Source organism: Nothobranchius furzeri, chromosome 6, assembly GCF_043380555.1.
Source record: "Nothobranchius furzeri strain GRZ-AD chromosome 6, NfurGRZ-RIMD1, whole genome shotgun sequence".
Classification (NCBI taxonomy): Eukaryota; Metazoa; Chordata; class Actinopteri; order Cyprinodontiformes; family Nothobranchiidae; genus Nothobranchius; species Nothobranchius furzeri.
The window spans coordinates 62916371-63058885 of record NC_091746.1 but is presented as its reverse complement, the minus strand read 5'-3'; the positions used below and the strand labels follow the sequence as shown (position 1 = coordinate 63058885).

The 142515-nt window shown below is 42.3% G+C and overlaps 6 protein-coding genes and 2 long non-coding RNA genes across 17 annotated transcripts in view; 5 read left to right on the top strand and 3 right to left on the bottom strand.

The window, feature by feature from the left end:
- The window catches only part of adamts6 (ADAM metallopeptidase with thrombospondin type 1 motif, 6), a 129561-nt gene extending 121183 nt beyond the window's left edge, over nucleotides 1–8378 (bottom strand). Inside the window, exons 1-6 of one of the 4 annotated variants that reach the window (XM_054744522.2) lie at nucleotides 7793–8378; nucleotides 5843–6236; nucleotides 5375–5748; nucleotides 1093–1267; nucleotides 306–514; nucleotides 108–191 (exon numbers count right to left, since the gene is read on the bottom strand). In XM_054744522.2, coding sequence (XP_054600497.1) covers nucleotides 108–191; nucleotides 306–514; nucleotides 1093–1267; nucleotides 5375–5748; nucleotides 5843–5942 — 942 coding nt within the window. In that variant the 5' untranslated portion in view covers nucleotides 5943–6236; nucleotides 7793–8378. Of the gene's footprint in view, nucleotides 1–107; nucleotides 192–305; nucleotides 515–1092; nucleotides 1268–5374; nucleotides 5752–5842; nucleotides 6237–7792 lie in introns of all 4 variants that reach the window. The other 3 variants (XM_054744518.2, XM_054744519.2, XM_054744521.2) reach the window with 3 other exon arrangements.
- A 14636-nt stretch (nucleotides 8379–23014) lies between these two features.
- LOC107374817 (placenta associated 8) lies at nucleotides 23015–30458 on the top strand. Its single transcript, XM_015943094.3, has 5 exons — nucleotides 23015–23091; nucleotides 23217–23320; nucleotides 23845–23969; nucleotides 29678–29787; nucleotides 29872–30458. Exons 2-4 carry the CDS (start codon nucleotides 23236–23238, stop codon nucleotides 29780–29782), a joined length of 315 nt encoding a protein of 104 aa, XP_015798580.1. The 5' UTR covers nucleotides 23015–23091; nucleotides 23217–23235; the 3' UTR covers nucleotides 29783–29787; nucleotides 29872–30458.
- A 21390-nt stretch (nucleotides 30459–51848) lies between these two features.
- Nucleotides 51849–68955, bottom strand: cops4 (COP9 constitutive photomorphogenic homolog subunit 4 (Arabidopsis)). Of its 2 annotated transcripts, XM_070552426.1 has the most exons (11): nucleotides 68823–68955; nucleotides 63902–63981; nucleotides 63645–63796; nucleotides 63449–63552; nucleotides 63213–63366; nucleotides 56884–57034; nucleotides 56601–56771; nucleotides 55279–55389; nucleotides 54594–54709; nucleotides 54389–54473; nucleotides 51849–52407 (listed from the first exon to the last, which is right to left on the bottom strand). In XM_070552426.1, the coding sequence occupies exons 1-11, from the start codon at nucleotides 68894–68896 to the stop codon at nucleotides 52274–52276; spliced, it is 1332 nt and encodes a 443-aa protein (XP_070408527.1). In that variant the 5' UTR covers nucleotides 68897–68955; the 3' UTR covers nucleotides 51849–52273. The 2 variants fall into 2 exon arrangements, with proteins under 2 accessions (XP_070408527.1, XP_015798579.1); XM_015943093.3 differs by lacking the exon at nucleotides 55279–55389.
- LOC107374816 (uncharacterized) lies at nucleotides 64217–66621 on the bottom strand. Its single transcript, XR_011520890.1, has 3 exons — nucleotides 66218–66621; nucleotides 65464–65764; nucleotides 64217–64931 (listed from the first exon to the last, which is right to left on the bottom strand). It is a non-coding gene; the product is annotated as an uncharacterized lncRNA (long non-coding RNA).
- Nucleotides 68956–69416: 461 nt separating the features above from the next.
- On the top strand, nucleotides 69417–90175 carry lin54 (lin-54 DREAM MuvB core complex component). 2 transcript variants are annotated; one of them, XM_015943091.3, is made up of 14 exons: nucleotides 69417–69541; nucleotides 71190–71974; nucleotides 76189–76300; nucleotides 76400–76530; nucleotides 78460–78615; nucleotides 78775–78967; nucleotides 79035–79108; nucleotides 79179–79376; nucleotides 79462–79550; nucleotides 81632–81703; nucleotides 83595–83697; nucleotides 83776–83913; nucleotides 84005–84207; nucleotides 89878–90175. In XM_015943091.3, exons 2-14 carry the CDS (start codon nucleotides 71222–71224, stop codon nucleotides 90077–90079), a joined length of 2424 nt encoding a protein of 807 aa, XP_015798577.3. In that variant the 5' UTR covers nucleotides 69417–69541; nucleotides 71190–71221; the 3' UTR covers nucleotides 90080–90175. The 2 variants fall into 2 exon arrangements, with proteins under 2 accessions (XP_015798577.3, XP_015798578.3); XM_015943092.3 differs by lacking the exon at nucleotides 69417–69541 and adding an exon at nucleotides 69965–70020.
- A 2285-nt stretch (nucleotides 90176–92460) lies between these two features.
- LOC139070348 (uncharacterized) lies at nucleotides 92461–93212 on the top strand. The gene is made up of 3 exons (XR_011520889.1): nucleotides 92461–92580; nucleotides 92861–92897; nucleotides 93104–93212. It is a non-coding gene; the product is annotated as an uncharacterized lncRNA (long non-coding RNA).
- Nucleotides 93213–93871: 659 nt separating this feature from the next.
- Nucleotides 93872–130518, top strand: sec31a (SEC31 homolog A, COPII coat complex component). Of its 4 annotated transcripts, XM_015943085.3 has the most exons (27): nucleotides 93872–94015; nucleotides 95117–95196; nucleotides 95555–95877; nucleotides 95961–96056; nucleotides 98257–98397; nucleotides 98473–98615; nucleotides 100320–100419; nucleotides 100490–100651; nucleotides 104291–104443; nucleotides 104529–104744; nucleotides 104823–104897; nucleotides 104982–105023; nucleotides 110305–110580; nucleotides 111816–111927; nucleotides 114104–114282; nucleotides 114357–114483; nucleotides 114561–114706; nucleotides 118895–119068; nucleotides 121421–121627; nucleotides 122118–122216; nucleotides 123931–124033; nucleotides 126075–126428; nucleotides 127365–127420; nucleotides 128017–128265; nucleotides 128340–128459; nucleotides 128547–128618; nucleotides 130139–130518. In XM_015943085.3, exons 2-27 carry the CDS (start codon nucleotides 95118–95120, stop codon nucleotides 130316–130318), a joined length of 3984 nt encoding a protein of 1327 aa, XP_015798571.3. In that variant the 5' UTR covers nucleotides 93872–94015; nucleotide 95117; the 3' UTR covers nucleotides 130319–130518. The 4 variants fall into 4 exon arrangements, with proteins under 4 accessions (XP_015798571.3, XP_015798572.3, XP_015798573.3 ...); XM_015943086.3 differs by lacking the exon at nucleotides 122118–122216; XM_015943087.3 differs by lacking the exon at nucleotides 126075–126428.
- Nucleotides 130519–132164: 1646 nt separating this feature from the next.
- On the top strand, nucleotides 132165–142040 carry tmem150c (transmembrane protein 150C). 2 transcript variants are annotated; one of them, XM_015943089.3, is made up of 8 exons: nucleotides 132165–132285; nucleotides 135127–135210; nucleotides 140598–140651; nucleotides 140734–140769; nucleotides 140850–140917; nucleotides 141078–141205; nucleotides 141278–141461; nucleotides 141696–142040. In XM_015943089.3, exons 2-8 carry the CDS (start codon nucleotides 135137–135139, stop codon nucleotides 141890–141892), a joined length of 741 nt encoding a protein of 246 aa, XP_015798575.1. In that variant the 5' UTR covers nucleotides 132165–132285; nucleotides 135127–135136; the 3' UTR covers nucleotides 141893–142040. The 2 variants fall into 2 exon arrangements, with proteins under 2 accessions (XP_015798575.1, XP_015798574.1); XM_015943088.3 differs by having other exon boundaries at nucleotides 132172–132285; nucleotides 135124–135210.
- Nucleotides 142041–142515: the final 475 nt, after the last annotated feature.

The following is a 142515-nucleotide window of genomic DNA, read 5'->3' as shown; positions in this document are numbered from 1 at the left end:
TTCGGCCTCGCATAAAAGCACAGCAGCTCACTCATGCTGAGAGCATCAGTTAATCACTCACGACAGGTGAGGGATCACAAACTGAAGGTGGGACTGAAAACACTTACCTGATCTTCGGTGAGAACAATCAGCCGGGTCACAATAATGTTCACAACATTTCCTAGGCTGGCATCACGGTAAAGTTTGGCAACCTGACCTCCAGAAAAGAAGAAAAGACACAAAGTCAGACGTCTGACTGCAACTTCGCAAAGACAGTGGAGGAATCCGTGGTGACAAATCAGCAATGTGTCCAAAAATAAACTTACAATATTCATCACAGACAAGATGTAGTGCTCGATATCTTTGCGACCGTGGTAGCCGACCATCATTTTATCTGCGACCACGAGCGTTTCCACGAAGCGCTCCGAGCTGACGGACCTCCTCTGCCTGTGGGTGCTGTTGGACTGCTCGCTGCTGTTCTGAGGGGCAGGAGAGGATGTGCTAAAGGGGCAAGGTGCACTGCTTCCAATGGGGTCTGCAGAAAAACACAGATACAAGCTGATTAGTGAAACATATGACAAGCTAATATTGAAACGTGGTATGAGAGAGTGCTGGTTTTGGGAAGGTTCTGCTTTGCAGCAGCTAAAGCATCTGTTTTATGACCCAGATACTCTGGGAAAAGCCATAAGGTGCTACATGCTGGGACATGCTAGCTTCCTCCCTTTGCTGCTCTCTATAAGACCTCAGCCCAAAGAACAAAATATCCACCTGGATCATTTTCCAGTTCGTCATGTTTCAGCAGACACGGCATTTAGCTCTCTGAAACCTGAAATCTGGTCATAATCGTTGGTTCAAAAAACAGAATTTGAGCTTCTGTTAAACAAAATGAACTGAATGCTATTTATTCACTGAAAGGCCTTTTATAAAAACGGTGGAGCGACACGTTCTCTTAGGTGTCCAGACCAGTAGTAGCTTTGGCGCACAGGAGGCCTGGTTGTGTCTAGAACATGAGCCCAGAACCAAACCAGCACTTCCCCAAACCTGCTAAGTATAGCTATTCCTTTACGTCAGTTTCACCCACACAAAATCCAACCCAGATGGAGGCTCACCAACCTGAAATGCCGCAGCTGAACTCCTGGCTACGCTCTTGTGGTGAGGGAATGGCAGACGTTTTATAAATAACATGCTGCTGCGCTCCTTCCAGGTTCCAGTCATCGGAGGTGGAGGAGGATGTGTTCTTTAAAGGCTCTATTAAATACTGGTCTTCCTCTGTGGTTATTACACCATGCTTTTGGAGGAGAAAATCAACACGTTACAAACAGCAAAACTGAAGAGAACGAATTCTTATGGCATGTTTAGCATTAGAGGCAGATTTCTTTCTTTAATTTAGACTGAATGCAAGGTGAAAAGATGCCAAGACACAAGTGGGAACTGCTTAAATTTAAATAGAAAAAGAGAAAACAAGAAAGAAGAAGGTGAAAACAGGTATGAATGATTGTATTTAGAGATGTAGGCACTATCATGTTACTAGTGAGGCTGATGCTCTCCGAGCATTCTCTACTTTATGTTAAAACAATCCAAAAGAAGTGCTAACATAACTTTCTGTGCAATAAAATATCTGATATTTTTAAGACAATTTTAAGACAATTGTGATTAAATATGTTTGTAGTTTGAAGCTGAAATGAAATGCAGCTGAAGTGGAAATCGGGCCCGTCTCATTGATTCGTTATGGAGCAAACTTGCTGCACATTGTCAGCATTAGTTGTGATTAAAATCCAAATAACTTAGAAGATGGATGCAGCCTGGGCTGCATGGTGACCCAATCTGTGTATCTGTTGCCTCACAGTGAGAAGGTTGCAGGTTCAAATCCCAGCTGTGTGGAATTAGCATGTTGTCTCCGTGCATGCGAGGGATACTCCATTTTCTACCCACAGACCAAAAGCATGCATGTTAGGTTGATTGCAAACTAATCTGACCCCAGGCGTGAGAGTGTCGCTGGTTGGGCGTCCCTGTGATGGACCATCTGTCCAGGGCGTCCCCCACCTCTCACCCAGTGAACACTGGAAATACACCAGCACCGTGCAACCCCTACTGAGGAAAATGTATTATTTACTATGAGCCCTTCATTTCACCAGGTGAAAGACTCATTTAGATTTGCAAGAGTGCTCTGGTCCAGGAAGGCAGCATCAAACAAAATGGGGGGTCACACACAAACAAAGAAAACAGCAGAGTAAAAATATTTCACTCATGGTGGGGGATGAATGGCGTCACAATGTCAGAATGTAAAGGCTGCCAAGAAAAGTCTACAATGGCCTAGAAATCTAGACAGACCGTATCAGGTCTCTGCACATCCTTCAAGCCATGCTCCATAGGAGCCTCAGCAGGTCTACCATTGGCCTGAGCAGTGTTGTGTTACACCAATCACTGCACTCTATCTGTTTGGTGGGCGGGATGTTAGTGCAACTGGGAGAAACAACAAAGATGGAGGCGGCTTGCTTCAAACTGCTTTGGCATCAACTTTCAGCTGTTTAGACTTGGGCTTTTCTTTGAGTCAAGAGCAGATAGAGGTACTTAAAGGTAGAGCGGAGGATCTTTTTCTTCCGGGTGGATCATCAGAATCATTGGTTCGCATAGCTGTCAATCATTCTGGTGATGCTTTCACGCAAGGCCGTCGTCGTGACATATGACATCCTTCCTAGCAGAACCGAACACTCCTAACACACCACACATGGCAGGAATATCTGATAAGATTGTCTTTAGAGACATCAAACTGGTTGGGTACTTCCTTAATGTTGTCGTAACTCGTTTCAAAACTCATCATGAATATCGTATCATGTGAATCGGGCCTTACGAGTGCCACCTTTATGCAGTTCTGTCTTTTTATCTGTTTAATAAGGTGCTTTTATCACACATAAATGAGTTAATAATCACCTTTACAGACCCAAAACAGCCAGCTACATCAAAACCAGCTCTAAAACATTCCTCTCTCTCTTTCAATAGTTTGCCTGGAATATAAACAACGAGAAACGCTGACTTGTCTGTGTAAAATCCACAATAAAAGTAATTAAGCACACAACACACTACCCTTCAGAAACACGCTGGACGTTTTACTGGTGTGATGTCAGGGTCTCATACCATCCAGACAGCTGATTACCTTAAAGCACAGACACGGTTTTGTCCATTTTTGGTGCTGGAGGAAAAAAAAAGAGCAAACACTAATTCAATTTATGATACTCAGTGCGGGACTTGCCAACACATTTGGCCACATGTTTGCTCAGCATGACTCTGTTTGCCAATATGAAGCAGGGCTGTTTCTTCCTTCTTTAGAGTTAGTCTGAATCACAACAGCCACTAAAACTTCTTCTAGTTTCCTGGTTAGTAAAAAGACAACAAAGAATAAACTAAAAGCTCAAAACATGATAAGTATAACATTTTTATGCTTTTAACATTAATGAGGTTCTAATGTTTAATTCTCCTAGCGCTCACTGAGTTATGAAACGATGTCCAGAGTTCATATTTTAAGCAATTTTAATGCCAGCAGGTGGCAGAGTTGTGCTGTTTAGTGGTAATTAAAACTGTTGATGGTATAAATTATGGGGTCAAGTGTATTTTGATCAACAATGAAAGTTCCAGGTTTGTTTTTATTTTATTTTTATTTTTTTATGTTCGTTATAAAGATTTCATCATCAGTCAACTTACACCGCCGTTAAAATAATTAAAGGTGTGGGACACTGAATTTTTTTTAATTATTATTATTTCTGATTATAACGGGTCACTCTGAGATTTTCATGCAGGCTGAACATGAAAATAGTCTCCTTCACCTATCTCCTGCATTAGAAAATAGATGGTGAAACAGTAGGATTTGAAAATCCTGACAAAGTGACATCACACTGTCACTTAACATTCATGAACTCGCCCATCTTGACTCGTGATGGGTAAGGCTGTTGTTGGTTTAGCATCCAGAAAACAGCAGAGAATGTCTCAGCTAGCAGCTGTAAGCATTGGCTACTCCGCCACACAGCAGAACTCCTCCAGGCTTGTGTTATTTGTGGAGAGAAAACATCAACATTGCAACGTAAACAGTCACTGGTAGTCGTGTTGCTGTTAGCCAATCAGAGGAGAAATGTCCAAATATCAGGAAGTACGACTCCAAATCCTGCCATCTGAAGCTCTCCTCTGATCTGACAATCTTCTAGTTACTGAAACAGGCGCACCAGGGCTTTTGTACCCAGAGTAGGACTTGCAAGGCATTCATTCCACTGCAAATGTATTGATTAATGAGTCAACCTCTGCTTTAAAGCTCTTTAGGATAAGTAACAAATGAAGAACTATTTCATTGTAACATTCAGATGTTAGTTTAGACACCAACTAATGAAACTGCATCTTCCACTTGATCGATTGGTCCCATGAAGCCCCTGATGAAGAAGCCTAGAGGTCCAGATAGGAAGTCTGGCATCAAAAAAATATTTTTCCTAGAAAGTCGATTCTTAGAAATAAAATAATACGAGGCCATCCCACAGGGCATGTGAGCAGAAAACAGTTAAGGAACGACATGGCGTGACATTGGTTTATTTTGCCCTTGGTCAGCCATATTTACTTGTACTGTCTTGTCACCACCCAAAGACACGTGTGCAAAGTGATATTAATTCATTATCTTAACCAGTCCTCAGGGAGCGGGTGACTGTCTTCTGCAGTCATCAGGCGAGAGGCAGGGGACACCTTGGACAGGTCTCCAGTCAACACACAGGGACACACAGAGACAAACAGTCTCACACTCACTCACACCTAAGGACAATTCAGAGTCACATCTTAACCTGACGTGCATGTTTTTGATCTTAGAGAACCCAGAGAAAACCCACGCATGCATGGGGAGAACATGCTAACTCCGTGCAGAAAGGCCACAGGTGGTATTCAAACCTTCAACCTTGTTACTGCGAGGAGACAGACACTGCAAGCATCCACACAAAGTGACAAATATCTTTAATCCCAAAGTTTTTGTTTTGTTGTATATATTGTTTGTGTAATAGTTTGGACCCAAATTTGACTAATAAATGTAATTAATATCACGGCTCTTCTTTATTTTTGCTTCTCAGTCTGATAGTAAATCAGAATTCGTGAGGAGCAGCATTTACAAGTTCTTTCAGAACGACAGCTACAGAAAAGAGCCGCTGAGGCGTCGCCTTCGCAGATCAGGGACATTATTTGATTTTTTGACGTGAGTGTGACTTCACTCCGAGCTGCCTGACTCAGTGTGCCAAGTGGAAAGAAGCCAACACAACTAGTGTGATGCTCCGACATAGCGGCCGCAGCGAGCGCAGCCAGAGCTGTGCGTGTTTGAGTTATCTGACAGATTTATGGAGGTTTGTTCGAGGTGCATGGTGTGAACCGAACTCACCAGGCCCTTGCAGTTGCTGAGTGCCACTCTGGTTGTTCCGTGCTGATTCTGCAAAAATCCAACGTAGTGGCAGTTATCTACCACGTTGTGACGCCACTCGGGCCCCTCTTTGCCCCAGTACTCCACAGCAAATTGTTTTGACACCAGGTGGGGGTTAAGTGTCAGGTTTAAGTGAAAGTGCTTTCCGTAGGCTGACAGTCTGTAGAAGAGCTGAGAGTCTGGAGGGTCTGACGTAGATCCAACGACCGGGTCCGTCAGTCCACGCCTCCGTCGGCCTGAACGTTGGTGCTTCACAGTGTAGCTCAAGAACTCTCCGTTCTCATCCACCCTCACTGGGAGGGTCAGCTGGTAGTGCTGCAGGTAAGACAGGAACTCTTCTTTTACCGAGAAAAGAAACAGAAGAAGAGAGCAGATAATGAATCAGTCGCTGAGCCTTTCAGAGAATCCAGCCACCTCTTCCCACCATACCTTGAGAGTCGTGTGGAAGTCTGTTGGCACCCTGAAACTCTGAAGCAGCCATCATCACCAGGCTCAGTGTCCAAGTCAGCGTCTTCCACAAAATTTCCATAATTCATGGAAAGATGTGGCATGGAGTATGAGGGGGGTGGAGGGGGCTACAAGCGGGTTAAAGGCACGACCTTGGTCCGACAGCCCACCATAACAGGTCCGGGGTTTCTCTTCTACACTGAAAATCTCTCGCAGGATCGCCCAGGAACTCAGATTGGTGTTGCAGGTGAGCTCTTCCACATCTCACCGGCCTCTGGGTTCATGTCCATAATCCATCAGACGCGTTAGACTCAGGTGCACCTCCAAACTGGAAGCTCTGTGCTGGAAACTTGTCCTGACCAATCCATCTGCACTCCTGAGGGAGAAAAGGAGCAGATAATTATTATTTTATTTTTACATGCCATACTGACTGATATCGTTCACTGGGCCTCCATGCACAACAAACCTCAAGGTATTTAACTACGTCTTTGCTCTAACCTAATGTAAATGTTTGTTTGTTTAGTTTTTTACAGCTTTGTGAACAATACAAACATTCTAACATTTTCATGCATGCATTATCTCAGTGTCCCACCCTAAGACTGCTCAGGGTTCAAATCTGGTCAGATCGTACAAAAGATTCTAAAATAAGACCCAACGCCTCACCGCTTGATTGGGGGGTCAAACCACCAAAGAGCTCCTGAGTGCATCTGCTGCTCACTGCTCCTCATGGGGATGGGTCAAATGTGGAGATGTAATTTCGCCAATGTGTGATGATGACTAATGGAACTTTATGAAATTTGCAAAAAAAAGAAATTATTTTTAGGAATTAAATATACAATTCTTCTCTTTTTTGAACATCCTTCGTCATTAGTTTTCCACATGCCCACTCATATGAACAGCATGCACTTTGAAAGACAAACAAATGATTAACATTAGGAGAATCTAGTGGCTCTATTGAGTCCAGTGTGGTGATTTGTGTGCAAGCGCACATCAGGACAGGAGCTTTAGAGCAACAGTGACCACAATCACTAAGTGGATAATCTCACGTTGTTATGTAATATGTATGTCACTTATAAAGTAAGTTACGAGGGTGCAAATGTTGTGCGTTTTTCCCCCATATATATGAAAGTTATAAGTTGGATATAGTTAGTTGGTCAGCTGGACCTGAAAATGTTTCCTTCATGAGTGAAAGCAGAACCTATAAAGTTCTAACAGCGTGCCCAACTCCCCCAAAACGCTCAAATTCTGCGAGAAACGACCCGATTTGAGTTTACATTCGTGTCTAATAATTGAAAATTGATGACAGTTTAATGACCGACTCGGCGAGGCTGCGCGCTGTAAATGAGGGCGCTGAAAGGCATGCGTAAATCTCCGCGGTGCGGACAGTCTGCATGATCTAATTCCTGCAGATCCTTGTGGTTTGACTCACTGACGCGGCGGCGGCGCGTCCAGACGAGACTTTTCTAAACAAACGTCAGGTGATACCGGAGTGATGTCCAGTGAAAGTGACTCCAGAGAGTCAGACTCGAACAGGGGGGCTGTGTGTTTCCTCAGCGCTCCAGACAGACAGCGCTACCTACTTGGCCACTCTGACCCAGACAGCTGGCAGCCGGCCCGCATGCATTACACCGGTACCTCAAACACAACCCTCAAGGAGCCTCTGCAAGTCAAAATAAACCCGGAGTTTAGCTGCATGCCATGTGGAGGGCTTTAAATGTGTTTAAAAAAATAAAAAGAATGAATCCGCGCGTAAAAGTTGCCCCCAAAAGTGCACATTTTTCACACAACTGACCCTAAAACCCTGTTGTCTCAACTCGCAGAAACCCACCAGGTTTCCGAGTGCTGCTGTGTATACATACGCCTGCACGCCTGAGAGGATTCGGATGCGTGCACAAATCTGCACCGATTAAAAGCAGCAGAAAACATACCGACCTGTTGTTGTTAACGCACCGGGAGGAGAGAGTAAGCAGATATCAGACTCATCCTCTGTCAGCTCCAACTTGTGCAAAATGTCAGAGCTGGAAAAAAAAACTTGGGCAGCTTTTAAGTTCCGCACACAAACCTCCTCCACTCTGCTCTTCTCATCTCCTTTTGAACTCTGCCATCCTCTGGATCTGCGGCGAGTGTTTTCTCCCCCCACCCCCCACTCCTCCTGCCCGGACACCCGAGCAGAGCGGCTGTATCTCAGCCCAGACTCGGCCTGAAGAAGAAGAAAAAAAATCACTTATTCTGATGTTCAGAGGATTGGATTTCCTCCAGAAGAAGAGTTTGCTTTCAGCCTATCTGTCCTCCTGATAATCTGGACTCTGTTTTCATGCGTGTGGCTCTGAGTGGATCGGGAAGGTTTGGAAGAAGGACCCATAAAAGTGCATCAAACAGCAGCAAAAGTTGGCTCGAAGCTGCTTCTCCTCACAGGGACGGGGTATGTCCAGGACAGGGTGACGTCAGTGCAGATGTGCCATCAGCTGTGCTGTGCGCATGTCTATCAGAGCAGGCCCGAAATAACACCTCAGCTTTTTTGAAGCGTCATGCTAACTAGCTGTGTTCTATTAGAGTCACAGCTCTCCTGGAATACAGATTATCACTTCATTTTATTTACTCAAGTAAATTTACCAATATATACTTTGAGTTAAAGTATTTAGTTCATTACAACAGTTTCTAACTGTGTCAGAGTTGAAACTTTATTAATATCATCTATCAGGTTAAGAGGTTATAATATTTGGCAACCCTTAGAGAAAAAACTAGTCAAGTGAATATACTACACGCCTGTAGTGTATTCGTTTTACATACTACATTTTATATAGCATATAGTGTTTGGATTATATTGAAAAGTACAAAACCTGTATACTAATACTTACACTTAAATACTAAAGCTTGTACTTGTACTTTGGTATACTTTTCACTTCTTTCTGTCGCAAAGTAATAATACCGATCCAAGTAGTAAATAGCAGTATATAGATGAGTGTACTTGCTATACTTGAACGTTTACTGTGTTAACTTAAACTTACCTTTTGCAAGTGTACTTAAAGTTAGCTTTAATAAACTCAAAAAAAATTTCCAATTTAGTATGAAGAAGTTTTAAAGGGATATTTAGCACTTTTTGCTTGCTTTTAGCACCCCATAGTGTCCATTTAGTAGAATCAAAAGTGAAACTTTTCTCCTTGCTGCACGTTCTCATTTTGACACCTTAATCTAACAGCTGGAGTGTCTCAGCCTTCATTAGTTTCTACAGGAGGGATTAACGTCTAAATCAAACAAATCAGCTGTGTTCACGATCGAAACACGCAGGAAACGGCATGTCAGCTCCACTTTACTAAGTCCAGCAGGGACTGGGCTGGCACTCTGAAAGTGCAAGTGTGATTTTCTTGACACAGGGGGTAGTGGGGGGTCTGAGCAACATTTCACTAACCCTGTAAAGAGTCGTTTTAGCAAAGTTGCATAGCATGCCGTGAATTGGTGTACTTTCCAGTACTCTAGTACGTGGTCCATAGTATACTTGCTATATTTGTACTCAAGCATGAACTTCAAGTATACTTCTTTTTGCTATGGGAAGATTTAAACTCACCTTAATAAAAATGTAGGTTTTAATTACTTTTTTTTTACTTTAAGTACCTAAAAGTTATAATTGGCCTTAAGATCCAACGTAAATGTCATTTATATTAAATGTAGCAGAATTCTACCACATTTTCTTCATACAGACAGCTAGAAATTGTCATGGTCAACTTTATTTAACTGGCTTACTGCAGCAACCACTGCCCAAAGTGCGTCACAAAGTAAAGTACAGTTAAGTCATAGATAAATATTATGGTAAAAGTACATAAAAAAGAGAAAGAAAAGAGAGAAGCAACAGGTAGTTAGACCGCTAAAAACTAGATACAAATGCTTAATCCTCCCACTGTCCAACTGGGTGTGACCTCGCGAGGAAAGTTGACCATTGAGCAAGGTTGATGGTTTATTCCTTGGGTCCATGTGACAGGGGTGAGGAGTGAGCACCACCTCATCCCTGCCACGTGGACCTCGAGGGATAAACCATCAACCCTGCTCAATGGTCAACTTTCCTCGCGGGGTCACCGATTAGGACAGTGGGAGGGTTTATTTAAACTAGGATAAAAGCCAACAGGTAAAAATAAGTTTTAAGAAGCATTTTAAAATGATTCTGAAAGAAGACTGTTCCATACCTCCACAATTCTGTGATCAAATCTAAATTTGCTGTAGTAATTAATGTTTTTACGCTCACATGTTATGCATAAACTACACTTAAAACTGTTAAATTCCACTTTTATGGAATAAAATGAGCAAATAGAGTCAAGCATACGGAAATGTGCTAAAGTCTTCTCTTGTTTCCTGATATTTTTCCCTCTGACCCAAACTTTTGGATATTTTTTTTAAACTGGTCTTGATTAATTGTTCTTCAGGCTTTCTTATGGTTTGCAAATATTTTCTTTGGACTTGTGCTGCTTTTTCACTCATTTTGAGTCTATAACCTGCACATTTGATCTGAGATCTTTTGTTTTTCCTTTTGTTTTGTTCAACCCCGACCTATTAATCTTTAAAATCGTTACCATGGCTCCTGAACACCAGAGATGAACCGGCGTTGTTCCAGAGAACGTAACGGTGAAGCCATTTTAAATATGATGCAAAGACAAACACGCGACTTGTTTCCATTTTTACCCACACAAAAGACACATTTATGTGTAAATCTTTAAAGCTTTATCAGAAACAACAGGACTTTTCTTGTCTCCATTGAAAATATTTCACCTCTTATCCGAAAAGCATCTTCAGTTCTGAAAAAGGCTTTTTGGATGAGAGGCGAAACATCTTCAATGAAATCAAGAAAAGTTCCGTTGTTTCCAACTGAACTTTCAAGCTCATCGTGCCACGTACGACAGAGAATCTACAAAAATGTTTCTGATATTCCCAGAAAGCTTGTCTAACAGTCAGGTTTCTCATATCAGGCGAGTTTATTGTCGGAAATCTTTCATTTTCTACCTGCTGGGAATCAAACCTGCAACCTTAATGCTGTGAGGCAACAGTGGTACCAGCTACAACGCCATGCAGCAAACTTTTCAGTCGATTGCTATGATTTTCATTATGTTTATTTACTAGATTAGAGTTGAGCGCGTTACTCGTCTAACACCAAGACGGTTACAGAAACCTGTCTTTCATCTGGGCTCAACATCACATACAATACAGTAAGAGGCAATAAGACCACATACACACAAACTAAAAAAACATTTATGAAGCCATTTGTGGGGTTATAGAGATTCCTTTTCTATCAAAGGCTGGGACTGCGGTTGGAACATTGATTACCATCATATACTGTAGCCTACATCATTTTTACGAGAGCTAACATGGACAAGGGTTCTTGTTTAGTCTTTGTGTTCTTGTGTCAGTCGCACAGACGTTACCAGTGAGATGCTGTTACTTATGGGTATCAGTGCAGTCGATGTTCTGTAAATTATGTTGTAAGGACTGTTTATGTCTTTTCATGTCTTGTATTTTTAGGTGTCTTGTGTTTTCTCTTGTCCTTATTTTGTCCACTTTCCTTGTTTTGAAGCAGAAAACTACACAACATGCTGTGGTGTTCGACAGGAACCGAGAGAAACGGAGTGAAAAGGAAAAACTTTAAAAGACTTTTGGAAAGTCTGGAGAACTGGTCGAGATTACGCCGACTGCTTGTAGAAATATTTTTACAATCTCGTGAAATGTTTTACTCCAGGATTATCATGAAGATAAGCTATACTGTATACCGTTTGAGTTTGTTTATATTAAATGACAAGAAGTGGAACACTAATAACAGAACAGTAAATATTGGGACTTGTTTTTAGAATAAAATGGTAAATGGCCTGTATTTGATATAGCACCTTCTAGAGTCCTGGAACCCTCCAAGGCGCTTTACAACACAATCATCCATCCATTCACACGCTGGTGGGGATGAGCTACGATGTAGCCACAGCTGCCCTGGGGCACACTGACAGAGGCGAGGCTGCCGAGCACTGGGGCCACCGGTCCCTCCGACCACCACCAGCAGGCAAGTTGGGTTGTGTCTTGCCCAACGACACAACGACAGCGATAGACTTAGCGGGACTCAAACCTGTTGCCTTCCGATTACGGGGCGAGCACTTAACTCCTGTGCCACTGTCGCCCTAATAAACACAAACGTTGCTTATTTCCATGAATTTCTGCTTTTCAGTGCTGTATCTTGTAATGTTTTAGATGTGGATAAATCGGGCGAAAGTGTCCAACATGTCATCAGAAAAAAATTCAAATGACCACAAACCGAGTTGGTTCACTGACTTGTGTCTGCTGAAGTGGTTTTATCTTGGTTCGTGTCCTTCAACTCCTCCTACTCATCACGTATAGAGATGTTATCGTTTTTATTTAGAATTAAGAAATTAGACCCATAATCTGCCATCAAAGTCTGGTTTTCTTTACACTCATGGAGCATAGGTCTGGTGCAGTGCTAATGAAAATGAGAGCTATAGCAATGTACCTGTGTCAGAAAACACGTCTCTACTAACAAACCTGTTCCAGAAGCCGGTGTGTGGCTGCTGCAGCCTAATAACATCCCTGTTCTGAGTCCTTTGAACCGCGTCTATCTTTGTTCTGTCAGAAATTGAAAATCCTGCCCCTGCCTGAGTTTTAGTTACAGCTGCTGATTATGTGCAGGCAGGTCATCATTATGTGTTCTCCTCCAGCACTTAGTCAAGTGTCAGCAGGCTTTGTGGGCAGCAGCGCCACCATGTGTTTGAAAAATTACAAAAAGGATTTAGAAATTGTTTAATAACTATCATCTCATATGAGGTGTTCTTATGTAAACCATTTCTCGTTGAATGGTAGTATTATAAATAAATGTGCACACTTTAATTTGTTTAAAGTGCTGTGGTAAAGTTTTAAAAGCACTTTTTTGAAAGTGGTCTTGGTCGATCTTGCTTTTTAATTGAGATTTTAAAAAGTAAGACATAAGAAATACAAAAAAAAGAATAAAATTTAGTAAAATATAACAAAATGGTACAATAATACAAGATAGGGGAAGAATAAGGGGTAGGAAATGAAAATATGGAGACTAAAATATGATTTAGATCAGGGTTCACCATAAGGTGCCCTCAGGCCTGTTCCAAAAATACCACAATTCACCCCTTAGCTAAGCCTAAAATATAAATTTTTGTTGCTGCTATTTTTAATTATTGCACTTTATGTGGTTTAAAACATGGCAGCAGAGATGGTTTACATAATTTTGGGAACTACAGAAGAACAAAACTAATGAAGTTCTAGGAAAGAGTGGTGGAAGCTAAGCTTAGGCCAGAAGTGAACATTTGTGAGCAGCAGAATGGTTTGAAACCAAGAACCAGTCCTACAGATGCTATCTTTGCTTCACGGATGCTGATGGAGAAGAACAGAGAAGATCAGGAGTTGCATTGTGTCTTTGTAGATTCAGAGAAAGTGTATGATGGTGCTGAGAGAGAAGCTGTGGCGCACGAGAAGGTCTAGAGTGGCAGTGAAGTATGTTAGAGTGGTTCAGAACGTGTAGGAGAGCTGCGAGACAGTAGTGAGGGGTGAGACAGAAGTGAGGGGTGCTGCAGGAGTGTCATGATTTCAAGGTGGAGGTGGGAGTGCATCAAGGATCATCTCTAAGCCCCTTCTTGTTTGCTTGGGTGATGGACAGGCTGCCAGCTGATGTCAGACAGGAGTCTCCATGGACTCTGATGTTTGCAGATGACACAGTGTTCGGCAGAGAGAGCGGGATGAGAGTAGAGGAAAAGCGTGAGAGGCAGACATATGTGCTAGAAAAGAGAGAAATGAAGACAGGATCCATGTGTGTTAATGAGAGGGACACAATTAGACTGGTGATATTACAGGACCAGTGGAGGGCTTTAAAGACTTTGGGTTCACTGCTACAGAGAGGGTTGAAAAGAGAAGGGTGTGAAGTAGGTTGGAATGTGTGGGGAAAAGTGTCAGCTGTGATGTGTGATAAGAGGTTCAGGTGTAGAAGACATAAGTGAGACCAGCCGACAGTGTCCATGGGGACAAGACAGGAGGAAGAACTGGAGATAGCAGAGCTCAACGTGTTAAAGTTCTCTTTGAGAGTGACGAGGATGGATAGGATCAAGAATGAGAACAACTGAGGAGATAAACATACCATTTTGGAGACAGACTGAGATGATTTGGACATGTCCAGAGGAGAAACAACTTTCTGTTAACTCTTTTAAAGGTTTATTTAGACAAAGAACAAACTGTAAAAATGAAATGCATATTTATTTGGTTCCTAGTTACTTAACATATAAACTTCTAATTAACTGACATTTAGTTTGCTAGATGGCCACTTCCTCCGGCTGCAGAGGACTTACTTGTATTATTTAGGTCAACTGGAGGGAAACTCGATAACTCAACCCTCTGGCTTTTGAGTACTTTTGGGATTTTTCCACCATCTGCTGGACAAAAACAGTTACTACAGACAAAGTTCATAAAGCTAAAAAAAAATCAACAGCACAGCACTTCCTGTAAACTTTCTTCAAAATAAATTATATAATTTTAAGCCTCCCACTGTCTTTATGGGTGACTCCGCGAGGAAAGTTGGCCATTGAGCATGATTGACAGTTTTTCCCTTGAGGTCCATGTGGCAAGGGTGAGGTGGTGCTCACTCCTGCCACGTGGACTCAAGGGATAAACCATCAACCATGCTCAATGGTCAACTCTCCTCGCGGGGTCACACCCATTAGGTCAGTGGGAGGGTCAACTGCATTACCTGTTTCTTTTTTAACACAGAAATTAGTTGTTTTGCCTTTTTTTGCTGACGTTTCGACGACTGCCGCCGTCTTCAGAGCTCGCCCGCGAGAATTCAGAGAAGAAAGTCAGAATTCAGAGAAGAAAGGCAGAATTTTCTTTCTTTTCAGTGGCTTCTATGCTCTTCCGTACCTCCTCCTTCTCCTTAAATTTATGTTCCCAAGAGGGCAAAAAGATTTAGATTTTTTTTATTCTTAAAAGGCTAAAAATAGTACATTTGTACTAACAGTGTTCAAACATGAGGGCAGCAACTCCCCATCTTCCCTTCTTGTCTAAATGTTGTTGGAAACCAGAGTGTTGTTCTGTTGCGTTTGACGCAAATTCCCCATTCTTTTTTTGGCAACAAAACAGTATTTGGAAGGAATTAGAGGGAGTGTTTCTACTAAGGACCTTAGAAATCTAGTTCCTTCTTCACCTCCCACTCCTCTTTATTATTAATATTCATAAGAGGACAAAAAAAATTTGGATTTTTTAAAGCTTCATTTTGATAAGGAGGCTAAATATTCTCTATAAAATAGCTAAAAGGAGCAAAAGTGTGGTACCAGGATGTAACTTACACATGTAGAAGGATGATGAGGTCGGAGCCACCAGGCAGGTGGCTAAGAGGAGCTTTATGGATGTGCAAGAGGACATGAAGTTAGCTTGTAGAAGATAAGACTAAACTGGGACAGATGATTGGTTGAAGGGACAAGAGATTTTTTTTATCAGACTTGCACTGATATAGAAATGATATTGTTAAAAACAGCCCTAACCACCCATCATACATGCAGTTTAGTTAAAGTCAACACTTTTGTAGTTCAAATGCCATTATTGTGCACATGGTGTATCAACCTGGTAGCCCTTAATACAGCTCATCATTAAAGCTCTCAGCTTCACAAATGTTACTGAGCCCTGCTCTGGATAGTTTTATGATGCACGTGTTAGAGAAACTGTGCCGCTTTTGCTTAACAAACATTCAGTCATTCCCATCTAAAAGATATGACAGTGGCCATATAAGGCATGGAAATGAAATCCTTACAAAGAGTCATTAGGAAGGAGGGTGTAGAGATATGAGATTGGGGATTTGATTATGACCAGTAAGATGTGATGATTCTATATAAATATAGAATCTCAGCCTGATTGATCTTTGAATGTTTAACCAGAAGAATTTAAGATTCTTTGCTTATTCAGTGACCATAAACACACTTTGTATTAATTCAGACAGAGTCAAGTATATAATTAAAATGAACTTTATTTTCTAGACTAATTATATTGCATGACAAGTTATGGAACGATGTGTGATGAGTGTATGTGTGATGGAATGTGATGTGTGATCAGAACCCTTGTATCTGGAAGAAACTGAGTTCTGGGTGTGAAGAATTTGGTCTGCTGTAAACTAGAGAGTTGATCATTTATAGAACCACATAAGACGCAATCTTGCACTTTGGTCGCCCTCACTGATTGATTTATTGATTAAACGGTTTAACAGAACCAGAGCGTTGTTCCAGCTTTTTGCCATTGAAGGGTGTAAATTCACCTCTCTAATTACAAATAATATTCAATGGAAAACCTCTGAGTTTGTAGCGACACCTGGGTTTCGCACTTTTAGCACCAGATGTGAAAGCCCCAAAAAACTCTCCCTAACCATTGTATTTAACACTTTCACATAAATACAAGTTTTATTCCGTTTCCAGTGAAGTAACTGGAGAAAAAGAGCAGGTTTCCTTGTTGGTATCGCCACGAATATTGCAGCCTTTTATTTTGAAATACTATGTAAGAAGTGTATCTACTAAGTGACTATTGTAACTAAAAGTAGTTTGATCCTCTTTAATATTAATACTCACAAGATTACAACAAACATGAGGGGTTTTACTTTTCAGCTACTGATGGATAAAATGTTCTAAGGGTTCTGGTGAAGAGTTCCAGCTTTTTGCCAAATCCCCATCCCATTTGCTTTTAAACGGTTTAACCCTCCCACTGTCCTAATGGATGTGACCCCGCGAAGAAAGTTGACCATTGAGCAGGGCTGATCGTTTATCCCTTGGGCAGGGGTGAGGAGTGAGCACCACCTCACCCCTGCCACGTGGACCTCAAGGGATAAACCATCAATCCTGCTCAATGGTCAACTTTCCTCGTGGGGTCACACCCATAAAGACAGTGGGAGGGTGAACAGAACCACAAATAGAATTTTGTTTCTTTCACCCTTTGAATGTCCATTCCATTTATTTTTATTGTTACATCTTTGTTGTCTCTGTCATTAAACAATATAAAATTTGTTTTATTAAAATTCAGTGAAAGTCTGTTTATGTCAAACTTTTATCAGTTTGTCATTTATCACTCTATCTGACCCTGAATAGAACAATGTTGTGTCATCAGCAAATAAAACAGTACAGAGTAGCTTAGATACACTTACAAGATCATTAATAAATAGTATGAACAGTTTAGGTCCATGGACCGACCCTTGTGGCACACCATAATTAATCTCCCGCAGTTCTGATTTTGTGTTGTTTAGTTGGACAAATTGTTTTCTATTCTTTAAATACAGTGGGGCAAAAAAAGTATTTAGTCAGCCACCGATTGTGTAAGTTCTCCCACTTAAAATGATGACAGAGGTCAGTAATTTACATCATAGGTACACTTCAACTGTGAGAGACAGAATGTGAAAAAAAATCCATGAATTCACATGGCAGGATTTTTAATGAATTTATTTGTAAATCAGGGTGGAAATTAAGTATTTGGTCACTTCAAACAAGGAAAATCTCTGGCTCTCACATACCTGTAACTTCTTCTTTGAGAAGCTTTTCTGTCCTCCACTCGTTACCTGTATTAATGGCACCTGTATGAACTCATTATCTGTACAAAAGACACCTGTCCACAGCCTCAAACAGTCAGACTCCAAACTCCACTATGGCCAAGACCAAAGAGCTTTCGAAGGACACCAGGAAAAGAATTGTAGACCTGCACCAGACTGGGAAGAGTGAATCTACAATAGGCAAGCAGCTTGGTGTGAAAAAATCAACTGTGGGAGCAATTATCAGAAAACGGAAGACATACAAGACCACTGATAATCTACCTCGATCTGGGGCTCCACGCAAGATCTCATCCCGTGGGGTCAAAATGATCATGAGAACGGTGATCAAGAATCCCAGAACCACACGGGGGGACCTGGTGAATGACCTGCAGAGAGCTGGGACCACAGTAACAAAGGTCACCATCAGTAACACACTACAACGGCAGGGAATCAAATCCTGCAGTGCCAGACGTGTTCCGCTGCTGAAGCCAGTGCATGTCCAGGCCCGTCTGAAGTTTGCCAGAGAGCACATGGATGATACAGCAGAGGATTGGGAGAATGTCATGTGGTCAGATGAAACCAAAGTAGAACTTTTTGGTATAAACTCAACTCGTTGTGTTTGGAGGAAGAAGAATACTGAGTTGCATCCCAAGAACACCATACCTACTGTGAAGCATGGGGGTGGGAACATCATGCTTTGGGGCTGTTTTTCTGCTAAGGGGACAGGACGACTGATCCGTGTTAAGGACAGAATGAATGGGGCCATGTATCGTGAGATTCTGAGCCAAAACCTCCTTCCATCAGTGAGAGTTTTGAAGATGAAACGTGGCTGGGTCTTCCAACACGACAATGATCCCAAACACACCGCCCGGGCAACAAAGGAGTGGCTCCGTAAGAAGCATTTGAAAGTCCTGGAGTGGCCTAGCCAGTTTCCAGACCTCAACCCCATAAAAAATCTGTGGAGGGAGTTGAAAGTCCGTGTTGCTCGGCGACAGCCCCAAAACATCACTGTTCTCGAGAAGATCTGCATGGAGGAATGGGCCAAAATACCAGCTACTGTGTGTGCAAGCCTGGTAAAGACCTATAGTAATCGTTTGACCTCTGTTATTGCCAACAAAGGTTATGTTACAAAGTATTGAGTTGAATTTTTGTAATTGACCAAATACTTATTTTCCACCCTGATTTACAAATAAATTCTTTAAAAATCCTGCCATGTGAATTCATGGATTTTTTTTCACATTCTGTCTCTCACAGTTGAAGTGTACCTATGATGAAAATTACTGACCTCTGTCATCATTTTAAGTGGGAGAACTTGCACAATCGGTGGCTGACTAAATACTTTTTTGCCCCACTGTAACTTCTAACCCATTGATGAGCCACACCTCTTCAAACAGAAGCCATTCAAAGAGCTGTCAACAGCAGGTGAGGTATTTAATGACCATAACTTTTCCACAGGAACTCTTTTCAAAAGAGCTGAAGTGAGAAAAAAAATGTTTTTTTTTTAAACATGATCAAGAGACATAGTGAACCAGCTTCTTTAGAACAATTGATCAAGACTACCTAAGGAGAAACAAACAAGACAAATAAATAATAAAAAAGAAAATAAGTTTTATTTTTAAAGTTTAAACTTTGTCCCGTTAATAAAACCATGATGATTAAGATGTGGGGTTTAAAGTACAGGTTTTCAGCACGTGGTGGGAAAAAGTCATAAAATTGTGCCTTTTTTATTGGTGATTTGTGTCAATAACAGGAAGGTGTGTGAGGAGTTAAAAACTGTGGTTAATTGTTTCATTGTGGGAGTGTGTGGAGTTTTTATTGTGGGAGTGTGTGGAGTTTTTACTCTTTTAATGACTTTCACATGCCACACACATACATCAAACTCCATTTAATTTTCTCTCTCTATCAAAACATCCAAATACGACAAATCTGAGGTGTTGCTTTGTTTTGTTTGCTTGGCACGACTTGTGGAATGTAGTCAATTGCCATGTGTGGTGGGTGTTTGTCAGGGATTCAGACTGCAGACAAAAGAAATATGCCACATTTTCCCTGGTCTAACTAAAATTGAAGTATCTGTCATAATTTGCACAGATAATGTTTAGAGTTTAAGCATGCATGACAGGAGATAAATGATAAATAAATGATAAATGACCTGCACTTGTATAGCGCCTCTCAGAGTAAGGACTCCAAAGTGCTTTACACTACAGTGTATCATTCATCCATTCACACACACATTCACACACTGATGGTGATGAGCTATGATGTAGCCACAGCTGCCCTGGGGCGCACTGACAGAGGCGAGGCTGCTGAGCACAGGTGCCACCGGTCCCTCCGACCACCACCTGCAGGCAAGGGGGGTTAAGTGCCTTGCCCAAGGACACAACAGCAGAATTCTCTGTCCGGAGCCAGGATCGAACCTGCAACCTTCTGATTACTGGACAACCCGCTCTACCGGTTGAGCTACTGCTGCTGAGGTATGTAATGTTAGTTACCTAAAATTATATCATTTTTCTTTTTTATAAGGGGGTGGGGGGGGGGGGGGGGGTGGACTGGCAGACCAGGTGGTGGTCCCCTTATTTAAAAAGGGGGAGCGCAGGGTGTGTTCCAACTACAGGGGGCTCACACTCCTGAGCCTTCCTGGTAAGGTCTATTCAGGGGTTCTGGAGAGGAGGGTCCGTCGGATTGTTGAACCTCAGATTCAGGAGGAGCAATGTGGTTTTCGTCCTGGCCGTGGAACACTGGACCAGCTCTATACCCTTAGGGGGATCCTGGAGGGTGCGTGGGAATTTGCCCAACCAGTCTAAATGTGTTTTGTGGATTTGGAGAAGGCGTTTGACCGCGTCCCTCTGAGGCCCTGTGGGGGGTACTCCAGCAGTATGGGGTACCAGGCCCTCTGATACGGGCTGTTAGGTCCCTGTATGACTGGTGTCAGAGCTTGGTCCGCATTGCCAGCAGTAAGTCGGGCTTGTTCCCAGTGAGAGTTGGACTCCGCCAAGGCTGCCCTTTGTCACCGATTCTGTTCATAACCTTTAAATACAGGATTTCTAGGCACAGCCAAAGTGTGGAGGGCATCCGTTTTGGTGGCCTGAGGATCAGGTCTCTGCTTTCTGCAGATGATGTGGTCCTGTTGGCTTCATCAGAACGTTACCTTCACCTTTCGCTGGAGCGGTTCGCAGCAGAAGAGTGAAGAAGCTGGGATGAGAATCAGCTCCTCTAAATCTGAGACCATGGTCTTGATTTGAAAAAAGGTAGAATGCCTTCTCCGGGTCAGGGATGAGGTCCTACCCCAAGTGGAGGAGTTTAAGTATCTCGGGGTCTTGTTCATGAGTGAGGGAAAACTGGAGCGTGAGATTGATAGGCGGATTGGTGCTGCATCTGCAGTGATGCGTGCGTTGTACCGGTCTGTTGTGGTGAAGAGAGAGCTGAGTCAGAAGGCGAAACTCTCGATTCACCGGTCAATCTATGTTCCTACCCTCACCTATGGTCATGAGCTTTGGGTAATGACCGAAAGAACGAGATCACGGATACAAGTGGCCGAAATGAGTTTTCTCCGAAGAGTGGCTGGGCTCTCCCTTAGAGATAGGGTAAGAAGCTCGGTCATTCGGGAGGGGCTCGGAGTAGATCCGCTGCTCGTCCACATCAAGAGGAGCCAGTTGAGGTGGCTCGGGCATCTGGTCAGGATGCCTCCTGGACGCCTCCCTGGTGAGGTTTTCTGGGCACGTCCAACTGGGAGGAGACCTAAAGTTAGACCCAGGACACGGTGGAGGGACTATGTCTCTCACCTGGCCAGGGAATGCCTTGGGATTCCCCCGGAGAAGCTGGCCCAAGTGGCTGGGGAGAGGGAATCTGGGCCTCTCGCCTTAGGCTACTGCCCCCGCAACCCGACTCCGGATAAATGGATGAAAATGGATGGATGGATGGATGGATGGATGGATGGATGGATGGATGGATGGATGGATGGATGGATGGACTCATCCCACATGACGTCACATCCTTGTTCACAAAAGCATCCAACCCAAAAAACCATAGACATAGTAGTTAACAGAATCAGACAGGATAAGACTTTACACAAAAGAACAAACCTCACAGCAGATGACATAGCACAACTGATAGGACTGGTAGTTAACTCCACTTATGTCACATACGATGACACAATATACGAACGACTGGAAGGCTTCGCCATGGGTAACCTGCTCTCAGCCACCCTGTGCGAGTTTTTCATGGAAGACCTAGAGCAAAAAGCCGTAGCAACTGCCCCCCCAAACTGCTAAATAAAATTATGGAAACGCTACGTAGACGACATACTGGAAATCATACCAAAAGGACAAACAGAAACACTAACACAACACTTGAATAACATTGACGACACAGGCAGCATAAAGTTCACATATGAGACAGAAACAGAAGGCAGTATAGCATTTATGGACATGAAAATAAGCAGGCAGACCGACGGGACCCTAAACATAAACACATAAAGTATAGGAAACCAACACACACAGACCAATATCTATTATGGACTTCAGAACACCCCACCATACACAACATGTCAGTAATCAGAACATTATATCACCGAGCAAACAAGGTAACAGAAGAAAGAGACCGTAAACAAGAGGACAAACACATACAACATGCTTGAGAGACCTGCGGATACCCAACATGGGCAATAAACAAAGGAAAACAACAAACAACAACAGAAAGAAAAGAACAACCTAAGCAAAGAACCAGAAACCCAGAAAGACAAGAACCAAGAAAGAAAACAAGACCAAACCAGAAAGAAACAAGTCAAAAAAACACACAAGAGCAGCGAAAGAAGAAGCAGAAAGCACAATAAAGAAGTCAGCCGTAACAGATCACTGCATAAGAGAAAACCACGTAATGGACTGGGACAACACAAGGATCATAAACACAGAACAACAGAAGTACAAAAGATGGATAAAATAAGCTATCAAGATAAGGAGATGTGGATGTGAGACCATGAACAGAGGCAATGGGGTCTACTCATTGGATCGTGCATGGGACTGCATCATCGGAGAGGGGAGAGTGGGCAGCAGAGGGCGTCAACGTCCTCTGCTGCCCGCAGATAAACGAAGTAGGAAGTGACGCCACCATCAGCGTTAACTCTGAGGATGTTTTGCAGTCGGCAAATGAAACGTTAGCAAGGTAAAGAAAAACCTAATTCTATTTTTGGTCCTTTTTAAAACACAGGAAAGGTTTTTCTTTACCTTGCTAACGTTTCGATTGCAGACTGCAAAACATCCTCAGAGCTGACGCTGATGGTGGCGTCACTTCCTACTCCGTTTAAAGAAAAACCTTTCCTGTGTTTTAAAAAGAACCAGAAATGGAATTAGAAACTAAACACAGTAAGAACACACCAAAGATGTTTAAAGAGTATTTCAGGTGTAAGAACTGTGAAAAGTAAAGTTTTTAGAATAAAACAAATAAAAATTTTATATTCTGTATTTTTTATTAATTCTATAAAAAGAAACTTGAGGAAGGAATCTAAGTGTTAGTGTTTATTGCAGGGGTGGGGTTGTATGGGTGTGTTTAGTGAACTCTTTAACCTACAATATCATAGATTAAAACTAAATCACCTTTGATCTGTTATAAAGGCCAGCGCCGCGTCCCTCTCTCAGTCTGCCGTCTCCTTTAGCAGCTTCATCATCCTTTAGTTGTCCATCTGGTAAGATTTATAGAGAACTTCTGTTCCTACAGAGCATGATGCTTGAACTGCAGAGATTTTTAGCTGATTTCTGAAGTATTTGCTCTCTGTTTAAATGAAAATAAAACCCTTTTCATCCCACACAGAGACGCGTTGACCCTGATCATGGCCGTAACCAACCAGCCAGGCAGATATGAGCCCTCCGATTTCCAGACTGGACTCTGTGATTTCTGTGATGACTGTGGAACTTGTGAGTACAGGAAAAAAAACTGCAGGAAAAATAAAAAAAATCTAGTAAACGTACATGGATGATACAGATGGATGGATGCGTATGTAATAGTTATTCCTGCTAATCTTTAAAACCATCCCGCTCCAACGATTAGGATTAAAGCTGAAGTCCACATCCTGGTTTTCAGAGAAATTGTGTTAAAACTTTATTCTGAAAATGAGTTTTCACTAAATCCTGTTTGTTGAAACAAAAACAACTTCACCAAAAGATTTTAAGGGTTTGTTTAAGTAGGAAGATCAATTTTTATTCCTATTTATAATCAAATACCCAACAAAGGTGATCTCTCATCCCAAATGTTCCTTGTACAGTTTTTTTTAATTTCTAGAAAATTTTGTTGTTGCATTTGTGCATAAATCCTGACTGTACAGTCTTCTATTCTAATGTTTACCTTTTAGTGAACATGCATGCACACATTTACCTTTAGTTTGCTGCTGGCACACCTGAACTTCCCCACTATTGCTGACTGAACCCTATGTCTCCCTCAGGCTGCTACGGGTTCTTCTGCTACCCGTGTCTCGGCTGCACTATCGCCAGCGACATGGGCGAGTGCTGCCTGTGTGGTCTGGGCATGCCCATCCGTAGCGTCTACAGAACCAGATACAACATCAGGGTAAGTCTCAGAACTTCTGGGCTTCAAGGTTCATGTAGCAAATCAAACTCAGGATCACTTCAGCCCAGGCTGACTCTCTCCTACAGGTTTAAATCTGTCCGATTTGTCTGCATTCAATAGTCAAAAATGATCTGATAATGCAGTAAATGATGACTTCAAATATATTTAAAATTACTTCTAGATTCTGTTTTGCCGTCAAAAACGTTTAACCTTTTTATATAATAAATAATAACTGAGTTGCAACTTGTAACTTGAAAATTTTGTTTAAAAAATAAAACTACATTTGTTACCGTCTTAAAGTGACAGTGTGTATTTACCCTGGCAATAAGGGGTAGTACATTCCCAAAATTATTTCACACAAGCAGTTTTTTTTTGTGCTCGAGTAAGACCTTATCAATGGATGACCATTAGGGTCAAAAATCCCTGGGAGTGCAACCTCAGGCAAAATAACGAGCACATCAGACTCCCTTTCATCACTGGCAACGAGTGAAGAGATAAATGTGTTAAACAACGTTTATGAATAGTGAAAATTTTACCATTTGTTACAAAACAGTAAATGTGTTTCGTCTTCACGGGCTCCCGTAGAAGGAAACATGGCATTGCCCAGAGACTGTGGTCCGATCCAGATACTCGCACTTCCACCCATGCGCCCTTCAATTGCACGATCAGGGGTGCGAGCCCATAGGGTTTCCCGAATCTCAAGTGCAGAAGTAGATCACGCCCTTTTTGCACCCTTGAGCTGCAAGGTATTACCCACAATTCATTGCTGCAGGACTGAAAGCTCAAGTTCCTTTTCTAAAAATATATGTTTTCTAATGAAATTAGTTCGTACTAGGATGATTAGCGGATGCTCTGAAAGTAGAGGCAAAGCAGCATCCATCCATCCATCCATTGTCTGAACCCGTTTTGTCCACGTAGGTTGTGTGTGTGTGTGTGTGTGTGTGGGGGGGGGGGGGGGGTGCAAACCCAGGACCTTCTTGCTGCAAGGCAACTGCTCTAACCTCCGCGCCACTGCGCAGCCCGGCAAAGTAGCAATGAAGTTAAATTTATTTCAAATACCTGTTTGGCTTTTTTCTTTGAAAGTTTTTAATAAAGGTTTTTGAAGAAAGTATCACAGTGACCATTACCCCGGCATGCATTGCGATCGATGACACAATGCTCCCTGACTCAATTCGGCAATTATTTGCACACGTGTGAACCACGCATCAAAGCCTTACAGAGCACTTTCTCCAAGTGCACTTTGCTGAAGACTGCAGGCCGAGTATTGGGACTGGGGCTTAGACTCTCTCCCATATATTTTGGACCTGATTTTTATGGTTATATGTTACAAAGCCGCCAATATTTCTCAACAGCTGGGTGTCGTTTAATTCATTTTCAACAACATTTCGATAGATGTTTCCAGAGATTAACGGTGAAAACAACAAATTGTCACTTTAATTAGGAAAGGTTAACGGTTAACCCTAACCCCGTCGGAACAGCTGAGGAGGAACAACATGTATCTACATCAGCGTCATAAATCCCATAATAAAGATTAAGTCCGTCCAAAGGGTCAAAGCATAAATCAGAGGGAAGAATGGTGATAATGGAGAAGGCAATGTGGAATGGAAACAGGAAGACGTGTATTTTACTGACTTTGATGGTGTTATTGCGATAAAAACACAAATAAAATAACTTTTTAGTCTTTAAACTAGTGTTGTGATATGTAAATTTAGTCGTGTTGCTTCTGAGGATGGTCCTCAAGTATTTTCTTCCTGTTTTAAAGAAAATTATACGCAAATGTGAATGAAATAAATCATCAAAAATAATTAAAATATAAAAAATAGTTAAATTATAAAAATGAAGAATTTTGTACATTATGTCTAATTAAATAAATTTATTTTTGTTATCAAAAAAATACTTAAACTAAGAAATCAAGTACATTTTAAATTCTTACATCTTATATTTTGTGACATCGATCTCATTAACATTAAAAACATGCTTTGCTTTTGAAAAATTATTCATTCAAAAAGTAGAAGACTGTCAATGTCTTCGTTTCGTCTTCGTCTTCGCCTTCCTCCGCTTATCCGGGTCCGGGTCGCGGGGGCAGCATCCCAATTAGGGAGCTCCAGGCCGTCCTCTCCCCGGCCTTGTCCACCAGCTCCTCCGGCAGGACCCCAAGGCGTTCCCGGACCAGATTGGAGATGTAACCTCTCCAACGTGTCCTGGGTCGACCCGGGGGCCTTCTGCCGGCAGGACATGCCCGAAACACCTCCCCGGGGAGGCGTCCAGGAGGCATCCTGACCAGATGCCCAAACCACCTCAACTGGCTCCTTTCGATCCGGAGGAGCAGCGGTTCTACTCCGAGTCCCTCCCGAATGTCCGAGCTCCTCACCCTATCTCTAAGGCTGAGTCCGGCCACCCTACGGAGGAAACTCATTTCGGCCGCTTGTATCCGCGATCTCGTTCTTTCGGTCATTACCCAAAGCTCATGACCATAGGTGAGGATTGGGACGTAGATCGACCGGTAAATCGAGAGCCTGGCTTTCTGGCTCAGCTCCCTCTTCCCCACGACAGATCGGCTCAGCGTCCGCATCACTGCAGACGCCGAACCAATCCGCCTGTCGATCTCCCGATCCCTCCTACCCTCACTCGTGAACAAGACCCCGAGATACTTAAACTCCTCCACTTGAGGTAGGACCTCTCCCCCGACCCGGAGGTGGCAAGCCACCCTTTTCCGGTCGAGAACCATGGTCTCAGATTTGGAGGTGCTGATCCTCATCCCAGCCGCTTCACATTCGGCCGCGAACCTACCCAGCAAGAGCTGAATGTCAGAGCTGGATGAAGCTAGGAGGACCACATCATCCGCAAAAAGCAGAGACGAGATTCTCCTGCCACCAAACTCGACACACTCCACACCACGGCTGCGTCTAGAAATTCTGTCCATAAAAGTGATGAACAGAACCGGTGACAAAGGGCAGCCCTGGCGGAGTCCAACCCTCACTGGGAACAGGTCCGACTTACTACCGGCTATGCGGACCAAACTCACGCTCCTCTGGTAAAGGGACTGAATGGCCCTTAACAGAAAGCCACCCACCCCATACTCCTGGAGCGTCCCCCACAGGATGCCCCTGGGGACACGGTCATAAGCCTTCTCCAAATCCACAAAGCACATGTGGATTGCTTGGGCAAACTCCCATGCCCCCTCCATCACCCTTGCAAGGGTATAGAGCTAGTCCACAGTTCCACGGCCAGGACGAAAACCACATTGCTCCTCCTCTATCTGAGATTCAACTATCGATCGGACCCTCCTCTCCAGTACCTTGGCGTAGACCTTTCCAGGGAGGCTGAGGAGTGTGATCCCCCTATAGTTGGAACACACCCTCAGGTCACCCTTCTTAAAGATGGGGACCACCAGCCGGTCTGCCACTCCCTAGGAACTGCCCCCGATGACCACGCAATGTTGTAGAGGCGTGTCAACCATGACAGCCCTACAACATCCATAGCCTTGAGATACCCAGGACGAACCTCATCCGCCCCCGGGGCTCCGCCGCTGTGTAGTTGTTTGACTACCTCAGCAACTTCTGCCCCCGAGATCGGACAGTCCATCCCCAGGCCTCCCAGCTCTGGTTCCTCCTCGGAATGCGCATTGGTGGGATTGAGGAGCTCCTCAAAGTATTCCTTCCACCATCCGACTATAGCCTCAGTTGACGTCAGCAGCTCCCCATCCTCACTGTAAACAGTGTGAGCGAGTTGCTGCCTTCCTCTCCTGAGGCGCCGGACAGTTTGCCAGAACCTCTTTGGAGCCGATCGATAGTCTTTCTCCATGGCCTCACCAAACTCCTCCCACGCCCGAGATTTTGCCTCGGCAACTGCCACTGCTGCACCCCGCTTGGCTATCCGGTACCTGTCTGCTGCCTCCGGAGACCCACAGACCAGCCACGCCCTGTAGGCCTCCTTCTTCAGCCTGACGGCTCCCCGAACCTCTGGTGTCCACCAGCGGGTACGGGGGTTGCCACCACGACTGGCACCGGCCACCTTACGACCACAGCTAGCAACAGCCGCCTCGACAATCGCAGAGTGGAACAAGGCCCACTCGGACTCAATGTCCCCCACTGCTCTCGGGACGTGGTCAAAGCTCTGCCGGAGGTGGGAGTTGAAGACCGTCTTGACAGGTTCTTCTGCCAGGCGTTCCCAGCAGACCCTCACTATGCGTTTGGGTCTGCCAGGTCTACGCGGCATGTTCCCTTGCCATCTGATCCAACTCACCACCAGGTGGTGATCAGTTGACAGCTCCGCCCCTCTCTTCACTCGGGTGTCCAAAACATACGGCCGCAGGTCAGATGATACGACTACAAAATCTATCATCGACCTGTGACCTAGGCTGCCCTGGTACCAAGTGTACCGGTGGGCATCCTTATGTTCGAACATGGTGTTCGTTTTGGCCAAACTGCGGCTTGCACAGAAGTCCAATAACAAAACACCGCTCGAGTTCAGATTAGGTGGGCCGTTCCTCCCAATCACACCCCTCCAGGTCAAGCTGTCATTGCCCACGTGAGCATTGAAGTCCCCCAGCAGGACAATGGAGCCCCCTGATGGAGCACTATCTAGCACTCGTCCCAGGGACTCCAAAAAGGGTGGATACTCTGAACTGATATTTGGCCCATAAGCACAAACAACAGTCAGGACCCGTTCCCCGACCCGAAGGCGCAAGGAAGCTACCCTCTTGTCCCCCGGGGTAAACCCCAACACACAGGCAGAGAGTCTCAGGGCTAACAAAAAGCCAACCCCAGCCCTCCGCCTCTCACCCGGAGCAACTCCAGCAAAGTAGAGTGTCCAACCCCTCTCCAGGTCTCGGGTTCCAGAGCCAATGCAATGTGTCGAGGTGAGTCCGACTATATCTAGCCGGTACCGCTCAACCTCTGCCACAAGCTCCGGCTCCTTCCCCGCCAGCGAGGTGACGTTCCATGTCCCAAAAACTAGTTTTCTTGTCCGGGGATTGGACCGCCAAGGCTCCCGCCTTGGTCTGCCACCCGATTCGCATTGCACCGGACCCTTCATGTTCCTCCTGCGGGTGGTGGGTCCACAGTTGGACGAGCCCATGTATCCGGTTCGGGCTGGGCCCGGCCGGGCCCCATGGGCGAAAGCCCGGCCACCAGGCGCTCGCTCACGGGCCCCAACCCCAGGCCTGGCTCCAGGGTGGGACCCCGGTAACCCTCTGGGCCGGGTACTCCGACTCTTCGTTTTAACCGCCATGAAAGATCCTTCGACTGTCAATGATTATTTTAATTAATCAAGTCACCCGCTACCAGAGTCCAACTCCACTCCCATTTCCCGTTTGAAAAATCCGCCACAAAGAGGAGTTGCCTGGCAGACCAAGAGGGTGGAGCTGCTAACAATGTGACATCATATGGTACCAGCTAACGCCATAGTTACCTCTTAGCCAATAGCGATGGAAGATTTAAATTCAAATGCAGTGCAGAGTTTTTACCTGAAGAGGGTGCAACACTGACAGTTTAAGGCAGAATATTTAAATGCTTTACTGTTTATTCATTTTATTTGCCAGCCCACCGTTGCCAGGTAAGATTATTTACAGCTCGGGTAGAAGTCCCTCCTTAATGCGAACGCTAAATGCTTACACTCTAACTGCGCCCCTGTGTTAAACTTCCCGTGTATAAAATGCTGATGCATCAGTGCTGCAGCCTCTCACACAAACTGGTTTGTGCATCCAGGGGTCTATGTGCAACGACTACATGGTGGCCCACTGCTGCCCCGTCTGCGCCACCTGCCAGCTGAAGAGAGACATCGACCGTCGAAAGGAGCAGGGAATTTTCTAAAGAGGGTGAGGAGACACACAAACCTGTAATAACTGCATGTATGTAGCAGGTTAATGATGGAAAAATGGTTTTATCTGTGTGCCTTTCAGGTGCTGCTATGACAACCAAGAAGCTGTAAACCCCCTGGATTGCAGGGCTGATAAAGAAGAGCCCATCCCTCTTCCTGATAAGGAAATTGTGTAGTTTTTATTGTGGTATTCACCTTCTCCATAAATGCCATGCAATTCTTTGTGTGTGTGTGTGTGTGTGTGTGTGTGTGTGTGTGTGTGTGTGTGTGTGTGTGTGTGTGTGTGTGTGTGTGTGTGTGTGTGTGTGTGTGTGTGTGTGTGTGTGTGTGTGTGTGTGTGTGTGTGTGAATTATAAACCCATCTCTGAGAAACCACGTTTCATCTCTGACCTTTACACTTAACATGATTTACGGCTGCTGTCTGACATTATGTTGCATCAGAGGCGTTTGTCAGGATGTGAGGAAGACGGCTGTTGACTTATACTGCTCTGGACCGTCATTAATCTTTTATTTCTTGGTAATCCAAAAGTACATTTTGTACATTAGATCCTTCTCATCCGTTAACACTGAGATTTAAAAGACATATTTTTGGGCAATTATTATAGAACAATAAACTGTACCTGCACTTAAATCGACATTTGCATTAAAATGCTTTTGATAAAACTTTCAGAGGTGTCTAATTGTTACTTCATCTCCTTCACGGTGAAAGGAGAAAGGTGCTTTGATTGTGAGTGTTTTAAGTGTCTGCAACATGCAACGCATAAACAGATTTTTAAGATATTTCATCTTATGTTTATTCTAAAAACAGAACTCTGACTTCTGACTCTAGAAAAAAATCATTACATAAAATAAGGTAAATATTCTTAAATGTGATAAATGAGCAAAAGTTGCTTGGCTAGAATTCTTAAAGGTCATCGTTACTCATATTTTAATACGTTTGCAGCAGTTTACCTTAAAGTGACAGTGTGTTTTTCCTGGTGATGGGGAGGTAGATTCCTTATTTGTTGCAAGCAAGCAGTATTTCTGTGTTGGAGCAGGGGCAGATTTAGGACTGAAGAAGATCTGGGGCGCGCGCACACACACACACGTGACCTGCACTAGTCAACATCATATATGTCTTCTACCACATAATTTTTAATCTGAAGCTACATATTAAGCATTTTCAGGGCAGATAATTGTTCCTGTTAGTGTTTAGTGTGAGATGATAGTAAATATTCCCTTTCTTTCTCCATCCACTTTACCTGATAGTAAGCTAACTTTAGGCAAACCAGCAGCACAACAAATATTTTCAAATAAGACTCACAAACCTGAGTTAACACCAGTCTCATCAAAGCTGGGGTTCTGTCGTACTTTTTGTCTAAAAAACGTCCTTATGTCCATCTTCACTCATGCGTTTCAGGCAGAGAGTGTAGAAGAAGCCGGCTGCTGAAGGGCTTCTTCTTCAGTGGTGGAGGCTCAGGCAGGCTGTATACAAACTACTGCCAGCTGCTCCCTCTCTGTTGGACTTTGGTACTGCATGTTACTTCCGCGATTTAGATCCGGGGCTTTTCATGAAACATTCGGGGCTTCAGCCCAAGTAGCCGGGCCTAACGCTGCCCGTGTTGGAGTAAGATCTCACCAACAGATGCCGGTTAGGGTCAAAAAGCCCTGGGGCCTCATTTATCAAGCTTGTTTACGCACTAAACGGGGTCGGAAAACTGCGTAAGCAACTTTCCACACAAACTTCGGGATTTACGAAAGAAAACTTAGCGGAAAAATGTGCGCAACTTTAAGTTGACTAAGGACCTTGCTTACGCACATTTTGGACATGGAGAGCACCTGCAGTGCTGCTGCTGAGAAGGATAAAATCATGAAATCGTGCAGCATTATCACTTGTACCGCTTTGTTTTCACACAGAACAAGAACCCCCACACGCACACACACACACACACACACACACACACACACACACACACACACACACACATAGCCTGAAGCGCAGAATACGGAATGCAGAATATCAGCAGGGGGACATATTAAGACAGAATGTCTTGCGTCTGTGACAGTGTGTGTGTCCTGTCACTGTAACCCAATTAATGATGTGCTCTGGCTACTTGGTCAAGGGAGATGTGCGTTTGGGTGACTGGTTAGTGCATGTGACTTTCACCTTGGAGACTGGGGGTCGGACCTTTTTTTTTTATATCCGCCACAGATCTCTCTGAAGAATTCCCAACATTGACAGCTTCAGCAACGCTGTGCCACTCCATGGATTTTCTCTTATTTGTTTTGCAAAAGCACTTCCTTTCATTTCTTCACCTCACCCACAAGTACCTCAATTTCTGCTTGTGAAATTGCGCTTCCTTGATCTGCCTTGATCTACGGTCGCCATGTCATTGGTGGAGCGCTGCAACAGCCGGCTTATGTATACGCATGAGATCCACAAGGCACTTTGCATTGACTATTTATGGAAGTAAGTGGGCGTGGTGAGGGTGGGATGTGACTAAAATGCAGCTGAGAAACTTTCTCGTTAGTCTCTGATTTATGAAGCGGAGATTGCATACAGCTGTGCGTACTCCATGTTTGATAGATCACAAACCTACTTGGCGTAAGTACATTTTTTTTGCTGAGCTTAAATGGGCATTATGGAAGTTTGACAGCCAAAACATGTATAGAAATAATAAATTTCTTCTTCATACATTCTCCTGCAATGCCCTGGTCCTGTAGAATGAGCCCTGGCATTTTTACTGTGATTGCCTGTTTTTCTGTAGAATCACAGAAAAAGAGAGCTGCTCGGGACGACCAGGCTGCTTCATGTGCGTTCATGCTCAGGCATAGCCAGTAGTATTTGCTATCAGTAGCTTTAGCAGCAGAGAGAGAGGCAGTGCCACTCTGTCGCTGTTCCTAACGCCTAGTGACAAAGCTAGCTACATTTCTGAGGACCCTTAGCTACTTTCTGTAGAACTTTCTTCTAGATATTTCCTGCAAATTAGCAACAAAATAGCCATTTTCGCTTCGAACCGTTCTTTGGTTTGACATTGTTTCAGGTGTCATCAAGGATATAAAAGTTACAGATACTGTGAATGCTACTAGAGCGGGGGTCGGCAACCCGTGACTCTGGAGCCGCATGCGGCTCTTCCATCCATCTGATGCAGCTCTCTGTACTTGTAAAATAATGAATGGATTTTACGTCCCTCGGCTTCGCTAGGAGCACGATGTGGTTAAGGGAGTAAAGAAGATTTTGTACTGTAATGAAACAAACACTTTTACAGTTCTCTATAAGATATTTATTAAACAAAAACGAAGCTCTAGGCTGAAAAGGGAACAAAAGGGTCATCCAAAACTGGGTATTAATAAACGAAGGAATTTCCCAATAAAGAAAAACGGTATCTAATAATAAACTAAAAGCGCAGCACATAGGCTGGAATAAGGCTAGGAATAAGGCTAAACGGTAAACACAAAACTGCACCAAAAGGGTGAGCAAAGTCTCTCTGTAACGAGGACACACAAACTACTATTAATATTATCAAACACAAAATTACCACTAAGGTTTCAGAACAAACGAAAATACCACTCAGGTAGCGAACGAAGAAATACCACGAACGAACGAAGACTTTAACGTCTGTAAGCGAGGAGAGCTAGAGAGGAGAGCAAACACCTCCGTGCCAACACCCATCTGCACATCTCTCCCAGAATACCTTCAAGAGCTCCCTTTTAACAGGGAAGCTCAATTTACCTAACAGCCTGCAGCCGTGCAGGCAGCAGACCGAGGGCCTCTTGTGGCCAAAAGTAGACGGTGCACGTCACACTCCCCCCCTCAAAACAACAACTAAAAAGGAAATAAAAATGGCCACAGTTGTTGTAACCGAACGAACTAAAGAGAACTCCCGCTATCTACACACAAAAAAAACTAACTAACTAACCCCTAGATCTCAAAGGTGGGCAGATTAAACACAAAATATCTCACGGCGCTGATCCCCAGCGCCGCGGAGTGTTCCCGAGATGTCTGAATGAACAGACAACACTAGCCTTATCAGAGATCGAACAATCTAAAACCTACAAGGGAGTCTCAATCGAAAAACTGCGGGAAAGGGCGTCAGCCATGAGGTTTTCCGTCCCTTTCTTGTGGCGGATGTCCAAGCTGAATTCCTGGAGGAGGAGGGCCCATCTCATCAAGCGCTGATTGTGGTTGTACATTCGGTGGAGGAAAATCAGCGGATTATGATCTGTGAAAACAATGGTGGTGAATGCACTGTTGCCAACATAAACAGAAAAATGTTGCAGGGCCCATATAAGGGCTAGGGTCTCCTTCTCTATTGTGGAATAGTGACTTTGTGCTATGTTAAACTTCCTTGAGAAGTAGCAGATGGGGTGATCAAGTCCACCAGCATCTTCCTGGAGAAGCACAGCCCCGGCTCCGGCATCAGAGGCATCGACCTCAAGCTTGAAAGGTCGAGAAAGGTCAGGAGCTGTAAGAACTGGAGCACAACACAGTAGGTCACGCAGAGCAAGGAAAGCTTGGTTACATTCGGAGGTCCAAGAGAATGGGATGTTGGTGCTTAGCATGTCTGTGAGAGGTTTAGCAACAGTGGAGAAGTTACGGCAAAAACAGCGGTAATAACCGGTCATGCCCAGAAATCGACGGAGTTCTCTGCGTGTGGTCGGTGGCGGAAATGAAACAATAGCCTGGATTTTATCAGACAGCGCCCTCACTTGGCCCTGTCCTACTTCTTTCCCTAAATAACGGACAGTGGCTTTCACGAACTCACACTTGACGAGGTTTAGGGTCAGATTAGCCATCTTTAAGCGGTCAAAGACTTGAGTTAAAATCTGGAGATGCAGATCCCAGGACTGAGTGTAGATGACTATGTCATCAAGATACGCACTGCAATGAGGCACATCACCCAAAACCTGGTTCACTAGACGCTGGAAAGTAGCGGGGGCATTCCTCAACCCGAACGGCAACACGGTGTACTGGAGCAGGTTATCTGGAGTGACGAAAGCAGACACTTTAGATGCAAATGGAGTTAGTGGCACCTGCCAATAGCCTTTTAAAAGATCTAGTTTAGTGACAAACGTGGCTGTCCCCACACTATCCACACAGTCTTCTACACGAGGCAAAGGAAACGAATCAGGGACGGTTTTAGCATTTAACTTGCGGTAGTCCGTAACAAACCTATATGAGCCATCAGGTTTATTTTCCAATAAACATGGCGAGCTCCAGGAACTGGTGCTGGGCTTTGCTAGGCCATGTTCTAATAGATAAGTTACCTCCTTTTTCATTAGCTCCCTCTTCATCGGGTTAGCCCTGTAAGGGTGCATACGAACGGGGACGGAATCAGTAAGGCTGATGTCATGAGTTATTAGGTGGGTCTGACTGGGCACATCTGAAAAGAGTTCTAGAAAAGAGTGAATTAAATGAGAAAGCTCCTCCTGTTGCGAAGCGGTGAGGTGACCCAAACTGGACGACAGGTTGGAGAGAGCTTCGGAGTTGCAGAGACGTGGGGTAACAGGGGGAAGCGAACTCCACGTCACAGTATCATCTGGCACAGTAGCAGGCAGTGGGGGAGAAACATCTGCAGAGACTAAACAAGGCTGAGTCACAGCAGTAACATGTTCATGAAATAGCTTCAAACGATTTATATGGCAAGTCATGGTTTTCTTCCTCCTTAGAGGAGTCCTGATTACATAATTGGTTTCATTGAGCTTGGAGAGAACCTCAAAAGGACCCTCAAACTTTGGAGACAAAGAGGAACCCACAACAGGGCTCAATAACAAAACCTGGTCTCCAGGGTGTAGCACTCTGACAACTGCCTTTTTGTCAAACTTCACTTTTATTTTCTGCTTTGCTTTGCTTAAGTGTTGCTGAGCTAGTAGATTAGCCTCCCTTAACCTTTTCTGGAATGTCTTGACAAACAAAGGTGCACTAACACCTGCAGAAGGAGCTGGCCACAAAAACTTCTCTTTTAGGGCTTTGAGGGGGCCCCGTGGAGAGTGGCCAAAAACAAGTTGGTGGGGACTGAATCCAGTAGATTCCTGAATGGTGTCCCGAGCAGCGAATAACACAAATGGCAGACCATCTTCCCAAGATCTGCCAGAGGTAAAACAATATTTCTTTAACATGGACTTCAGAGTCTGATGCCATCTTTCCACGACTCCCTGGCTTTCCGGGTGGTAACTAGAAGACTTGCGATGTTCAATGTGCAAGGTCTCTGCTACTTGAGCAAAAACCCGTGAGGTAAAGTTGGTGCCCTGGTCCGATTGTATGACTTTAGGCATTCCAAACACAGAAAAGAAACCTGTTAGGGCCTTAACGATGTTAGCAGTTGTAATGGAAGATAACGGTACAGCCTCAGGAAAGCGGGTGGCAGAACACATAATAGTGAGAAGGTATTTCTTTCCTGAACGAGATGGAGGAAGTGGACCTACACAGTCGATGACTATATGGTCGAACGGGGTGGAGATCACAGGAGTGGGATGTAAGGGTGCTGGTCTTATTTTCTGGTTTGGTTTTCCCACGGTCTGGCAGGTTGGACAACACTTACAATAGTCCGAGACCTGGCGTTTTAATCCGGGCCAAAAGAAATGGCGCAATATGGACTCATACATTTTGTTTATTCCCAAATGTCCAGACCAGTCACTCTCGTGAGCTAAAGCCAAAATGTGGGGACGGAACTTAACAGGTACCACGATCTGTTTCACATTCCCCCAGTCAGCCCCTTTTGCAGAGGGCTGAGCCCAACACCGAAACAAAATGTCCTTTTCTAGCACATAAGCAGTAGTGCCACTAGCCGAGCGAACATCAGCACAAGCTAGGGCAAAGAAGGGCTTCAGAGATTCATCCGAATTTTGAGCTTCCACTAGCGCATCACAGGTTATGGGGAAGTTCTCAGGATTAACCTGAGGCAACACACGAACTGCAGAATCGGGGTGTTTACCAGAATCTGAGAAAAGCTTGCTCAGAACGGAATCTTGGAGGGTTATATCTGGATCCCTCTTTGCTTGAGCTCGAGTTAACACACACGCTGGTAAACTGTCGGTACTCTCTTGCACCTCTGGTTCTGTGATGAGCTCAGGAACAGGCACAACCAAACCACCTGCGGCATCATTTCCCAGGATAAGATCCACCCCTTTCGTTGGCAGATCGTCCACTACAGCCACAGCGAAAATACCAGAAACTAAAGGACAAGACAGATTAATCTGATGCACTTCAACAGTAACTGTTCTCATTTCAATGCCTTGTAAAATCACAGAGTAGCCAGCTCGGCTCATTTCGGAAAAAGGCAAAACGTTCTTTTTAATTAGCGTTTGTGAAGCTCCGGTGTCTCTTAATATCACCACTTTTTCATCTGTTGCAGAACCCGGAAGTGATACACGCCCCTCTGACAAAAATGGTTTGTAGCATGAGTTGGGCTTGGTTACGTTCATCCCAGCACAGGGTTTCAATGAACAAAGAGCCACTTCCGGTCGGGTTTTTCTGGGCGAGTCGCCGTTTCGTCTGTTTTTCTGCTTTAGAGCATAACAGTCTCTGATGACATGGCCACGCTTGTGGCAGTAAAAACACTCAGAACTCTCAGTAGCAGGGCGAAGTTTAGGAGGAGATTTGACTCCTCGTACGGGCTCTGAACGAGTTTCTTTGACTCGATGTGTGAGAGAAAACTGGTCAGCGAGTAAGGCGGCTTCGGAGAAGGAAGTAACCTTCTGTTCATTTAAGTAGTGCACAATTCTTTCGGGGACATGTCTCTTAAATTCCTCTAATAGGATTAGCTCTTTGAGCTCAGCTAGCGAAGTGACATGAGAAGCAACACACCATTTTTCAAACAAAACCGATTTGTTATGAGCGTACTCGACAAAAGACTGATTGTCTCGCGGCGTTTCAGAGCGGAACCGTTGCCTGTAGGCTTCCGGTACGAGTTCGTAAGCGTGCAAAACAGTAGACTTAACCGTATCATAATTAGCACTGTCTGTTAGAGACAAAGCAGACACCACCTGAAGAGCCTTACCTGTCAACTTACAGGTCAAAAGCAAAGGCCAGACATCGCGAGGCCACCGGAGTATCGCAGCCATCCTCTCGAAAGCAAGGAAGTACCCATCCACTTCAGTCTCTCGGAAGGGAGGCAGGAGCGTGAGGCATTTGCTGATGTCGAATGGTGTCGTAGAAGACGTAGGAGTAAGCGGAGTCTCAGATGGCGGTCGGACATCCCCAAGGGGAGGCGAAATGGCGGCGTCTGAGTCCTCGGCTGGTTGAACAGTCCGAAACGTGGCAGGATCACGCTTCCTGCTCTGTAATGTGAGCTCAAGTTCTCTCAGCCGAATATCCGCGTCCAGTCTTTTAAGTTCAATCTCATGTCGAAGCTTTCTTTCCAGAGCGCGTTCCTCGGCCTCAATGTGCAAACGAGCCAGTCGGAGTTTCAGGCGAGCTCCGGTTAACGGAGACGACGAAGGGCTCTGCTGAGGTGAAGCGGACTCCGAGGAACAGGCTAGTTCAGGCTTCTCCATCCTCTCCTCTTCGTTAGTCACCGGTGGTGACGGAGGGCGTGACACAGGCGGAAGAATCTCTTGTGCAACCAGGAAATCCAAGACGAACTGACGTAGGGCGTCTTTCGTTAGCTGCTTGAGGACGAGCAGACTGAAGTGGGCGGCAACCTGCTGCAGATCGGATTTTCTGCAATTCTCCAGCAGCCGGCGCGATGGAGCCTCCACAAATGCCTGTACGTCAAAGGTAGACATGATTCCTGCTTCGCCTCTAAGAGAAAAAATAAAAGGTTAGTTTCAAGCACAGTACAAATTAAAATTTCGGGTAAAAATGTTATAAATAACAAAAAATCCCGGACGAGCCCCCACTCTTTTACGTCCCTCGGCTTCGCTAGGAGCACGATGTGGTTAAGGGAGTAAAGAAGATTTTGTACTGTAATGAAACAAACACTTTTACAGTTCTCTATAAGATATTTATTAAACAAAAACGAAGCTCTAGGCTGAAAAGGGAACAAAAGGGTCATCCAAAACTGGGTATTAATAAACGAAGGAATTTCCCAATAAAGAAAAACGGTATCTAATAATAAACTAAAAGCGCAGCACATAGGCTGGAATAAGGCTAGGAATAAGGCTAAACGGTAAACACAAAACTGCACCAAAAGGGTGAGCAAAGTCTCTCTGTAACGAGGACACACAAACTACTATTAATATTATCAAACACAAAATTACCACTAAGGTTTCAGAACAAACGAAAATACCACTCAGGTAGCGAACGAAGAAATACCACGAACGAACGAAGACTTTAACGTCTGTAAGCGAGGAGAGCTAGAGAGGAGAGCAAACACCTCCGTGCCAACACCCATCTGCACATCTCTCCCAGAATACCTTCAAGAGCTCCCTTTTAACAGGGAAGCTCAATTTACCTAACAGCCTGCAGCCGTGCAGGCAGCAGACCGAGGGCCTCTTGTGGCCAAAAGTAGACGGTGCACGTCACAATGGATATTTAAATAAAATGCTTTATATTTTACTGCATTAATTTTACATCTGTATGCCAATTCTAAATGTAAAGATTGTCTGCGTAAACCTGAACAGTTCCAACCCGGTCTTACTGTGAGACCGGGTTGACGGGTCACGCTTGTGCGTAATCATAGGTGCTTTCTGAGCTGAAGAGGATGTGAGATTCTGGGCTTCTCCTCAGACAGGCTCCTGGATGTGTCGCCACATTGGAGACAGGAACAAGCACTATTCAGCCAAAGTTTCATAATCCGGGAACATTTTCTAAGTGACAAGTCTTGCTTCAGTCGGAGGAATCTTCCTGCATGCGCTCTGGTTCTGTGACGCGCTCCAAGCCCCTCTCCACATCTTCAGCTCGCTGTGCACTGTACGTACGCGCTGACAGCGAGCTGCGCTGAGCAGTGTCCAGCTCAGATGTTCAGATGGGGAATCTTTTCTTGAGTGATTTAGCTACATCTGCGATGTGCGAAACAAATAAAATGTCAGTTCGTCTGCATGTGTCGGGGTAATTCTTTCTATTCTTTCTCCGTCAAAATAAACGGTCAAATACGGTAACTGTCCGGTCAACACAAGCCCTGCTTTTAACTGTTTTGTTTTCTTGTGATAATTGTTGCAAAGAGATAAAATTTAACTGGATTAACACCAGAGCCAGGAGCACTGCGCCGTTTTCTCCGTCACTGTAAATGAGGGAAAAACAAATTGATCGGATCCTTTTCTGACCTTCCCCACCTACAAAGTTTAATTACAACAATCAAACGTGACAGAGCCTGGATTTGTATTCTGAACAGTCTAAACATGTTTTAAAAAGAAACGTATGACAAAAGTGGCACCTGCTCAGTGAAACCACCAACAGGGTGAAAAAGATCAAAATATTGTAGGCAGAGACGGGCTACAACTTCTGGATCCATTTTATATAAATCGTTTTATTGATTATCTTTTTATGAAAGATAACTTTGACGTACACGAGCGACCGGTACTGGCTGCTGTCTGAGGGTAGGCCCCGCCCACAACGCCGTGGCTGCTGTGGCTCCCAGTGTTTTCTTTACTGTGGGAAACGGGTAATAATGGCTCTTTGATGGGAACAGGTTGCCGATCCCTGTACTAGAATGTAGCTCACCTTGTAAAATGTCCTGGATTCGATTCTCAATGTGAACATAGTTCAATTAGAGTTTCTTTTTTACATTAATGGTATACTTTTTTTACAGTAAGATGCCCAAATTTTTATTTGAGACTCGCCGAACAGCATTGAATTCACAGATAAAAAAGATGTGGGTTCAACTTTCATTTTGGAACAATTTTTCAAGCAAGGGAAGGGAATGATCTGAGCATGCAGGAGGACTGACCCATCATAAACCTTTGTCGGCTGTGCTGAAGAGAAAGGTACAGAACCAAATTATTTAATTAATTAGCTGCGCGTTCTCCTGTACTCTGTCCTCCAGGCCACACACACACACAGGACTGTCTCAGCTGTTATTTTCGTTAAGGAGTGTACACGTACAGCATGTGCGCCTGGTGCACGAGCCTACTATTGAAGCTGCCGTTACGCTTTTGGTCTGAGGGGGCAATTGCAAGCATAAAAATTCAAAACTCCGTAAAGTCCCTTTAAGTACGGTTTTAGTAAAGATTCCACGCAATGTTTGATAAATGAGACCCCTGGGGGGTGCAAACTTTAGCAAAATAACGAGCACAGTAGACTTCCTTTCATCACTGGCAACAATTTAAGAGGTAAATTTGTAAAACAACAACACTTAAGAATGGAGAAAGTTTTGTGACCATTTGTGTCAAATCTGTAAATGCATTTTGTCCTCAAGGGCTCCCGTAGAAGGAAACATGGCATCTAATTTGGCGTCGCCCAGAGACTTACACTGCTTCGACCCGCTCCCATGTATTGTAGACCTGATTTTTATGGTTATGTTACGAAACAACCGAGCATCATTTATTTCATTTTCAACAACATTTTAATGGATGTTTCCAAACATTTATGGTAAAAACATTGTCTCTGTGATTTGTCTTGCCTCCGATTAGCTAACAGCAACGCAACTCTATCATTGACTCTTGAATTGATCAATTTGGTTCATTTGATTGAATGAATGTCTTGTTAGTTGTACTCTGGTTGAAAAAAGCACTGGCGCACCTGTTTCAAGAGCTAGAAGTGAGCCACATCACAGCTGAGCTGAACATGGCAGGTTTTGGACTCTTATTTCCTGAATCTCTCCTCTGATAGGATAACAGCACCACTCTACCACTGACTGCACCGCAACGTTGATGTTTTATCTCCACAAATAACACAAGTTTGGAGTAGTTCTGCTGCATGGTGGAGTTGCTAATGCTAACAGTTAGCTACTAGTAGTTGAGACATTCTCTGCCGTTTCCCGGATGCTTAAACAGCAACAGACTTCCCTGTCATGAAAAGAAATTTAGCGGCAGACACGGAACTGTTTGAAGAATGCATCACGGAAAAAGTCCAAAAAATTGAATGTTTATTTATCCGTGACTGTAGGAGTACGAAGATACAGAGCAAGTGTTTTATTTGTCGACGAAAATGATTGGAAATGTGGGTTTATAGGTGCCGATCTCTAATAAAAAGCCTCTAAAGTGTATTAAAACAATATAAACCCAATAGTAAATACACTATCTTGGACCAGATTTGTGACTGTAATGGAGGCAGGATACCTCAGAAACACACTATGCCCTCATAATAATGAGATAGCTAAGTCATAATTATGAGATACTAAGTCAAAATAATGAGATACTATCTCATAATAATGAGATAGCTAAGTCATAATAATGAGATACTAAGTCATAATAATGAGATAGTATCTCATAATAATGAGATGCTATCTCTTAATAATGAGATAGCTAAGTCATAATTATGAGATAATAAGTCATAATAATGAGATACTAAGTCAAAATAATGAGATGCTATATCTTAATAATGAGATAGCTAAGTCATAATTATGAGATAATAAGTCATAATAATGAGATACTAGGTCATAATAATGAGATAGTATCTCATAATAATGAGATGCTATGTCTTAATAATGAGATAGCTAAGTCATAATTATGAGATAATAAGTCATAATAATGAGATACTAAGTCATAATAATGAGATGCTATCTCTTAATAATGAGATAGCTAAGCCATAATAATGAGAAAGTATCTCATAATTATGAGATAGCTAAGTCATAATAATGAGATAGTATCTCATAATAATGAGATAGTATCTCATAATATGAGATCTCATTAATAATAATCTCATTATTATGAGATAGCTAAGTCATAATTATGAGATAATATTTTTTTTATCTGAGTGGCGGGAATGGGCTTCCATAGATACGTGTGCATGGTCCACCTAAAAGGCTGTTTAGTGACAATGGGGGAGATTTTAACAATGATGAGGTCCGGGACATGGCAGAGAACTTCAACATAGAAGTAAAGAAGACAGCGGCATACAGCCCATGGACCAATGGGCTGCTTGAAAGACATAATCAGGCGCTCACGGAGATCACAATGAAAGTGAAAACAGACACAAGCTGTGACTCGGATACTGCATTGGACTGGGCGATAATGGCTAAAAACACTATGCAGAGCATGCATGGTTATAGTCCATATCAGCTGGTGTTCGGACAGAATCCCAACCTGCCATCTGTGGTGACTGACAAATGTAATGAATTAAATTACATGTTATTTAATAAGCCATAAGGCGTAGATTGCATAGTAAATATGAAATCAGCCTTACGGATCTGTGAGGTTATTTTAAACCAGAAGATTGGAACTTTTTAATGCAGGGATTAGATAACAGCTTCGTATTCACTCAGAGACAACAGAAGAGAGAGAGAGTCAAGTTTAAAAGTTTAAAAATTTATTAAAAACAAATTAAACTAGACTAACTTAAACACTAAATGTATGGTGTAACTAAGGTGGATGAGACGGTGAATGGGGTGTGGTGTAATGTTGCTCAGAACCAGCAAATCCGAAGAAGCGATTAGTTCTGATGGGAACTGAAGGTGATGTTGTCTCGTTAAGCTTTAGTTAGGAGATTCATGAACACATTCGACGCCATTTGTCGGCCTACATACCCTGAGCGGAAGTCCCCGTTAGATCAGGAATGTCGAGGTCCAGCTTGACCTTCATGGAGCCGGAGCTGGCAGGAAAAGCATCGGTTGCCGACCAGACCATCTGTGAGATACTTCCGGGTCACGACAATTTTGTTGGCGTCTAGCAAGACCCAAGCCTGGGTCTTGATGGTTCAGCTTTTATTCTGAACCGTTGCAGCAGTTGTAACAGCAACGAACTTTCCAGCTTGTCGCTGGTTCTTTTGGTTGAAGAGGAGAGTTACGGATTGGCCACTCCGACAACTTCTCTAGAATGCTTTGAACTGGCGTTAGAGATGACGTGGGCATAGTTTTATACTTCGGATGTTTTGGTTTATGGTCGAATGAAAAGTTGACAGATTTTACCAAACACCATCAAAACCACGCCTCCGTCAGATCTGGCAGATTCTGATTGGATCAGTGAAAGCAATGTGTCATGTCTTTTAACGCTACGTGAGATCAGTTCTGTTGGAACATTTAAAGTCATATTGCCTTTATATTCTATAGGATTATAATAAAGTAATTAATATTTTGATTTCACTTCCATTCTTCATTCTTCTGCTGAGCTGAAAAGAAGCAGGTTAGAAGCAAATGCATGAGACCTTGAGGCCATATCTCATGCAGACTAGTCCTGTGTCAGAGGAGAGGGGAAACAGTCGTTTCATTCCGTTACACAAACCACCTGCATTGGAAGGCACAACAAAAATCGAATGGGTGGTAAATCACATCTTGGCTCTGCATGCATCAAGAAAAGCATTTACAGAAGCAGAATGTTCAGAAAGAAAAAGACGAGCTCTGCATAAACAGATTCGACATAGAGATGACAAGTATGAAGTTGGTGACAAAGTCTATTATAAGAGAGTGGACTCACCAGAGTGGAAAGGACCAGGAGTCGTCATTGGACAGGATGGTGCAGTGGTGTTTGTCAGACATGGTGGAATGTGTATCAGAGCCCATCAACTCAGACTGAAACAGGTGGACAACGAGAAAGATGATTTACACCTGGAAAACTACGCAGAAATTAAGTCAGGAGAGGACAAGAGACTTTGTTGATGACATGGAGGCTGCAGAGCACACAAACACACTGAGACAACCAGAAGTAACAGCTGGTGAGGATGCTGGAGAAACTACAGCAGAACCTGCAACAACAAGAGGAGAATATGAAAGGAACGCACAGAGTGATGTGCAGCCAGAGATTGTTTGTTTGAAACCTGGACAGGTGATAAAATACAAAGATCGTGAAACTGGAGGCCTTCATACAGCTAAAGTGCTGGGCCGTGCAGGAAAAGCCACAGGCAAATATAGAAACTGGTGCAATGTGGTTCTTGTGGAACCTAACTCTTTGGTAGGAAACACCAGTTCAGTTGACATCAAACAACTGGAAGATTTAAGTTGACATGGAAGTGGATGTAACAGGTACAAGTGAGGAGGTGTTCGTGATGGGAGATTTAGCGTTTGATGTTGCAAAACAAGACGAGATAAAAAGTTGGAAGGACAATGATGTTTTTGTAGAGGTTAGAGATGAAGAGCAAAAGTCAATCTCCACAAGATGGGTCCCGCACTGTGAAGGAGACGTCTGATGGACTAAAACCTAAAGCACGTTTGTTTGGTGGCTAGAGGGTTTGAAGAATTACAAGTGTCAGAACTACAAAAGGACTCACCAACATGTGCTTCAGAGTCCCTTCGCATGCTTGTTGCAGTAATCTGCCAGAGAACATGGACGCTTAACTCGATGGATATTAAATCTGCATTTCTACAAGGAATTGAACTGTCACATGATCTTTATATCAGACCTCCACCAGAAGCAAACTCCGACGGAAGACTGTGGAAACTAAAAAAAATGTGTGTATGGATTAGCAGATGCATCACTGTATTGGTACAATCGTGTAAAGGAGATTGTGCAAAGACTTGGAGGAAAAATATCAAAGGTTGACCCTGCTGTTTTCTTTTGGACGGGTCAAGAAGGCAATGTTGTTGGAGTACTTGCTTGTCGGGTGGATGACTTCATTTGGGGGGAACAGAGAGCTTCTCTTCAACAGTTATACCCCAGCTAAGAGCTGCATTTCAAGTTGGCCGTGAAGAGCAGAACAACTTCAGTTATGTGGGAATGGATTTTGTGACTATTGCCAAAAAGGTACACATACACCAGGAAACCTACATCCAACAACTGCAGCCCATACATGTGGACCCCCAACGCACTGTACAACAAGGGTCACTTCTCTTACCAGGAGAAAAGGATCAACTCAGATCCAAAGTGGGTCAGCTTCTTTGGGTGGCAAGACAAACCAGGCCAGATATAATGTTTGATGTAAGCATGTTGGCGTCAAGCATGAAGGATGCGACTGTGAACACAATTCATGAAACTATCAAGAGTAGTGTGCAAACTGAAGACGTCGTCGTCATCTTCCTCCGCTTATCCGGGTCCGGGTCGCGGGGGCAGCATCCCAACTAGGGAGCTCCAGACCGTCCTTTCCCCGGCCACCTCCACCAGCTCCTCCGGCAGGACCCCAAGGCGTTCCCAAACCAGATTGGAGATGTAACCTCTCCAACGTGTCTTGGGTCGACCCGGGGGCCTCCTGCCGGCAGGACATGCCCGAAACGCCTCCCCAGGGAGGCGTCCAGGAGGCATCCTGACCAGATGCCCAAACCACCTCAACCGACTCCTTTCGATCCGGAGGAGCAGCGGTTCTACTCCGGGTCCCTCCCGAATGTCTGAGCTCCTCACCCTATCTCTAAGGCTGAGCCCGGCCACCCTACGGAGGAAACTCATTTCAGCCGCTTGTATCCGCGATCTCGTTCTTTCGGTCATTACCCAAAGCTCATGACCATAGGTGAGGATTGGGATGGAGATCGACCGGTAAATCGAGAGCCTGGCTTTCTGGCTCAGCTCCCTCTTCACCAAGACAGATTGACTCAGCGTCCGCATCACTGCAGACGCTGAACCAATCCGCCTGTCGATCTCCCGATCCCTCCTACCCTCACTCGTGAACAAGACCCCGAGATACTTAAACTCCTCCACTTGAGGTAGGAGGAGACAAAGAGTGCAACTTTGAACTTTGGACAACTGGGCAGAGACAGCGATCTCAAGATTGTGTTCAGTGATGCTTATCTTCCTGACGGAGGAACACAAGGAGGACATCTAATTGTCCTCATGGGGAAGGATGGAAAGTTTTCACCACTCTCCTGGCAGTCACGAAGAGTTAAGAAAGTTGTACGGAGCACAGTAGCGGGCGAAACACTGGCAATGTCTGATGGAATATTGCACTTATTGAATAATGCACTTTTCCTGTCTACATTGTTTTCAGAGTTGAAAACTGGAGACTTAAAACATGCTGTCCCCATAATCTGTATTACAGACCACTCTCTTGTCGATGCACTCAAGTCAACAAAGTCTGTCTCTGAAAAAAGACTTCGCTTTGAAATGAGCAGCATAAGGGAGCTCGTTCAAACACAAAAGGTTGAGCAAGTGTTGTGGCACAGCGCCAAAGCTCAACTTGCAGACAGTCTCACAAAAAAGGGGGCATCCTGCTTTCAGCTACTGAAAACGCTGAGGGAGGGACAATGGACTGTTGAATAAAAAAAATGTATTGAACCTATCCGGTCGCACATATCACAATCAGTTGGTTTTGTTTGTTTTTGAAAGAGCACATCTTTATAGGTGTAAGTGATAAATATAATTTCTTTTAAAAGGATAGGTGAGATTGTGCTAAACAAATGTCCTGTTGGCATATATGCATTTATTCTGAAAATGTGTGGTTTCTTCCGGAGGAATAGCCTTTTTGTGCAGGAGTTCAATGGTGTCATTGCGGAATAAAGGAGAAGTTCTTAACCAAGTATCTAGTTTATTGAGTAACACCCTGTGCATCCTACCTGTCAGCAGGGGAGCTGCCGCATTCTGAGCCACTTGCAAGCGGTGAATTGACGACTGCTCCAGTCCATAATATAGAGTTGCTAGATTGCTATAGTCTTTGCAGTGGCGCAATGGTTAGAGCTGTTGCCTCGCATCATCAAGGTCCCAGGTTCCCCTCCAGGCTTGGGATATTCCTGTGTGGAGTTTGTATTTTCTAAGACTTTTTTAAAGCTTCATTAAGACAAGGAGGCTGAAATGATCTATTCTAAATGGCTAAAATGAAATAGGTGCATTTACAGCAAACAGCCACCGGAGGGCAGCATTTTCCCACCTTCTCTTTATTCCTTACTGCTGTTTGTGGCCAGTAGAGGGCGCAAATTTCCCATTCTTTTAAGGAAAAAAACAGTGTTTGGAAGAAATTAGTGTTTCTACTAAGGAAGTCTTTTATCTTTACCAACACAAGTTCATCCCCTTCAAATCCTCCTCCTTCTTCATAATATTATAATTCCCAAAATGTTCATTAAAAACATTAAAAAAAAATGTAAAGCTTCATTAAGACAAGGAGGCTGAAATGATCTATTCTAAATGGCTAAAATGAAATAGGTGCATTTACAGCAAACAGCCACCGGAGGGCAGCATTTTCCCACCTTCTCTTTATTGCTTACTGCTGTTTGTGGCCAGTGGAGGGCGCAAATTTCCCATTCTTTTAAGGAAAAAAACAGTGTTTGGAAGAAATTAGTGTTTCTACTAAGGAAGTCTTTTATCTTTACCAACACAGGTTCATCCCCTTCAAAACCTCCTCCTTCTCCTTCATAATATTATAATTCCCAAAATGTTTATTAAAAACATTAAGATTTTTTAAATCTTCATTAAGACAAGGAGGCTGAAATGATCTATTCTAAATGGCTAAAATGAAATAGGTGCATTTACAGCACACCGCCACCGGAGGGCAGCATTTTTCCACCTTCTCTTTATTCCTTACTGCTGTTTGTGGCCAGTGGAGGGCGCAAATTTCCCATTCTTTTAAGGAAAAAAACAGTGTTTGGAAGAAATTAGTGTTTCTACTAAGGAAGTCTTTTATCTTTACCAACACAGGTTCATCCCCTTCAAATCCTCCTCCTTCTCCTTCATAATATTATAATTCCCAAAATGTTTATTAAAAACATTAAGATTTTGTGAAGCTTCATTTAGACATGGGGGGTGAAATCTTCTAATCTCAATGGGTCAAACTGAATTGCTATAGTTTTGCAGAGGCGCAATGGTTAGAGCTGTTGCCTCGCATCAACAAGGTCCCGGGTTCGCCTCCCGGCTTGGGATATTCCTATGTGGAGTTTGTATTTTCCAAGACTTTTCTTAAGACTTTTTTAAAGCTTCATTAAGACAAGGAGGCTGAAATGATCTATTCTAAATGGCTAAAATGAAATAGGTGCATTTACAGCAAACAGCCACCGGAGGGCAGCATTTTCCCACCTTCTCTTTATTGCTTACTGCTGTTTGTGGCCAGCAGAGGGCGCAAATTTCCCATTCTTTTAAGGAAAAAAACAGTGTTTGGAAGAAATTAGTGTTTCTACTAAGGAAGTCTTTTATCTTTACCAACACAGGTTCATCCCCTTCAAATCCTCCTACTTCTCCTTCATAATATTATAATTCCCAAACTGTTTATTAAAAACATTAAGATTTTATAAAGCTTCATTAAGACAAGGAGGCTAAAACGATCTATTCTAAATGGCTAAAATGAAATAGGTGCAGTTACAGCAAACAGCCACCGGAGGGCAGCATTTTCCCACCTTCTCTTTATTCCTTACTGCTGTTTGTGGCCAGTGGAGGGCGCAAATTTCCCATTCTTTTAAGGAAAAAAACAGTGGAAGAAATTAGTGTTTCTACTAAGGAAGTCTTTTATCTTTACCAATACAGGTTCATCCCCTTCAAATCCTCCTCCTTCTCCTTCATAATATTATAATTCCCAAAATGTTTATTAAAAACATTAAGATTTTTTAATGCTTCATTAGCTGAAATGTTCTGTTCTAAATGGCTCAAATGGAAAAATTTTTCATGGCTTCGCAGTGGTGCAGTGGTTAGAGGTGATGCCTTGCATCAAGAAGGCCCTGGGTTCGCTTACCAATATGGGACCTTTCTGCATGGAGTTTGCATTTTCTAAAACGTTCGGTAGATCCCTTTGGCTGATTAGTTAGAAAGTAGGAAATCTAGGAAACAGTTTTTCTGGAAGACGGAGAAAACATGCAGCATGCAGGAAGTTTAGAGAGAGAAAGGGCAGGAAATTATTCAAATAAAATCAAGAAAAAAAGAAAAAAGTAGGCAGATTTATCCCCTATACACATTTTTACCTGTGAAAAGCAATAATATATAAACATTTAATATTTATACATGTGATAGAATCAGATCACCCCAGAAGTCAGTCCCACATCCAGGGCCGTATCAAGGCATTTGGGGACCAAGGCAAATATGGTCTTGGATCCCCCACCACCTCACTCCTTGCTCAGTTAATACAAGATGGCAGCGTGCTGAGTACAGATTGTTGTTGCTTTTAATTAATAAACAATCATTCAAAAGAACTGTTTTTAACAGCAGTCCTAGCTCAGACACCACACCACTTTCCACATATATGTCATGAGCTCACTGAGCGTCAGATTACCAGATTCATACGGAAGTTGTTTTGGTGAAAGTAACTTAAAGTAATGCAAAAGTAGTGTAATGCCTTACATTTTAAAATCAGTGATCTTGTAATGTAATGAATTACTTTTAAATGAGGGTAACAAGTAATAAATAATGCATTACAGTTTTGAAGTAACTTGCCCAACACTGATTTTAAGTGTATAGAGCTGGTTGATTAGTTGGTTGGTTGGTTGGTTGGTTGGTTTGTTGGATGGATGGATGGATGGATGGATTCCTTAGGCCTAGCTGATCAATTAGATGTCTCACACGTATGGGTGTGTAATTCCATTTAGCCAGAAGATGATTGACCTTTCTCAACCAATCAGGGGGCTAGGTGGGAGCGGGGCACTTTCCCACCTTCTGACGGTCAATCAAATTGAACTTGTTTCTAGTTTTAAGTACAGATAGTTCAAAAAGATCAAAAACAGGACTCTGTTATTGGCTCAATGTTCAGCTTTTTAATATCCATTCCTGTGAGACTTGGTTAAAGTGATATGTAGTTCCTTGTGTTGCCATGGTAACAGATAACGCATTTAAAATTGAATACAAGATTCCTGAGACCAAACTGGTCGATTTGATGTGTCATATATATGGGTGCCGGATCCTGATTGGACAGAAAATGGTTGAACACTCTCAACCAATCAGAGAGCAGCACTGCCTTTTCACCCAGCTATTTTTAGGCCTGCAGCTGTACTCCTGTTAATGAGAAGCCTTTAAATCTGTCCTTCAGATGTGAAATTGGACCTGTCAAACTTCTCATCACCATTCAAAAAGTACTACACCAAATTGAAAATTTCAAAAAGCATGAGCGGCAGAAGGCTTTGTTGGTCATCTGTGTGGATTTTTATGTGCCTACCGTGAATTGTCTTGAAGCTATGACGAGAAACTTTTAGCTGCCTGAAGCCGATCAGTGGAGAAAATCTCTGTTCCTTTAACATGGGTTTCAATGAAGCAGAATCTGGGTCTCTCCTTCTGAGGCTTGTAGCGAAAGAACGGTAACACTTACAGATAAAATGAAACCCATTCTGAAAAGCTGACAAAAGTTCCTAATTTTTGAGTTATAATTTGTTTTGGTAGTCCAAACGGTCTGGGGGTAGTAAAGAGTTGTTCACAGAAGATGTGAAGTTCAAAAGTTAGAGTGCGGAACTTTCAGTTTAGAGTGGGGAGAGACATTTTTTTAATTTGAATTTTCTCAAACAATTGCACCGTACGACCACAATGTTTGGAGTACAGTCATGAATTATAGCTCAAAACGAAGATATATTCGTTAGATGTAAGCCAGCATGTGTCTCATTTCAATCTGACCTACGGTTCTCTCGGGACAATGCCAGAAATGGAGCAAGGGAGGATCACTGCTCCTATCTTTCCCCATTATAACTTTTGTGAATTTTTCTGAAAATTTCAAGTCGTACCTCAACTTCTACCTGCGATTTTATAAAAACCGTAAAAGATATTCAAAAATGCCTCTTTAATATGTTAAACAGGAAAGTCTTGTGAGTTTGTTAAACTTTGAATGAAGTCTCTAAGTTAAAAGGAACCCAATAGAGTTTTAGGTCAAAAAAGTGATAGGAATTTGCTGAAAATTGACCAATCCCATTCATTTCAATGGGAAAATTTTCGCAGAAAAAGCTTAATAACTCGAAAAATTTTAAAGATATCAATGCCAAAAGTAATAGCCGGAAAGAGCTTAACGAGCTGAACGTTTTGATATAAAATTGTTGAAATAGCTCAAAATTTGAAGGAGAAGAAGAGGTTCAAAAAGTGTACGGAAGCAGAATAAGAAGAAAAGAGGAAAACAATAGTTTGAATGCTTAACAGCATTCAAACAATAAAGAGAAACAGGAAAACAATAGTTTGAATGCTTTTCAGCATTCAAACAATTATGCTATGGTGTGTCATTCACCCATTCACAAACACAGATTAAAATCTGGTTTTAGTTGTGCCCTGAATGAACATGAATACATGAACCCAAACAGATTCTTTCAACTTGAACTTTACTGAAAATGCAGGTGTGCACCAAGATGGCTACATAACAGGCATTTAAGAACCACTAACAGATACAACGGGATCAATTAAGATGAAAACTCGCGGAAATAATGGAGCAAAACCACTAAAACAAATCTGTTGTTTGTGTCTTCTTTATGACCTTTTCACATGTCAGTTAGCTGAGTATTCGTGTGCCAACTGAAACTTATAAACTAGTTACACCCAAAAGGTACATTCACAGATTTTTATACATCCTAAGGAGTAAAAGTAGAAAACCTAAACAAATAATCATTTCTTTTTGAGAGTCGGTGTAATTTGAACTCCATTAGTGGCGATTTTAGCAGGAAGACAGATCTCCAGGAGCAAGCTGTAAAGGAACAAGTGAAAGGTTTTTTGGCAGGGAGGAGTAAACATCTTTACTGGGTCATCTGGGCTTCCATAGCCTGTGCGGCCCACTCTGGTGCTGCCTGGCGGATCTTTTCTAGGAGGTTGTTGACTTGAAAACATAGAGACTGGATCTGCTTGTCCCACGTAGGAAGTGGTTCACGAGCTGCCAGAGAAGAGGGAGGAGAAAGAGCATAGTTTAGTCACTTTGACATCTCCAAGTAATGCTTGTTTCACGCGGCAAGATTATTATGCTGATTTTTGACCCGATTCTCCTCTCCGTTGATCTTAAGGAGGCTCTGATTACCATAATGGCTTTTAAGATAATCTTATCAGATATTCCTTCCATGTGTGGTGTGTTAAGAGCCCTCTGTTCCGCTCTGAAGAATGTCGGGACCACTTTGATCATAAATCAGGAGCATCAAACATGTTAGGTGATACCGTATTGTGTGTGTGTGTGTGGTGCACCCAGAGGCCAAACAAGTATGTTGCCTGTTAGATGTATGTAACTACTCCGAAAGCAAGGTGGCAGAAGTGCACTGCTAATGCTAACTTCTCATCTGCCAAGCTTGTTTACTTCCAAGTCTCAAGAGGTTTGCAAAATTTCCCGTCTGACCGGTGTAAAAGTCACTGATGTAGTGGATTCTTATCATGTAGCACCACTAGGGGACACCCTTTTCCTTTTTGACTCCTGATGTCGTTTTGTAAACCATCCATTATTATTTTTCATGTATGAAGGGAAGATATACGGCAACTTCACATGAGACCCTGTCTTCTCAAAGCTTCTGTGAGTTTTCTGGGAATAAAAGAAAAACGAGAACAGAGAATTCAAGAGTGTCTGAGCTGACTCGAGCGTGGAAGCTAGTTACCCTCAGCTAGCTCTTAAACCACACACCTCATCAACACACCGGGAATGTTTGTAAGTGAAATGTGTGTGGTGTGCTGTCTTTGCTGTGTACCCAGAAACCACACACTGCAGGGCCAAAGCGGTTAAATTCGTGGGTTTTTATCATCGTGTGTGTACGGAAGAGTAGATTAGGGCCACTGAAAAGGCAAAAAGAATTTTGACATTAAAGAGCAAGTCACCCCAAATCAACTTTTTTTTTCTGATAAACTATATAAATGCGTGTCTAGTCATGCTGCAGACACGTGTAGTCAATAGTTTTGCACTTTAGTGAATTTTAGTTAAAATTAAAATTTTCTGCCTAAAACTGTCAGTGTTGTGCCGTTGTCAGGTAAAAACTCTGCACTGCAGTTGAATTTAAATCTGCCATCGCTATTGGCTAAGAGGTACCCTAGAACATTAGCTGATTAGCTGGTACCATATGATGTCACAATGTCGTTGTGAGCCTGTGTGTGTGTATTTGTTAGCGGCTCCGCCCTCTCGGTCTGCTAGGCAACAGCATTTGTTGCATCTTTCAAACAGGAAGTGGGAGTGGAGTAATACTCTGGTAGGGGGGTGACTTGCTCTTTAATCTCAGGAGTCAAAAAGTCAGAATTCTTTTTATGTATTTAGCAGATGCTTTTGTCCAAAGCGACCTACTGGTGATAATCAAGCCAGCAGGTTGCCCTTGAGGCTAACAACAAACACTCTTCAGTCAGTCCAAGGTGGCTGTGAAGCAGCATAATGAAGAATAATAATAATGATGAATGAAAGAGGGAAGCGAACATGGAGTGTGCAGTAGAGTGGGGGACGGGTGCAGGGAGGGTGTTAGTTTAGAAGATGCTCTCTGAAGAGCTGGGTCTGCAGGAATTTCTTGAAAATTGGCAAGGACGCATCCCCGTTCTAGTGGTGCTTGGTAGGTCATTCCACATCTGTGGAACGACACATGAAATGAGTCTGGATTGTCCTGCTTGTCCTTTTTGTCTTTTCAGGGGCCCTAATCCTCTTGAGTATGTGTGGAGTCACTCATGCTTTTAAAATATTCCAACAAATTTTTCTATCTGGCCGTGTGAACCAGGCATGACTAATCAAATCTACTGAGATGGACAAACATGACAAATAAAGTGACAAATGTGATGACACATTCATTATACTGATGGACAAAATAAGATTTGAAAAAAGAAAATAAAGAATTAAACTCATTAAAATAACCAAAGTACATTTTTGTATGTTTAAGGAAACATGTAAGGCTGTTTAAACTCACTTTCAAAGTGAACAATGCCGTCTATCTGGTCGATGAAGCCATTCATACGTCCTTCAGTGATCATCTGAGAAGCAATCTTCTCAGCCTAAATAAATAAACAGACAAACAATGATTTATTATCAGATTTATACGATAGAACAGCCAAAAAGACCACTTTATTCCCTAACAGTTTCTAGCTGTCGCTAGCAAACGATCAACATCTCACCTTTGCCGGAGGAATTTCCAACAACGCTCCTAATTCCTCAAACGTGATGTTATTGTAGAGTTTACTAGCAGACAGGAGGTTGTGTTCGATCACGGCTCTGTCCAGGATGCTGGAGCCTGTGACGGGGACAGATGGGAGACCTTTTTCATAAAGAAAGGGTGTTTCCACTAGGGGTCGCATGACTTAATTTTGTTTAAAGTCGACAGTCAAGTAATGAAAATTGAGTCGACTTTGACTAGTCGTTGATGACGTCGTACACCTGAAGCGGCGCAGGGGTCGGTTGGTTCGCTGGAGTTTTTGACAATTAAAATTGCGCCCACATTTTCAAAGTTAAACACATTTCTTTTAACAACGGTAGTTTCTGCTTCAGCCCTCTCCCCCCTCCCCCTGCGCAGCGGCCGCAAACTCACTGATGCGCCTGCAGCCTCTCAGAGTTCCTGCTGCTCTAAACATTGAAATAATTATTTCATTTTCTGTTCCTCACTTCTGATTACCTTCAATGGTGTCTGTTTGTTGCAGCCACCAGGTACAAAACTAACTTGTCTTTATTTGACTATTTTTCTGTCCTGCCTGTTTATTATCTTCCTGCATCTCCTCTCAATCCTAAAGAAAAACTGCTACCTGGGTTCATATACATTCACCTTATGAGTTACCTTTGAACTGCAGTTCTAAAAGATCTACTGACCACAAAAACAGCGGAGTGTGCGCTGCTCGCCGGCCGCGGAAAGCGGGGGCGGAGCGGAGAGTGGAATTTTGGGGTAAGTGAGGTGCGTCACCGGAGGACAAGGTGATGCGCCTGGCTCCACAGCAGCGAAACGCATCAGGCACACATAAAAGACAGAAAACATAAAAGGAAATGAGCCGACATGGACGATCGTGTGTTAAATTTGTTTGTGAGGTGGTGGTGACACCTAATTTGATAATGTTACTGTGGCGGTGCTCAGGACGCAGATGTCTGGAGCGTGTCAACAATCAGAGCTTTGCATGCGCAAGCTGGTTAAGATTAGGATGGGGGTGAGGGGAAGGTTAAATTGCAAGAGGGTAAACGTCACAATTTGGTTAAATGTCCGTTTTACGGAGGGTGTCAGTGCCGACGCTCTGGCACAGCGCGTCCCCCCCGCCTCCCGACGCGCAGGAGCTTGTCACCTGCTGTCTTTTCCCAGGACTGCATCTTATTATCACGTGACAGCGACTAGTCGATGACAGGCATAAAAAGTCCCTACAGAGCAGTGAAGTCGACTAGACGACTAGTTCATACAACCCCTAGTTTCCACTGAACTTGTTGATCAAGTCCGACTCTGATTTGTTGGGAAGTAAAAATATTAAGACATTTTTTCTACTGGAATCACAAATAAGATGTCTGGGACAAAATCTGGGGAGATCACAAAGTTGGGATCCCCTCCAGAACTCAAGTCAGTCATGCAGCCATTGTTCACATTTTCTAGTCACAACTTATCGCAGAGCATATTAATTATGTCCCTATTTGTTCACAATTCAATCTAATTTTATTTGGAATCGCTCTATCTCCTATTTGTCACACTTTCAGACTAGCGTAAAGTTTTCCGAGATGTTCAAAATGCCAGCGACCTTAGAGTGATGCCTTGCTACTCACATGAGGAAATGGAGAACATTTACAAATGCTTTGAGGAATTTTTGGACTTTCCCTTATGAATGACTGGCTGTTTTAACTCTGAACAACCATCTATGCAATATTTTGCTTCCTGCTGATGTTCTGACAGTTTTCTAGATTTTCTAAGCACTTTGTGACCTCTGTGATGGTACAAGTACAACCAAGTGAAGCCTCCTTACGTTACTCAGACAAACAGTATTTTTTCAAACAGAGATGCCGTCCAATCAGAGTTGGGGTAATCAGCATGGGTCAAAAGAATTAAATGTCTTTTTTAAAACACCAGACTACAGACAGCAATTACAATCAGAGAGCAACAAATCACCGCTCCAGCTCGAAAACAAAGATCCAGAGATTGTTACGGCGCCATCTCTTCCTACCGTCTGCTGTGGTTGCTTTCTGGTGAGGCATCAGCATGGCAGCAAACTCCTGGAGCTGATTTCCTCTGATGATGCGGTCCAGGTACATCTTCTCCAGAATACCATAAGCAGCCAGCTGCTGACAGCGCTCATCCTTGAAGAGAGTAGCCAGCATACGAGACCTCTGTTGTCCTAAAGCACACGACATTGTGAGGAAGGAGAAGCGAAGAGCGGCTGATTAAGTTTCTCCTCCACTCATCAGGAGTATTTCTGAACACGAATAAAACCTGCAGACAGCTCGTACCTGCAGAGGCTAGTATGGTGCAGTTCAGGGCATGTTTCAGTGCCTCCAGACGTTCACTTTCATGAACAATAGACTTGTAGGACAATTCGTTGTATCGCTGAGCAGCTTCAATGAACTTCCTCCTGAAATCTAGCACTCGTGCATAACACACCTAAAAACACAAGCAGGCATGACTGCAGATGTTTAAACTTCAGGATAATCAGCTGATTCACGTGGTCGATGTCATCTCTGACTCCCACATTGGAGTATTTTAAAAAAAATCTATTTACAATCTCTGGTTACTCAATCTTCTCAGTGGCCTAGTGGCAGAGTGTCCGCACTGGGACTGGGAGATCGGGGTTTAAATCCCGGTCGGGATTTAAAAATAGGACCCAATGCCTCCCTACTTGACACTCCACTTTACGGGGTTGGATTGGGGGGTTAAACCACCAAATAGTTCCCGAGCGCAGCCACAGCTGCAGCTCACCGCTCCCCACGAGGATGGGTCAAATGCGGAGATGAATTTCACCAGTGTGTGATGAATAAATGGAACTTTAACTTTAATGAAGTGTAACCTGTTCAAGTGGTTGTTAACACGAATATCAGCCAACCACACGGCTGCAACTCAGTGGTTTTACACGTTTGTTGACGATGACTTGCTGAAGTTCAAAGGGAAACCTCGAATGAGGAAAAGAGACAGAAGTGACGTTAAACGTGGCATGATGTTGGTACCAGACAGGCTTATCTACCCACAATCTACTGGTTTACAGAAAATGTTCGACATGAGAGAAAATATCCAGTGAGGTGTGTTGTAAAGCAATTCCCCACCAGGACAACAGAGAGCGTAGAGCTTTTCTGGGGTATCGTGCCACCATTAGTCATATATCTAGTCCACGGTAGTGTATTTACTATTGTATACAGGTCCTTCTCAAAAAAATTTGCATATTGTAATAAAGTTCATTGTCTGTAAAGTACCGATAAACATTACACTTTCATATACACTGCTCACAAAAATTAAAGAAACACTTTAAAGAAACACATTAGAAACATCAGATCTCAATATGAAGTTGGATATCTATACAAATAACGACAGGGCAATGTCTTAGGAACAAAAGGATGCCAAGTCTTTTAATGGAAATAAAAGTTAGCCTACAGAGGGCTCAACTGTGTAGACACCCTAAAATCGGAGTGAAATGAAGATGTGGCAGGCTGGTCCATTATTTCAAAAACTTCATTTCTGCAACTCAAAATGCTTTTCAGTATCTTGTGTGGCCCCCACGAGCTTGTGTGCATGCTTGACGACGTCGGGGCATGCTCCTAATGAGACAACGGATGGAGTCTTGTGGCATTTCCTCCCAGATCTGTGTGAGGGCGTCCCTGAGCTCTTGTACAGTCTGAGGAGCAACCTGGCAGTGCCTAATGGACCGAAACATAATGTCCCACAGATGTTCGATTGGGTTTAAGTCAGGGGATCGTGACGGCCACTCAGTTGTTTCAATTCCTTCATCCTGCAGGTACTGCCTGCATACTCTTGCCACATGAGGCCGGGTATTGTCGTGCATTTGGAGAAAGCCAGGACCTACTGCATCAACGTAGGGTCTGACAAAAGGTTCAAGGATTTCATCTCAATACCTTATGGCAGTCAGAGCACCATAGAGATCTGTGCGTCCCTCCATGGATATGCCTCCCCAGACCATCGCTGATCCACCACCAAACCTGTCATGTTGAACGACGTTGCAGGCAGCATAACGTTCTCCTTGTCTTCTCCAGACTCTTCCACGTCTATCACAGGTGCTCAGGGTGAACCTGCTCTCGTCTGTAAAAAGTACAGGGCGCCAGTGGCAGACTTGCTAATTCTGGTGTTCTTGAACAAATGCCAGTCGAGCTCTACGGTGCTGGGCAATAAGCACAGGGCCCACTACAGAACGTCGGGCCCTCAGGCCATCTTCATGAAGTCTGCTCCTGATTGTTTGGGTAGAGACATTCACACCAGTGGCCCTTTGGAGGTCATTCTGTAGGGCACGAGCAGTGCTCAGTAGAGGTGTGAATCTTCACTTGTCTCCTGATTCGATTACGATTATTGGGTCAACGATTCAATTCGATTCGATATCCCGATGCATCACGATTATTTCATATTGATTTGTTTTCATCGATAAATAGAAGATGTCAGATAATTGCTTTTTATTTTTTTATCTAAAACGTAAGTGACACAACCTGCCATCCCTCAAAAGCTCTCCATTCACAACAGGTTAGGACAAAACATTTTAAACATTTAAGAAGATTTAACAAAGTAAAACAATCTGTTTCCTCGTTCAACACCACGCCTCAGGCTGAGAAAAACACGCTTTGCAAAAACTCACAAAATCTAAAAAAGTACTGAAAACCTACAGGACACATAATCTAATAATAAAATCCATAATGGGTTCATATATGAGTATTTAATGTCTCTGAGCAGCTCTAGAGTCCAATATTTATGCCACAGTTGAAGGGTGTCAAAAATAACACCAAATGAAATGTTTGACTTAATTTTATTTGAACCCAGTGGTTCGTTTCTGAAATGTTGGAGAATGAATCAAGTTCTGTTTGGTGCAGAAAATAATAAAACATAAAACAAATTCTACACTTCCAATAATATTTAAGATGTGTGTTTTATTCTTCCTGATAAGAACACCAGCAGAAGGCTGTGGGCTGGATTAGGATTAAATTACCCAGCTGATGGATCTCTTTCACTAACCAGCTAACTACAAACCTTTCCACTAACCTGTCCTGTGTGATCCTCACCATGTAACCCTCATGTCCATGCTGTCTCTGGAGGAGCAGATAGGAGACAAGTCTCCTGTAACTGAAAATGAACCAAAGCATCCTCCCAGCTTCTCTTTCAGCTGAATTTAACATCAGTTTATCATCATGACACAAAAGAATAAAGTGGAACAAGAACTTCTTTCTTCTCTCTCCTTTTAACTTCTCTGTGTCCCTAAATAAAAGAGACAGACGATCCACTGCAGCCGCCGTCATTGACCCCGCCCCCTTCCCAAGACCGGATCTCTCTACATTACAACAAGCAGTCTGACTGAGCGATTCCAGGAGAAATAATAATTAAATTATGAAAATAATAACGCGTGTTTGGAGCATCGGTTTGGAGGAGCGTCCTCCGATCGTCTCTCTGAGCAGACAGTGTCTCTCCCTCTCGGTCGCTGATCGAGCGAGCGGAGCGCGCCGCACGACAACCCGCTCAATTAACATAATTCACGGCCCAAATCCAACAGAACCGGTCGGGCTGATTCGGTTCCGGTTTGGTCTCGGGTGGCAACTTTAGCGCTCAGCCCTGCATTACCACATTAAGGCGGAGGTAAATGTGGAGGACGCTCACTCTGACAGATTTGGATGTGGCGCTGGTGCCGCCGTTAAAAAAACTAAACTACATTCCACTATAATCGATTATGGCGTACTCTTCTACGATGCAGAATCGTTTATGTCCGCATCCCGATGCATCGATTATTTGATTATTTTCCTCAGCTCTAGTGCTCAGCCTGTTCCGCCTTGCACAAAGGAGCAGGTATCGGTCCTGCTGAGGGGTTGTGGACCTTCTACGGCCCTGTCCAGCTCTCCGAGAATAACCGCCAGTCTCCTGAAATCTCCTCCATGTTCTGGAGATTGTGCTGGGAGACACATTAAACCTTCTTGCTGCAGCACATGTGGATGTGCCATCCTGGAGAAGTTGGACAACCAGTACAACTTCTGAAGGGTTAAGGAATCGCCTCATACCAAGTGGTGCTCGCTGCAGAACCACAAAGGCGGAGCTGCACCAGAAGGTGGAGCTGCACCAGAGTCAGCCCCGCCCATTCCAGAATCAGCCCCGCCCATTCTATCAGAGTCAGTCCAATTCCTTCCAGTTGTCAGGCTTTATAGCATTCTGGAACCAAAGAGGGTGTTATGGCTAAAAAATGCAAGATTGAGGACGGAGTTGAGAAGTGAATTGAACAGTTTTTGTAAAGGTTCCATATAATTAAAAATCTAACTTTTGGAACTTTTAATCATGTTATATTGTCATTTCCTCATAAGAAACACGCCAAAGCCATTTTTGGCCTCATTCATGCATTTTCTTCCCATCTCAGCTTCAATTTGGTCTCCTCCCCCGAAGCGGGTCTGGTTTTGGTTCTCAAATCTGGATATTCTGTGAATTTTCTGACAAATTATTTCTGAAATGACTTCTACTGAGACACCGCCAATAAACCATACATCCCATCTCCAAAGACACACTAAATAGCATAATAAAATGTAACGCCACCTAGTGTTTATCAGATATGGTGGTGTAGTGGTGATGGTGTCAGGTTGACATGCAGTTTTGCGCGGGTTCGCCTCCCAGCAGTGGAAATATCCTATAATCTCTTTTCCTCATTTCTAGCTACACTTGCCAGTACTATGTTTACAACAATTTATTGGTATGCCGTTTAACATATAATGACTAATGTGTTTTTTTTTATTTATTCATTCGTTTATTTAGCCAGTGTGAGTCCATCTGTGAGCAGAGTTTCAACTAAAATGCTGTTTAGGAACGACCAAATTCAAAGAACTTGTAGAGACATAAATATTTTGCTGAAAATAAACATTACAACTAAAATATGAACAAATTCAATGTTTCAGCTGGCAAAATAGATTGTTGCCGACCCCACCGAGAACCGAACCAGCATCAGCTGAGGGGAAAGCAAAACTTAACTCAAACGATCTTGCCACTGGACTAACAGAACCCACATGGTGATGGTACATGCTGTTGTACAGGAGTTTTATTAGAGCGGCTGTGGGCAGATATTCGCTAAAAGAAACCTTTTCATTTCGGGATATATTCAGACTTTGTCATGTAGCAAGTTATATTTATCTTGTTTAATTGGAGCATAGAACATAGCATTAACGACTGTAAACTAGTAACAGCCGTAATTCATGTGGGTCAGGTCAGTTTGCGATAAAGTTGAAAACAAAAACGGAAGTCAGTGGGCTAGGCTGAGTTTGCGTGAATGGGCGGGGCTGACTCTGGTGCAGCTCCACCTTATGGTGCAGCTCCGCCTTTGTAGTTCTGCAGCGAGCACCCTCTCCCTCATACTGCCAGTAGAGAGCCAAAACTAGCACGAGTGGAAAGCCAGCCGAAAAAGATCAAGAGGGAGAAACTTGAAATGACTTCTACATGTTAAACCAGTCCCGTTTTGAGGGTTTTGTAATTGTTGCCACTTTAGTGCACCTGTCGTTAAGTCCATGAACACCAATAGAGCTGACAGTGATTAACAATGCCCTCAGCTGCTTAATCAACCAGGAAATTATCAGACAGGTTTAATTGATTTCATGCCAGGCCCAATAAAAAAAGTGTTCCTTTAATTCTTGCGAGCAGTGTGTATATTAGATTCATTACACACAACTGAAGTAGTTCAAGCCTTTTATTGTTTCTAATATTGATGATTTTGGCATAGAGCTCATGAAAACCCAAAATTCCTATCTCAAAAAATTAGCATAACATGAAAAGATTCTCTAAACGAGCTATTAACCTAATCATCTAAATCATGATTAGGCTAATCAGGTCTGAAAACTTCCCTTATCCACTGTAATGGCGTTGAGCAGACAGAGGACTATAAATTAGGCTTAAAGGGGACATATTGTGCAAATATCACTTTTGCATCCATTGTGTAACTACGTGGGCCTCTGCTGTCTCTAAAAGGATAAAAACCATCTAACCATTGTAGTCAGATTTTAGTGTCAGAAGGCATTTGTTTCTACGAGATGTTTGCAAAGTTTCCCTAATCATGTGATGTCACAATAAGGAAAATTAGAGACCCCACCCACATCCCTCGTCAATGCTGGAGGTGCATTGGCTCTGCTCAGAGCCCCTTGACTCACATCAGCCAGTCAGGAGGTGAGCGAGCGTGGCCAGCAACAGCTCATCACTGTCGGGTTGTAAATCATTTTTAAAGACTCATCTGTTCTCAGGTGCTTTTAATTCAGTTTGAGAACGCATTTGTTTTAGTAGCTTTTACGTCAGTTTGATTTGTCAGTTTTTTACTTTTTGATGAACTTTTATCTCATTTTTAGCATTATAGGAAACTTCTGTTCATCTTGGCTTGTTAAGCACTTTGGCCAGCTGTTGTTACGTGCTATAAATAAAGTTGACTTGACTGATATGCATTAAATTGACAGAGCGCTGAAACGGCTCATCCTGGTAGATCCTGACACTGTCAAGAATAGAGCTATCGAGAGTGTTTCGTGTGAGAGGTAGGGCTGATCAATCGGGTTTTGAACAATTATAAAAGGCTTTCTGCGTGTGTCCCTGTTTACTGGCAGCTGCAACATAAATAAAGATTGTGTACCTTATAGTGTATCTGCAGCTGTTCATTGGAGGACTCATTCTGAAGCAGTGAAGCTCTGTTGATGTAGGCCTCAGCCTGCACAGGGTCATCATCTTCTAGGTACAGTCTGGCAATTTTCAGGTATGTATCCAACTTATAGTCAACGTTATACTGCCTAAAAGGGTGGGGGGTGGGGGTGGGGGAAATGACTTTTAAAATGTGCAATGTACAAAAACTGGAGACAAAAGGCTACTTACTTCTGTCCTGTTTCCAAGGGAATGCCAACCAAAACTTGAGCTGCATTTCTCCAGTCTCCTTCCTTTTCATAAATAGTTGCTAAGTGCTGTCTGATAGAGGCAACCTGAGAGCAAACAGGAACATTTCTCATGAATTTCACTTCCTAAGTGTGCATTAACTAACCTAAATTGTAACGTAGAGTGAGAAGGCATTTACCTGCTCCTCGAATGAGATGACTCTCGGCTGAATCTTCTCCAAGGTGAAGTGATACACTGCTTTTGCCGTGGCGTCAGGCAAGCCGGGCAGATGTGTGCAGAAGTCGGTGAGCAGTTGTCGCGAGATGACAAGACTGACATTCTCGTTGACCACTGTAAAAGTGTGACATTGTAAATTCAAACAGCCAGTTTACATCCAGTCACATAAGATATCCTCAAAATGTTAAGATTGCCTTAAAAGACACAAGAAATACGTACTTGCTTCAACAAAGGCCTTCAAGGACTCCAGCTGATCAGCATCTGTATACTGAATGGCTTTCTCCAAAATCTGCCGGTACCTACAAAAGATTTTTATGATTAGAAAAAACAAATGTTTTTGGTAAAGGGCTTTAAAAACAATAACATGTTTTTATCGACACTAAAACAATTTCGACATGTAATCTTTATTCAATAAAGAGGTTTAGACAATTGCATTAGATACTTTTATTGGTAGCAGTGGGATTGTAAACCATTAACATTAAACAACAAATTTATTTGCAGGAACAAACTAGCTAACATCATTAACCAGAGATGGCAAAAGTACCGACGTTCTTTATTAAGTAGAAGTACAGATACCTGAGTAAAAAAAAAACTACTCTGGTAAAAGTGAAAGTACTGAGCGAATTTATTTACTTAAGTAAAAGTAAAAAATACAGGCTCTAAAAAGTACTTAAGTACAAAAAGTAAAAGGTAAAAAAATTAAACATTAAATAACAGGAAAAAAAGCATCTAGTTTAGAATGAGAAGTTTATTTCAACAACACAACAATTCCTGGAGATATGATGCTATTAATGTTGTTGCTATCACCACATATGGGAGCATTTAACTGCAATAGTTTTTTCGGCAACTTGACTTAAAACATTGTGATCATGGAATCAAAGTCACTTCAAATCTTCAAGTATTATTTCCTTTTTAGAGGAATTGACTGTTTGAGACTAAAACACTTATTGAGCTTCATCAGAAGTTCTTTGCATCAACCTGTGCCCTTTAGAGTCTGAAAATGAGTCCTGCAGTGCTGAAAAGCCTCTCACAAGCAGTTGGGGCAGGCAGAGGTGTGTTCAGCTTCAGTGATAAATTGCATACTGCTGGAAAAGATTTCAAGATATCCATAGAATCTGATGGACAGGCCAGGTAGGACTCCAGCTGCTTGGCGTTTTCCTGATTCTTGCCCTGCCTGATGGTGAAAAAGAAGTCCTCCTCCTCTGAAGAAAAGGACGTGTTGCCTGGCTGCACCACGGGTTGCCAAGACCTATGAATGACAGAATCAAAAAGATTATAATTTATCACCAATTTCATCACCTCAATTAAAATAACATGGCTAATTTGTTGCATACCAAATAAAGTATGAAAAAACAGATTTACCGCATTGACTCGAATATAGGACGAGGTTTTCTTCGTTGAAAATAATGTAAGAATATGTTGTCGTTTTATAATCGGGGTCTAGCCATTGACACATGCTGATAGTTGTCTGGGATCGCTACGACTGCAACAGCAGAGCGCGCCAGCTTTTCAGGGGGGGTCGTCCTATACGGTACATTCAGAATTTCATAATCTAAAAGTGAACTAATCACATGAAGTCAGAGTGACCTGATCATTTTTTACTTTTGTTGTATTTCGTAATATACCCCACAATAATTCATGAGTTAAATCATCCTGTAACATGCATCGGTTTGTCATTTTTGCAAAAATTAAAAGTGATTTTCACTTGTTATTGTAGGAAAAACAATCATCCAATATTTTATGGATAATTCATATTTTAAAAAAAAACTCTTAACTCTTACCAAGATTCAGGGTACTGTTGTCACGTGTCCAACAGGTCCTGAACTTGGGGACAAGAATAGCTGCAGCAATGAGCTCTGGATCAGCAAGCATCTGTTGGAAACGCTTTTTTCAAGTCCTCCTTGAAGAGCATCTATCAAAGGCCCACAGAACTTGGAGGAAGGTCGAAGGTGCTGAAGCTTTTTCTTGAGTAGTGTTATTGTGGGTACCAGCCATCCCATTTGCACACTGGCCTCTCCCTGAAGAACATCAACCGCCTTTGCAAATGGACTCATCGCATATTCTGTCTTAGCAGGAGTCAACCTGTCAAAAGACAAAAATGCATTTGTTTAGCTTCTCAGTAATCCAGGACATTAGAATCCATAGTTTTAAATGAAGGCAGTTTGACCTCTTTTGTTATCTTGAAAAAGTTTAAACTCGTATCCTCTATTGAAAAACAGCCATTCACACCTCCAACTGACTAACCCAAACCCCATTCTGACACAACAGGTCTACCTGTACCCTCAACAAACAACTCTCCACACCCTCCCTTCACCTTCTGACCCCCTGCCTGCAAAAAAGATCTGTGAGGAGGGTGCAAGTCGTCTCTCTCTGCACCAGAAGACTGCCTCTTAGCTTATTTTTATTCCCTCTCATTTATGTTCATATACATGCACAAATTGCAATATTTATTAATACATTATATTTCCATATATATTTTATTATTACATATACTACAGTCACTAAGCTAGAAAAGTGAAGTGGTATGGCACTTACATTGAAATTTTTAGTGCACTGTATGTATGTCGTTTAGTGCAACAGCGAGTGCAGAAAATGTGTGCGGCCCTTTGAGCTGTTTGCATGCTAGTGCAGCAGAGCATCTTCCCATGGTTTCAGGCTCTATCCAGTGTGCTGTGACACCGATGAAACTTCGTCTGTGTGCAGTCCAGCAGTCTGTGGTGGTAGCAATGTGCTCAACCACATTCAAAGCAGCCTTTAGATTTTTCTTCATTTCCAGTGTTACTTTCTCAACTTTGTTCTTTATGGTGCCTCGTGACATTACAGTCACATCTGGTTGTAAGGTGAGGCACAAGTTTTGAAACCCTCCTGTTCGACAACACTGAGCGGGTGCAGACCTTGTACAACAAAGTTAATGATGGCATCATCCATGCTTTTTTGTGAAACTCTCTTGGTTTCCCACAATTTTAGTTGTTTGTTTGGGCCTCTGTCGTCGGTGTTCAATTTCCGCTTCAGACTGGGCGAGGTTAGCTCATTATACCTTTCCAGGTGATTTGCGTGCTTCCTCTACACAAAGAGAAGAGCAAAAAAGTTAGGTCCACAAAATACAAGATGAAGAAGAAAAAATCCCAATGCGCTTCAACTGGTTTTCTAAAGGGGTAACTGACAAATAACTACAATTGCAGAGCTCAGCTCACATGTGTTACATTTAGAGCATGACACACACACACACACACACACACACACCAGACAAACGTGTGTTCAGAACTCTAAGCCTAGCGAGACGTTTTTCAGTGTGGGGCGGGGGGTCAGCTATGACCAAAACATTTATATTCTGTGATAATTACTCCAACCCCTGCAGATATCTGCTCACTCTGAAGTTCCTTGCATTACCAAAGTTATAAACTCACTTACAAATCATGCTAAATTAACTCAATTGATTTATTGATTTTTTTTACTTGCATAGATAATGTAATTGTAGAATAAAATGGCTCTTACACATTAGGATTGGCTCGGTTGTTTGATCACTACGAGGTTCTCCATTGTTTTAACTGTCTTATCCCACTAGTCTCAACTGATCGAGCTCACAAGTTGTTTTTTGTTTTTGTTTGCTAATGTTTGGCGCTCGTGTTTAGATTTCTCCGTGCCATTTTTATGGTGGAGACCAAGTGCTTGTTCACTTCCGTGTCCCTGAGATGGCTGTGTGATAACAACCTGGCTGTGGGGGTCGAGCTGACTCTAACGTGAAAGTGCCATTACACAATTTGACATAAAAACATTAAATATACAGGGTAACACAGAAAACTGTAAAACACTTGTTTCCATTGTGGCCCTAAAAGCTCAGCAGTAGCTGAAAAAATAAAATCAGGCTTACCTGTACGTGTTTTTTCAGATTTGATGGTGAATTCTTAAAACGCCAGAAGCTCGAGGTTTTTAGGCTGGCACAAAACACAGCGCATCCGCCACGAATCGTTCTTGGAGCCAACAACGTTAAAGAGTTATTTTAAATAAGGCCAAGGATGATGAATGCATCGCTCCTCCAAACCTGCAGCATTTCTCAGGCCACTGTCATCATCCATGTTGTTAGTTAGTGTTCTTCTGGGTCTCAAACCGCGCTCCCACCGGACTCCTCGCCGCACCATTGATTTTTTTCCCTCTGTTTTGTTCCGACAGTTACGTAATGACGCCATCGACATACGTGTAATACGTGCAGTACGAGAGGGAAATGTCGAAGTAACGAGACCATTTTGAAAATGTAAGGAGTAGAAAGTACAGATATTTAGGCTCAAATGTAGGGAGTAAAAAGTTGTCAGAAAAAAAATACTCAAGTACAGATACCTAAAAAAACTACTTAAGTATTAGTACTTCCGTTACTTCCCATCCTCTGGTATTAACTCCAGAGATATTAAGATGCAATTGAATTAAAACATTTAGCAAGAAGCTTAGAAGAAATGTTGCAGCTCTACATTGTTATACATCTAAAGAGCATTTATGGAATTTTGCAGATGTATGAAAACCCCAACATCTCCTCATTTGATCAATATTATTTTACTAATTATCAATAATTAACAAAAACTACTAAACAACTATGTATCCTAACCCGATCATGAAAATCACTCATGAAATACGTGTGTACAATTTCATTCCAACATCTAAAATCAAATGTTTGAGACGAATTTTCTTTTTTAAGGTCACAGGATAAGTAAATTGGAGGACATTGTTTACAATTTTAGTATCATATGGAAGTTATTTACATAATATCCAAACTAATCTGACAGTGACTTAAACTGTTTAGATTCTTAAATTTTATTATGGGTGTTAATTGCAGAAAACACACAGGATGCACGGAGTTTCAATAGAAAACAAGGAAAAACACGCATTTGTTTAGCCAAATCAAGGATACGCTAGGGACAGCTAGGAAGCTAGATTCTAAATAAACCAGTATTATTTCACCATTCGTCTTTAGAAATACTGTAACGTTAAGGCTCACAGGGAGAGCTAGCTAATAAGCAGCTAACTGTAGCTTAGCCTAGCCTACACATAAGCTACACGTAAGCTCGCAGAGACTCGCTGTTGCGGTAACGTAAAAAAAAAACATTTTTATTAAAAACGAATGAGTGGTTCTCGATTGAGCGCTACATACTTGGCAGCAAGGTCTTTGTGAGATCCACTTGAATTCATCAGCTGAGTAAGCTCCTGTCTCACCTCGGACGCCATTATTGTGCGTCACCTGAAGTGAGTCGCGCATGCGCAATTGCTTCCCGGTATTTTCTTGGAATCTGGGATGGTTCTATGGGATGGTCATGGAATAACCACAGGAATAACGCCCCAAATCTCGTAGTTTTCTTTTGAAATAATTTATAAGACGGGTTGCTACTAAATAACTTTATAAACGTATTTCCCTTTTCTCTTTCTCATCTCCTCCTAGTAGTTAAATTGTTGCCACTGGAGGGCGTGAATACCCCTTCTCTTTTTCATTATTTTATTTTTTACTTAATTGAAAGATGCCAATGAAACAGTCAAATACATGCGTAACGGTATAGGATAAAGAAATTGCGAAATTGCAAACATGTACAAAAAACTCAAAAGAATAAACAAAGATGAAGATAATAAATACACATTAAACAATAAGTTAACACCAGACTATTGATCACATGAACACAGTGATTTGGCTATATGTTACAACGGCTTGCCTTAAAAGTGCTGTACCTTTAAGCGTAGCGTCACAGTGACGTTCTACGTGGAGGGCGTGGCCGGCCTGTGAAATGTCAGGGAGGAATGGCGCTCGGCGCGGTATTTTGAACAATCGCTTTTTCCTTTTCTTGTTTTATCTGGAAGCCCTGCCCAGCGTTAAAATCTTGGGTAAGAACGATTGCGTATTGGCTTATTCTAATTATCACCACACTTTATCTCGTAGGAAGCTGCAAGGTTAAGAATGTGTTTCATGTTGAGATATAATGTTGTGCTAGCTAGCTTGGGTTAGCAGGCTCGTTAACTTTGCTGGTACAGTTGTCCTGCCCGCTGGGTTGGGTTGGTGAGGCTGCAGCTGATTATGTAGCCAGAAAGTAGCCGAGTATTTCTCATTAATTAAAATTATATATTTGTATATTCTTTGTGTTTGTACACGTATAAAATTAAAATAACTTTGAGTGTTATTTGGTGCACAGATTCTGGGTTAACTTAATGCACCGTAAATGGAAAGTAACCGCTTTTAGCTGAACAGGGACATGTTTTGACGGAATCTCAACCGACTTCTGCGCGAATTTATTTTTCTTTCTTTATATTTGGAGTCATCAGACCCAGTTTCTGTGAATTGTTTCAAGTTTACGGAGCTGTAAAGCGTAAGTTAGTGTTTTTGTGTCATTTTCTCGTTTATTCGGGGACACCGCTGACGTAAAGTAAAAAGTAATGTCACGAATGATTTAATAAATGTCCCATTTAATACTGATTTAGAACAAGCCCACCGCAGGAGTAGAGACCGTTAGAGCAAACTGTTGGCAGTTGCAATAACTGCATCGTTGGCCCAACGTTACGTTCAGATTAAATATCTCAGGTGACAGGAGGAGGCATTATTGAAAGCTAACATTGTTTACATTGTCAGTGCGCTGCTAGAGTTTCGGACTTGTTCGTGACACACGGTTCATCGCGATTCTCCTCCTCATTCCTGTTGAAGTCGCGTTATTCACGATGAGTTCTCTCTGTTAATACTCTCAGTGGGATGTAAAGAATATTAAACGCATTCCCTTCTTCAGTGTGCTAACCGGAAAGCTAACCGAGTTGATGACGAGGTAAAAATGGCGGATCTTTCGAAATCCAACCCCGGCCTGAAATAGTAACGCAGCCAGCAGAGAGCTTGACGTTTCCCCCCACTCTTTACACCCCAATTTACATCACTTCTGGGGAGGTTTTAACGCAAACGGGGAGCAGTCATACCCAGCCTCCGTTTGTTCGCTCCCCCGTAGGGACGTGAAAGCATCCAGGGCAGCTGCCGGTGTGTGGTTTGGGGCAGAAAGGGGTTCACATTATGTGCGTTTCGGTGGATTAATGTTGAGCAGAGAGCAGCAGGACAAAGATACGCCTGAGATGAAACGCTGCGGCCTAGCTAAACCACCATCAGCTCTCAGCTTCTGTCAGAACCACCTGAAGACAAATGGAGCTCCTGCTGCGTTTTATTGCTGATAAAGTCCCACGTAATTACTGTAAACTACCATACAGGTCAAGTTATCAGACCGGCTAAGTCGCTAGCGTTTCTGTTTCCTGCTGTTTCACTAGCAAGATGTTAGTCTGCATTTGTGTTAATCATGAAAAAATGTTTATATAGGCATTTGAATCACGAAATATTTCAAATGACAATCGGTTTATTGCCCCAATTCTACCTCCGTTTACTCACTGCTAACTATAAATGCAATATTTTGGTGAGTTTAGGCAAATAAATGCCTAATGCAACCCCAGATCTTTGGGTTTTTAACATTTTTGACCTAAACTAAAATAAGCTGCTTTGTTATTTTAGGTTTTTCAGAGTGCTGAGACAGGACAACAAGCATGGATGTGGTGTCGCCAGAGCTCAACAGCCTCCTTCCTGATGAAATCATGGATACCGAGGCCATAGAGGACGTCCCACACTCCGAGTCTGATGGCACTGCAGTCCAGTCCCAGGCAAGCCAGGACACATCTGTTCCCATGGAGACAGATGCACCCATGCAATCAGAAAATTTGAGCATCTGCTCCAAAGTCCCTTCAATAGAGCACACCCAGACTCTGACTTCCTCCAAAGCTGCAGACTCCATGCTCACCATCAGTTCTGGAAATGAGCCGTCTGTCTCAGTTTCCACTTCTTCGACCCTCCTTTCCCTTAAATCAACTTTGTCTACTTCCACGGCCACAACCAAAACGACAGACAGCGTCACAGGGACTACTGTTTCCACAGGCGGCTTACAGAAGCATGCAACTCAGTTTGCATTCTCTGCAGCCAACCACCAGATCATTCTTAATAAGGTGGCCTCATCTCAAGCCACAGAGGCTGTGAAATCTGCAGGGACGCCACCCCAAATCATTAAACAGGAAGGACAAAAACTTTTGGTGACAGCAATAGGAAAGTCGGGGCAACCTATATTCTTTCAGTTGCCCCACACAGGCAGCAAACCTGGAGTATCACAGACTGCAGGGAACACCAAGTCACCAACGCCACAATTTAAAGTGGTAACTATTGGTGAAAGGACGGAGCTGAAACCAGTGATGGCGAGTTCTGGAAACCAAGTGACCACGTTACAGGCCCAGCAGCTGAAGACTGTACAGGTAACGTTTATTGATTTGTCTTCACTGCACAAAAAAAAAAAACAACTAGATGCCTATAATTTAGTTTTATGTGTTCTGTAAAATTACTCCATACAAATGATAGTTTTGACCTATAGGGAAATATATGCCAACAACACTGATTATTAGCTTTTAATTCTGTTAAGTGGTGCTAGTTTGATCACATTTCCAGCTAGTAGGCATTAATTCAACCTTTGATTCTCAGTTCAAACAGACATTAACTAAAGTTTTTAAATTGTCATTTTTATTTTCGAACATGTATCAGCCCCACAGAACATGCGTAATAAACAACTTGGCTACTCTGACCTAGAAACTCCGACCTAACTACTTTGAAATTTCATTTCATTTTTTTTGTTTATTAAATTAGGACAATGCCTATAGATCAGCATTACAGCAGAAGCATCAATGTAAATATGCCAGTTAGCCAAATTGCTCATTTGCATCTGCAGTCCTAAGGCAGGCATCATAAACATGCTTTTGTAATGATGCACCTTTTGTTAAGACAAGTGTTTGTTTACATAATGATTCTAAAAAGATGCAATAATAGACACGTTTATTTTTAAAGACCAACATTGTGATTTATAATTTTGAAATAAATGTTTATTCTGTAATCTTTGTTTCCTACTAAAAGTCTTTATTCAAGAGCAAAGCAAATGACTTGACTTGAAGGTGTGGACCACTGATAACTAGGGATGGAACGATACCACTGTTTTCCAAACCGATACAATACTTGGATCTGCGTAATCGCCGATACCGATACTTCTACCACATAAAAAATGCAATGAATTGGAATACACATTTTATTTTCTTCTCTGCTTTCAACAGGAAAAGACTGAGGTAGACAAAAAAAATAAGATATTAATAGAAATGGTCACAAAACTAAAATATTAGGTGAGCAGAAACGACAAGTTACAGTGAAGCCACTTTCAGGTTTTACCAATGCCAGTATTGGTATCGATGAATCCCTACTGATAACCCTATTTTTTATTACTATTTCTGATTATAATCAGTCACTGAGTTTTTCATGCAGGCTGAACATGAAAATAGTCTCCTACACGTGTCTGCTGCATTAGCTTATGATAAAAACTCTAGGATTAGAAAAGCCTGACAGAGCTACATCACACTGTCACTAGTAATGCACGGTATGTGATGTATTTGGTATGATTTTGGCCTATGATATAGAATTATTTACTACTAGCTAACCAGTTGTGCTTGCGGATTACATCACTGAGGAGTGCAACAGTTTAGCGCTTCACCCACATTTGCATGAATGTTGTCAATCTGTGTCGGCTCTGGACGAAACGCTGCTGCTGCTGAGCAGAGTGCATGGATGAAGACGTACTTCTAAAGAGCACGAGGTTACATTACCCCCCCCCCCCCCCACACACACACACACACACACACTGGTGAGCACCACGGTGGGTCAGACCGGCGCTGGTCATCTGAGCGCAGTTCAACAAAAATGAATGAAACTGGATACATCTCCAACATTATTGTAATAATATTGACAAAAATGCAGCAGAGCATCATTTTACTTGCCGTTATTCACTCTTGAAGTAAAACTTCACCTCTATGAGTGCAAAAACACGAATAATGAATCAGGAAAGCAGAAAGAAATGTTATTTTTCACTTCAGTTCAAGTTAGAATTTAGTGTTTTCATCACATTTAGGTTGTATTTTATTTAAATTATCATCTTTTATTTATTTTATCATAATTTTTGTTTTGTCATTCTAGTTTCTGGAAATGGTGAACCAGTATATTGATAGAATGAATCAACCACGCCTTTAAAGTAAAGCTGAAATTTTTCATTAAAAATGTTGAATTATGTCTAAAAACTGGCTTGTGATGATAAATGACCTGCTCTTGTTTCTGAGTCAGAGGGCTCCAAAGCGGTTTACACCACAGTCGGCCATTGTTATGGATGCAACATTAATCAGCCAGTGTTTTTGCACAGTTGGTTTACCACTGTTCTGTAGCCATGTGATGAGCTGTTGATTCACACCAGCAAAAACAGGTCTGCCACGTTAAAGTCTCAGTTTTCATAATCATGTTTTTCAAAGTTGACTGGAATTAAGAAAATATATTTTAATGATAAATCTTTGTGATGAATCTAAATGAACTAGAATCAGAATCAGTAGACCCGAGCTGCGGTAGACATCTGTTCAGCCGTTCAAAACCTGAATAACTTCATCTACAGGTGCTGGCCAGTAAATTAGAATATCATCAAAAGGTTGAAAATATTTCAGTAATTCCATTCAAAACGTGAAACTTGTACATTATATTCATGCAATGCACACAGACCAATGTATTTCCAATGTTCATTACATTTAAATTTGATATTCATAAGTGACAACTAATGAAAACTCCAAATTTGGTATCTCAAAAAATTAGAATATTCTGAAAAGGCTGAATATAGAAGACACCTGCTGCCACTCTAATCAGCTGATTTACTCAAAACACCTGCAAAGGCCTTTAAAAGGTCCCTCAGTCTTGTTTTGAAGGCACCACAATCATGGGGAAGACTTCTGACTTAACAGCTGTCCAAAAGACAATCATTGACACCTTGCACAAGGAGGGCAAGACACAAAAGGTGATTGCTAAAGAAGCTGGCTGTTCGCAGAGCTCTGTGTCCAAGCACATTAACAGACAGGCGAAGGGACGGAAAAAATGTGGTAGAAAAAAGTGTACAAGCTCTAGGGATAACCGCACCCTGCAGAGAATTGTGACGACAAACCCATTCAAAAATGTGGGGGAGATCCACAAAGAGTGGACTGCAGCTGGAGTCAGCGCTTCAAGAACCACCACGAGGAGACTCATGAAAGACATGGGATTCAGGTGTCGCATTCCGTGTGTCAAGCCACTCTTGAACAAGAAACAGCGCAAGAAGCGTCTCGCCTGGGCCAAGGACAAAAAGGACTGGACTGATGCTGAGTGGTCCAAAGTTATGTTTTCTGATGAAAGCAAGTTCTGCATTTCCTTTGGAAATCAAGGACCCAGAGTCTGGAGGAAGAGCGGAGAAGCACAGAATCCACGTTGCATGAGGTCCAGTGTAAAGTTTCCACCGTCAGTGATGGTGTGGGGTGCCATGTCATCTGCCGGTGTTGGCCCACTCTGTTTCCTGAGGTCCAGGGTCAATGCAGCCGTCTACCAGGAAGTTTTAGAGCACTTCATGCTTCCTGCTGCTGACCAACTTTATGGGGATGCAGACTTCACCTTTCAACAGGACTTGGCACCTGCACACAGTGCCAAAACCACCAGCACCTGGTTCAAGGACCATGGTATCCCTGTCCTTGATTGGCCAGCAAACTCGCCTGACCTTAACCCCATAGAAAATCTATGGGGTATTGTGAAGCGGAGGATGCAATACGCTAGACCCAACAATGCAGAGGAGCTGAAGACGACTATCAGAGCAACCTGGGCTCTCATAACACCTGAGCAGTGCCACAGACTGATCGAGTCCATGCCACGCCGCATTACTGCAGTTATTGAGGCAAAAGGAGCCCCGACTAAGTATTGAGTGCTATACATGCACATTCTTTTCATGTTCATTCTTTTCAGTTGGCCAACATTAGAGAAACAAACATTTTTTCATTGGCCTTTAGAATATTCTAATTTTCTGAGATACCAGATTTGATGTTTTCATTGGTTGTCACCTATAAATATCAAAATTAAACGTAATAAACATCGGAAATACATTGGTCTGTGTGCATTGCATGAATATAATGTACAAGTTTCACGTTTTGAATGGAATTACTGAAATATTTTCAACCTTTTGATGATATTCTAATTTACTGGCCAGCACCTGTACATGTGACGTTTTATTTTTTAACTTCTAATGCAGTTCTGATCGAGAATCTTCCACAAATACAGAACTCTTGTTTTAGACATGAGTTATGCTGCTGAATGTTCAGCTCACAGGTGTATGTATAAGAAAATAACCAGATAATCAAAGCAACAAAGAAAGAAATGGAAAAATAGAGAAAATAAAGGAAAAAAGAAATAATAATAATCTGGGACTTTCAGATCATCTTTATGCTGTCAAATTTCCAACTCCACCTTTCTACTCACAAGACGCAGATTGATGAGTATTTTTCAGCTACTGTGTTGGGAGATTAACTCTCAATTTCACTTATTTACATGCAAATATTATAAATGTTTTGGGATTTTTATTTAATTCTTTTTTTTACCTTCTCAGATTCCCAAGAAAACGCCAGCATCATCAGCTGCTCCCATCAAATTTATCATCACAAAAACTGTCAACAGCAAAGGTCTAAGTCCTCAGATGCCTGTCTCTCCTGTCATCCAGGGTACATTTATCTTTAGCTATGTTTGTTTGCTACTGAATTATTTACTGTCATGATGAAGTTAAAACTTATCCTAATCTGCTGCTACGTCTTTATTAACAGGACGCGTCCTGACCCAGAGCTCCCCTGTGATGACGCCCAAAACCATCACTTTGTCTGAGCCACACAACACTAACATGCAAAGCATCTCTGGCAAAAAGATCGCTATCTCACCTCTCAAGACTCCCAGCAAGGTACTCTATGTTAATGATGTTGTTGTTAACCAGTAGAGCGCTAAAACCAGTATCTCACTGGGCTGCCACCTAGTGGTGGGCAATATAAACAATATAAGGTAGAAACGATACAAAATTGGGTAATGATATTTTTTGGCCATATCGCGATATCGCGATAACACATGACATCACTTAAGATGAGCACCCTGCTGACATAGGGGCAATAGAATGGCAGTGACTGCAAGCATGGATTGGGCAGAGGAGGAGGCCTATATGCCTCACGTGGCATATGTTTGCCACATGAGAATATTTAAAAGCATGTCATTTTGACATAAATAGAAGAAAAACTATATCGCAATATATCGTTACCACACATGCTTCCGATTAGATTGCAATATAGATTTGAGGCCATATCGCCCGGTCCTACTGCCACCGTTGTGGGCGCTACTTTCCTAGCATGAGTAGCTTCACTTAATTTGTAAACATGTTATTTCAGTTCAGTTCAGTTCACTTTATTTCAAACATATACATTCACCAACATTTCATAAAATCATTCCACGCAATTGTTTGAAAAGGAGTAGGGAGAAGTGTATACTTATTTAGCCCTACCCCCTCAGGTTTACATCCTCATCATCAAAATTTAAACAACAAAACAGTTACAATGCCTTCAAAAAAAATGTTATAAATGTTTAAAGAAATCACACATTCTCTAAAGCATGGAGTCGTCTCTGATCGTGGCCTCAGTAGTTTTTATGAAAAAGGTGGAAGCTGCTGACAAAAGTCTAGATGAGAGGTAACCGGATCTCTGCAGCTCAATTCAAATTCAAAGATACTTTATTAGTCCCAGAGGGAAATTAGAGTTTCAGTACACACAATTCTGAGATCAGACATACATACATAGACACATGGCAAGAATTGGTGACTGTGGACATTCGCATCCCGAGTCGCGCTACCGTTATAGATCAAGGGGGTTTATATGAGGATAGAGTCAGGGGGAGGGAAAATAGGCACTTCGGAGTTACCCCTCAACAGAGAGGGCAGCTTTGCTATGCAAAAAAACACCTTAGACAGATATGCACACAGACTTCAGACATTACACAACATAAGTATCCACTAGGTGGGGAGGTAGGTTGGGACTCTCCTCACTTCAGTGCATGCAGCCGCATGGAGCAGCGCTCATCACCTCCGTTTTGGACAGGGGAGGGAGATAATGGGTTGGAGAGCACAATGACTCCTGGATATGGTTCCACTGCCTTCACCGATCACAGTCCCGCCCAGGCTGGGATAGGGAGAGTTTCCATAGCGACGGCCGCATTCCACATTTCTTCTGGGGGGGATCACTTCAGCCTCACAGGCTCCAAGGGCGCCAGATTCAGATAAGAATTGTTTTGGGGACAGACAGAGATAATTTCCTCTCTGCCTTAGAGTCCTGTTGGTCTTCAACCCCTCCAGGTCCAATAATGGCGTAATTAATCTATCCCAATCCGTGCTGATCCGTCCACTCTCCTTGATGGAATCCACCTTCTGTGCCAGAGCCTGAATCTCAGCCAAAGTTCCAAGCTTACGACTCATCTCGTCAATTAAATGAGTTTGTGCTTTCACAGCACGATGCATTCCATCCCTGAGCTCCGGGATTGAGCCAATATTCCTCGAAAGCTCGTTAATTTTGTGAGGATTGGTATCGGTAATAGAAAAGCCCAGATCGGTCCATCTCTGATTGATCCTGCTGTTGAGGCAGATAACTGATTTTACATATGTTGCTCTACACTTTAATGTAAAAGCGAGCACACCACTGGCATTTCTTCTCATTAAGATCATGCAGTTATTGTTATTGTTGTCTGCAGTGGAGACTCACTTTGAGTGGTGTGTTTCATCTGGTTCCTCTCTGGACGGGTTTGTTTTTAAGTCCAGCTCAGCTCTTAGGTCTTTCTCCTGGTTTATTTCTGTAAGGTGACCGTGGTTTCTGTGGCCTCACCGCCCTCCAGTGCCTCTCAGAAGTCTGTAGCTCTGCCCGTCGGTGTAGCACTTGGCCAACAAATCCTTGCAGTCCAGCAGTCCACACCTGGATCTCCTATCAAGGTGGCCACCAGCCAGACCACGGCACAGGTGAGATGGAAGCTGTACCTGATGCATATGTGCACGGTGTCCTCATCTGCAGTGTTATTTTTTTTTTAATCGTCTCTACTCAAAAGACAAAAGCTAATGTTTTTGCCCCTGTCTGCATATCTCATTAACCACATCTGAAAATATATTTTTTACCTCTAGAATATTAAATCTGTGCCAGTGGGAGGAGTTGGAGGCTCCCAGTACAAGACCATCATCCCTCTGTCCACCCAGCCGAATGTGCAACAGATTCAGGTGCCGGGAAACCGGTTTCACTATGTTCGCCTCGTCACGGCCACGACGGCGAGCAGCACGGGACAGCTCAGCGGTCCCAACACCAGCTCGGTTCAGACAGGTGAGCTCCAAGCATCCTTGTTCTCCTGACTCAGTCGGACACCGCTGATCATGACAACTTCCCACAGGTAAACCTGTGATGGTTGGTACTGGAGCAGTCAGGATGTCGGTCCCAGTTGTCTCGGCTCAGGCCATAAAACAGGTAACCATGGTTACTGTCCACCTGCTTTCAGGCAGCCCTACACTGTGGTCATGCATTGTGTCACCTGTAGGTAGTGCCGAAGCCTTTGCCATCAGCAGCACAAGTAGTCACCACCGCTCAGACCCAACAGCGCCTCATCATGCCTGCAACGCCACTGCCCCAGATCCAGCCCGGCTTCACCAGCCTGCCCCCGGGCACCGTCCTGGCGCCGGCCCCCGGAGGCAGCAGTGTGGGGTACACCGTTGTTCCAGCACAGTACGTCACACAGGTTAGTGGGTTCTCGCTTTACTTTGGTTCTAGATGGCGTTCTCCTTGTAGGAGTGGCCTAAACTGTTTCTGTTATTTTCTCGTAGCTCCAGCAGCCGTTCGCGACTCTCGCCAGCAGCTCGAGTTTTCCCGCATCCGGTGCCATTCAGACCCAGGCCAAACTGCCCCTTAACGGGTAAGAAGGAGTTCAAGTCGTCTCTGGAGACTAGAAAAAAGGTAATGGAGAAAAACCAAAGGTCAAAATCAAGGAGGATTACGGAGAGCGTTAAAGGGTCGCCTGAAAGCCAGGAACCGCAGCGCCACATTTTACTCATAAGGAGACGGTTGTTATCTCTAATCTAAAGATCTCAACAGTTTCCTAAAAATCTATTTTCACTTTCACTCATGTACAGTTCAGCTTTCTCTAGTTTTCTGGGGGAAGTTTGTTCAAACCATGTTTATGATCAGTGGAGCACTCAATTAGAAACAATTCCTGGAATGAGTCGATGTTGTGTTCACACGGACGGCTAAGTAAAAAACACTTAAAATCGGATTTTTAGACTTTTTCTTAGCAGCTCATCACAAAAAACTAAATATATTCCTGTTTTCATGAAGTGGAAACAAGTCTTAGAGAGATTATTCCAAACCAGAAATGTTCTTTCAGTTCGTCTTGACTATATTTGGAGAAGACGAGAAGTGGAACATCTGTAGAACATGGAGGATGTGTCATGGTTTGGGTCTGGATTTAACCCAGTGGTCTTTGTAGTTTTATTACAATTAAAGGAAGTGAAGCAGAAAAGTTCAGTTAGATTTTGGTCCACATTTATTATAGTGTAGAAAGTGAACCTCAACGTATGTTTGAACATCAAGAACAATAAAAATGGTCATTAACTCAAAAGTTTTGGAATGTTGTTCAAGAAGTTAGGAAAACTTTTTTCTTGCCAACTTAAAGGGCGAGGAAAACGCGTCTTAAGCCCGGATCACACTGTGCGATTTTTGGCCGTCGCACAGGATTGTTCTTGTCACACTGTGAGAACTCCAGAGAGGTGTCGCATTGTACGACGTAAGATTTCAGTGAGGCAGACTGCACGACGTGTCGCTCCAGCGGGACACGCTGCGTCACGAGTGCACCTCCCAACCAAAGCATACGTCACTACGCAGACCGCTAACCAAAACAAATCTGAAAATGGTACCCAGCTCATCTTCCTCAAACAGGAAGCTTCGTTTTTAAAACCCTCGCTTTGGCATCAGACTCCGGCTGCAGGTCTCCTTTTCCCGTCTTCCAGCTAAACAGCGGAGCTGTCAGCTGGTCATTCATCCTTCTCCTCCTTTATACACAAGAACCCACTAAACTACAGAGAAGTAACAATCTGTCACAGATCTCTGCGATGTAACTTTTGCCGTGAATTCTGTCTTACTGCTCCGCAGATCCGCTCCATGTCACACCTGCTGTCACAGAGCTTCCTCTGTCCTGCTGCAGCAAAACGCTCCTGAACCATCCTTATCGCTTGAATATGTGAAGTTTCCACCAACAGCAAAGGGATCTCATGTTTTTGTGTTCGTGAGCTCATCTCCTCTCGGCTCTCACAGATCACAGAATCAGTTTTCACAATTTATCTGATGGTCTAAAAAGGTTGTTAAATTATTTTAGTATAACTCCGGTTTAACTTGGGCTAATAACAAAAATAAAAACTAGGGTGTTGTTTATAATCCACATTTTAAACATGAATTGAAACCGAAGCTCAGAGAGGCGGAGTCTCGCTGCTGCGCCGTCCCAAAGGTGTGTTTTCATTGGTCGATTGCAGACAGGAATGGTAGGTTTTCAAGCATGCTTGAAGGCTTTTTGAGGCTGATTTGGTCGTGAGACGGCTCAAAAAGCTGTCGCAGAGCCGGTCACACTGTACGTTCACAGCGTGGTGCACATAGATGCAAATCACCCTCACGACGACCGTTTTTGTCACGATTCTGCTCAGGACCAGGGAGTTGGCAAAGGTAGCCAAAAACTGCACAGTGTGATCCGTGCGTAAGAGTTCAAACCGAGCACAAGTAAAGATGACTGTCGAGCCCGATTTGACTGGTTATCTGTGTTTGTGCCGGTACATTTCCTCTGGAGACACTAGAGGCCGTGAAATGATTTGATGCCCGTCGTGCTCATAAGAAACTCTCGTAGATGTGTAATATTACCTGCATGTGTTCCTGTTTTCTTTCCAAACCCGGAACTGGCCGGTTTTTTATTTTATTTAATGACTTATGTAATACGATTTATTATTTTTCTAGTGTGTCTGCAGCAGAAACGACCTCAAGACCAAGAAAACCTTGCAACTGCACCAAGTCACAGTGTCTCAAACTGTAAGTTCAGTCATCATTGTTTTCATGTTAATGTGGTCTTTAAAGAGCAAGTCACCCACTACCACAGTCTTACTCCGCTCCCACTTCCTGTTTGAAAAATGCAACAAATGCTGTTGCCTAGCAGACCGAGAGGGTGGAGCCGCTAACAAATACACACACACACACACACACACACACACACACACACACACACACACACACACACACACACAGGCTCACAACAACATTGTGACATCATATGGTACCAGCTAACATTCCAGGGTACCTCTTAGCCAATAGCGATGGCAGATTAAAATTCAAATGCAGTGCAGATTTTTTACCTGACAATGGCACAACAGCGATGGTTTACGCAGATTATTTTGTACTATTTTATTTTGTACTAAGATGCACTAAAGTGCCAAAATATTGACTACACATGTCTACAGCACGATTAGACATTCATTTATATAGTAAAAACTCTGCACTGGGTTTCAATTCAATTCAAAAATACTTTATTATTTGAATTTTAATCTGCCATCGCTATTGGATGAAAGGTACCCTAGGACGTTAGCTGGTACCATATGATGTCACAATGTCGTTGTGAGACTGTGTGTGCGTGTGTGTGTATTTGTTAGTGGCTCCACCCTCTCGGTCTGCTAGGCAACAGCATTTATTGCATTTTTCAAACAGGAAGTGGAAGTGGAGTAATACTCTGGTAGGGGGTGACTTGCTCTTTAAAATTTGTTTGGAGTTTGTGAGGTGCTGTTAAAGATTTTATCTTACAGGAACATCTGGAGAATTTTGGAAAAGGAATATTCACACTCAGGCTTTAGCATTATTGTGCTATTTCAGTACAAATTAGGAATAAAAAGCAATTTACTAATAATTAGGAATGTCCTGATCTAGTTTTTTTTATTGTCCTGAATGTCGAGATTAAAGAGCAAGTCACCCCCTACCGGAGTCTTAGTCTACTCCCACTTCAAGTTTAAAAAATTCAACAAATGCTGTTGCCTGACAGACCGAGAGAGCTGAGCCGCTAACAAATACACACACAGGCTCACAATGACATTGTGACATCATAATGCACCAGCTAACATCATAGTGTACCTCTTAGCCAATAGGGATGGCAGATTTAAATTCAAATGCAGTGCAGAGTTTTTACCTGACGACGGCACACCACTGACAGTTTAAAGCAGAATATTTAAATTTTAACCAAGATTCATTAAAGTGCACTGCCAAGTTATTGACTTACATGTGTCTACAGCACAGTTAGACACTCATTTATATAGTTTATCAGCAAAAAAAGTTGATTTGGGGGTGACTTGCTCTTTAAATATCCGATGATAAATAGCATAAAATTATTCAAATCAACATGAGATTTTCTGTTGCGTGTCACATATCTCAGGGTTCGTCTCATTATTCCTGCAGTGAGACGCTTTAATATCACTTGTTTCAGTTATAAAGGCTGTTTACAGCTGCTGTCATTGCTTGTTATAGGAATTATTGTTTTAATAATATTGTTTTAAATGTAATGAGTTATGTTGACACCAGCGACTGAAGGTAGCTCTGTGTCGTTTTCTGACCCAATAACAGAAAACAAGGAAGGTGAGAGATGCCTTTACTGCCGATCTGTCTGAATTTTGTTCCAGTTCAGTATTTTCTTTTAAGTTAAGACGCATAAAAGAAAACTAATAATTTAAACACCTGACCATTCATCTTGTATAAATCCATATAATAAACTACAAATGTGACGGTAGTGGTTCAGGACATGGCCTCCAGTACAATTTATTCAAATTACCTTTCAGAAGAAAAAAACCTTTTACATATAATCCTGATTTCTTTGTCTTTTTGTTTGCAGGGAAAACCTAAAAGGCAAAGCTGATAACTAATGAAATTGTTTTTCTTCCTCCAGGTACTGTGACTGCTTTGCTAATGGAGAGTTCTGCAATAACTGCAACTGCAATAACTGCTTCAATAACCTGGAACATGAGACGGAGCGGCTCAAAGCCATCAAGGTGGGCTGGAGGTTCAACTACACGTTTGTTCTTGTCATCTTTGGGTCTTTGTGTTGAGGTGAAAATGTCTCTTCACAGACGTGTTTGGACAGAAATCCAGAGGCCTTCAAACCTAAGATTGGAAAAGGCAAAGAGGGCGAGTCGGACCGCCGGCACAGCAAAGGCTGCAACTGCAAGCGATCGGGCTGCCTGAAGAACTACTGCGAGTGCTACGAGGTGGCGTCTCTGCTTTTAGACTGGCTGTGTGTGTGTGTGTGTGTGTGTGTGTGCGTGTGTGTGGTACTGACATTTGTTCTCTAATGTGAAGGCAAAGATCATGTGCTCGTCCATTTGTAAATGCATCGGCTGTAAAAACTTTGAGGAGAGCCCGGAGAGGAAGACGTTGATGCATTTGGCCGATGCCGCTGAAGTGAGGGTTCAGCAGCAGACTGCAGCCAAAACCAAACTGTCATCGCAGATCTCTGACCTGCTCATGCGGACCATGCCCGTTGTCTCCAGTGGAGGCGGGAGGTACTTGCAAACACTTCCACACAACTGAATAACATCCTAAGGAAAATAAAGTTCATCGGCCTACCTGGTATTGAAGTAAAGGCTAAATGGAAGAAAAAGATCATCAATCGTGCTAAAACACGAAGTCTGAGCAGCTGCGGCTGCAAATCAGGCACCAGTTTGTAATGAGCATGCTTGCTTTGTTGTTCTTTCAGCATTTTTCTATTCTAGGGGTGCGTCTTACCGCTAATGTTGGTTGTTGTTGTGATCGACCGTCACCCTGAATAAATAACACTCGATAACGAGAGTAAACACCACATAACAGACGCCATGACTACTGAAAACAAAAATACACACGTATCGACGCAGGGGGAATATTTTATTGCCAGGACATGTCGAGCACAACTTCTGACTTCTTGGTATTTCTGTTATTACTTCTGTTGCGTTGAAGCTTTTGTATTTCAGTGAATCATATAATCTTCCATATAAACTGACTAAATCACAAATTCCAGCCACTAATTTCAAGAAAGATGTGGACCAAGCTCTGGCACTGGTCATACAGGGACCTAGCAAACCTTATCAAAGGATCCGGGACCCCAAAAGGGGACGCGATCGAACGCCTTCTCCAAATCCACAAAACTCATATAGATTGGTTGGGCGAACTCCCACGCACCCTCCAGGATGGAATAAGGGTATGGAACTGGTCCAGCGTTCCACGGCTAGGACGAAAACCACATTGCTCCCCCTGAATCTGAAGTTGGACAATCCGCCGGACCCTCCTCTCCAGAATAGACTTTACCAGGGATGCTCAGCAGTGTAGTTGGAATAGGGCTGGACAAACACTTGATAACGTTATATATCGATCAATTGACATGTGGTTGAATAGAAAGAAAATGGATCAATAAAAGTGTCGTTTTTCTATTATAGCCTATTGGGTAGAGTCATTACTTATACCCAACAAATCAAACACACAGACCCAAGCATGCTCCGTCACCAAGCCCTCCCCTCAAACCGAAACAGACAGCAGTGTGACTTCACCGAGAGGTTGCAGCAAGGAGAGGGAAGAAATAGTCCCATAAAAGGTTACAGTACTTCACCAGTGTGGCGATGTTTTCATTCTTACAAGTCATCCTCAACTGAGCGTCTTCAAAGAGTACAAAACGCAGCAGCTACATTTCTGACAAACTCCGCCAGATGCTGTCGCGCTACACCCATCCTTGCCCATTTGCACTGGCTGCCTGTTAAATATCGCATCCAGTTTAAGGTTTTAACTTTAGTTTTTAAAGCTCTGAATGGTCCAGCTCTCGCATATCTATCAGAACTGATCAAACCTTACACCCCTTCCAGAACTCTGAGATCGGCAGACCACCTGCTCCTGTGCATCCCAAAGATGAGATACAAATCCCGCGGGGAGCGGGCCTTTGTGTTCGCTGCGCCTAAACTCTGGAATGCACTACCTCAATGTACGACAGGCCCCTTCACTATGTCGGCGCTGAAGGCCTATTTTCATCATTTAGCTTCTGAGCTATGATAGGGCATCTAGTTTTTCCTCTGTGGTATTTCCCTGCCAGAATGGGCTAACCTTTTAGTGTGTTTTTATTATACTTTTAGTCGTGGCCTTGTTTTGCTTTAGTATGTTCTTTTAAATGTATTTTTTTAGGGCCGTGACTTTAACGCGTTAATTGATTAATTAATAATAAAAAAAAAGATGCGTTAAAAAAATTAACGCATTTAATCACAGCTTGCTAGACCTGCGGAGCCTTTGTCATTGCACGATTTCCTCGTAGACTGAATATCACTGACGCACACAAGAATGCACAGCGCTGATGGCTACTAAAACGGGATAAAAACAGACAGAAGTTGCCTTGCTTGGACTGATGCAGGATTTAGGAAACACGTCCGCCTCTTTTCTTAACTTAGAAAAAATAAACGTCCAGACAACAATGGAGTCCGTGTCACGGACATTTTTCAGAGATAGTCTTTGCTGCGGCTGCCCGGTGGCACCGGAAACTTTACAAAAGTTGCGGTAAGCTATATTTTTAACATTTACGTAACACCTGTGCAGCGCTGAAAGCACCAGACAGAATAAGTATTTCCCCTAACAGTAGTTTATGAACGTAGTCTTAACGAGAGGCACCTGGCTGCAGCTGGCAAAATGCTCCGTGTCCTCACTACTCTGATTTTAGTTGATTTGGGTCTTGTTTCATATCACACAGTGACATTTGAATAATTAAAATGCATTTTTTAAATTAAAAGCTTTAGTTTACAGTAATAACCATGTCTAATGTTTGATTCTCTGTATCATAATTTTAATTAAAAGTTTTGCTTTGAGGACACATTTTTCTGAACGATTAAAATGCGATTAATTTAGATTAATTAATTACAAAGCCTCTAATTAATTAGATTAAATGTTTTAATCGAGTCCCAGCCCTAATTTTTTTATTTGATCTCTTTTATCTGATTTTTTAATCTTGTCTTTTGTTTATTTTTTAATACTGACACTTTGGTCAGCTGTCATGCTGTTTTTAAATGTGCTTTATAAATAAACACGGTATGTTAAGTCTGACAAAAAACAACCAACAGTGGTTTGCAACAGAGAATCCATAAAAAACAAGTCTGGTAATGTAACCAACTTGTTTTATCATAAAGTAATGGCCTAAGATGGCCAGGGCTGCACTAAATATATATGGCATTTTTCAAATGGTTTTCAATAGTTATTGATATAGCTCAATATGATTTATTTTTATCAATTCACTTTTTTTCTATATCGTCCAGCCCTAAGTTGGAACACACCCTGCGGTCCCCCTTTTTAAATAGGGGGACCACCACCCCCGGTCTGGATCTGCCCCTGATGTTCATGCGATATTGCAGTCAGCCAACACAGCCTTACAACATCTAGAGCCTTAAGGAACTCCAGGTGGATTTTCATCCACCCCCTTTTTGACCACCTCAATGACCTCGACCCCAGAGATTGGAGAGTCCAGCCTAAAATCCCCGGACTCTGCTTCCTCACTGGAAGGAGGTCTTCGAAGTACTCCGCCTATTGATCCACAATGTCCCGAGTAGAGGTCAGCAGCACACCGTCCCCACTATAAAAAATGTTGGTAGCTCAGTGCTTTCCCGATAGTGGACCAGAATCTCCTCAGAGCTGTGTGGAAGTCTTGGTCCATGGTCTCATTGAACTCCTCACACACCCGAGCTGCATTCTGCTTGGACTTGCGGTACCCATCAGGTGCCTCTGGTTTCCCACAGGCCAAAAAGACTTGATATATCGGACTCTTTCTTTAGCTTGACAGCATCCCTAACCGGTCTTTTGTGGTGAGGAGAGGGCTGAACCAGAAGGTGAAGCTCTCGATTTACCGGTCAATCTACGTTCCTACCCTCACCTATGGTCATGAACTTTGGGTAGTGATCAAAATAACGAGATTGCGGCTACAAGCAGCGGAAATTGGTTTTCTTAACTGAGTGTCTGGGCTCTCCCTTAGAGATGGGGTGAGAAGCTCGGTCATCTGGGAGGGGCTCGGAGTAGACCCGCTGGTCCTCCATAACAAGAGGAGCCAATTGAGGTGGATCAGGCATCTGGTTAGGATGCCTCCCTGGTGAGGTTTTGCGGGCACATCCAACCAGGAGGAGACCCAAAGGAAGACCCAGGACACGCTGGAGGGACAATGTCTATCGGCTGGTCAGGGAACGCCTTGGGATTCGCCTGGAAGAGCTGGTCCAAGTGGCTAGGGAGAGGAAAGTCCGGGCCTCCCGGCTTAGGCTGCTTCACAACCCGACTCCGGATACGCGGCTGAAGATGGTTGGACGAATGAATGGATGGATGAATCTTTCAGAGAGACATTATTAATAGAGTCCAGTAAAGGCTAGATGTGTTAATGAGGGCCGAATTCCATTTCTACAGCAGCACACGCTTGCTGTCGGATGGAGCTGCTGTTGTAGTCATCATAGTCTGCATCAGTATTTGAGTTCATATGAAAAAATTTTAAATGAGTTTAGTTTTTTTGTGTTTCAACTGAAATATCAGCTGTTTTCATCCATACAGCTAGTCTTCACCTCCAGGCTTTAGTCAGCTCCAGCCGAGCAGTTTATAAACCATCATGGAGATAAAGGTGGAGAGGTTTTCAAAGACTGGAGGAGTCTAAAGGTGTCTCGTTTGTGCCGTAAGGTTTCTTTGGTTTAGCACCACAGCACAAACTACAAAAGCCTCTGTAAATCCTTTAAACCTGCTAAATGTAGATGAAGTACTAGTACTTCACATTAAACACATTTAATTGTGCAGATAAAGAATAAATTATTTTATTGCATAATTTGTAAAATGTAACATTATTATGGCCTGTCGGATAAAAGTTAACGAGACTGTAATGAATTAATGCCACCACCATCTGTCTTACATTAAACTTTCATGAATACAGATTGAATATTTTTTCCTTCTAAGTGGATGAACAGCGCCTCCCAGTGGCTTCTCCTGCTCATGAGGGTGCATTTCTGACACAAAGCCCATTCTCTTACAGGCGGCTTTATTCTGTTGTTTATTATTGTGGCTTTACTAGGTTGCAGCAGCAGATGTGTTTGGACTTTTGAGTAGTTTAAATACGTTGATAACATCTGTGTGGCACACTTGTTTATCAATGCATTTGCAGTGGTCTTTAGTAGGAATGAATGCCTCGTTAGTCGTAAATAAACATAACCGTCATCTTTCTAGCGGTCCAAATCAGAGGTTGACCAATCTTGGTTTTGCTATTGCCAATGTTGATATATATATATATATATATATGAGAGAGAGAGAGAGAGAGAGAGAGAGACACGGTAAGCCGGTTGTCGATGTGTACTGCCGATTTTTACGGGCAAATAATCTTGACGTTTTCCATTTTATTTTTATGCTAAAATGTCGCTATTACTAGTGCACAAAATTTCTGAAGCTGAATCAGTTTCTGGACTGTGAATTCACTAACTGATGATCTTAACTCTGTGTACTGCTCAGTGTAAAAGTCAGACACCTAAATAAAGGGAATTTAGAGTGTTTATTATGCAGGTGTTATTGGTGAACGTAAAAATACATTTAGATGACATTCTGCAACAGCACCAGGCTGCCCGAGGATGTGCCTAACTTTAAAGAGCAAGTCACCCCCTACCAGAGTATTACTCCTCTCCCACTTCCTGTTTGAAAAGTGCAACAAATGGTGTTGCCTAGCAGACCGAGAGGGCGGAGCCACTAACGAATACACACACACACACACACACACACACACACACACACACACACCGTCTTACAACGATATTGTGACATCATATGGTACCAGCTAACATTATAGGGTACCTCTTGGCCAATAGCGATGGCAGATTTAAATTCAAATGCAGTGCAGAGTTTTTACCTGACAACGGCACAGCACTGACAGTTTTAGGCAGAAAATTAAAGTTTTAACTAAAATGCACTAAAGTGCAAAACTATTGACTACACATGTCTGCAACACGATTAGACACGCATTTATATAGTTTATCAGAAAAAAAGTAGATTTGGGGGTGACTTGCTCTTTAAATAGACTTTACTAAGAATAAATGCCGGCCGACCGATCTATCAGTCCACCTCTTGTCCAAATGCATCTTGGCACAACTTTTGAACGTGGTGTCCATGACCCTCACGTCAGCATTTATTTAAGATCGTTTTCTTTTTGTTCCTCCCCTCCACAGGCTGCCGTTCACGTTCGTCACAAAGGAGGTGCTTGAAGCGACGTGTGAGTGTTTGCTGGAACAGGCCAAAAAGGCCGAACAGAGCCGCCAGCCTCAAGCCGAGGCAGAGAGGATGATCCTGGAGGAGTTTGGACACTGCCTCATGAGTATTATCAGCTCTGCAGGGAAAGCTAAAGCAGACTGTGCTTCTATCAACTGCTAGTTCTCACTACCACCCCAGGTTCAGGGACGGACAGTAGTTCCCTTTGCACTCGGTCTTGGGAAACCCCCACTCTCAGTTCTGCAGGGGGGGGGGGGGGGGGACAAGTTGTGCTCTTCATCAAAAATGGGAAAATGAAGGCAGAGAAGTTCTGCTTGGATGTGCTCAGAAGTTTAAACTCTGAACTTTTGTTTTCAGATCTGCTCTGAGTTTTTTACCAGTTTCTCTACTTTTGTGTTTCACACAAAAAACGACTGCAGAACATAAAGTTCAGCCGTTCCTTTTCCTTTAAGGCCCTGTCAGATCCGTTTGTTTCAGGCTTTTCCTTCTTCTTTTGAATCCTCTGTGTTTTTCTATTCTTTGTCATAAGGACGTTTTCCACAAGTCCTTGTAATTTATTTGTAATCAAAATATCTGTGCTGGTAGATGAACAGAGCGTGAATCTTTTGATATTTATTTTGACAATTATTTGTAATTGATGTGCTCTAATGTTGTGAAGCTTTTAGCTCGGCTATTTAATTATTAACTGCGGCTAGGCTACACTATTTTAACGAAAGTGAATAGAGGTGACATTTGCTTTTATACTAAAACAAGTGTAAGACACACAAACACAGACGGCACTCCTCAGAAAAGATGACCAGACTGGACTTTCTCCTGGTGCTGTTTTATGCTACTTTAGTTATGTTCTTACTGTACATTAAAATCAGCATGAATTTACCCGTTTCTCTTGATTTTGTCTTGTGAGAACATTCAGGGAACAAAAATATATTAACATTCATTTTCCATCATTTTAAATTAAAAAAAAAAACCTTGAAATTATGGTAAATAAAGCAGCAACTGGGTGGGATTTTAGGTGATAATGCGCCACAATTATGACATCTTCACAATGAAGGTCCGCTTAAGGGAATTGTGGCAGCCAATTCAAATGATTTTGTTAAAATATGTACTTTTTATTGGCTCTCCTATCTAACTGAAATTTTAATCATTTAGGGATGGAAATTCAAGAATGTTTTAAAACCATCTAAACTGAGCTGCTGCATCATTTTATTGCTTGGTAATTAGCCAAGTATGAACAGGGATATTTGATTTTCATTTAATTTTCATTTAGCCAGAAAAAAATGTCCACTGAGATTTAAAGTCTCACAAACTTAAAAATATATTAAATAAAACAAAATATGTACATTAAAACAGCAAGTTACCCCCTACTGGAGTCTTACTCCACTCCCACTTCCTGTTTGAAAAATGCGGTTGCCTGGCAGACTGAAAGGGCGGAACCGCTAACAAATACACACACAGGCTCACAACGACATCATAAAGTACTAGCTGACATCATACTGTACTTCTTAGCCAATTTAAATTTGAATGCAGTGCAGAGTTTACTTGACGACGGCACAACACTGACAGTTTTAGGCAGAATATTTAAATTTTAATTAAGATGCTCTAAAGAGCCAAATTATTGACTGCATGTGTTTACAGCACACGTAGGCACTCGTTTGTATAGTTTATCAGCAAAAACAAGTTGATTTGGGGGTGACTTGCTCTTTAAATTGTAGCTCACCTGAATCCGTTTTTTCAAACCTTTGGTCTTCCTCCTCATATCTGCACAGTAACTTTACTTCTAGGCTAGATATATTTTGTAGAATAAAAAAAGTCCCAGAAGTTAGTGCACTGAATGTGGAAGCCCTGAGAGGCAATAAAAAATATTTTGAGATTCAATAATTTACATAAATATTTGAACAAAAATAATGAGATTATAGAAAACTTGTTTCTAAACATGTTTGAAACTGTTATACTGAAAATCATAACTTTTATTTCCTCATGTTTTTTTAGCTTGATTAAGTATCGTTTTACTCCATGTTTTGCATCTCTAAAGTGATTGTTTTTATTTATTTAAAAAAACCTTTTCTTGCAGTGTAGGGAAGGGTCTTGTTATCGTAATTAATAAATACATTTTAAGTCGCCATAAACAAGAACAAGACTCATCAGAACATTCCTCATCAGTCATCTGACTGGTGCAACTTTAATGCCATATCTAATCAGATGTCAGATGTAATTAACCCGGTGGTTGTAAGGATTAGTTTGCATCATCAGATAAGCAAACAGTTTTCTAAAAGAAAATTATAAAGTATTACTAGTCTACTCTTTTATTTAAAGTTCAGTCACTTTCTGTTCATTTCTTATGCTGACGTTAGATTTGAATTTGCTGGTGATTTTTGTGTTCGTTCTGGTATTTTCAGAGGTTTGACCACGTCGTGACTGTACAGGAAACCGCATAAAACGTTAACCCTCTTCTTGGATGTGGAAATTTGTGGACTACATTACTTTGCATGAAATACGCATGCCCATTCTCGACCAATCGGATAATTTGATTTAAGCGCCAATGACCGCTAGGTGGCAGGCAAAGGCAGACACCGCACCGCAGTAGAAGAAAAGCTAGAGGAGCCTCTCCTTTTGGGAGCCTCTGAAAAACATGTAAAGGTTCCCAAGCGTGGTTTTATTAACAGGTATCGAAACTTTAACATAGAAATACGTGTTTTGTGTACTTAAAATGATTCGAATTGATCAAAGAATTATGATTTTTAAATGTTTATTATAATCTATGAGTTTAAAACCGTAGGCTGGTGAACAGCTAGCACGTGGTAATCGTTTATTTGAAACCGAGTATCAAAACGATGAAAACTTCATAGTTTAAGCAAAAATGATTTGTTCATTTGTGTGAAAACGAAATGTGATTTAACTCTGCTCATAGTTGTCTTCTGATTGTTTTCAAATCTTGCTTTGCAGATGGAAGCTGGGGCTTACCTTCGTAGCTGGTGAAACTGTACGTTTTGTATTATTTTGTTATTTTAGTGTATGGATAAACGAAATTATCATGATCCCAATGATTATACCAATCACTACCCATCTGACCCATGCAAGTGTCTGGGGGAGATTAACCATCAGCTTTTAAATGAGGGTCTTTGTCGCGTTATCCAGTTTTCCTGTTTGTGTGAAATGTTTGTTTACATTAAAACTGTGTTCTTATAGGGTTGGTCGACAGACATCGGGTGATAATACAATGACACAAGGGACAACGCTGGATCAATTTGTTTTTCATTTTATTTTAATATTCAGTTAAATAAATTGTAAAGCAGCATGTGTGTTGTGTCTGCATTACTAATAAACATTCTTAAGAAAAGCCCAATGGGGAAATTTCACTCCCAAATAAGTAAGAAGTAGATAATGTAAAAAGAGATTCAATCTAATTAAATATTTGCAATTCAAACTGCATTCAGGCACGTTTTACGGGCAACACCACCCGGCAAAATTAATACATCAAGAGATTGAAGCCCTTTCCACGGTGACTTTTCTTCCCTACACTCGTCATATTTCTGTCTTATTTGACACGAAAAATTACGTTAGTCATTCGTATAGCTACCACTACAGGTCGACAGTTAGCAAGCTAACAGTGTTGTGCCCAAAAAAGTACCCACGTCACCAAAGCGTCTTCTTCGTGTAAAACGCTAGTCTAGAAATCTAGACCAACCGTATCAGCAGGCAGCAACACGATTTGAGACTATTAAAACGGTGTGACAAAAACATCCGTTACTAAAGTTGTTTTATTTATGTTTTTCGTGGAAGTACAAGGTGCGAGGAACGGCCTTTTGTTGCCTGCACTACACATGGGAGCTTTTTTTTTTCGACACAACACCCAAGAGCATGTTCCCCGGAAGCTGATGTTCTTCTTCGTGGGAGGAGGCTGTTGCTAAGTGCCACGTTGATGGAGACCAGTGGAGACGTGGAAGTCTGTCCGCAGCTGGGACCCGGTAGCCCGTTCATTCGTCTGTGCACCCGTAAATCTTTCAGCTAAACCAAAAACGGGAACTTACTCGGGCGGAGAGTATATTCGGCTCCTGGTTAATGTTTGCGTTTATGTGAAAAACACCAAAAGAAAATAAGGTAAGCGGATTTAGAGAAGTAACTAGATCTTTCTTCGTTGTGGATTTCACTGCACAGACCGTTTAGCTAGCAGGGTTGGAAAATAAGCACTGGGCTCTACGCTCATATAGAAAACAGCGGGGTGACAACAATGCCCTGGTGTTTCATTTACCACCGAGACACGTTTTAGAAAATCTAAGTTGATTAGAATTGATTTATCACCTGTTAGCTTGTTATAATGAGAGCCTTTCGCATCTGAATTGGTCACTGCAACAACTCTCATGTCATCATTAGGCGCCTAGAGAATTACAGCTTGAAAAGGGAGTTAAAAATATATACTTTTCTGAAAATGTACTCCAAAAATAAAATACTGGTTAGGATTCTTGTTTGGAAACCTGTCTTCATTGTGTTAATGTTCACTTTTTGTGGATAAGGTTGACCTTTATAGCAGGCTTTCTTTATTTTATCTGTTTATAAAACATTGGTTGGATAAAATAAGAAAATATCTGTAGCCAAGTTGAACTTTAAAAGCCTGGGTTGGCTCCTTTTTATTTACAAACCTTTTGAAATTCAGATGATTTATGCAAATATTCATCATCCAAAAGGATAAATATCCATGCCTTTATAAAGGTATTATAAGCTATGGTTCACAATAGATCGGTTATTTTTAACACCAGCCTCCAGAGTGCCCCGAAACAGCTCCACCAAAAGCGTGTAGTGAGAATTTATCAGTGTGTTGAAATGTGTTACTTTCAGCAAAGTGGACACGATTGATTGGCAGCTAGTTCCACATAACACTAAAAATAAAATACTTGTGAATTGAAAAGATCCAGTTAAAGAAAATGAGAAAGGAAGCACATATGTTAAATTTAGCGGACTTATTTGAAAGTGGTTGTTTTTATGCTAAATAAATCCACCTTTTACTTTCTGCTCACTCTAAGAAAAACGTTCACATTTAGAGGAGCTCACTTCAAATGAAACTCCCAACAGCTGCTGCAACCCAAAAAGCTGATATGGTATCTGACAAGTTATCGGGTGCTTTCTGTGAAAATTAGTTATTTTCTTTATTTATGTATTTTTTGTCTGTGGTATTTACTATAATTATATATATATTTTTTCCAGGATGAAACTTAAAGAGATCAGTCGCACAGCCATCCAGAGCTGGAGCCCTGCTCAGCACCACCCTATCTACCTGGCGACAGGTACAGACCTGCGGCAGGAGTCTGCTAATGGTTATGACAGGTTTTGTTGTTGTTCAGTGCCAGCTATTCAAGGAGCAATACAGGTGGAATTAAACTGTGGATTGTTGATTGTGTCACAGTGTCTGAGAAAATAACTGAATTTGATTTATATGCTACTAACGGAAAGATATTGCCGTGTTTCATATTTAAAAAATAAAAACTGTAACAGATGTTTGCATCATCATGGAGACAAAAGGTGTCTAGTGTTTGGAAATTTAAAACTTCAAATAAAGTTTTGTTGATCAATTTGCCAGAGAAACTTATTAAGTTCATCCTAAACCCGTTCTGTAAAATAGACTCCTGTTTTCTCTTCCTGCAGGAACATCAGCCCAACAGCTGGATGCCTCCTTCAGCACCAATGCCTCCCTGGAGTTTTTTGAGTTGGACTTGTCCGAGCCGTCTCTGGACATGAAGTCCTGTGGATCCTTTTCATCTCCTCACAGATACCACAAACTGGTATGGGGTCCGTTTGGCATGGACGACCAGGGTCACCCATCTGGTGTCCTGATTGCAGGAGGCGAGAACGGCAACGTCATCCTCTATGATCCTGCAAAGATCATGTCTGGTCAGAGTGATGTCATCATCGCTGAGAGCGATAGGCACACTGGACCAGTCAGGGCTCTAGATGTCAACCCATTTCAGGTACGGTCCATTCAGTCCGGGTAATAACACAGAAAATCTATTTAAACCCAGATCAGGAACAAATTCTTTCTTTTCTCTTTCAGACAAACTTGGTGGCATCTGGTGGGAATGAGTCTGAAATATATATCTGGGATATGAATAGCTTTGGATCTCCGATGACACCGGGACCTAAAACACAGGTGCTTTTATGCTTTTTTAACTTTTTTATTCCTAATTATTCAATTATTCTTAGAATGAGATTCATTAAGCTGAGTATTGTTGTGATTTAAGACGTCAAAATATCAGCAAACTCCTTTTTAAGTCGAGTAAAGATTCGTTTTAAACACCTAACTCTGACCCTTTTCAGATAGACATTATGGAATATTTGCGGACAAATCAATCCGGTTTTTAACCGGAACTGTGTTTTCAGACACACCACTTTTGTACCGGAACTTGTCCTTTCGGCTGCCTTCACACAGCAGGGAAAAGTTCCAGATGTCTGGGGGGACATAGTACGGCGGGGCGGGCGTACTTGCGTCATTTACCCAAACAAAGCCATTCAGTCAAACATGGCAGAAGAGATAGAATTCCTCTCACTGATCGGACTTATGTTAAGCATAATTCTGCGCACAGGAAGACGCATAAGAGACCAGGATGATGGCGCTCAATGGTTAAAAGGAATCACGGAAGCGGTGTGATGCGCTCCGTCGCGCATCTAGGGAGAGGGTGCTCGCTGCAGAACTACAAAGGCGGAGCTGCACCATAGGGTGGAGCTGCACCAGAGTCAGCCCCGCCCATTCACGCAAACTCAGCCTAGCCCACTGACTTCCGTTTTTGTTTTTCAACTTTATCGCAAACTAACCTGACCCACATGAATTACGGCTATTACTAGTTTACAGTCGTTAATGCTATGTTCTATGCTCCAATTAAACAAGATAAATATAACTTTCTACATGACAAAGCCTGAATATATCTCGAAATGAAAAGGTTTCTTTTAGCAAATATCTGATCACAGCCGCTCTAACAAAAGTGGTGTATAACAGCATGAAACTCTATTGAATGGGTTCTGGTAGTCCAGTGGCAAGATCATCTGACTCCAATTTTGCTTTCCCCTCAGCTGATGCTGGTTCGGTTCTCGGTGGGGTCGGCAACAATCTATTTAGCCAGCTGAAACATTTAATTTGTTTATATTTTAGTTGTAATGTTTATTTTCAGCAAAATATTTATGTCTCTACAAGTTATTTGAATTTGGTCGTTCCTAAACAGCATTTTAGTTGAAACTCCGCTCACAAATGGACTCATACTGGCTAAATAAACGAATAAATAAATAAATAAACACATTAGTCATTATATGTTAAATGGTATACCAGTAAATTGTTGTAAACATAGTACTGGCAAGTGTAGCTAGAAATGAAGAAAATGGGTTGTAAACCACCTAATTCATCCGCTACTGGGAGGCGAACCTGCGCAAAACTGCATGTTAACCTGACTCCATAACCACTACACCACCACATCTGATGGAAAGTAGCTGGCGTTACATGTAATTGTGCTATCCAGTATGTCTTTGTAGATGGGATGTATGATTTTTCTGGCGGTGTCTCAGTAGAAGTCATTTCAGAAATAATTTGTCAGAAAATTCACAGAATATCCAGATTTGAGAACCAAGACCAGACCCGCTTCGGGGGAGGAGACTAAATTGAAGCTGAGATGGGAGGAAAATGAATGAATGAGGCCAAAAATGGCTTTGGCGTGTTTCTTATGAGGAAATGACAATATAACATGGTAAAAAAAATCCAAAAGTTAGATTTTTAATTATATGGAACCTTTACAAAAACTGTTAAATTAACTTCTCAACTCCGTCCTCAATCTTGCATTTTTTAGCTATAACACCCTCTTTGGTTCCAGAATGCTATCAAGTCTGACAACTGGAAGGAATTGGACTGACTCTGATGGAATGGGCGGGGCTGATTCTGGAATGGGCGGGGCTGACTCTGGTGCAGCTCCACCTTTGTGGTTCTGCAGCGAGCACCACTTGCGTCTAGGAGACGGTACCGTAGGATACGAGCTGCCATGGTTTGCCGCATGCTACAGCAGCGGGCTATCTAGGTGCGCACAGCGTCCCCCGGTCCCCTCCTCCTCCTCCCTCTCCTCCCTGTCCGGAACTCAACCTCACCAGTCTGAAGCAGCCACCTTGTCCGTAACAAGTAGGGGCTTCGTCCGGTTTAATTACGGAAAACGTTATCCGGATGTTTGTATTCAGACACAAAGGTCTTACGGACAGAGTCCGGAACATTTCCGTTTTTCATGGCCTGTCTGAAGGGGGCTTCTGAGTCAGTATTTTACAGTCACGTATTAAATTTATATATAATCCCTCTGAATGTTTGTATTTTTGTGTTCAAGCCCCAGGAGGACATCAGCTGCATGTCGTGGAACAGACAGGTCCAACACATCTTAGCCTCCGCCAGCCCGAGCGGCCGAGCTTCGGTGTGGGACCTGCGCAAGAACGACCTCATCATCAAAGTCAGCGACCACAGCAACCGAGTGAGTCAGCAGTCAGGCGTGAGCATAACTTACACTTTGCCCCGTGCCGGTCTAATGTTGAATTTTTTTGTTTAGATGCATTGCTCCGGGCTGGCCTGGAACCCAGAAGTGGCCACTCAGCTGGTTTTGTCCTCAGAGGACGACCGGATGCCTGTCATCCAGATGTGGGACCTGCGTTTTGCTACGTCTCCACTGAAGATTTTAGAGCATCACACGCGGTAAGCACATCTGATAAACACGGTGTTACATTCTCTTTTGTTTTTAATACCTAAATAATAAACCTGCTGTTTTATCTGTAACAGGGTATCTGCGGGTCCTTAAAAAGTCTTAAATTAACGTTTCCAAATCCTTAAATATGACAAATCATCCTTAAATACAGTTTCCAAAGGTCTTAAATTACCAAAGACCTAATAAACAAGATTTTTTTATTTCTATAAAATTTTCGTGAATTTCTAGTTAGTTTTCAGCATTTTTTGTGTATGATGTTGGCAAAAGCGGAACCGTACACATTCAGTTGGTTGTGAAAGGGGGCTATTTTTAGATGAGCACATTAGCTGGTTAAGCTAGTGGGAGCTTGCGCCATGGGGAAGTGCAAGTTTAATGGTAACTGGATGGCTAATCCCACGTTCGTGACATGGTTAGCACCGGTTCCAGGCAATAGCTGGAAATTATAGCTTACCCGGTAAATTTAATTTGAAAAATAGCTTAAATTTGGTCAAAGTGGCCTTAAAAATGGTCTTAAAAAGTCTTAAATTTGGCTCCCTTAAACCTGCAGATACCCTGTGTAAGGAACTTAAAAACACAGCAATAAGCTTTGTGCTGTGCAGCAAATCTGATGTAACTTATTCTTTCAACTCTGTTACTCTCTCCAAACTTTTCAGACAAACTTCTTTTAAATCAATACGGATATGGCTGCTTGGGTCTGTTTAAAACTGCTCAAAAGTCACAGACTGAACAGATATTCTGCTGAAAATGACCTTCAGGAATTCAGTTTGTCCTGTTCTTGTTATATATAACAAGACCCACACTTGTTTAGCGCCTCTCAGAGTTAGGACTCCAACGCGCTTTACACTAAAGTGTATCATTCATCCATTCACACACACATTCTTACACTGATGGTGATGGTGATGCCCTGGGGCGCACTGACAGAGGTGAGGTTGCCGAGCACAGGTGCCACCAGGCCCTCCGACCACCACCAGCAGGCAAGGTGGGTTAAGTGTCTTGCCCAAGGACACAACAGCAGAATTCTCTGGCCGGAGCCAGCATCGAACCTGCAACCGTCCGATTATTGAACAACCCGCTCAACCTGTTGAGCTACTTCTGCCCAACAAGTAGAGGCACTAAAAGCCTTTCTTCTAAAGAAAGACGTTTGCGCGGTCGCCATTTTTGACTACAGCTAAAAAAACTACAGCGTCGCGCTGTACAGTCGGCATTTCTGTTTACAAGCCAAGTTCTTCTAGTGCATCCAGAGGTCACATCAGATCACAGCAGAAGACTTGTTCTATTTAAAATACACTTGAGTTTCGCATACATGCAGAATGTGGAACTAGCCTTTTCCTGCATTAGCCGCAGAGAGAAAACGGCAACGATCAGGTCAGAAAAAGCCACACAGATCTACATCACATTGTGAAATTTGCATTCATGGACTTTCCCCTCTTGGCTCATGACTGAAGAAGACAGTTGATGGTTGTCAGCGCTGTGTGGAGAGAGCAGAGTACTTACCTTTGGCATTAGCAACTCCTCAGAGTGAAAGACCACACTCAGGCTTGTGTCATTTGTGGAGATAAAACATCAACGTTGTGTTTTGACTTGAGAAAGAAGAGCGAACGAAGGTGGCAGAAGAGTCGCGTTGCTGTTAGCCAATCGGAGGCTAGACGTTTGCATATCACGGTTGTTAAAAACGATGTTGCTTTCACATCCAGAGGTATCCTGGCCATCGCCTGGAGCCTGGCTGATCCTGAGCTGCTCCTGAGTTGTGGGAAGGACAGCAGGATTCTGTGCTGGAATCCAAACACAGCCGAGGTAATGCTTTTGCACACAGCTCAGTAAAGCCTGCGTATGTTTCCCCATAAATAATCATTTGAACCTTCAGGTGCTGTATGAGCTGCCCACCAGCAGTCAGTGGTGCTTCGACATCCAGTGGTGCCCCAGAAACCCCGCCGTGTTGTCGGCCGCGGGCTTCGACGGACACATCGACATCTACTCCATTATGGGAGGAAGCAGCCAGGCGCAGAACCAGAGACAGGCCGACCAGGTGAGATGGAAACCTCAGAGGCGGAAGCCAGCGTTTGCTTTGAAGAGATTTTCTTCTGTACTCCAAGTTTTTCATTTATCTGATGAAACTTTTTTTTTTTCATACGATTCACACTTCCTGTTTCGTCACTATAGTCCTGTGATCAAAGTGTCCCTACAAATAGCAGTGTGTGTCACATGTCTGAAGTGCAGCATCCAGGGATAGTTTTCCATACCTCTATTCATTTTCCTCCTCTTATCCAGAGTCGGGTCGCAGGGGCAGCAGCCTAAGCAGAGAGGCCCAGACTTCCCTCTTCCCAGCTACTTGGGCCTCCTCCGGGGGAATCCCAAGGTGTTCCCTGGCCAGCTGAGAGACATAGTCCCTCCAGCGTGTCCTGGGGCTCCCCTTGGGTCTCCTCCCAGTTGGAAGTGCCCAGAAAACCTCACCAGAGAGGTGTCCAGGAGGCGTCTTAACTAGATGTCCGAGCAGCCTCAACTGGCTCCTCTGAACATGGAGGAGCAGCGGGTCTACTCCAAGCCCCTCCCGAATGACCAAGCTTCTCACCCTATTTGTAAGGGAGAGCCCAGACACCCTGCGGAGAAAACTCATTTGGGTCGCTTGTATCAGTGATCTCGTTCTTTCGGTCACTACCCAAAGCTCGTGGCCATAGGTGAGGGTAGGAACGTAGATCGACCGATAAATCGAGAGCTTCGCCTTCTGACTCAGCTCTCTCTTCACCACGACAGACCGGTACAACGCCCGCATCACTGCAGATGCAGCACCATTCCGCCTATCGATCTCACGCTCCAGTTTTCCCTCACTCGTGAACAAGACCCCGAGATACTTAAACTCCTCCACTTGGGGCAGGACCTCGTGCCTGACCTGGAGAAGGCGTTCTACCGCGTTCTCACTCAAGACCGTGCTCGTCACCACGGTGATTAAGCCCCTTAAGGGCACTTTATTTCAACTTTGCTGTTTGAATACTAACCTGTTAACTTTTCTTTAACCTGCTGCTGTCTGAGATTGGAAATATTTTCATACAATCTATATAATTTATTTATAACCACTGACTGGACAATTGCCTGCTCATTCCAGGCAACAGCACATTATTTGCACAACTATTTAAATCAATGATACTCGGCATTGTTTACATAATTTTAAAGTTTATATTTTGATTTTTCATTGTGTTTTTACCTGCTTCTTTTATCCTATTATCTTATTTTTAACCCCTAAAACTCCACGTTCCATGAACGCTATGTGTTTTATCCCATGGGTGGGATGCAGGAATGCTAATTTGGGATGGACAATATATCAGCATCAATATTGGTATCGGACGATGTTAGTCATTTCTTAACATATCTGTATCGGTCCGATAAATAAAGCCGGGCCGATATTAACAACTGATATTTTTTCCATCTTGTCTCCGTTTGTTTGCCTGTTTCAGAGAGTGAGGGGGGTGTGATGTGTAATTGTTTAGTCATGTGACAGTGATCATGTCAGAACCGTAAATGTGTGTGTTGTGTGTACAAAATAATGTAAATTCAGCTTTAATCATTTTCATTCTATACTAAATCTGCTGATTTTAGAAGCATTAATGTCAGTATTTCAGTATCGTCAAATATCAGTTATCGACCATAACAGTGATATTAGTATCGGTATTGGCCCAAAAATTTCATATCGGTGCATCACTAATGCTAATTAATATCTGTTTATCTAAATTTATACTTCTGGCATCCGGTGAAATCCAGAAATGCATTTCCTTACTGCGAATGATCATAAAGCTTTGAATCTGATGCAAACAATCTGGCTTTTGTGTGACCATCGTCACCCATCCATCCATTTTCTGAACCCGCTTGTCCATGTGCGGGGGGGGGGGGGGGGGGGGGGGGGGGGGGGCTGGCACCTATCTCCAGCGGTCAACAGGCAATCAGGCGGGGTACACCCTGGACAGAGAGCCAGTCCATCGCAGGGCAACCATCGTCAACCCCCTCTCCTTATTCTGTTCTTATTCTGCCTTTCCGGGGATCCGCTGATTTCCATCTTTTTTATTCATTTTCTCTTTCCATTTCCGTACATTGTTTTAATTCACAAATTTTATTTTATTCTCATTTTAAACGTTTTTTTAAATCTTTTTTAATACTTAAAAATTTTTTGTTTGTTTTTGTGAAGCGCTTCGTGATTTTTATCTTGAGAGGCACTTTATGAACGATTTTCTTTCTTTCTTTCTTTCTTTCTTTCTTTCTTTCTTTCTTTCTTTCTTTCTTTCTTTCTTTCTTTCTTTCTTTCTTTCTTTCTTTCTTTCTTTCTTTCTTTCTTTCTTTCTTTCTTTCTTTCTTTCTTTCTTTCTTTCTTTCTTTCTTTCGCCCTGCTTAGTCTTCCAGGCTTCAGTAGCAGCTCTTCTCTGCTTCTATTGACCCTTTGCACCAACGTCACCTAATCACGTGGGTCCACCATGCTGGACGGCAAAAGCATGTAAACAGTGAGCGACACGAGTACTAAACAAAGAGAAAAGTACAGTCTGAAATTGTTTTTGCGATCAAAACAAAAACAAAACTCCTCCAGCATTCCTTTAACTAGTTCATGCCCAGTTCAGTTATCAGAAGAAGTAGCGCATCTAGCCGGGGCTCATAGAGAGCGGTATGTTAACTAGCTTACCAACGTTAGCTTACGTTCTCTCTGCAGCTGTTCACCGATGTAAACATGTTGCTGACTTTGCCTAAATTCACCCCGCTGGATTTATAACTTTATGTTATAAACAGCGTTTCACTTTACACCAAAGCTGATTGTTAAATAGTCCGGATCCCTACCAGCTTCTGTTGCTGGTGGTGTTACCGGGTTCAGCTGCTGCTCTCACACCGGAATGAGAAGATCTCTGAATGGCAATGCTCATATAAATAAATAACGTAATTTTAACACACGTAATCATACATCAAAGCTTTAATATTGTTAATAATTATCTCGCTTTACACGACAGTGGACGGAGTGAAATACCCATCCATCAGGATTATCAATAACTAGTATAAACACATCACATTTATCCCTGTCCCTGCCTTCCTCATGAAATAAATGAATGCTAATCTTACCCGGTAAAAATATGTTCGTTGCTAATCTGAGGGCTGCTAGTCTGCTTGATTGATCGCTGCATTTCATCTCCGTCCTCAGTCTCCATCAAAGTTATTAAAAAGAAAAAACGAGTTGAGTTTACATCCTTGTCTGTTAGTGCAGCCAACCACGCAGCAAGCTAAAACCATTTTACTGTCAAATCAACTAAACAAAAGCCTTAAAAGGCTACAAACTGGCTTGTTTTGACTAGCTTCACTGGAGTTTCTTCGGGTGTAAACGGTCTTTTTGCTGTCCATCATGGCGAAGGGGGCGGTCACATGAGTGGCGTGATGTCACGTGCAAAGGGTCAATAGCAGCGCTGTCTGTTCATGTTTCCTTAATGCGACAGTTGAATTTTTTTATTTGGTGAGTAATACTGCTGCATTCTTGGCCCATTTCTGATTAAAGAGAAGACAAATGTAGTGTTTCCAGACTCGTTGAACAATTCTCAGTAATCATATCAGTCATGAGCAGGATAACGTTTCCCAAAGAGAGCAGCTCTGTGCTTTATAGCGTCTTCATTTGTGTCTAACTGGAATGTGGGCATTCCCGTTTCAGATCAGTAACTCGTTTGGGAACATGGATCCTTTTGGGACGGGACAAACCTTACCCCCGCTGCAGCTACCTCAGACTGCTGCCCCCCCAGCGACAGTCAACCCCCTGAAGAAGCCCCCCAAGTGGATTCGAAGACCTGTCGGAGCTTCATTTGCTGTGAGTTGGGCTTTTTTTTTTTGCTTTCTCACAGGAGAAAAGACACCTGACGTGTTTAATGATGTTTAGTTTTGTTTCTTTGTAGTTTGGTGGGAAGCTGGTGTCCCTGGAGAACCCGAAGCCCCAGCAGCCCACGTCACATCTTGTCCACATCAGTCAGGTTGTTACAGAAACAGAGTTTCTGAAGCGCTCCGATCAGCTGCAGGCCACTCTCGGCTCGGGCAGATTTGTGGACTTCTGCCAGGAGAAGATCGATACAGCCGAGAGCGAGTTTGACAAAACAGTTTGGGCCTTCCTGAAGGTACACATGTCGGTGTGGGACTGTGCTGGCTGAAGCTTAAAACTGAGTTTGTAGTTGAAGCTTTTTTGTGTTTCTCAGGCTAATTTTGAGAGTGATGTCCGCAGCAAATACCTGGAACTTCTGGGTTACAGCAAAGAGGAACTAGCCTTAAAGGTGGCTGCTCAATCTTCATTTGTTGAGATCTTTCATAAAATGTCTGAAAGACATCTTTTGATACTTTTATTTATTTGTTTCCAGATTTCAGAGGCTTTAGAGAAAACGTCTGAAGATCCTCCCAAGGTAAATCAGAGCCTTTAATCTTAGAGATTTCTTCTTCTTCTTCTTGTTCTTCTTTTTCTTTTTCTTCTTCTTCTTCTTCTTTTTCTTCTTCTTTTTCTTCTTCTTCTTTTTCTTCTTCTTTTTCTTTTTCTTCTTCTTCTTCTTTTTCTTTTTCTTTTTCTTCTTATTATTCTTATCCTTATTCTTATTCTTGTCATTTTAAAGTTTGGCTAATGAGTAAGTGGCAAAGTTGTCAGAACTTAACCTAAATAAGCTATAATCAGGTGACATGATGTTGTTTTATGACTGCTGTATTAGACCTGGGCAATAAATCGATTGAATTATTTGGAATTTTTTTTGTAACAGTTTCTTTTTATTATTTTTCTTTTCTTTTTTTTAACACACGCATACAGACAACAACAATACAGGAAACTTAAACTAATAAATAAGTAAATACATACGTAATAATGATGAACAATAATAAGTTAAACAAATTAAGATAAAAATAATATTGATAAGGCGGATTGCCAAACATTCTATAATCCATTCATACTTTATCAGTTAATTGGAATTTTTTGTTGCGGGCGACTTAAAAAAAAAGTAAATCGAATTTTTATGTAATAGCGAGTTTTTGGCCCCCTGGAGCTTCCGTAGCGTTAGTTTCACATAACCGCGACAACAACGTCACCGCACGCACACGAAACCACTACAGCAGGCGACTCCATGGCCACCGGTGAGAGTGGGAAGTTTGTTCCTAACAAAGGAATGAAATCATCCGTTGTTTGGAACTAGTTTGGGTTTGCGGCGACAGATGTGGAGCGTGGCACTTTTATTCCAAGAGGGTGTTCGTTTATTCATCATGCATCTCAGAAATGAGGGTTACATTTGTCTTGCTTGTGATTAAATAAAAAATAAAACTGGCATTAAGGTGCCTTCAGTTTATACTTATTGCTATTCTTAATAATTGAGGGGGAGAGAGAATTGGGAAAAAATCATAAATCAAATAAAAAATAATAATTTTAGGCCGTATCGCCCAGCCCTAGCTGTATGCTGATCCGACTCAATAAAGAAACACAAGCATCACTCGCTCACTCACTAAACCGCATTTATGCCAGTAGGCTCACCAGGAGCTGGTGTCTAACTCCAGCAGTTATTGGACAAGAGGTGGGGGACACCCTGGACAGGTCTCCGCTCCACCACAGGGACACACCAAGGCTCTGTTTTGGGTCCTCTGTTGTTTCTGCTGTACATACACCCTCTTGGACAGATACTTGATTCTTTTCATAATGTCTCTTATCACCTATATGCAGATGATATTCAGCTGTACTGCTCCTTTAAGGACTCTGAGTTCTGTAAACTGTCTGAATTACTAGTGTCTTATCAGCTATCACCAGCTGGCTAGAAGATAACTTCCTCCAGTTAAACTCTGAAAAGACTGAATGTCTGATCATTGCCCCTGAGAGCATGGTTCACCTGATTAGTTTAAAACTTGGTCATTTATCTTCTGTCGTCAAGACAAACTTAAGGAATTTGGGTGTTATTTTTGACCAATCAGTGTCTCTTTAAGGACACTCAGAAACGTTGGTCCCAAACTGTTTTTATCATTTAAGACTTATCTCCAAACTGCAAATGTTGGTGTCAAAACATGAACTTGAAATGGTTCTCCATGCCTTCATCTCCTCGCATCTAGATTACTGTAACACACTCTTCACATGTTTTAACAAAAAAGCCCTTGACCGCCTTCAGTTGGTCCAGAACTCTGCAGCGAGGCTCCTAACTGGAACAAACAGAAGAACACTCATCACTCCTATTCTGACATATCTGCACTGGTTACCCGTTAACTTTAGAGTTCATTTTAGAATCCTGACTATAACTTTCAATGCTCTACATGGTCAAGCTCCTCCCTATATTACTGAACTATTAAAGCTTTCTGCTCCAACCTGAGCCTTCAGGTCCACACACCAGAACCTTCTTGAAGTTCCAAAGACCAGACACAAAAGTCGAGGTGATCACTCCGTCCAGACTGTTGCACCCTGACTCTGGAATGATCTTCCTTTATCCTTACGCAGCATTGACAGTCTGGACACTTTTAAAACACAGCTAAAGACCCTTTTATTTAAAGCTGCTTTTAACCAAACCTTTTATTTTCTTATTTTAACTCAATTTTTTAATCTTTCATCTGTTTATGAAAATTTATAATTTTCTGACTTTATTTTTTCTGATGTTAATCTATTTCTGTTTTGAGCGCATTTTGATTTTATGACTGTTTTATTTAGTTTTGATCCATGTGAAGGACTTTGTGATTCTATGTCTGTGATGAGTGCTATAGAAATAAAATGTACTTACTTGCACAGAGACACACTCACTCACATCTTAGAACAGTTTAGATGCTCCAGTTAATCTCACATGCATGAATTTTGGTCTGTAGAAGAAAGTCGGAGAAAACCCCCACTCGCTAACTCTGTGTAGAGAGTCTGCAGCCAGGATTCTAACCGACAACCTTCTTGCTACGAGGCAGCCCCATGAACAAAATAGCAAATGATTTAGTCAATTAATATATCAAAGCTTTATTTATGAAGCACGTTTTATACAGAGATTGAAGCTAAAAGCACTTCATGGGATTAAAGATGACCTCACAACAGACAACTTCCCACCCCTCCCCAGCAGATTTAAGGAAATCACCAGTCCAACTGGGTTATTTGGCATCTGCGCTTAAAAACATTTGAAAACCTGCCGCATTGGGTATTTTGAAAGAGTACACTCTTATCTTTCACACTTCCCACACAGCCGTACCACCATTCCCTCCATTTATGGCTTCTTTCTGTTCCAGTGATGTTGTTTATTGCAGAGCAAAGCTGTTGGCTGTAATTAATGCATCTTTTATTGTGAGAAGGGTACAAAGTGAAAGCCTTTCTCAGGTTTTGCAATAAGAAAAGTGCTGCGAGTGAATTTTCTTTCTGCTTCCTCTTTTGAAGACGCTGAACATTTTCCTCCAGTCACTAAAAATAAAAAATCTCCTCTGCCACTGGAACTAATAGTCATATTTATTTGAGTTTTAGTTTTTTGAAGCTGCTTTCAGAATTAGAAATGTAGCTGAATTTTTTCTCTTAAGTGAATCATGACAGAAAGTAACGTGTTTGTCACACGCTGACTTTTCAGCTCCCTTATATTGGCATTTCACTGAAAAAGCATTCATTATTATTTCTGATTATAAATCAGTCAGTCTGAGTTTTTCATGCAGGATGAACATGAAAATAGTCTCCTACACCTTTTTTCTGCATTAGCTTCTGGTGGAAAACAGACAGGAAAAACGCTCGGCTCTGAAAATCCCATCCCAGTCACACTGTAACATTCACGGACTTACCCATCTTGGCTCACAACGGCAAAGGCTGTGGGTTTAGAGTCCAGAGCCATTTTTACAAAGCAATGCCGTCAATTTGTCGCAACGCCGTGGCGGCATCATTGAGCCTTAGGTTGTTTATAAGTGGTCAGACTGATGATGCACAATCATGTTCTTTTGACAAAACCTTCTGCGATGGTGGTGAAAAGGGGATATGAGGGTGGTCTCTGTACTTCTGTTTGTCTTGGACATACTTGCTTTTTATTGCGATCGAAGCCACACTCATTAAATATTTTTAACAAGCCACTCCTAAGCGTGTGTCCTCCACACTCCCTGTGCAGTCTCTGGTGATCCGACCTCCATCTCTAACGGAGAAAAGCTCCTGGAGCTCTGCAAAGCTCCAGATTATCATCTCAGCTGGTTCTGTTAACAAAAGCTAAACTTATGGCCCGTGTTTACTTTCGTTTTCAATAGTTGTCAGCTGGAGCTTGGCAGTACCTCGTGATCATGACTAGGGATGTCCCAATACAACTTTTTCCACTTCTTATACGATACTAATATTGCAGTTTTCAGTAGTGACCGATATCTATCCGATATGATATCGTCACAAATCAAACATACTTTTACTTATTTCATAGTGTGGAATGGATAACAGGCTTTATCAAGTGATATTACTCAAACAGAAAACAAAAGCCAGCAATAGTGAGTAAAAAAACGGACCAATTTTTCTTATTAACCTTTGGTGGCATGAATGTGAACAGCTGAGGTTAGGGACATCAGGAAAAAAACACATTGTTCACTGATCGACCACTACAAGTTAAGTGTCTTAAGTTTCAGTTTCACACACTCATGTAATGTTTTGTGATCCTGCTTCAAACACACGATGAGTTTGGACGTATTAAACTTCCCCGGTTCTGTTCCACCACGGGAAACTTGTGCATGACAAGTGCTGCACTGAGCCAAACTGTCTTTTTCAGACTTTAAAGAGCAAGTCACCCCCTACCAGATTCTTACTCAACTCCCACTTCCTGTTTAAAAAATGCAACAAATGCTGTTGCCCAGCAGACCGAGAGGGCGGAGCCGCTAACAAATACACACACACAGAGGCTCACAATGACATTGTGACATCATATGGTACCAGCTAACGTTCTAGGGTACCTCTTAGCCAATAGCAATGGCAGATTTAAATTCAACTGCAGTGCAGAGTTTTTACCTGACAACGGCACAACACTGACAGTTTTAGGCAGAAAATTAAAATTTTAACTAAAGTGCACTAAAGTGCAAAACCATTGCCTACACGTGACTGCAGCACGATTAGACACACATTTATATAGTTTGTCAGAAAAAATAAGTTGATTTGGGGGTGACTTGCCCTTTAACGAAAAATACAGCCACATGGCCGACATTGTTCCTTGCAACTTTGCTAGCGCACACTGTTCTGATCACGTGGACTTTGATGCTTAATCTGGGCACTGCTGAATAGAATTGCTGAAATGGAATTTAAAGCATGTACAGCTAATATCAGAGATTTTTGATGCTGTCTGATATAATCTGATACCGTTTTTTTGGGCCGATATCCAATATCAATATCGGAACGGCACATCCCTAATCATGACACTTCCCTCTGTTGCGCCAAGGCGCAAACGCCATTTATGAGACAGACAATTACTGCAATATTATTACCAAGCGAGGCAGAACTATCACAGCGCATTTATAAGGCACCATTGTGGCAATATTGCTCTGATTTGCCGGCATGGCGTGTCTTGTAAAAGGCTCAGCTAACGGCAGAGAAATGTCTCGACTAATAGAGGCTAAGGTAACACTTTACAATAATACGGTGTATTGTAGATATGAGTAAAGTACCACTTTAAGCAGCAGAGTGCTGCCTATCTGACACCAGCTTGTGTGCACCACCTCCACTCTGATCCCAGTCTTGACTTTTTGAATTCCTTCTTTATCAAGTTGGACGTGCCTCCTCCCACCTCCTTGCAGCCTTTGCCAGAACTCAGCCTGGTGCCTCCTGCTGACACTCCAGAGACGGCATTTGACCTAATCGCTGCTGCAAACCTCCAGCCGGCAGCCATGATGGACTTAAATTGCACTCCTGACCCAGAGACGGAGGAGTCGGCTGAACCTGATGGTGCTGCTAACAGCGAATTAGATGAAAACATAGACCTGTGTCTCACTGAGGAGGACGTCGGTGAGAAACAGGATGGAGACGAGATTCCTCTAAACGAGGTATGAAAGGTTAATATTGATGTTCAGACGGTAACCTCAGCAATAGTTCAGCCTTTTGTGTTTCTGCTGCGGTCGCACACACGTGGTTCTAATTATTTCACATGACGTGTTAAAAAGAACGGGGGGGGGGGGGGGGTTACACCGTAGGTTCATCCAAGCACCAACGCCTAGTTCAAGTTGTTCTGGTTTTCTCATTTAGAGTCACTGAGAGGAAAATCTGCCCGTCGGATAAAAACTCGGTTGTTTGTGCTCAGATGTCATTTTGGTGATAATTAAATCAGGAAGATGAAAAAGAAAGTATCCATACAGCACACAAAATATACAGGATATTAGGTTAAGTTTTAATTCTATTCAATTCTAGTTTATTTATATAGTGCCAAAGCACGACAAGAGTCGTCTCAAGGCTCTTCACATAGTAAATTTTCCAATACAGGTCAGTTCATTAGGCCAATAAGAACAAAGTTTCCTATATAAGGAACCCAGCAGGTTGCATGACTGATGCTTTTTTTTTCATCGCTAATTGAGGAGAATAAAATAAAGAGGAGAATAAGAATAATCCAAAATTTCTTTTCAGTACAGTTGCCAAACTTACACAGAATCATAGCTCTGAACCATCTATTCCCTTAGCCCTCAGCAGTAACAACTTTATGGGATATTTCACAAGTAAAATTAATTCTATTAGAAACAAAATCATTAGCATCCTCTCTAATGCGATTTCTTCTTCCTCAGTAAGTGAGGCAGCATCAGAGGTAACTGTAGAACCTCATCTGTGTTTGAACCATTTTGATCCAGTTGAACTTTCAGAGTTATCAAAAATATAAGCAAAAATATTAGCTTTAACGATTACATATGTTTATAAACCCATTTAGTAATTCTGGTCGTTTAAACATGCACTACTGAAGGACTTTTCCAAGTTCAATCGATAACAAAAGTGGTGAAATAAATTGTTTTGACTCAAAGAGGATAATTGTGTAGCCATTAAGGAAGAGAAACTAAATCTAATTGCTGTTTTACATCTTCTCTGTGAAAAAAGTCCTGGATGGTTTTGGTGGAGGTTTCTCTCAGGTAGACATTTTCCGTCCAGCCTGCTGTACCTTCCACCTGCAGCGTGAATCTTTGTTTGCATTTTTGCTCCATCCGTTTCAGAAAACACTTCACTGGTGTCTTTGCTTAGGTTGTGTTCTGCATCACTTGGTGAAAGGAGCAGAGATCACGCAGGTCCTCTTGTGTTTCAGGAGACGACGCCCCCTGTGGAGCTGGAGGAGACTAGTCCGATCCAGACGCCAGCTGAGATCCCACCTCCTGTTCCAACTCCTGCAGGAGGAGTCAACCTGAGTATCAGTCAGGGTAACATTAACACATATTAAGAAACCATCCTTAATCATCATAAAAAACTTGTAAATGTTGAACAGTACATATGGAAATACAGTAATACATGATCAGACCAATGTTTTATTAAAAAAAAAATAGCAGGCCCTGCTTGTAGTTGTTGAAGATCCACAGTCATCATCATCTTTTGGAGGATTTTTATCTCCATCCATCCATTATCTAATCCACTTAAACCTCACTGGGGGGGGGGGGCTGTACAGGGGGACACTCGGAACAGGTCTCCAGTCCATCATGGGGACACAAAGGGACAACCAGTCACACTCACTCAAACATGTAGGATCAATTTAGAGTCTCCAGTCAATCGTAGCATACAGACCTAGTGGTTTTAGTTTCCTTATAAATGTTCATGTCAGCACGTTTCCATCATGTTAAAGGTTGAATATAACCAGGGTTGTCACTTTGTGAAAATTTATCCTCACGGTTTTTGTGACCAAAATTATCACGGTTTTCGGTATTATCGCGGTATTTTTTTAAACGTGTTATATTTTCAGACTAAATAAACCCTGTATATCAGGAAAATATTGTCCTCACTTTGTGTCTAAATTTTGCCTAAAATTTGTTATTTTGTAATTATGTTGTTTATTTGTTTACATTTTTCCCCTTTAGTCTTTAAAATACCAATATTTGCCCATAATTTCTTTTTTTTTGTCTGTTTGATGTCATCATTTTAAAATATTAGCTCAGATGATACTCAGTTCTCAAGTAGCCTTCTACTTTTTTACCCTTACTTGAGTAATAAACCCTATATCAGGAAAATATTGTCCTCGGTTTGTGTCCTTCCAGTGAGCTTTGCAGATGTGGGAAAATGTCATCAGGCAGTAATCATTGTTAAATTCATAATTATTCTCGGAGAGAGACCAACTCTTATCTGCCCCTGGGAGCCCCGTAATGCATAGCGTCATTTCAACATGGGGGTGTCCGCGACACGGTTTATATGCAGGTAGCGGCGCTGCGGCTGCTTCATGTAGCAACTTGTTGCATTCTCCCTCAACCCAAATCCTCGGATCACGTATTTTAGCTAAAACGCTAACGTTAACTTGCCTTGCATTGAGTGTAGAGTTGTGGGTGATGGTCATGCAGATGTGTCATGAGATTTGAAGCGTTGCTGCCTTTCACAGACACTTTTTCTGCACGTGCTGCAAACAGGATAGCCGTCTTCTATCAACTGTCCCTCGGCATTCTTCAAATATCAAAAAAATGCTTGTACTTCCGACTTTGTCTTCTTTGAGGGATAATAAATGTCCTGAGCGCTGCCGTCTCCTCCTTTGGCCGTTATTTCAGCTTTAGCTTCAAGAAAGTTTTGGTTGTAAACAACAAAGTGCACATGTGCAGCAGATGATACGGTGGCTGGTAAGGGTCACCGCGCCTACACCGCAGCCACGGTAATCCACCGAGATAATTTTTTTTTTTAAAAACAAGACGGTTATTATTATTGTCAACTTTTTTACCGGGGTTTACCGCTACACCGGTTACCGGAACAATTTAATAAAACGCTATATTTTCATTAAAAATAATACCTCCATGGGGCGTTTAGAGGTGTGCAGAATGAAGGTACAGTATTTCCTTTAAGTTTTTTTTTATTAAAAAAAATCTAATTTTTATTTTGATGGCACAACGCCGAATTTTTAACCTATAGGGTATGTTGTGATCTGTGGGGGAAACCAGGTTACATACAACTCCACGCAGAAAGGCCTCAGCCGCGTTTCGAACCTGCAGCCTTCTTGCTGCGAGGCAATAGTGCTAACAACTGTGCCACCATGCAGCCCAGATAAGATGTGGTTATCCTTCTCAGAAGAGGAGCAACCATCAAAGATCTAAAACCAGAGGGAGTTTAGGTGAAGCCCACAACAGATGGACCCAAATAAAACATTTCACGTATCGGCAGCAAACCCGGTATACTGATGGCTGGAAACCTTGTTCTATTGTTGCAGCTACAACCTCCACACACTAGATGTTGCTTTGGTGTTTGTGTTCCATATTCAACCTTTAACAGCTTCTTAGAAATAATTTTCACCCCAAATCACACACAAAATCCATTTTTGAGCTGACATTTAATATCTTTGTGCAAAATCAACATGTATTTACAGCTTATTGGTTGATCTAAATGTTTTCGCTGTTTTGTGTTTCTGACCAGATGTGGATGGCCTGATCACGCAGGCTCTGCTGACTGGGGACTTTGAGGGAGCTGTGGAGCTCTGTTTCCATGATAACAGGATGGCAGACAGCATCATCCTGGCCATTGCCGGAGGAGCCGAACTCTTAGAGAAAACCCAGAAGAAGTATTTCACGAGAACACACAGCAAGATAACCAAGGTAACCAAATAAAGGAACGCCTTTAAATAAAATTAGGAGCTTGTTGTTGATGTGAAGATGTGACTGTCCTGCAGCTGATCAGCGCCGTGGTCATGAAAGACTGGCACGACATCTTGAAGACATGTGACCTGCAGAACTGGAAGGAGGCTCTGGCTGCTGTCATGACTTACGCTCAGCCGGAGGAGTTCTCCTCCCTCTGTGGTTTGTTCCTACACGCGCTGATGCTTCTAACCCGCTGTTGCACTCTTTGACTCTAAGCTCTTTATTTTATTCGTCAGATCTTCTCGGTGACCGGCTGGAGGCATCAGAGGATGCTCTGCTAAGATCTCAGGCGTGTCTGTGTTACATTTGTGCCGGTAACGTGGAGAAGCTCGTGTCCTGCTGGAGCGGCACGCAGGATGGACACTGTCCTCTTTCTCTACAGGTGTGTCGATTAGAGTCCATTTACAAAGTGGCATCATTTTAAAGGGGCGATATGTAAGAATTCTACAGTGAAATGATCACAAAAATCAATCATGTTAGGAGGAAGTAGCCTAGAGTCTAGATCGTCATTTGCCAAAGCTAAATAATTTTGCTTCGCAAGACGGTCTAGCAACGCTCCATTGGAATCTCCACCGCCCCGGCCAGTATTGTGGCTGACCAATCACAGCGCGTTTATTTAGAAAAAAAAATTAATTTTTGTCTTCTCTCCTGCTTCTTCCACGGTGTATGGTGGTGGACTGCCATGTTGACTGACATCAGTAGCAGTCCTACCACAGGGTAGCCTGGCCTGCCTTCCTCTGTTTAATTCTGCACACAGAATGAGTCTGGCAACTCTCCCATGCAAATAACTCCACCCCCTGAGAATTTTAACCGAGCCAATCAGCACTGAGCAGAGTACATCTGGTTACTCAAAGGCAGAGAGGCACATGAGAGGCGGGACTAACCAGCTCAAAAATAACCAATCAGAAAAAATGCAGAAATGCCGACTTTTCCGCGCGACGCTGTAGTCTTTTAGATGTAGTCAAAATGGCGCCTGGCAATGGCGCTGACATCTTTCTGTAGAAGAAGGGCTTTTAGCTGTTCTTTTTGTTGTGGTTTTAAATACTATAAAATAATCTTGTGCTTTATAAAAATAAGCTTCGAAATGCTAGAACTGCATATTTTTCATTGCTAATTGAGGAGAATAAGAATAATCCAAAATTTCTTTTTAGTACAGTTGCCAAACTTACACAGAATCATAGCTCTGAACCATCTATTCCCTTAGCCCTCAGCAGCAACGACTTTATGAGATTTTTCACAAGTAAAATAAATTCTATTAGAAACAAAATCATTAGCATCCTCCCTAATGCGATTTCTCTTCCTCATTAAGTGAGGCAGCATCTAAGGTAACTGTAGAACCTCATCTGTGTTTGAACCGTTTTGATCCAGTTGAACTTTCAGAGTTGTCAAAAAAATTAGCTTCATCTAAACCTTCAACTTGCATTTTAGATCCAATCCCAACCAAATTATTTAAAGATGCATTCCCTTTGGTTACTGCCCCCATTTTAGATATAATCAATCTATCCTTAGTAAATGGATATGTACCACAGGATTTTAAGTAGGGCTGCACAATATATCGTAAATATATCATTATCGCGATATCGGCATGCACAATATGCATATCGCAAAGAACTGATAAATATCGCAATACATGGTCAGCTAAAATATTTGCTAAACATAATGCATTCTGTCAATCAAACGGAAGTATTATGATTTTTTAACAAATCAAATGGAGCTCTTCACCCATTTGGCCAATTGGGTGGGTTCTCATAGATTAGATGCCCGCCCCCGAGGCGGACAGCATTTAATTTTGATGGTTAGCAAACACCTGAGTTAGCTTTGCTCTGCTTTTCCCGGGATCCACTGATTACCTTTTCTTGTTAATTTTCTTTTCCCCTTTCCTCACATCTTTAGCTTTTCTCATATTTACAATATTTTTATTTCTTTGTTTTTGATTATTTTTGTTCCTGAGTTAAGTTTTTATTTATCGCAAGTGATATCGTCATCGCAATATTAATCATTGTTATCGAATATTGCAGGTTTTCCTAATATCGTGCAGCTCTAATTTTAAGGTTGCTGTAATCAAACCTTTACTTAAAGGGACTTTTCGGACTTTTGAATTAGGCTTTAACAGTTCAGTAATAAAGGGAGGAGCTTGACCATGTAGAACCCTGAACGTTATAATCAGGATTCTAAAATGAACTCTAAAGTTAAAGGGACTTTATGGAGTTTTGAATTTTTATGCTCGCGATTGCCCCCTCAGGCCAAAAGCGTAACAGCAGCTTCAATAGTAGGCTAGTGCACGAGGCGTGCATGCTGTACGTGCACACTCCTTAACGAAAATAACAGCTGAGACAGTCCCGTGTGTGTGTGTCTGTGTGTGTGGCCCAGAGGACAGAAGAACACAGCAAATTAATAAAAATAATGTCCCTCTGTCTCTACAGCTGCACTTTCTCGTCGGCCGGCCAAATGTGCAGTGTGTGTGTGTGTGTTTGTGTGTTTGTGGCCCGGAGGATAGAGGACAGGAGAGCACGCAGCAAATTAATTAAATAATTTGGTTCTGTACCTTTCTCTTCAGCACAGCCGACAAAAGTTTATGATGGGTCAGTCCTCCTGCATGCTAAGATCATTCCCTTCCCTTGCTTGAAAAATTGTTCCAAAATGAAAGTTGAACCCACATCTTTTTTTATCCGTGAATTCAATGCCTTTCGACGAGTCTCAAATAAAAATTTGGGCATCTTATTACTGTAAAAAAAATTATCATTAATGTAAAAAAGAAACTCCAAATAACAAACTTTATTCATACCTGGAATTGAACCCAAGTCCCCTACGTGAGAGTCAGACATCTTACTAAGCGAGCTAAAGCGCCAGTGACGTTCATTGTATCTGTAACATATCCCATATCCTTGATGACAGGTGAAACAACGTCAATCCAAAGAACGGTTCGGAGCAAAAATGGCTATTTTGTTGCTAATTTGCAGGAAATATCTAGAAGAAAGTTCTACAGAAACTAGCTAAGGGTCCTCAGAAATGTAGCTAGGTTTGTCACTAGGCGTTAGAAACACCGACAAAGTCGCTGAGTTGGCACTGCCTCTCTCTCTCTCTCTCTCTGCTGCTAAAGCTACGGATAGCAAATGCTACGGGCTATGCCTGAGCGTGAACGCGCACAAAGCAGCCTGCTCGACCCAAGCAAATCTCTTTTTCTGTGATTTTACAGAAAAACAGGCAATCACAGTAAAAATGCCAGGGCTCATTCTACAGGACTAGGGCATTGCAGTAGAATGTATGAAGAAGAAATGTATTATTTCTATACATGTTTTGGCTGTCAAACTTCCATATAGTCCCTTTAAGAAGCCTTCTCTGGATCCAGATGACCCAGTGAATTATAGACCAACCTTCCATTTTTATCCAAAGTCCTGGAGAAAATAGTGGCCATTCAAGTATGTGAGCATTTAAACACTAATGATCTGTTTGAGGAATTTCAGTCTGGTTTTAGAGAGTATCACAGCAGCGAAACTGCGTTAGTGAGAGTTACAAATGATATTCTCATGGCCTCAGATAAGAATCTTGTGTCTGTTCTAGTCTTGTTAGATCTCAGTGCTGCCTATGACACAGTAGATCACAATGTTCTTTTAGAAAGGCATGAACATGTTGTAGGGATCAAAGGAACAGCGCTAGGCTGGTTTAATTCCTACCTGTCTGATAGGTTTCATTTTGTAAATGTACATGACAAATTTTCTTCATACTCCAGGGTTACTTGTGGAGTACCACAAGGTTCAGTGCTTGGACCAATTCTTTTTAATATATATATATGCTTGCAATTGGTAAAATCATTAGACAGCATGGGATAAACTTCCACTGTTATGCTGACGATACTCAATTATATTTATCCATTAACCCTGATGAATCTAATCGGTTAGGTAGATTACAGGCTTGTCTTGAGGACATAAAAAATTGGATGACTCAAATCTTTCTGCTTTTAAATCAAGACAAAACTAAAGTTCTCACCTTTGGACCCGAAATTCAGAAAAGGAAATTGCTTAGTCAATCACCTGACCTGAATGGCATTAAATTAGTCTCCGAGAACAAAGTAAGGAACCTTGGTGTTATCTTTGACCAGGACATGGCATTCAAATCCCAGGTTAAACAGGTTTGTAGGATTTCCTTTTTCCACCACGGAATATTGCTAAGATTAGAAGCATCCTTTCCAGGAGTGATGCTGAAAAAACTAGTTCATGCATTTATTACATCAAGACTGGATTACTTTAATTCATTACTCTCAGGAAGTCCACATAATGTAGTTAAAAGTCTTCAGCTTGTCCAAAATGCTGCAGCTAGAGTTCTGATGAGAATTAAAAGGAGATATCATATCTCTCCTGTCTTAACTTCCCTACATTGGCTGCCTGTTAAATTCAGAATAGATTTTAAGATCCTCCTTCTCACATATAAAGCTCTTAATTATCAAGCTCCATCACTTGATGATATTGTGGTTTGGCTAAAACTGTTTTGCGGCCCACATTTAGCCTGCGGGTCTTGAGATTGACAAATTTGCTGCTTAATGATTTTCATGCGCCGTTTTTCTGTGTGTCAGGACCTGGTGGAGAAGGTGGTGGTCTTGCGTCACGCAGTGGAACTGACCCAGCGCTCTGGTCCTGCTGCTATCGGCATCCTGCTGGTTGAGAAGATGAGTCATTATGCTAGCCTGCTAGCCTCACAGGGCAGCCTGTCCACCGCCATCACCTATCTGCCCGACAACACCAACCAGGTACGGGACACGACTGCAGCCTGTGGCGACTTGCCAGCTTGTGTTGTGGTAAAAACAAGCAATTTTGCTAACAAACTTGACCAACTTTTTATTCATCAAGTTACCAAGTGTTAGATGACGATGATGATGATGTAATAATGCAGAGAGCAGTTTTTCCATTCTCTGCCGTCTCCTTTGTTGATAGAATTCAACATTTTGAGTCTTTTCTATCTAGAGCTGGGCGATATATCGATATTTTTAAATCATCTATATAAATTTAAACAAGAAACATGTCATTTATATCGATTTAAATATACAACTAGTGTATTTCTAAAATTAGCAGACGCAGCTAACTACTATCCGCTAGCTTGCTCCATCTCTTAAGTGGTTGTTACATGTATTCTCACATGTCTGCTCGATCAGAACCCTCAGGGTCAATGTTCTGCTCTAACTTTTGCATTTGGCTTTGTAGTTTTTATTATTTGGGGACGTTCGTTAGTATTTAGCGAGCCTTTTCACTGTGACTGCTGACGGAGATTTGTTTATCCTGCTTGTGTGGAGAGACTTGAAGCGGGTACGGAGAGCTGCAGCGGTGCCACGTATAAAGCAAAAAGATATACACCTACTTGTGTGTTAACCATCGACATATATACTGGACAGTTCATTTCCATAGACTCCAATTATTATAAGTTTTTGAGGAAAAATGGGAGGTGGCCACCACCGCCATTTTGACCATGTCAAAGGTTTCGTCAAGCCCAGACAATTCCATAAAAGGGAAGAGAGGTGGAGCTGAGGGTGGGGCTGTAAGGCTGGGATCAAATGATGACACCCGTCGAACTGAAGCAATGTAGCTACAAGCTAACTCAAAGCTAACGCGGAGGTGGGAGCTAAGCTAACCGAGGTAGCCACCTAGTCACAACCGGAGTTAACTGTGCACAACACCAGAGCTTTTGAGTCAGAGATACGCCGGGCTGACCGCTGGGTAAAACCGGGTGGAACACAGAGGTCTCCCGAGAGTTCCACAAGCCGGCAGCCGCACAGCAGACAGGCGCCGCTGCGATCTTGAGATGCACAGAGCTGCCGCTGAGGGGAAGGGACCATACCAATAGTCGGAACCCAGCTCCACCAACATGTTATATGTCAACCCATTTTCAAAAATGCAGCATTATGTTAAATGCACTGGGTTTTACCCTATTGTATTAAAATTTCGTGGTTAAACAGTATATGTTAAAATCTAAGCTCAGCTAGTGCTAGAGCGTCAGTGACCTAAAATCATCGTCATAAATATAATTTTACTTACCAAAAAAAATGAAGTGGAAACTCCTTGGACGCTCTATTAGTGCAATTAATGCCACAGCAAGTCATTTTGTTCAACAGTTGCACAAATAATATCCAAAAAGAACGCACAAACGCTACAACTAATGGTCTAAGCTGAGAGACTGAAACTGATGGAACAGTTTTCAGGCTGAGGCCGAGGCTCGGGCTGAGGCCTTTCCCCGGAGCTAGCTCTGTGGTCACGTGGGTCTGATGCTCATTAATTATTTAGAATTTTAGGCTTTTAATACACTTAAACAGAAGAGTGACAACAAAATTCACCCACCTCAGGGTTGTCATGAGTTTAAACTAGATCTATTAAACCTAAAACATGTTTTGGTACCAGGCTGTAAACATATTTATTTCTGCTGTGAAATTTGCATTTTTAACATGGGAGTCAATGAGGATTTGCTCGCTTCTGACACCAGCCCCCAGTGGATGAGTGTGGAACTGCAATTTATTTCATTTCCGTGTTGGCTTCAATTTCAGACCCGAATTATGGGGCTTGATGTTAACAGACAGCTGTACCAGTGCTTCCAAAGCTCGGTCTGAATCCAATTTCTTTGGACAGCTTGAAGGGAGTCGACTTGTAAATATTTTACAGGAGGATATAAATATAACATCAAGATATATATCGTAATTTATCTAGAAGATATCGAGATATAATTTAGATATGTCGTGTCTTACCTCTTATTCTTTATTTAAACTCCTCTCATCCCCTAACTTCTCTTTAGCTGCCCCCCCCCCCCCCCCCCCATTTAAACTGAACTGTAGGGACATTCATCAAAAATGTTTTTGTTGTTTTTTAACAGAAATTTGACAGAAAACAGTGTTTATGCTCCTAGCTTTATTGTTATTATTATTATGAATAAATCTGAAGTAGAATCCCTAAATGAGGTTTATTAACATCTCTTTTGTTCTGCTGCTCCTCCACGAGTCAGGGTGGAGGTATACTAGTGTTTTCCTCTAAACGAATCTCTGAAAATCTCGTCACATTTAGCAGGAGAAAAGTCATTTTAGTTGTAATTTATGTTTTTTAACTATTTTCCTGCCATCCAGGTTGCTGTGCAGCAGCAGCGCGAGCGTCTGAGTCGGGCTCTGGGGCAGCAGGCAACCGTAGCTGTGACACAAACTCAAAGAGCGTCATCCCAGCTTCCTGCTCATCAGGCTCAGCAGCTGTACAACCCACCCCAGTCCGCTGCAGCAGTTCCAGCCCCCGGACCCACACCTGGTTCTGCTCCAGCTCAGTCACAGTATTACCAGACGGTACGTCTCCCCTCGCCTTTCACAACCTGGATCTTCCTCTAAAACTGAGAAAAAGGCTCATCAGACAGTTTGTAGACATCTCATGACTGATTTCATTCATAGCCGGGGTTTAAATGACAATCTGCTGCCTGGTGATTCAAGCTAAACGCTCCTGATGTGGAGCGATCCAGCCAATGACTGAATGCTTGTCAGGGTTTGGTGCTCTTGTGGTCTAAACCTTGGCTGTCTTGTGTTAACGGGTTTAAAGGACTAGTTGAGTTTATTTGAGGTGGAGCTGTGTGGAGCAGATTAGATGTTGCTAATTTGATTTTATATTAGCTTGACTCTGACTTCAGGCAGGATGCGGACTGCTCATATGTTCTCCACACAGCTGCACTTCAAAAAAACCTAAACTATACATTAAAGTTGTTTCCATTGTGCTGTTGTTGGGTGTGTGTCTCCCTCCTCCCACCCATCATTGCCCTTTGCCGTGTATCTCTGTTTGCTTCAGGTCAGGGCTGCCTCCACTGTCACCTCCTGGAGTAACCAAACTCCCACAGCCCTCCCAATTGCCCCTCCTCTTCAAGTAGGCAGTGCCTCAGATCAGAAGGTACACCAAGTTCCCACCCAAACCCAACACATCTTAATGCAGATTAAAAAAGGCAGCTTTCATCTACCAGACACATGCTCCATGTCCTGAGTGACTACGTTTACATGCAGCCAATATCCGGGTTATGATCGGGTTAAGGTCGGTATTCGGGTTTCTGAGTTGATCAGAATAACCCGTTTACAAGCATAAATAGAAAGAGTTACCCCTAACTTGCATAACCCGATTTAAATGCGGACGTTGGGGTTGCGTCAGGACGTATGGACTACGTCCAGACGCAATATGCGTCATTTCCGGTTCTTCTTGTTCCGGTATCCGTGAAAACAACATGTTTCCCAGTTCGGAAGAGATAGCGACCACGTTTGTTTGCGCTTTAGTTTCCTCGTCACTCCAAAAGTGTGGTGCTGTGGCGCGACTCGCCATGTTGCTCCCAACTTGTTGTTTTCTTCCGGTGTTCTGGCGCATACAAGACGTCTCGCTACTCAAAAGACCAAGATTCCTTGCGAACAGAGCATGCGCAGAACACGCTTTGATGGGGATATCCCGATATGCGTTTACACGACCAAACATTCGGGTTAGAAAAGGCTTACCCCAGGTGTAGTAACCGGGTTTTTAAAAACCCGGTTATGAGCATATCCGGGTTTTTGACGGTGTTTACATGGCCGTGCGGAACCGGGTTATTGTGAATATTCGGGTTTTAAAAGGGTTACTAGCTGCATGTAAACACTGTCTCTTTGGAGGGGGTGACCAACCCCCCCCCCCCTGCTGCAACCACACCACCATCAGCCTACTTCCTGTTGATACGGTCTGCTCCGCTTCTGCTGACTGTTATGCATCCACCGTCTTCACTCAGTCTTTTGTTTGGTCTTTCCTTGTTCTTGTTCTGATATTCGACACCGGATGTCGTCCTTCACTTTGTTGATGCTGTTTATGTACAGGAATTTGTTTTGGGCTGATTTTAATGGCTGATATCTCAAAGTTTTCCACCTTATTTACATGTTAAAATGTCCCAAATAACAGCAGATTCTGAACCTGATCAGTTTAAACTCAGAATGTTACCAACTCTTGAAAAGATTTAAAATCAAACATTTATTTATAGCCGTGGTGCTGGTATTCCACATGTGAGCCTATGTCAGGGAACTGGTGTTTAATATCGACCGTAGAGCTATTACAACATGTCTCCTTTAACTCATTCACTGCCAGTGACGACTAAAGTCGTCATTTACATTTTACTGTGTGGGCGTCGGAACGAGCCCCCGCACCGCGAGAACAAACATCTCAGCTCTGAAGCTGATCTTCATCCGCATACGTCACATGTCACGTGATCAGGAAACAGAAAATCCATGTGTTAGGAGATCGTTTTGGGCCGCTGCTGTAAAAAAAAAGTGAGGCGCCAACCGGAAAAGCTTCTGCCAATCACAATTCAATGACGGATTATGAAAGAACGGATAACGCTCGAAACGCGCGGATTCTTCCTGATGTAAGAGGCGAGTCTCCGCTTTGTTTTCATTGTTTTGGCGTCGACATCATCCTAGCGCGCAACGTTCTGTGAGTCTTAAAAAAAACAGTAAAAACGCTGAGAAAGTCTGGCAGCGAATGAGTTCATGAATCAGCTCGCATTTTTTTATTTCGGGTCTGTCTTTAGATTTGGAAAAATCTTTGAAATAAGTATCAGAATATAAGTTTTGGGTTTTATTTTTCTTTACTTTTTCCTCAGGTGGAGCCCCCAAACTTGATGTATGGCGTACCATCCTCCAGCTCTGTGGCAGCTCCACCGCTACCCTCAGCTCCTGCGTACATGTACTCTCATCAGTACCAGCGTAAGTGCTTTATTCCTCTGATGTGAGGTGGCAGCTTTGTCTCATGGGCAACATCAGTTAGTACACTGATGTAAAACATTCCCATCCACACAAAAAGAGGATGCCATTTTGTATTTGAGTCTAAGCACCCAGAACGTGTGGCTTAATGGAACCCCCCCCCACACACACACACACACACACAATCATTGGCTCTCATTTTTCATCTCATTTACTCATGCATGATGCCTGATGCTGTTTGTAGGCATGGCCAGAGCTGTTCTTTCGTTTAGGATTATTTCTACGCACAAGAACAAAATGGTAAATACCGCTCAGTGTGTAAAATGCATGAAACCTGCACACATCTGTCTGTAAGCGCCTGGAAAGAATAATTTGAGGTTTGCCACTAGGGGGGCAATTTAACTTCATCTCTATTATTGTTACAAGCCATCTTCCCAAGCTAGCCTCACTCTTCAAAAGATGTTAATGTCTCATGGTTGACTTGTATTTCTATTTGCGTGGGCATGACACCAGCCACTCTTTAAAATGCCTGCACTCTGTAGAAGCTGATTAGCAGTCACTGCTAACCTAGACTCTGATTCTGGCAAAACCAACTTCATGCAGCTCAAGGGAGACTCAGTTTACTCACAACACACCCTCAGTCCATGAAGCTTATGTACACTTCAGGTTAAGACCCTTGCCAGCTGTTCCTTTTATGCTGAGGAGACAACTGACTACCTGTTGCCTAGGATGGAGGAAACGACTTGTATCCAAAACACCTTGGGATGGCATTTACAACCAGCATCTCACCTTTGCTCGGTTACCGACAGGAGGAGACCCCACTCGTAAATCCTTTTTTCATTCCACGAATCCGAGGAACTAGGTTTTATTTCACACAGATGAAAAAAAGAATAATAATTCAAACGAAACCCCGACAAAGCGGGTTAAAAAGTGAAACAACTCTTTGCCAATAAACCGAGTTATAGCAAAGTTGAGCTGAATAAGCTCTCCAAAAATGACACTAGGTCAGATTATCACTGACAAAAAGCTCAAAGCAAAAGCTTCCTTCTTTCCATTGCTCTACCTCTCAAACTCTTCCCATCAAAGGCCCTCCCTCCTAAAAACTCCCAAAAGCCTTTCTCCAAAAAGCTCAGCTCATCCCATCAAGCTCATCTCTTGAACAGACCCAATATCTTCCTTTTATTCACTCTGTCCTCCTCCCCTCTGCCTTCTTCAGGGGTGCATCTCCATGGCAACACCCCCTTGCTCATGAAGCGCAATGTCCGGTCACTTCTGGTCTTCCTCCTCTCAGCGCCTCCCACAGGCTCCCTTTCTTCTCCTTTGGGATTACATCACCTCCTCTCGTATCCATTGGTCAGAGCGGGGGGGGGGGGGGGGGGCGTGGCATGATTACCCCTTCCTTTTCTTCTGCCCAGGATCAAATGGTCATCTCCAACATTAGCTGGACAATATGTCTTATATGGTTATAGCATCTTGACCAACTCCACAGAGGATAAAAGATAACATACATGCTTACTCCCAACATCTGTTCAGGTCAAAACAGGTTATATCCACAACATGAATCGTTTGACCATATCAGCAGAGTGAAGGCACATCACTATTTTACGACATCACAGTTCAGGGGGCTAGAAGGCTGCCTGGACACACACACACACACAAACATGATAAGAGAAGGTAACAGGCCTTTAGCTTGGTTTCACACACACACGGATACAACTTGTAGAGCCTAGAATTGATTTCACATAATGAGAGACATAATCCAGACTTAATTCCATACATTAACAAGTCTGATTATACTCCATACAACAATCATGTTCCTGTCTAGTTATTATTTTATATTTTATTGTTTTTTTTCCACTTACCTCCAAACATCTCTGTTTAGAAGATGTTTGGCTCTAACATCTGAGCGTTGATGTTGGACACTAACGTGATGCTCGGTGTGTTTGGAGCTCAGTAGTGTGGAACCTGAAGCATGAAGTAGCTGTTCTGTTGCATGATGCAGCTGTTGTTAACCTGCTAACAGAACCTCTTGTGTGCCCCCCAGCCTACCCCCAGATCAACCAGTACCCACCTGGAGCTGGGGGGGTGCCTCTCTATCAACCTCTTCAGTATTCCTCCTCTGCTGCTGCTCCTCCTGAAACTCCTCCTGCAGAGCCCTCCTCCCCTCCTCACCCCCCCGGCTTCTTCTCTCGGTACACTCAGCCTGTCCCATTTCAGCCGATGCCTCATCTCTGTTCAGGACAGCCTCCCATCAGCCTGTCCTCTTCTTCCTCCCTCACTCCTTTCTTTCCCACCTCATCTTCCTTCTCCGCTCCTCCGGCCTCCGGAGCACCTTTCCAGCACGGCGGGCCTGGATCTCCCGTGTCGTACATGCCTCCTCCACCAGGCGGAGTCTCAGGTACACAGCTAGACCTCGGGCTGATCCCCGCCTCTCAGATAACAACAGGTCTGCATGGCTCCAATCATCCTCACCGCCTCTGTTCTCTTCTTTAACTTTCATTTTTTCACAAGTTTATCATCAGTCAGGTTTTATTTGATGATTATTAACCTGTAAATAACAAACCGTAGTATGACAGTGTTGCTGAAAAGATCGTACAGTTTTAAGTGTAATAAAACTGTGCACTATTATTTCAGCAACACACACACACACACACATGAAGTGAAGTTGTGCTAACAGCACCAGATTTATTTTGATCCTCTCTGGAGTGTAAAGTTGATTATCTAACCACAATAATTGGAAATGAGTCTCGTAATTTGAAACTGAGAAAATCAAAATGAAACATTTCTTATATTTGAAGGAGTTAGAAAAGCTGCAGGTTGGATCTGATAACTGTTACCAGGTAATCCTGTTTGTTTGTCACTAACTGCTCCGTGATTGGCTGATTCGTCTACCAAATAATCTGGACTTGATTTGCATGGCTTGCTGTCATCTTGACAGAAATTGAAATTTTTTATCTGACAAATAATCATTTTAATAAAAAGAACACAGAATATTATTTTAATTATCTTCTTATTAGCCAATCAAATCAAGCTTTACTTTATTTCTAATTAGCAGATAAGAATGTTTAATGGTTTATACATTTACATTATCAACGATATAATAACAATAATCTTTTTAAATAAATTAACTACTTATTAGTTCAGAGTCATAACTTTTTTTTTATTATTTGTAGATCTGTGTGTTTGTTTATCATTTTTGTGGCTGTAGCTGGTGGCAGTTTGTTTCTAAAGTACATAACACAAAGAGTAGAGCTATGCCGTCTGCTCACTAGAGAACAACAGGGGGGCATGAAGTTAAGTGTTAAACAGATTTCTAAGTTTGTTTTATCTGTAGGACCTCAGAACGGCTGGAATGACCCTCCGGCTTTTTCTCGAGCTCCGAAGAAGAAGGTTAGTCGTTCATTCGTTCGTTGCAAACAGGCCACACCCTTTTAAAAACCCAATAATTGTTTTTCTACTTCCTTGGCTCTAATGGGCTCCACTCGTTGCTGTGTACAAGCAGTGTTTGAAATGTTCACTCTTTCACCCACTAATTCACTCACTCACATTTTCCGCTTGAACTCGGCGTGATTCATAATGGTGCGCCACATTTTCAGCAGGATTCACCTGAATTAAACACACCTCTAAGGTGGTTGATGGCTGGTTTTGATGGGGAATGTGTTTACCACCATTAGTCCCACTGATGCTAATCTTTAATTCATCCTCTATGCAGCAATCATTTCAAACATATTTAGTTTTTTTTTTTCTGAAGTCCTGCAGCTCAGCTCTTACAGCTCAGGCCTCTAGAGAATAATCAGCCTTTCCAAGGAGTCTGACCATCACTTTCTATTCAGCTGGTGGTTCAGGTCACAATCATTATGGTCTGTGTCTACCGATGAAGCATCCAACATCTGTACACTACCATACAACACATTTCTATGGCACTATACAGCTCAAATTCCCATTTCCTCTGCACCCATGATAAATTTACATTGCATTTTTCTCAGAATGTTCCAGAAAACTACACCCCACCTGCCCCCATCACCTCTCCCATCACGAACCCGCTGGGCGCTGATCCACAGGCCCAGTCGATGCCCTCTGGGGCTCCTCAGGCTGTGATGCGGGGTTCTCAAAGTGCCCAGGTTCCCTACCCCACCATACAGCAGCAACAGCTCTCCAATCCAGTCATGAACCCTACGAGGCCCATCACCAGCATGGAAGGGGCACCAGGAGCACCTACAGGAGACACCATTCAGGTAAGCTGTGCTCCGGGCGACGTTTGAACGTGGAGTTCTGTTTAAGTGACTTGTATCATGTTTGATCCTCACAGCCTCTGCAGTCCATCCCCACTGAGAAGATCATGAAGAAGCCCATCCCTGATGAGCACCTGGTTCTGAAAACCACATTTGAGGGCCTGATCCAGAAGTGCTTGGCTGTTGCCACCGACCCTGTGAGTTTGTAGTCACCAGAGTTTATTGATCCATCGCTGCCTGTATGTGAACTGATCTCCTCATATTGGTTTTTTTTCTGCTTACAGCAAACCAAGAGGAAGTTGGACGATGCCAACAAACGTTTGGAAGCTCTGTATGATAAACTCAGGGAGCAGACGGTGAGTGGTCAGCTTGGTCATCAGTGAGCTTTGTGCAAAAGTCACACGTACAAACTTTTCATCAATTATTGACACCAACAATTTAAACAGTGTAATGGAAGCTGCAAAGCAAGCTAGCTTTTAAACATGAACGCTGTCACAGAACCGTCACCCCTCCCATCGGCTCTCGTCCTAGGCCAAGCCCCCCTAATATGGGAAGTAAACAAGACGGTGATGCACACCGGTCGCCGTTTTCTAGGCCTAAACGTCTTTTGCATTCTACAACTTCAAATGGTGCATTTCTTTTTGGGACTCTGGTAGTTTATCCTAAAGTTAGAGTGGTAGCAGCCGACTGTTTCTCCTTCTCTGGTGTTATTCAGGAGTGAACCTCACGCCAGTGGTGTCCTGTTGCTAAATGTGTGAGTGCATAATGAGTGGAGGACCCAGGTACATGTAAGTGTGGTGGTTTGGTGAGAAAGACAAGCAGATGGTCTAATTGTTGTAGTCACTAGACCGAGACACTCATTGCTCTCTCTCCTTGCTGCAAAAAAACCCCCAAAAATTTTAAAAAGCCTTCCTGTGGGCAGGCGCGAGCCAAGTTGGGCGAGGTCATGAATGCTAAATTACAGTAATTAGTTATAATTACTAATTATTTTTCCAAAAAGTAATTGAGTTATTAACTCAGTTAGCACATTATAAAAGTAATTACTTATCTAGAAAAGTAACTGAGGTTATTTTTGTGGTATAACGCAGTTACAGCACAGCACACTTGCCTCCGAGGACCGATCTGTAAACAAACACCCTGATGAGCTGATGCAGGAGATGGATGTAGAAGACTGTTTTCATGTTCGGCCTGCATGAAAAACACAGAGTCACCCATTATAATCAGAAGTAATCATTAACTCATTCGCTGCCAGCGTTTTTCAGTGTTTTACTGTTTTTTTAAGAGTCACAGAACGTTGCGCGCTAGGATGATGTCGACGCCATAACAAAGCGGAGACTCACCTCTTACATCAGGAAGAATCCACGTGTTTCGAGCGTTATCTGTTCTTTCATAATCCTTTGTTGAATTGTGATCGGCAGAAACTTTTCCGGTTCGCGCCTCACTTTTTTTTTTACAGGAACGGCCCAAAACGATCTCCTAACACATGGATTTTCTGCTTCCTGATCACGTGACGTGTGACGTATGCGGATGAAGATCGGCTTCAGAGCTGAGATGTTTGTTCTCACGGTGCGGGGGCTCGTTCCGACGCCCACACAGTAAAAAATGCAAATGACAACTTTAGTCGTCACTGGCAGTGAATGAGTTAAAAAAAAATTCAGTCAATCACACTTTAACGTAAGAAAGCACGCCGTGGTTGGCACAGACTTTTTGTTGTGCTACATTAGACCCTCCAAGCTGCCTTTATTCAACAATTTAAATGTGGTTTTGATTTCTTGTACTCCTTTAATACAGAGTCACCAGTTTATTCATAAGCTTCAGCTAAAGTCTACAAGCACTCACATTCACACTGACTTAACTCGGCTGCTCTTCGTCACAGCTCTCCCCCGCCATCGTGGGGGGACTCCACAACATTGTGAGGACCATAGAGTCGCGATCCTACATCGATGGCCTCAACATCCACACCCACATCATCAGCAGCAGCAACTTCAGCGAGACGTCAGCCTTCATGCCCGTGCTTAAGGTGGTGCTGACACAAGCCAACAAACTCGGGGTGTGACAGGTCGGGGGAGTCCCGACTGACTGGTGCGAGGTGGACCCGAGCGTGTGCTGGCTGATGTTTTCACAGGGAGCTTCTTTTGACTCACGGCAGCAACTTCTGAGACGTTCAGCAGTAATATTCAGTTCTTCTTCGTGCCATTCATGTTTTTATAACACAAGTCAAATATAAGCCATGTCGCACTCGGTGGTGAAATTAAATTGTGGCAAATTAAAGGGCTGTTAAATACCTCCTCCTGTGTACACACACACACACACACTGCGCTGAAAGTCTCATTCAGTTCAGATCTGTAGATTCATGTAGAACTTTAAAAATATGCAAAAGAAACTTTTAGAATAAAAAATTTTGTGAGAAGTGGAGAGAAACCGGAGGGAATCTAGTGACGTTTCTGTTCACATGATTGTGATAAAAGTGGTCGTTTCAAAAGGTAAAACTAATTTCATTTAATTATGTGTTAACAGATGTGTGAAGCATGCTTTTAGGCTAACTGCTAATGCAACATTAATGCATCAGATTGGCTCATGAACAAAACTTAATTTGTTCATTTAGATGCATTTTATTGCAAATGAAATCATTTTTAACTACACATTACAACGCTGGCATTGTTTTGTCAGTTATTTCATTTTAATGCCTGTTTTTGTTTAAAATTCTCCTGATTTACTTTCACCACTGGTGTCACTGCGGCCAACTCGTTGGACCAACAAGTTGTCAGTGTTTTTAGCCGTGCAAATCTCACTCTTAGAGCACGTTCATGTTTTACTTCTTTGTCTTTTTTTATTTTGTCTTATTTTTATCAGTATAATCATGATGCTAAATGGAGTGCAATGGACTTCACACAAACAAGCTTTGTATGGTGTTTTGGAGCATGCATGTGCAGGTCTTCTTTAAAGAGTTGGAAGTAATTATCTGATGATTAATCGGATCTAGGAGAGAAACTGGAGGAAGAATTTTACTTGATTTTTCATTCCAGCTATATTGAGGGCTGCAGCCTGAGTGGTCAACCTCACTTTGTGTTAATAGATGAAAACAAGTCTTTGTTTTTGACTGACTACAGGCAATATTTTCAATAAATAGTATTTATTTACAAATTGATTTCAAGTTGGTTTTTATTTTTCTTAATTTCTGCCCAATAACATGTTCCAAAAATATTATGCAGGCAATCTTTGGGCCAGTAAATCTAAATGGTTCAATAAGAGAAACAATTTGTGGGACTTGGGAGTCTTTGGTCTTTTTCTGTTTTTGCAAATTTAGTTAACTTGATTTAATTGCAAGCAGTTGCTCTTAGCAACTTTAAACCACACCATTTTTATTAATGTTTTAAGCTAAACCAGCTAAACAAAAATGAAGGGTGTTAAACAACCACAATACAGAAATATCAATGCAATGATGATGTAAAACTACAAAAAAGTTGCACATAAAATGCTGTGCATGATAAAAAATACTTTAAAAATACATATGTTTTTCTAATTGTTTAACAAAAAAATTTCTGGAAATACATGGAAGAGTGTTGCCTGTAGGATTTTGTTCTGAACAATGGTGAGTTTTTGAACCAAAAACCAAATTAAAATCCTGATTTCTGAGTTTCATGTTGATCGATCGCTGGTCAAGCAGCTGAATGTGTCTCTAATGCTACAGGTGCAGGAAATGAAACACAAAAATATTTAATAACTAATATCCACAAATATGCATGTTTAGATCCAAATAAAAATCTAAAGAGGAGTCTTCGTCTTTCAATTTTGTGTCTGGTTTTCAGGGGTGTAAGGGGGCTTTTTGTGCCCTTGGGCCCTGCTGTGTTTCATTCCGCCCCATTGTAAAGTGGTTTACGTGCTTTTATTTTGAAGAGGATGCAGAAGGTACAGACCGGTTGGTGTCGGAGTACAGGAGGACGAGGAGACATTTTTGTTATCATCTCACCTCACGGGAGCCTGAACCGCGGATAGCTAGGTGATAGCTTACCTCACGGGCAGGTAAGCCACACTATTACCCTTTAGACGTCAAACGTTCCGTTTTCTACCTTTACCGTACTTAACCGGAAAAAAAATAAACCGGAAGCGAAATTGTCGCCCGTGCACCTGCGGTTTAACCAATGACTGTACATAAAGGAAACTGTCCGACTTTCGGTTGAGATTTACTTCGATTCTGTTTGAAAACACGAATAAAACGTGGGTTAATTTATTTTCTCTGTTCTGTTTTGTTTTTATTTGATGTCATAAAATATATAAAAATCATAGAAATAATTCCTGCTCTGAGCAAAGGTGGCCATAAGTGCTGAAATACTTTATAATGTATTATTTTTAAATAGGCCTGTACGTTTTAAGACTTCAAAAATTGTCCCATTTTACTACAAATTTAGCTAAATTAAAGTGGCTCACAAACAGAGCAAAGCGCTGTTGTAAAGCGCTTTGGGAGGTTGTATACTAATAAGGCACTATACAGAAACAGTTAGAAATGATTTCATTTGCAGGTCTGAAGTAAAATTAAGTTTTGTTCATGAACCAATCTGATGCATTAATGTTGCGTAAGCAGTTAATCTAAAAGCATGCTTCACAAATCCGTTAACACATAGTTAAATTAAACACCGTCCATTTTACTTCTTAAAACTTTCACATATCAAATAAAGGTTCCACAAATCAATTCTGTTTAAGGATCCTAATCTAATCCAGGTTTGAAGAGTCAATAAAATGTTCTGTATCCATCCATCCATTTTCCTCCTCTCATCCAGGGTTGGGTTATAGAGCGCAGCAGCCTAAGCATAGATGTGCAGACTTATTTATTTTTTTATTTTTGCCTTTTGAGAGACACAAACTTCTACTTCTGAAGGCTAAATGCATCTTGCAGTGGTGTTTTTAAAAGTCAGCACAAGTAAACAGCAGAATGCATTGGCAGTGTGTGTCACGTCTGTAGTGGAGCATCCAGGGATAGTTTTCCATCCATCACCCATCCATTTTCCTCTTATCCGGGGGTTGGGTGGTGGGGTGTAGGCACAGACGTCCCACTCCCCAGCCCCTTGGTCCAGATTCCCAGGGAAATCCTGTTCACTGGCCAGCCGAGAGACGTAGTCCCTCCAGAGTTGTCCTTTCTTTAGGTCTCCTCCAAGTTGGACATGCCCGGAAAACCTCACCAGGGAGGCAATTTCCTTCATTTTGTTTTTTTAATTAGAGCAATTAAAGATGCTCAGGTAGTCTAAGAATTAGTGGTAATCACTCTTTAGAAAATTCCAGACACAAAACTCCCCCAAAAAGGACCAACTTCAGCTCAAAGATCAAAGATAATTTTCTTGTGTTATTGCGATGGTTAGGGTGGCCGTTCTGATCGCCATTTGAAGCAACGCATCAGTCAGTCTAACTAAAGGTGAAAATAATGATTATTACTGCGCTGTTATGGGTTATACAAACACAGACGGGTCACAAAAGGCTTTAATTTATGAGTAATAATCACAAACAAGGAGATAAATAGCTTAAGTGGTATTATTTTTTACAATGGTGTTTGCTTATTTTTCTCTAGACGTATGTGCCGCTGTAGCAAGTGAATTTCCCCACTATGGGATTAATAAAGTCTATTCAATTCATAAAGTTGTTAAATGTTGTGTCTATTAAAATTATCAGCTAAAATATCTACCTTTTTATTGTAATGTATTTATTTTAAAGTTTTGGATGAAAGTAAAGTCTTATCGCTTCCTTTAAAGGTCTAGCTTTTAGCTCTGACACCGACATAGCCCCGTTGGTTTTCCACGTTTTATTTTGAAAGATAGAAAAGGACATTTCTGCTAACGGAGTTGACTACACTTTAGACAACGTTGTTGCTTGACTTATCGCGTTCGTTTTTGTGTTTGTTAATGTTGATTAGGTTTATTTAAGGTTCCACAGCTTCTTGCAGGCCAGTGCAGCTCCCACGTCATTGCCCCTGAGAGCATGGTTCCCCTGATTAGTTTAAAACTTGGTCATTTATCTTCTGCTGTCAAGACAAACTTAAGGGAATTGGGCGTTATTTTTGACCAATCAGTGTCTCTTGAAGGCCACTCAGAAACGTTGGTCCGAAACTGTTTTTATCATTTAAGAAATATCTCCAAACTGCGAAGGTTGGTGTCAAAACATGAACTTGAAATGGTTCTCCATGCCTTTATCTCCTCCCGTCTAGATTACTGTAACACACTCTTCACATGTTTTAACAAAAAAGCCCTTGACCGCCTTCAGTTGGTCCAGAACTCTGCAGTGAGGCTTCTAACTGGAACAAACAGAAGAGCTCACATCACTCCTATTCTGACATATCTGCACTGGTTACCCGTCAACTTTAGAGTTCATTTTAGAATCCTGTCTATAACTTTCAATGCTCTACATGGTCAAGCTCCTCCCTATATTACTGAACTTTTAAAGCCTTATGCTTCAACCTGAGCCTTCAGGTCCACCCACCAGAACCTTCTAGAAGATCCAAAGACCAGATACAAAAGTCGAGGTGATCACTCCTTCCAGACTGTTGCACCCTGACTCTGGAATGATCTTCCTTTATCCTTACGCAGCATTGACAGTCTGGACACTTTTAAAACACAGCTAAAAACCCTTTTATTTAAAGCTGCTTTTAACTAAATCTTTTATTTTCTTATTTTTAACTCAAATTTTTAATCTTTCATCTGTTTATGAAAATTTATAATTTTATGACTTTATTTTTTCTGATGTTATTCTATTTCTGTTTTGAGAGCATTTTGATTTTATGACTTTGTTTTATTTAGTTTTGATCTATGTGAAGCACTTTGTGATTCTATGTCTGTGATGAGTGCTATAGAAATGACATTTACTTACTTACGTCAGCAGTGTGGACAGGATGAGGACTTTCAGTCTGTGGGCTCTTCTTCCTCCCATCTTCTCTGTGGGCACCGCTGCTGGACTGTGGATGGTGTAAGTTCATCTCAACTTTTCACTTACTTCCCTCAAAATCCCACAGAGACAAAGGATGCAGGTCTCATTCACTTTTTTTTCCCCAATAAATCTGCTGTGTTCTCTCCTAGAATAAATACTCCATGAATCCTTTTCTGTGGAAAAAACAATCTTGCACGCCTGTTTCAGGGGGTAGGAGGGGATAGGGAAACAACGGGATATCAAGTCTTACTCTTTAATAATTGTGATATGCAAATGTCTCACATCTGATTGGCTAACACAACTCTTCTGTTGTCTTTGTTCACTCTTCTTTCTTGGATTAAAAACACCATGTTGATGTTTTACCTCCACTAATAACACAAGCCCGAACGTGTTCTTCATGTTGTGGCGTTGTTGCTAATGCTAAAGGTTAGCTTCTACTAGCCAAGATGTGCTCTGCTCTCTCCTGGCCACAAAATATACCTAGCCTTCTATCCAACTTATTTTTGAGTAGCCTCATGGAGAAACGCTGATGCAAGCAACATCCAGTAAGATACCGAAAGTGGCGCAAACCCAAAAAATTGTCTCAGGCAGCTCGGGAAGATGTTGCACTGTCCGTGCTTGTACTAACAACTACAGAAAATTTATTTTGTAGCTACAAGAGCGATATTTAGAACATGCACCGCCAGAGTGAGAGAGTGTGCGGCTGTGAGCGTCGGTACGGTTTTCACCACCTCCTCAGAGATGAGGAACCCAAAAGGGTGTGGCTGAAAAATCTTAACTTGAAAACCACCACAAACTTTTATTTGTGCATTCCTTTCATTTTATTGTGAAATACTGGAGAGGAACACCCATATCCTACTTTGTTGCTGGATATGACAAACCTCCGGAGGGGCCACACCGAGTAGTCTTTGCCCTCCCTCCCCTGGGCGCCCTGCGTTGGTGCCTCGGTTGCTGCTGTCGGGGCAGAAGGCTCCCCTGATGGCATTTCCTTAACTTATCTTGTCTGGCTCATCTGAGCTCAGCCCAGTGTGTTCGATTTTTTATCTTATGTCTTTGAGCGTGTGTGTGTGTGTGTGTGTGTGTGTGTGTGTGTGTGTGTGCGCGCATGTCTGACGGTGAGTGTAATGGGGGATATTATTGTAATATTGCTTTTATATTTATGGGGAGGGAGGGAATGTGGGTATGTGGGGTCATCTTAATTTGTAAAGCCATTTGAGTTGCATTTATTGTATGAATGGATTTATCGAAATCTGAGTGTGTACCTTTACCAGAGGAAACACTAGAAAGTTTTCTCCTGGTTGAGGCTGAAACTCTAGATAAGGTTTTCTCTTCAGTAAGGCCCACCACATGTCTGTTAGATCCAGTTCCTACTTCGTTTTTAAGCCATTTTATGAATATTTTATAGATGAGATTTTAACCATGATGAACTGTTCTCTTCAAACAGGGGTATTTCCTGCTGCCTTTAAAGGGGCAGTGGTGAGGCCCCGTTGAAGAAGAGAAACTTAGATTTTAGTGATTTTAACAACTTCAGACCGATATCTAACTTACCATTCTTAAGTAAAATTTTAGAAAAGCTTGTTTTAATACAGCTTAATGATTTTATTATTGCACATAATATCCTAGAGAAATTTCAGTCTGGTTTTAGAGTAAACCACAGCACTGAGACGGCCCTGTTAAGAGTTTTGAATGACGTAAGAATAAATTATGCACAGAAAGTGACGGTTCTGGTTCTACTGGATTTAAGCGCTGCCTTTGACACAGTGGACCACAACATTCTTTTAAACCGGTTAAAACACATCGGCCTCTCTGGTGCTGTCCATAAATGGTTTACTTCGTATCTCACAGACAGGACTTTTATGGTAAGTCTAGACACCTTCTGTTCCAAGACCCATGAGATTACTTATGTTTATGTTTATTCATTTAGCAGACACTTTTATCCAAAGCGATTTACAATTTATAACCTATAGGGCATGTTGAGATCTGTGGGGGATACCAGAGTACCCGGAGGAAACCCACGCATGCATGGGGAGAACACGCAACTCTATGCAGAAAGGCCGCAGCCGAGTTTCGAACCTGCAACCTTCGCGTTGCAAGGCAACAGTGCTAACCACTGCGCCACCATGCAGATTACATGTGGTGTGCCCCAGAGTTCGATTTTAGGCCCAGTGCTTTTTAATCTGTATATGCTTCCACTTAGTGGCGTCATCGGACGACACAGAGTGCAATTTCACAGTTTAGCAGATGATACACAGTTGTACATCTATGTGTCTCCGGATGACGCACGACCATTAGATGCCCTTTTAATTGTATTTCGGATATTGAATCCTGGATGTCAGAAAACTTTCTCCAGTTTAACCGAGACAAAACCGAAGTTTTAGTCATCGGTCCTAAGACCCAGAGAGAGAAACTTTTTCCAAAGCTACAGTCACTATTAATTTGTCTTCTAAAGTGAAGAACCTGGGTGTTATTTTTGACTCTGAGCTAACTTTTATTCCCCACATTAAGAATATTACAAAAATTGGTTTTTATCACCTGAAAAACATCGCCAGAGTCTGCCCCTTTCTCTCTCTGGCTGATACAGAGACGCTGATGCATGCTTTTATCACCAGTAGAATTGATTACTGTAATGGCTTGCTTTCTGGTCTTCCCAAAAAGAGTACCTCAGGTTTACAACTCCTACAAAAATCAGCAGCTCGTGTCGTGACTAAGACCAGGAGGCAGGAGCACATTACACCTGTCTTAAACAAGCTGCATTGGCTTCCTGTACGTTTCAGGATCGATTTTAAGGTTCTTTTAATGGTTTTTAAATGTCCTAATGGTCTTGGGCCTTCTTATCTCTCAGAACTACTTCATAAACACGAGCCTTCGCGGTCCCTGCCCTCCCCTGGCAGCCATCTCCTCATCATTCCATAAGTCAGGACACACTACCAAGGCGAGGCATCCTTCCAGTTTTATGGCCCTCGCCTCTGGAACAGTCTGCCAGAGGACCTCAGGGCCGTAGAGAGTGTTCTTGTTTTTCAGGCCAGGCTCAAGACTCACCTTTTTAGTACAGCTTTTAAGTGATTTTGATCTATTTTAGCCTGTTTTTAACCATCTTTTATATATATTTTATCAGTGTTTTATTACTTACTCTTTTAATTAAATAACACATTTTCCTATATATTTATTTTAACTTGTAATAATTATTAGTTTTAACCAGTCTTAATACTTTGTTGTACAATATTTAATAAATGTAATTATATGTTTCTACTTGGTCATCTTTTATCACTGTGTTTTATTTAGATTTTTATTTATCAGCTGTTTGTTTAATTTGTTTCTTAACTTGTTATCTTAGTCTCATTAGTAAACTAGTGTTTCCTCTGTGGGGGCCGGCTGCCCCGGGGGCAGCGGTGGGCTATGGCGGCCGGGGCTTCCCATGTCTACTCTTGTCAAGGCTATTGCTGCCATTCTTGGTGCTCCCGGTGCAGTTGGCTCCTTTGATGGCGTTTTCGTCTTCTTTGTACCTACTACATCTGCACTCAGCCAGCTGCCCTTTCTCTATTACGAGTGTGCGCGTGTGTGTGTGTGTGCGTGCGTGCGGGAGATTGCATCTGCTTGGGACGGGATTGAGGGTGGGAAGAGGGAGAAACAAAGGGGATCTCTTATGTGAATCTGTGTGGAAGTGGTGGGAAACCGACTGCTGTCTGGTTGTTTTTAATATTGTAAAGCGCTTTGAGCTGCATTTGTATGAAAAGCACTTCATAAATAAATTTTGATTGATTTTTGATTGATATATAAATAAAGTTTGATTTGATTTGAGTAAAGAGATCTGACAGCAGTCCCACAAGAACAACAGCAGTTATGATTTCATATGCACAATTTTCTGAATAGTTATAATTCAAAGTGGGTTTAGACGGGTGTTATTAACCTAAAAGTGCCATCCTGCTGTTGGTATTTCACCTGATGTAGAAACTAAAACCCAAAACTTGGTGATGATGGATTTAAGGCTCTGACTCAGCTCTACGTCTGCTTTTAAGTAAATAAGATTGTGTCCCACCTCTTCCAACAAAACACGGCCAGCCTTATTACTATGTTGGTACTGATCAGCCTCGGAGCTTTTAAGATTGTTCATTGCCTTGCTGTCGGATGCGACAGAGCTCAGAAAGTAGCTAGACTTTAAGATCGTCCTTCCACCTCTGCTTCAGTAGGCAGAAGGAGTGAAACGGTGTCCGGTTTGAGCTGTAACAGCTGGTGTTCATGCGTGTTTTCAGTCTCTAAAAGCCCATAAAAAGAGCATTTCCACAAAGGAATCACATTGTCTCAATGTAAACTAAAACTGGACTGCAAGTCGCTTGCATCTTTCGCACAAAGCATGATGGGATGCAGGAATAAGGGGGATAGTACCAAGCCAAGGTGGGCAGGGCCATTAATACAAATGTTCACTGACGTAGAAGAGACTGTCTGTTTCCAACCTGATCATTTTCCTGTATGTTTCCTTTCTGCGGCTAATGAAGGAAATAGGATTTGTTGACATTTTCCACGTTCAGCATGAATATGCAACTCAGAGAATGAACAAGTATTAAATAAATTGGTTTCTCAGTGAATGAGACCATTAAATAAGTATTGTGAGGAAAGTTATTGAATACATTCTACTCAACTAAACTTTATTTGTAAGTCGCACCTTACAGGCAAAAAGATGCCACCAAGGCGCTACACAGATCAAGTAAAAACATAAAACATTAAGTCCAGAAAATAAAAACATTGTATAACAAGATACAGATAAAAAATACAGTGAGTACACAGATTGCTATAAGTAAAACAATAAAACTAGTTAGAAAGATTAAAAGACAGATCATAAAAGTAGGTTTTTAGCCTTGCCTTAAAAACCGCAACAGAGGTGGAGGCCCTTATGCTGAGAGGAAGCTCGTTCCAAAGCTTAGGACCTGCCACAGCAAAGGCCCCATTACCACATGTCTTTAGGCGCATTTTTGGGACCGAGAGGAGCATGAGGTTCTTCGAGCGGAGTGACTGTGCAGGGGTGTACGGTTGAAGCAGTGACACCAAGTAAGGAGGGGCCGAACCATTTAACGTTTTAAAAACCAGTAAGAGTATTTTAAAATGAATCCTTACATCAATGGGCAGCCAATGAAGCGCAGCCAGGACAGGAGTTATGTGGTCATACTTGTGCCCGCCCTCATTCTAGGGATGTTCCGATCACGTTTTAATCCCAATACAATTCAGAGTCATTTGATTTTGCGTATTTGCCGATACCGAGTCCTGATCCTTTTAAAATCACATGATCGGACCAGATTCCCGATCATGTGATCGGATTGGAGCGTCCCTAATCCATGCTTCTTTTTGTGGATGACCACAAAGGAAAAGAAGCTATTTCTGTCCTAATGTAGGAAATTCCAGGATCTCTTTACATGCTTTGCTTTTTTTTACAGGTACTTTGTTGCTCTTTACAATGAAAAAGTTGTAGCTATGAGTTCAGAGTACAGGTATGAATTATGCTCCACCAAGTACTGCAAATAAATATTTAAAGCATCTCTGCAATGAGATTGTATTTTTTTTATTTTTTAGGGGAAAAAATGGATCACTGTATCCTCCCTTCATAAGGTACCAACTAGTTTTCCAACATTATCCATGTCACAATAAAAGCAGTGTTACTTAATTATAAATAAATATCTTTTTTTCAGTGTTACAGGCAACTTTCCACCAGCTAGCTGCTTCTTCAGCCAGGTCATGAACATGGGAGCATTTTTAGGTAAAGCAGCAATGATATGGTTTTTTATACAACATCCAACAGATGCAATCGCTGACCTTGGTACAGTTTCTTATGTGTTGTGTTCTGCTGTGTGCTGATTGGTTGTTGTGTTCTGCTGTGTGCTGATTGGTCTGTTTTTATCGGCGCTCTTCTGTTTCAGGCTTTGTCATCGGCCTCCTCAGATATCTTCAGCTGAAGAAGAAAATAGAAAAACCTTGGCTAAACTATGTCAGCGCAGCCGGTTTCCTTATGGGCTGCTTTGGAATGACACTTGTGGGAAACTTCCAGGTAAGTTCTGAAGAACAAACTCAGACGTCACATCCAGATAACTGTTCACCAGCAGAGGTTTTTTTTTTCTAGTTATTTGAAGAGATGCTGATTCACAACATCGGCACATTGATGACCTTTGGACTGGGGACGGTGTACTGCTGGATGCAGTCTTACATCACCCTGAAGGTTAACCTGAGCAATGAGGGGAAGGCTGTCGCCATTATTCGCTTCCTGCTGTCTGCAGCCATTACAATTTGTGTTGCACTAAAATATGGTATCCTTTATAGCACAATGTGTAGAGAGAAGGCTGTGACTTGGACTTGTGAGATGGTGACTTGACCACAACACTGGTCTGATGTATTCTACTTCTTTAATTATAGGACATTAAAGTTGTAATTCGGTGAGCTTGCCCTTTCCCCAAATACCAAAATGAGAAAGTGGAATTGGGTTGCCAAGCATTTGTTTTCATGCGCCACCAATGTCTTGATCCTTAATTCTTCTGCTCCAGCTCTGTTGCTGAACCCTGACAAGATGCATGCAGCTCGATGCCAGTGGGCTCTTGTCATGTTCTTCCTCGCCTTCTTCGGCACTTTCAGTGTTGAGTTTCGTCACTTCCACGTGGACATGACAGTAGACAATTTAGAGCATCCCGTCAGTCAGTTCGAGTCTTCTGATGTTTTTAGACAGCACCTGGAGCAGCTGTAGGACTGTTACAGGTGTGTGTATCAACACCATAAACACTGCACCGATTAGAGAAGCTATGTTATTGTTCTCATCACTGGAGGGAAACGGTCACATTTACAGGGTATCCGCTAGCCTGGCAAGCCAGACTAAATAAATGTATTATTTAGTCTGGCAACGCTCCATTAACGGCTCTCGGTTGTGGGGCGGGTTCTATTGTTGTCTTTCAAATGATCTCCGCATGCTACTGGACAAAGAATGTGACATACTCACTGCAACAGCTATCGGTAAATGAGGCGGTCCACAGTTGAAGAAGGAGAAAATACATCATTTTTTCAAAAAAAAAAAAAAGCACTTAAATACTAGCCTGGCAAGCCAGACTAAATAATACATTTATTTAGTCTGGCAACCAACGCTCCATTAACGGCTCTCGGTTGTGGGGCGGGTTCTACCATTGTCTTTCAAATGATCTCCGCATTCTACTGGACAATGAATGTGACATACTCTTGTTTCACTCTGTTGCATCATCCCACCCACCAGGCACATAGAGTGCCCTGATTGGCCCACGAAGCGGATAAAGCTCTGTGATTTGTTCACTAAGCAGATAGAGCACTATGATTGGCCCACCATTATGGACCAATCACAGC

Excerpts from the sequence above, each read along its gene's own strand:
- LOC107374817 (XM_015943094.3), top strand. The coding sequence starts at position 23,236 with ATGGCCGTAACCAACCAGCCAGGCAGATATGAGCCCTCCGATTTCCAG. Across the intron at positions 23,321-23,844 it reads CTGTGATGACTGTGGAACTT|GCTGCTACGGGTTCTTCTGC; the intron begins GTGAGTACAGGA and ends TGTCTCCCTCAG. Across the intron at positions 23,970-29,677 it reads GAACCAGATACAACATCAGG|GGGTCTATGTGCAACGACTA; the intron begins GTAAGTCTCAGA and ends TTGTGCATCCAG.
- cops4 (XM_070552426.1), bottom strand. The coding sequence starts at position 68,896 with ATGGCGTCCGAGGTGAGACAGGAGCTTACTCAGCTGATGAATTCAAGT. Across the intron at positions 63,982-68,822 it reads CACAAAGACCTTGCTGCCAA|GTACCGGCAGATTTTGGAGA; the intron begins GTATGTAGCGCT and ends AATCTTTTGTAG. Across the intron at positions 63,797-63,901 it reads GAAGGCCTTTGTTGAAGCAA|TGGTCAACGAGAATGTCAGT; the intron begins GTACGTATTTCT and ends ACACTTTTACAG.
- lin54 (XM_015943091.3), top strand. The coding sequence starts at position 71,222 with ATGGATGTGGTGTCGCCAGAGCTCAACAGCCTCCTTCCTGATGAAATC. Across the intron at positions 71,975-76,188 it reads AGCAGCTGAAGACTGTACAG|ATTCCCAAGAAAACGCCAGC; the intron begins GTAACGTTTATT and ends TTACCTTCTCAG. Across the intron at positions 76,301-76,399 it reads TGTCTCTCCTGTCATCCAGG|GACGCGTCCTGACCCAGAGC; the intron begins GTACATTTATCT and ends CTTTATTAACAG.
- sec31a (XM_015943085.3), top strand. The coding sequence starts at position 95,118 with ATGAAACTTAAAGAGATCAGTCGCACAGCCATCCAGAGCTGGAGCCCT. Across the intron at positions 95,197-95,554 it reads CCCTATCTACCTGGCGACAG|GAACATCAGCCCAACAGCTG; the intron begins GTACAGACCTGC and ends CTCTTCCTGCAG. Across the intron at positions 96,057-98,256 it reads CACCGGGACCTAAAACACAG|CCCCAGGAGGACATCAGCTG; the intron begins GTGCTTTTATGC and ends TTTGTGTTCAAG.
- tmem150c (XM_015943089.3), top strand. The coding sequence starts at position 135,137 with ATGAGGACTTTCAGTCTGTGGGCTCTTCTTCCTCCCATCTTCTCTGTG. Across the intron at positions 135,211-140,597 it reads GCTGCTGGACTGTGGATGGT|GTACTTTGTTGCTCTTTACA; the intron begins GTAAGTTCATCT and ends TTTTTTTTACAG. Across the intron at positions 141,206-141,277 it reads CACTTGTGGGAAACTTCCAG|TTATTTGAAGAGATGCTGAT; the intron begins GTAAGTTCTGAA and ends TTTTTTTTCTAG.